The following is a 144179-nucleotide window of genomic DNA, read 5'->3' as shown; positions in this document are numbered from 1 at the left end:
CTTTAAAAAAAGAAAAATGTCAAGTATTTCAGTAGGCAATTTTACATGTAACATATAAAACTCATGACTCTCTGTAGCTTTTTTTCTCCCACGTATCCTGTGAAACAGAAAAATACCATTCTGCTCCGTGCAAGAAGAATAAGACTGACTAGCAGAGAGAAGCAGACACAAAAAGAAACCCTGAAAGAGGACTTTCTGGGCTCCTTACAGTGCGCCGGTGCTGGTTGCTCTCCTCTTGGGGCCTGCATGTCCAGTTCTTTCTTTGATGCCACCCTAACTGTTACTGAGTCCAAACTCGCTCTGTTTGCCTCATGACAGGCCAGGAAATCAGAGAAGAGGTGTTGAGGCACGAAACACAATTTTATTTGGAAAGCTGGCAGACTGAAAAGATGGCAGACTAATGTCTCCAAAAAACCATCTTATTGGGATTTGGATACCAGTTTCTTTTTCTTTTCTTTTTTTTTTCCTTTTTTAAAATTAATTTTTATTGGAGTATAGCTGCATTACAATGTTGTGTTAGTTTCTACTATTCGACAAAGTGAGTCAGCCATACATATACACATATCCCTTCCCTTTTGGACTTCCTTCCCATTTAAGTCACCACAGAGCATTAAGTAGAGTTCCCCCTGCTATACAGTAGGTTCTTATTAGTTACTTATTTTATATACGGTGTCAATACTATATATGTGTCAATCCCAGTCTCCCAATTTCTCCCACCCCGCCCCCCATGATTCATAATTTTTAAAGGTTATACTCCATTTACAGTAATTACAAAATAATGGCTATATTCCCTATGTTGTATGATATATCCTTGCACCTTATTTTATACATAATAGGTTGGACCTCTTAATCTCCCACCCCATCATGCCCCTCCCCATGTATTTCTTCTCTGTTAGTAATATCCATAGTCACTCAGTTATTCAACCAGAAATCAAGCAGCCACGCTAGACTCCTTTCTTCCTTTATCTTTTCTTCCAGTTAATTTGTTTCTTGTTAATACCACCTCCCCAAAGTCTATCACATCTACCCCTCCCTTTCTATCTTCACTTTGCTGCCTTAGTTCAAACTCACGATTTTCACCTAGATTTCCTTACTGGTCCCTCTGACTTCTGTCTTTCCTCATCCCACCCTTCATGTGTGTACACGATGCCACTGACTGGTGTATTAAATGCCGACTTCCCTCCATCTACTTCCCAACTTAGACTTTTTTTTATTTTTTAAGCTCTTTATTGGAATATAATTGCTTTACACACTTGTACCAGCTTTCAAGGCACACCAAAGTGAATCAGCTGTATTTATACACATATCCCCATATCCCCTCCCTCCCACAACTCCCTCCTACCCTCCCTGTACTGGCCTCTAAGGCATCACCCATCATTGAGTTGATCTCCCTTTGTTATACAGCAACTTCCCACTAGCTATCTATTTTACAGTTCGTAGTGTATCTATGTCTATGCTACTCTCTCACTTTGTCCCAGCTTCCTCTTCGCCCCCCACCCCTCAGCCCCATGTCCTCAATTCCATTCTCTACACCTGCATCTTTATTCTTGCCCTGTCACTGGGTTCATCAGTACCATTTTTTTTTAGATTTCATTTATATGAGTTAGCATATGGTATTTGTTTTTCTCTTTCTGGCTTATGTCACTCTGTATGACAGTCTCTAGGTCTATCCACCTCATTACATATAGCTCAATTTCATTCCTTTTTATGGCTGAGGAATAGTCCATTGTATATATGTGCCACATCTTCTTTATCCACTCCTCTGTTGATGGGCACTTAGGTTGCTTCCATGTCCTGGCTATTGTAAAGAGTGCTGCAATAAACACTGTGGTATATGTTTCTTTTAGGGTTATGGTTTTCTCTGGGTATATGCCCAGTCGTGGGATTACTGGGTCATATGGTAGTTCCATTTTTAGTTTTTTAAGGAACCTCCAAACTGTTTTCCATAGTGGCTGTACCAACTTCCATTCCCACCAACATTGCAGGAGAGTTCCATTTTCTCCACACCCTCTCCAACATTTATTGTTTCTAGATGTTTTGATGATGGCCATTCTGACCAGTGTGAGATGATACTTCATTGTGGCTTTGACTTGCCTTTCTCTAATGATTAGTGATGTTGAACATCTTTTCATGTGTTTGGTGGCCATCTGCATGTCTTCTTTGGAGAAATGTCTATTTAGGTCTTCTGCCCATTTGTGGATTGGGTTATTTCCTTTTTTGGTGTTAAGCTGCTTGAACTGCTTATATATTTTGGAGATTAATCCTTTGTCTTTTGCTTCGTTGGCAAGTATTTTCTCCCATTCTGAGGGTTGTCTTCTTGTCTTTATGGTTTCTTTGGCTGTGCAAAAGCTTTTAAGTTTCATGAGGTCCCATTTGTTTATTCTTGATTTTATTTCCATGATTCTAGGAGGTGGGTCATAAAGGATCTTGCTTTGATGTATGTCCTAGAGTGTTCTGCCTATGTTTTCCTCTAGGAGTTTTATAGTGTCTGGCCTTACATGTAGGTCTTTAATCCATTTGGAGTTTATTTTTGTTTATGGTGTTAGGAAGTGTTCTAATTTCATTCTTTTACATGTTGCTGTCCAATGTTCCCAGCACCACTTATTGAAGAGGCTGTCTTTTTTCCATTGTATATTCTTGCCTCCTTTGTCAAAGATAAGGTGCCCATATGTGTGTGGGTTTACCTCTGGTTCTCTATTCTATTCCATTGATCGTCCTTTCTATTTTTGTGCCAGTACCATACTGTCTTGATCACTGTGGCCTTATAGTATAGTTTGAAGTCAAGAAGCCTAATTCCAGCAACTCTGTCTTTCCTTCTCAAGATTGCTTTGGCTATTCGGGGTCTTTTGCATTTCCATACAAATCATAAGATTTCTTGTTCTAGTTCTGTGAAAAATGCCATTGGTAATTTGATCGGGATTGCATTGAATCTGTAAATTGCTTTGGGAAGTATAGTCATTTTCACAATGTTGATTCTTCCAATCCAAGAATATGGTATGTCCCTCCATCTGTTTGTATCATCTTTGATTTCTTTCATCAGTGTCTTCTAGTTTTCTGCATATATGTCTTTTGCCTCCTTAGGCGGGTTTATTCCTAGGTATTTTATTCTTTTTGTTGCAATGGTAAATGGGAAAGTTTCCTTAATTTCTCTTTCTGCTTTTTCATTGTTAGTGTATAGGAATGCAAGAGATTTCTGTGCATTAATTTTGTATCCTGCTACTTTACTAAATTCATCAGTGCTAGCAGTTTTCTGGTGAATCTTTAGGGTTTTCTATGTATAATATCATGTCATCTGCAGAGAGTGACAATTTTACTTCTTCTTTTCCAATTTGGATTCCTTTGATTTCTTTTTCTTCTCTGATTGCTGTGGCTAAAACTTCCAAAACTATGTTGAATAATAATGGTGAGAGTGGACACCCTTGTCTTGTTCTTATTCTTAGAGGGAATTCTTTCAGATTTTCACCATTTAGAATGATGTTGGCTGTTGGTTTGTCATATATGGCTTTTATTATGTTGAGGTAATTTGCTTCTATGCCCATTTTCTGGAGAGTTTTTATCATAAATGGATGTTGAATTTTGTCAAAAGCTTTTTCTGCATTTATTGAGATGATCATATGGTTTTTATCCCTCAATTTGTCAATAAGATACATCACATTGATTTGTGTATATTGAAGATTCCTTGCATTCCAGGGATAAACCCCACTTGATCATTGTGTATGATATTTTTAATGTGCTGTTGGATTCTGTTAGCTAGTATTATGTTGAGAATTTTTGCGTCTGTATTCATCAGTGATATTGGCCTGTCATTTTCTTTTTTTGTGACATCTTTGCCTGGTTTTGGTATCAGGGTGATGGTGGCCTTGTAGAATGTTTGGGAGTGTTCCTCCTTCTGCTATATTTTGGAAGAGTTTGAGAAGGATAGGCGTTAGCTCTTCTCTAAATTTTTGATACAATTCACCTGTGAATCCATCTGGCCCTGGGCTTTTGTTTGTTGGGAGATTTTTAATCACAGTCTCAATTTCCATACTTGTGATTGGTCTGTTCATATGTTCTATTTCTTCCTGGTTCAGTCTTGGAGGACTGTACTTTTCTAAGAATTTATCCATTTCTTCCAGGTTACCCAATTTGTTAGCATGTAGTTGCTTATGATCTTTTGTATTTCTGTGGTGTCAGTTGTTAATTCTCCTTTTTCATTTCTAATTCTGTTGATTTCCATCTTCTCCCTTTTTTTCCTGATGAGTCTGGCTACTGGTTTATCAATTTTGTTTATCTTCTCAAAGAACCAGCTTTTAGTTTCATTGATCTTTGCCATTGTTTCCGTCCTTTCTTTTTCATTTATTTCTGATCTGATCTTTATGATTTCTTTCCTTCTGCTCACTTTGGGGTTGCTTTGTTCTTCTTTTTCTCATTGTTTTAGGTGTAAGGTTAAGTTGTTTATTCAATATTTTTCTTCTTTCTTGAGGTAGGACTGAATTGCTATAAAATTCCCTCTCAGAACTGCTTTTGCTGCATCCCATAGGTTTTGGGTTGTTGTGTTTTCATTGTTATTTGTTTCTAGGTATTTTTTGCTTCCCTCTTTGATTTCTTCGGTGATATCTTGGTTGTTTAATAGCGTATTGTTTAGTGTCCATGTGTTTGTAGTTTTTACAGTTTTTTTCAGGTAACTGATATCTAGTCTCATGGCATTGTGGTCAGAGAAAATGTTTGATACGATTTCAATTTTCTTGATTTTACCGAGGCTTGATTTGTGACCCAAGATGTGATCTATCCTGGAAAATGTTCTGTGTGCACTTGAGAAGAAAGTGTATTCTGTCATTTTTGGATGGAATGTCCTATAAATATCAGTTAAGTCAAGATGATCTAATGTGTGATTTAAAGCTTGTGTGTCCTTATTTATTTTCTGTTTGGATGATCTGTCCATTGATGTAAGTGGGGTGTTCAAGTCTCCCACTATTATTGTGTTACTGTCAATGTCCCCTTTTATGGCTGTTAACATTTGCTCTATGTATTGAGGTGCTCCTATGTTGGGGGCATAGATATTTACAATTGTACTATGTTCTTCTTGGATGGATCCCTTGATCATTATGTAGTGTCCTTCCTTGTCTCTTGTAATAGTCTTTACTTTAAAGCCTAATTTGTCTGATATGAGTATTGCTACTCCAGCTTTCTTTTGACTTCCATTTGCATGGAATATCTTTTTCCATCCCCTTACTTTCAGTCTATATGTGTCCCTTGGTCTGAAGTTGGTTTCTTGTAGACAACATATGTAAGAGTCTTGTTTTCATATCCATTCAACCAGTCTGTGTCTTTTGGTTGGTGCATTTAATCCATTTATGTTTAAGGTGATTATTGACATGTGTGTTCCTATTACTATTTTCTTAATTGTTTTGGGTTTGCTTTTTTAGGTCTTTTCCTTCTCTTGTATTTTTCCTGCCTAGAGAAGTTCCTTTAGCACTTGTTGTAAGGCTGGTTTGGTGGTGCTGAATTCCCTTAACTTTTGCTTGTCTGGAAAGCTTTTGATTTCTCCCTCAAATCTGAATGAGATTCTTGCTGGGCAGAGTGTTCTTGGCTGTAGGTTTTTCTGTTTCAGGACTTTCAGTATATCCTGCCATTCCCTTCTGGCCTGCAGAGTTTCTGCAGAAAGATCAGTGGTTATCCTTATGGGTTTTCCCTTATATGTTATTTGTTGCTTTTCTCTTGCTGCTTTTAATATTTTTTCTTTGTGTTTAATTTTCGTTCGTTTGATTAGTATGTGCCTTGGTGTATTTCTCCTTGGATTTATCCTGTATTGGACTCTCTGCGCTCCTTGGACTTGATTAATTATTTCCTTTCCCATGCTGGGGAAGTTTTCCACTATAACCTATTGAAATATTTTCTCACACCCTTTCTTTCCTTCTTCTTAATTTGGGATGCCTATGATACGAATATTGGTGTGCTTAATGTTGTCACCAGGGTCTCTGAGACTGTCTTCCATTCTTTTTATTCTTTTTTCTCTTTCCTGCACTGTGGCTGTTATTTCTCCCATTCTATCTTCCAACTCACTTATTCGTTCCTCTGCCTCAGTTATTCTGCTGTTTATACAATCTAGAGTATTTTTAATTTCAGTTATTGTTTTGCCCATTACTGTTTGTTTGCTCTTTAGTTCTTCTAAGTCCTTATTAACTGTTTCCTGTACTTTCTCTATTGTGTTATCAAGATTTTGGATCATCTTTATTATCGTTACTCTGAATTCTTTTTCTGGCATTTTTCCTATTTCCTCTTCATTTATTTGGTCTTGTGTATTTTTACCTTGTTCCTTTATCTGTGACATATTTTTTTGTTGTATCATTTTCTCCCCACTTTGGATGGGCAGAATTTTGTTCCTGTCCCACTGGGTATCTGGCCTGAGGTTTCAAGCACTGCAGATTGTAGGCTGTGGAGTATAGCTGGGTCTTTGGTGTTGTGGTGAAAACCTCTGGGAGACCTTACTCTGATGAATATTCCCTGGGAACTAGGTTTCCCTGTTAGTCCAATGTTTTGGACTCAGAGCTCCCACCTCAAGGGCTCAGGCTTGACCCCGGGCTTGTGAATGAAGACCCCACAAGCCGTGTGGAGCAGGAAAAATGAAAAAAATTAAAAAAAAAAAAGTAGGAGAAGAGCAGGACAATAGCAAGATAAAAAATATGATAAGAATAGGAAACTAACTGATGTGTTAGAAAAAAATTAAAAAAAAATAGAGGGAGTAACAACTGGAAGGTAAAACAACTTCAATAGCTGAAGTGAGGAGGTGGGAAGAAAAAAAAAACAGAAAAGACCTTGGCTGTGGGGGCGGGCCTTAGATAAGGGAGGTGGTTAGGCAATGGGCAGGGCCTACATTTAGAAAAGGCCCTGGGGGTGGTGGGGAATGGGGCTTAGGCCCAATGAGGTAGAGGGGCCCAATAATGCCTCTGGTCCTGGGGGGCAAAGGACCAGGTCAAGGTACCAGCAGGCTCCCTGGGCCCGAGATGGTGGGAGAAATGCTAGGCACCTCCCCTAGTCCTCCAGTCTCAGAGGGTCCCTCCCCCTTGGGTTCTCTTCTTCCTCACCCCCTCCCTCCTATTCCCCTAGGACCCTCACAGCTGCAGGGGGCACTGGAAGGCAGGAGACCAGACGCTGACACCCAACAGGCTTCCCAGGGCCAACTGGGCTAGGGTAATGCCTGTGGCACTTCCCCAGGTCTCCCAGTCTCGTAGGGTCCCTGTCTGCCTCTCTTCCTCTCCCCGCCCCCCACTCTCCTAGGTCCCAAGCAGCTGGAGGGGTCCCCAGAGTGTGAAAGAGCTGGTCTGTGAGCCTAGCAGGCTTCCCAGGGCTAGTGGGCAGGGGAAATACCTTCCCCGCCTCCCTTCATCCTCCAGTCTCAGAAGGCCCCCTCCCCTGCCTGCCTCTCCCCTTCTCCCCTGCTTTCCTTCTACACCCCTAGGACCCCTAGAGGGGTCCCTGGAGGACCGAAGACCAGGCCTGGAGGCACAACAGGCCTTCCGTGCCAAGTGGATAGGGAGATTTTCTGCAGCATCTCCCCTGATCCTCCGGTCCTGCAAGGTCCCCCCTACCATTGTCTGCCTCTCTTCCTCTTCTCCTCTCCTCCCTCCCTCCCACATCCCCCTGTATGACCCACTCAGCCAGAAAGCCTGAGGGACCAGACTCTGGGGCCCAGCAAGCCCACCGGGCCCACATGGGCAGGGGAAAGGTCCTCCGCACCTCCCCTGGTCCTTTGCTCCTGGAACGTCCCACCACCGGTCTGCCTCTCTTCCTCTTCCCCTGCCACACGCCAACGTCCCTGGGACCAACGCATCTGGGAGGGGACGCTGGAGAGTTGGAGACCAGGCCCGGGAGCCCAGCAGGCTTCCTGGGCCAGTGAGCAGTGGAAATGCCTTCCGCTCCTCCCTGGATCCTCTGATCCCAGAGGGTCCCTTCCCTCTTCCGCCTCTCTTCTTTTCGCCCCACCGCTTCCCTCCTGTACTTCTAGGACCAACAGCCCGGAGGACCCTTGGAGGGTGGAGGACCCACCCAGAAGAAATACCCGGCGGCGCCTCCCCTGTTCTTCTGACCTGGAGAGATCCCTTCCCACGCCCACTGTCTGCCTCTCTTCCTCTCCCCGCCCCCCACTCTCCTAGGTTCTAAGCAGCTGGAGGGGGCCCGGAGAGGGAAGGACCAGGCCCGGGAGCCCAGTCGGCCTCCCTGGCCAAGAGGGCAGGCGAAACGCCCTCTCGCCTCCCCGTGCCCCCATCTCAAAGCCCCCACCCCCTCCTGTCCGCCTCTCCACCTCCTCGCCCCTCCTCCCTCCTTCCCACACCCCCAGGACCCAGGCAGCCCGGAGGGGGGCTTTGGAGGGTGGAGGACCCCGCTGGGGAGCCCAGCAGGACCCCCGGGCCCGGGAGCTCCGCAGGCCTCCTGGCCTCCTGGGCGGAGAAACCCAGTCGCGGTTTCCTGATCTCCCCCGCCCCCGATGGTCCCTGCAGGCGGGAACCGCCCCCCTCACCCAGCCACCCCCCAGGGGTGCCGGTCCCATCCAACTTCCCCCTCCCCACCCCCCTGACTTCCCCCTGGTCCTGCCTGGTTGCTCTGGGGTTCCTCAGGTCTCCTTGGGCCTCAAGTCGCCCGCCGGCTTCCAGCACCAGCACCCACCTATTTGTGGGGAGACGCGCTCTCTGTGTCTTCCCACACTGCATCTTGACTCCACCCAATGCCAGTCTCTTTTATAGAACAGAGTGGGGGAGGAGGTGAGAAAGGAAAGTAAAAAGCCCATAAGATTTTCAAATGTCCCCTGGAATGGCCAGCCTCAGGGAGGGGATGTGTTCATTTCTTTTTGCAGCCATCCACAGGTGGACGGGGTCAGGATGCTTCCCTGAACAAAGGCGCTTTGGTTTAGCCTTCAGGCAGAGGGGCAGGGTTCCCCAGGCAGACCATTGTGTACAGACAGTATCCTTTTAGTGAACAAAAGCAGTGAAGCAAAGGTTAAAGTAAAAGAAACAGATCCAACATGGAGTCAGGTTTGGCTCTCCCCTGTTACATAATCAGTGCCCCCTTCTTGCTTAAACTGGCTCAGGTAGATTCTATTCCTTGCAACCAGAATATTTCTAATTACTATAATAGATTTTTTAAAGAGAATTTTCTGGAATCTTTTGATGAAACGATGAATGAATATAATTAGGTCAACTAGAGCGTGAATAGATATTGAGATGGCTGTGAACCATCAGACTGAGTTCCTAGAGAACAGGATAGCATCTTGGTCTTTGTCTGCCTAGAAGCTGGACCTACCATCCATTCCCTGTAAGGGAACTGTTGAGTACTATAAGGTATCCGGGCGCTGCAGACAGAGAATTAGAATCCCTGGAACAAGCTCTCTTTAGGAAAGGTGACAGCTTGGTTCATGGTCCTGACTCTATCACAGTGAGACCTCTGTAAAATGAGGATATCAGAAAAACAATCAGTTCCTAAGGCCTCTTGCAGCTCTGATAATTTTTGTTACATACATTAAACATACTTCTTAAAATAGTTTGTACGCTATAGATTTTCTTGCTAAACCCTCCTTCATGGCCATCACAGAAACATGTCAACTCAAGCTGACTCAGCCCAGTGCATCCAGATCAAATTACGGTGTCCACACAAACTCTATTCCAGCTCTCAGGCGAGTTCGCAAATCCCTGTTAAGATTAGAATTGATGATTTAAGTGTTATTTTTGTGGAAAGACCTTTGGGGTATTTCTATCTTAATAGGACACATAGGGGATTGTAAGTCTCATTCTCCCTCACTCCCACAAACATTCAGTCTCTCCACTGTCCAAGAGACCAAACAAGAGTTTCCAGGTGATGCACTGGTACACAGCAGTCTGGGAGGGTCTGGGTGGAGCCGTGGTTCTCAACATTTAGCAGAATCCCCTGGAGAGCTTGTTAAAAAAACATTGCTGGGCTCCACCCCAGAGGCTCTGATTCTTTAGATCCCAGGAGGGTCAGAAATTTTACATTTCTGCTGGTTTCCAAGCAACATGAACTGTTGGTTGCTGGTTCAGAAACAAACTTTGAAAAGCATGGAAGAAGAAATTCCCAAGGAGCTGACTCTTGGTGTCAGGTAATAGTGCCCGAGAGGCTGTCAAGTTGGGGCGTTGTTGTAGCAGACATTTCAGAGCCTCCTTAAAGGTTTTCACTGTGGTCTTCACCTTTCCTATATTTAGCTTTCCTAGAAAGATAGGGAGCTTCTCTTAAGAGCTTTCTAAACCATTAGGTATATCTCCTTTCCAAGTCCCATGACATGACGTTCGGGTTAAAAGAAACGTGTTCCCTCCTGAAGCACCTGCCTAATTGCTGTGTAATGTGAGAATAGTTCCTTAATGAAACTGGTATGTTCAAGCCTCACATGAATATTTTATGGCACATCCTTTATCAAGCAGTGACTCCCTTTCCCTTAGGTTAATCTTAGAGATGTAATTTTCTGATACTCCTTTATAAGTACCTACTGGGCACAAGGTAGCAGATTAAGGGCTATGGGAACTGCAAATGCCTAACATCCTGGCCACAGGGCATTTAAACTGCACTGTAGAATTAAGGGTAGAAAGTAGAAGATGGCCTGTGGCATTAGGAGGGCATGGGCAAAATTCTCTCAGGGTCTGGAAGTGGTCACATATTGAGAAGGGAATTGTGGGTAACTTCGTGGCATGGTTTTTTGTGTTTTTTTTTCTTAAGGATTTGAGCTTCTGCAAATTTGGCCCTCTGTCACTTGGTGTTTCATGACTTTTATGATACTGTAAGTGATTGATCTGACATTAGTGGTATAACATTGTCTCTCTAAGAAATAAAAAGAGAGATAGGTGCATAGGACCAAAGAAAGCAAAGGGCTACTTACCGAGTAGGAACTTGGAAGTGATCGTAAGGTAACTGGTTACCCTTAGTAGTTCAGTGGAGCTCCCTTCTCTGACCTTGTCTCTTCTTCTTCCATCTCTCACACACACACCTCCATCCACATCACCCGTTGAAGGCTTACCCCTGTGTAAGCTAGATGGGCGATGTGCAGTTTTAGAAAGGACAGTGAAAAAGAGCATAAAGACAGGGAGCTCACCTTCTAACTCGGAGCTGTTGGGACAAACATCCTTGCAATTCCACTGGGACTTGCATTTATATTTAGTCTTAGAATAAATAGCGTTATGCATACCAACCTCCTGAGTATCTCAAGACAGACAGAACTAAGAATGTGTGTGGAATCCAAACCGTGACACAACCTTCCCCTCAATATATATTTAGTTACATTAGATACAAATTTCTGATCATGCTTAAATTTGAGAGGGAGGGAGAAGTATCTTAGACTTTTTAAGTAAGATATAAGTGATATATAAAATTATATTAGTTTCAGGTATGCAACACAATGATTCCAAATAGGTATACATTGCAAAATGATCACGGCCGTAAGTCTAGTTGATACACGTTACCACGCACAGTTCTAATCTTTTTTTCTTGTGTTGAGAACTTTTAAAATTTGCTCTCTTAGCAACTTTCAAATGTACAGTACAGTAGTAACTATAGTCACCATGCCGGACATGCCCTCCCAGGACTTGCTGGTTCTACATCGGGAAGTGTGCACTTTGGACCCCCTGTATCCTTTTGCCCATCCCCCACCCTCTACCTCCAGAAACCACCAATCTACCCTCTGTACCTAGGAGTTCGTTTGTTGTTGTTGTTTCAGATTCCACATGTAAGTAAGATCATATGGAATTTGTCTTTCTTTTCCTGACTTATTTCACTAACAGTATCTTAGATTTTTAGCAGCAGGTGGGGGAAAAAAGGTACCTACACCAAATTATTATACGATAAAGAAAATGTTAAATGCACCCTCAATACACAGTGCTATGTTTCAGAGACTGCATTGTGATAAATACAGTAAGTTTGTTTGTTAAACCAAGTGATCTTTCAGTTTTCTTTTCATTCCAAATCCTGAGAGACTGTGCCAGTGCACCCCGATTTTTTATTTAAATGATGTTTTGAGGCGTTTATGATCTTACCTCCTGACTGCTGCCACTGATAAGCTATACTGGTCCATTCAGAGCCAAGCGTCCCTCTTATACAACAGCCAAGAAAAAGTATTTTTTAATTATACAGAGCTGTGTCGATGGAACTGAGGCTGTAGTAACCTCAGCTGAAGTATGGAAATTTATGTGATACAATAGAAAGCACAATATTAAGTTCTGTTGCTCGCTAGCTATGGGAGTAGCTCACTTCACATCTCTGGATCTTAGTCTCTTCATCGATAAAATAGAGTGACTGGACTTCATATCTTCATATGTTTCTGAACTAGAATCATCTGGAGAGCTTTTTTATTTTTTTAAAGAGCTATTTTACTTATTATTTTTTTGGCTGCGTTGGGTCTTCGTTGCTGCGCGCGGACTTTCTCTAGCTGCAGCAAGTGGGGGCTACTCTTCATTGCGGTGCGCGGGCTTCTCATTGCTGTGGCTTCTCTTGTTGCAGACCACGGGCTCTAGGTGCGTGGGCTTCAATGGTTGTGGCACGTGGACTCACTAGCTGTGGCTCCCAGGCTCTAGAGCGCAGGCTCAGTAGTTGTGGCACATGGCCTTAGTTGCTCCGCAGCATGTGGGATCTTCCTGAACCAGGGCTCAAACCCGTGTCCCCTGCACAGGCAGGCGGATTCTTAACCACTTAGCCACCAGGGAAGTCCACTGGAGAGCTTCTTAAAAGCATGCATGCCCAGTCTCCCACACCTAGCTCCTATACTCCAGATCACCCCATCCAAAGTCCAGCAGGTATGTTCTGAAAAAGGTCATTTCTGGACCGTCTTCTAGATCCTCCCTCCTCCCTTGTCTAAGATTCTCTAAGGCTATGAAACACATCTTTATTTTTTCTCATTTTACCTCAAAGTGGAGCCAAGTAAGAGAAACACTTAAAGCACTTCAATAAAAACTTGAATATTTATTTTTAAAAGATGCCTTCCTGTCTTATTTTGATGGAAACCTGAGACTTTCAAGCTCCCAGCGGCCATTATAAATGTAGGCTACCCCCAGAGCTTTAAAAATGAGACATAATTCTATGTTGTTTTAAAACTGTCCAAACTTTATTGGCCTCAACACTTGGCTTCTTTTCATACTGGAATGTCTTCTTTTTTTTTTTTTTCCTTAACTTTGTTAAGAAAAAGGGGGAAAATGTATCCTTTGTAGCTTGGACTTAATCATAATCAAACCTGCATTTGTTAAATACCCTTTTGTGCCTGATACAATGCTAGAAGACACATAAAGCAAGTGAACAAGAAATCATGGCTGCTCTCTGAAGATACATTCCAAAATCAGTAGCATAAATAGCACACCTTAAAGTTTTATGATTTCATGATTCAAGGTACAGAATTTTGTCTTGACCCATCATGGATTCTTTGTTTTCCAAAAACACTTGCATGTTCATAATCTTTTTCTCCCCACAGATCAATAAACTACACATTTTTAGTTTATTCGATACATAGAGTAAAAACCGGTTTGGTTCCCTCGTCTTCCGTGAGCAGCTGGAGCTCAGGAGCTGTGGACGACCCCTGCAGCCTCCGTGCCCAGCGCACGGCCGGGCAAAAAGCAGGCGCTCGGTGAGTGTCCGAGAACGCGAATGAGCCGATGCGGCGCTGCTTGCCCTCGCCCGTGCTCCGCGGCAGGTTGCCCAGGGCCCCGCGCCCTCAGGCAGGGCGCCCGGGGAGTGAGCGGCCGCCCCTGGGGCCTGGCTCTGCGCTCCTGAGTTCTGGGGTGTCCTTCTCCGCGGCGATGCGGCGAAGAAACCGGGGGAGACGCTGTGGGTGAGCCATCGCATGGGTGATTATCTTCGTTGACTTTGACTGCAGGATGCTTTCCATCGCCTCCTGGTCTCCGGGGCCGCCTCAGCCTTGCTCGCTTTCCTAGCCACTGGCCCAGCGGCAGCTTCGGAGCCGTTCGCCGCTGCTAGCTGCTGTTCACCCTTCCTCGGCCTGGCACGCCTGGCATCTCGCAGAGCGCCTGGATTTAGGATCCGTCGGGGTCAATACGTGTTCGTTCAATGGAGTTGCGGGGCCGCGGTGTCTGAAAAATACAGATGCTCGGCTCCCAAGTAAATCAGGGTCTGTCTTGAGTGCCGCCTTGCATCCGAATGTGTAGACGCTTTTCAGGGGCTGGGAAGGCGGCCGAGCCCGAGAACCACTGAGCAGCCTTCTCCCACGCTGCCCCTTATCAAGAGGGAGGTGAGTTGTTCATCAAAAGCCACAGGGGAGATTAGCAGCTAACAGGAACGTCCTCTCTGATGGAGTCGGACTTCAAAGCTTAGAAACAGGGGTTGCCACAGAGAGAAGTGGGCACCCTTGTCACACCCTGCACGTCCACTCTCGGTGGCGTCGCGTGGACCCTGAGATAAGACCCCAAGTCCTTCGCATGGCTTGCACATCCCCTGCCAGGATCCCAGCCTGGCTTCCCCACCTCACCTGGGGCGCCCTCCTCCCTCACCTTCCCCGCAGCAGCCGCCTTTCAGCTGCCCACCACAGCTCACCTGACGTCGGCCCTCCCCGCTGTGCTGCCCTCTGCCCGGAATACTGCCCTCTCCCGGCCCGCCCAGCCACTCCTCCCTTGGCCTCGCGAGCTCCCACGCGGGGTCGAGGCTCACGGCTGAGCATCGCTTTGTCAGGGACCCACGTTCTCCCTCACCCTCAGACGCGCGCTTCCGTGTTCTCAGCACCTAGCACCACACTCCTCACAGCTGTCGTCAAGTATTTATTTGGTTGGCTGTTCGATTTCTGTCTTCTCCCTGCAGGGCTGGGATGGAATCTATCTGGCTCACCCTTCAGTGGGGCTCTGTGGCCAAATCATTCTGTCATTTGGGGGGTATTATTTAACCTCTCCAAGCTTCACGTCTCTGATTAGTCAAGTGGTGATGTCAGTAGCGCCCACCTCACAGAACTGCGTAGGAATTAAATGAGATCATTCACGCAGAGGCCTGTGAGCTGGTGCCAATCACATAGGAAGCGCTAAGAGAAAGGTCAAGGACGATTATTCTGTGGACGTGTTTAGCTTAGATGTGGTTCCAGATGACCTCTTAAGGTTCCTTCCAAATTCCCTCTTGCAATCGTATGATACCATGCAGTTTTGGAGTTCAGGGACTGAATAAATAAGAGCTCCTTTCTTCCTTTCCAAAATCTACAACCAAATGAGAAATCAAACCCAAGAGACAGAAAAATATCTGTTAACTTTATAAGAGATAAAGCTGATTGGATAAAGTAATTTTAGATATGAAGCCAGATGGGTTTGTAAGACCCTCAGAATGGATGTACCCCAACTCTGGAACAGCAGACCTCATCCCAGGTGCGGAGTTGCCTCGGCAAGCGAACCTCGGAGAGGAGCAGAGGACGTGGGCATCCCGGAGACAGGCTGGTTCCTAAAAGGCGCAGGGCCAAGCCAAGCCACCAGTCTGGCAAGTTGTCCCATCTCCCTGGGGGAGGAGAGGGTGGGCGGAGGCAAAAGATAGAAGTAGTCCTGAGGTGCCTATCCTCCCGGCAGGAGCTGGGGTCGTCTGTTCCTGAGTGGAAACATGAGCAGTGGGAAATAAGTTCTGTCTCCCTCACAATACAGTTCCAATGCCAGAATGGTGTTTTTACAAGACAACTGCAGACTTTGCTCCGAACAAGGTCAATTCCTAGCGCACTCCCGGTGTATGCAAAAAGAAGTTTGGTGAAGGATTGCTTTGGTTGTCTTTTAAACCAGCTGGTGTTTCTTTGTGTCTGTAGATATAACGATGTTTGGAAAAAGCACCAGAAGCCTAAAGTGGAGGCCCCCCACTGACGCTGTGGTCCAAGCCTACACTGGCCCTACTCTCACCACCCACCTCTCGCCCCTCCCTTAAGAGAGAACCTGATTTCAGACGAGGGCATGTCTGTGGCCAGGTTTTCACCTGTTAATATCAAAATTAGAGAAATAAGTTATGTAACCACGTTTTTGTAAAATAAATGTTTGTGATGCCTTATCAAGATTTGTCACATTGTTTTTAAAACCATGGACTCTGGAGAAATGAATCCAAACTCTACCCTTACTAACTGTGTTACTTCAGACGCATTACCTCTTTGTACCTCAATATCCTCATCTGTAAAATAGGGATAATAATAGTATCCGTTTTACAAGGTTGTATGAATGAAATAGTACCTTCAAATGGCTTAGAACAGTACCATGCATGTAATAAGTGCTTAAAAATTGTTATTCACTGTGACTCAACTTGAAAGACCCTTCCTCATTCTGAAATTATATCCACCCTTTTATTTGGGTACCTAGGTGTCTTTGTTCATGAAATGATAGCTATAGTTTATAGTCAATCTCTTTTTTAATTTCCTCATTTGACAAATTTGCAAAAAATTCAGCATCCTTATATTAGTCCCTCCAAGTCTTGTTTTTAAATTTAAAGGATTCATGAAAAAACAAATCTAGAAATCACCGAGCTATAGTACCCTACCTCCCACTTTCCTTTTTTGAACACCTTTAAGGTAAAAAAAATAGAGAAATGTTTTTTTAATTAAATAACTTAGAATACTGCCAACTCTCCTGCCACTTTATTGACATAATTTATCTTTGTTACAAGTTAACAAAGGCCCATTTGGTATCCACACCAGGGTCTGGAGGGCTGTGTGAAATGATCTGTGCGTTAAACAGGTTTGACGCTCGGGCAATTATTTTGCCTGTCTGTCTTGCCTTGGCATCGTGCAGTGCTGAATTTATGGTACATACTCCTCGATGGTGATGATGTCTGTGGTGACAGTGATTCTGGTATTTTCTGTCACTCGACTTGAGACAGTGGAGGCACCGAATGAGCAAACTATTCTCACGCGATGGACTGAAAGACCCTGGAAGACGCTGAGCGAGAGCAAGCCTCCTCTCTGTCCAGGCCTGACCTCGTGAGATCGCTGTCTCCGCGCTGGTCGCCAGGAGGAGGTAAACTCTTACTCTGAGATAAGCTGGTAATTACATAAGGAAATGAGAGCCCACGTAGTACGGAAGTGAGGGCCCACATCAGCAACAACGTCGGAAGTTCTACATGTTCTCCTGAGATGAGCTTGGAAAGTCCAGGACCCTTTCCCTGCGCCGCGTGCTCCCGGCACAGCGCTGTGGGTTAAAACTGTGGTTAACTCTGGCCATAACCACACTGAAGGGGTGACAGTTACCACACCAACATACCAGCCTTTCCTTAAAACTAACGCGTGGACGTGCCCACCACCGTGAGGGCATCTGGGCTCCTCCGGCGAGCTCTGCGTCTCCCATCTCCACGAGCCAAGCCAAGGCGGCAGGCCTGTCTTGGAACTCTTGATCCGCCTTCCCAGACAGGCTTCTTGGAGAGGAACAGAGAGATAAGGGAGATGCCTGGCTTCCGGGAATGTGACAAGTGACCATTTCTATCAGCATTTATTGCCACTTGGCAAAAATAAGGGACTTCTGAAGACAGGCTTCTGTGGAACCTGCTGGCAATCACAGACCACCCTGAGCTGGGCCCTCGAACCCAGGAAAATACGCATTTCATCTGTCACAACCAGAGAGCAAGCTTTACGGGCTGCTGGAACTTGACCTCCCTTTACTGAAATAAAAGCTATTGTTCATTGACCAAGAGATTTACATGCATTAGCATTAACTGTTACAACAATTTCTTAGGTGAGTATCACTATCCCTGTTTTCTGGCTGAAGAAAACCAAAGCCGAGGAAGATGTGCTTATCTTGCACAAGAGCACACAGCTGGTCAACGGAGGGCTCGAAACTCCAACTGAGAGCAGCGTGGCCCCCCAGCTCTGCCGGGGCAGCTGTGCTAGTGGACCTCCTGCTCGGAGTAAGCCTGGGCGAGGTGAGACTGCTCCCTGCAAAACTGGACCATGTTTGTGAAACTTTCTAATTCACTTCTGTCCTGCAGTGTTTCTCAGAAAGGACCACACCGTCAGGAATTCCTTTTTGTTTTGTTTTCCCGGCTGCGCGGCACACGGGATCTTGGCTCCCTGACCAGGCATCAAAGCCACGCCGCCTGCAGCAGAAGCATGGTGTCTTAACCACCGGGCCACCAGGGAAGTCCCGCCATCAGCGATTCTTACGTGTTTGGCTGGCTAGTTTGTTCCTATCATTTTTGCAAAATCTAAAGCTAGGAATAGTGTGTGTATTTATCTCAGTGCGTCCATTTCCTCCTTGTCCTGAAGTTGATTCATCTTAACTCTCACTTCACCTCAGGAGAGTCTCCCAAGCAAGTTTTGTCAGCCTTCAGTCAACAATCCCTTTTGCTAATAATTCTCAAGAAGCACCTGATTCCAAAGGCGTGTTCTGCTGGCTTATCACCTAGAAAAATGGAAGCAAAAAAAATTATTTGTTCAGTTAACTAACCATCAGAGATCATAGGACTGCAAATAATACTATTGAAAAGACGTTTTTATAGAAATTACAGTTAGCGTCCCAAATATAGTATCTTTTTCAATAACTGAAAACAAGTAGGGGAAGTTTGATTATAGCTTAAATGTCTGTTGGGGTTCTATTCCCAATCCTGACCTCCATCACCTTAGTAAACTTAATCAAGGTCCTCATGTCTGGATCACAGTATACCAAAGGGAGGTCCCAGGGATTGGTCCATGCACCCAGAATCTGGCCAGGAGTGAAGCCCTACGATCAGGAAAGCAGGAGATTGTGCCAAAGTCCAGAATCCTAAACAGCCGGTCAGCTGGGGGTTAACTAAGCAGATACAGCTGCATCGGAAGAAGCTAAGTCTCGTAAGGAGACCCTAAACCAGGTGTGGGCAGGGCAGGCAAGACAGTGGGAGCCTGAGAGCATTCTAGGTAATTCCTTGTGTACCGACCCCAGGCCACTTTGCTGGGCCGAAGGTGAAGTGAAAGGATCCAAGTACGATGGAAGATCTTGGAAGCAAGACTGTGTTGTGGACTGATGGTGTGTGTCAGCCTAAAATTCACATGTTGAGATCCCAACCCACAGTGTGACACATTAGGAGGTGAGGCCTTTGGTAGGTGGTTAGGTCATGAATGGGATTAGTGCCCTTGTAAAAGAGGCCCAAGAAAGCTCTCTCACCCCTTCTACCACGTGAGGACACAGCAAGAAGACGGACAGCTATGAACCAGAAAGCTGACCCTCACCAGATACTGAACCTGCCAGGGCCTTGATCTTGGACGTCTCAGATTCCAGAACTGTTAGAAATGAATTTCTGCCATTGATAAGCTACCCAGTCTATGGTTATTTTGTAATGGCAGCCTGAACAGACTAAGACAGACTTTTTACAACTTTCGCACCGAGAATGTACCTAATAAGATACATCTGAAAGCCATTATATTAAGAACTCTGCTTGGTACTTAAGGAATATGCCAAATACCAACTCCTAAAATACATTCAGACTTTATTTCAAAAAGAAAGAAATAGCACACTTGCGTGTCAGGGGCTTTCCAAGAACACTAACCAGCAGCCACTTCCCTCATCTTTCTGTCATGATCCCTCGCTCACTCTGGCTCTGTATCTTTGAGCCCACAGCAAACACCAAGCACGACGTAAAGCAAATGTCCTTTCCTGTTCTGAGTTTTAGCCCTCACCTGGGAAACCCTCAGCCCCCTCCCACGCTTCTCCACCCACCCTAACCTTCCAGTGGCCCAGCCGGGTTCCATGCCCGTCTCTAACCGGCTCCGGACAGCAGCCCTGCAGCGCTGCCCCCACAGCCTTGCAGACACCCCTCACATCAGCTCATTGCACCTTCAGGCGGCTGCTCCTTTATCTGAGTTTTCCTCCCTTATCTGATGTGTCCCAGCCTTTCAGGGAGGGGGCATGAGAGAGAACCCACAGCTTTACCCTAAACCATGGAGTGGTCACACCTATAGTGAAAAAAAGGTAAAAATCTCTCCCCTACAGTTATCTTAAATTCCACTTATGGTGCTCCAGTCTTTGTGCTCAACACTGACCTATCTCTACCACCCTTTTCAGATTTTAAATGCTCCCACAGGACAGAGATGTTCGGCGTGGACGACATATCTCATTTCTCCGCCGGGACAGAGGAAATCAGGATAGCAGAAGTGACTCGGAAGAGGAAGCGCTGAAAGACAGGAAAAGAGAGAAGGAAAGGAAAATAGAAGCACCAAGAGCATCAACCCTTTGTAAAATCACTGTTACTACGGACAGCATTGGACTTTTGAAAACAACGTCCTACCTTAGCTATATCTTTAGAATGAAAAAAATCAAAATAGTTTATAGATTTACTATTGCGGTGCCCCAAATCAAGGATTAATTATAGACTCATTAATACTGGTGCAGTGGGGTAATATTTTGCGACATTAACCTAGAGTCCTCCCCCTTACTCTCACCCGCCACCCCTCCCCACCCCTCCGCCCTGTAGTGCCTGGTACCCCGGGCCCTTCCCTGGGCCCCACAGCCAGGTCATTCTACGTTCCCTGCCGTGGGGGAGCCTGGGAGCCTGCTAGGTCCTTCACCTCTGCCCGCTCGGCCTAGTGTGGGAGCGTAGAAACGGCCGCACAAGGTCTCCCCTTGCCCAGAGAGCCTGCGACAGCGTCACGGAGTTCTCCATATTCCCCCGTGGCCTTCAAGCTGAACAATGCCCAGCATACAACTGAGGGGGGGCCAGCAGGCCTGAAGACGCCTTGAGACTGGGACAAGGGGGACACAAGAGTGACCCACTGACCAAACACCAAAGACCAGACAGGAAAGCGGACCATCTTGGCAGATGCTAGAAAGGATAAATGATGACAACATAAAACACGTGTTCCCGGCCCCCGACCTCCCGTCTGACGCCTTGGCACAGGGGAGCACCCCAGAACTCAGACCCGGAGATTAATTTCTGACCACCTGGCCGAACAGAGGAAAAAGAAGGTATGTTTCTTGCATAACTGCGTATGTAGCCTGAAATGTGTACTCTCTACGTTGGTTAATAGAAGTTGCAGTTTAAACAGAGAGAACAGTGTTTTTTAGAAACAAGAAGATAGGGCACAAGGTCTGACATGACAGAAGCAAATCGAGAGCCTCTGCCTCGTGCCACGTGGGTCACATGGCACTTGTACTTGGATGCCACGTATAAGCATCCTCTCCCAGGACCCCAGTGCCCGGAACTCCCGCGGGGCAGCGCCACCCTCACTCACGCTGCAGAGGCTTTGCCCAGTGTGACCTGATGCGTGAAGTTGGCCAGGATCATATGTCACTTAGCAAGAGATACAATGTGACATTTCTTTCAGACCCCAAATTCTGAAAATTACTCTGCAAGAACACTGAAGTCTGAATACTGTGAAGGAAAGAAAAGGGTCAGTGTTGGAAGAGGAATATAAAACACTGTAAAACACAAGAATAAGGTAAGAGAAGAATGAAAAACTGAGAGACGCATAGACAAGAGAGGGAACACACAAGATCACGTAAGGAGTCACTAAGCCACATCCAATGTCTCTCCAACCCACAGGACACTCCCATTATTTCACTAGCTTTAGTTCCCTCTGGGTTAGCATAACGTGGCGGTGTAATTGCTTACATCTTGGCTGGTGCTAATAACGGCATTCCAGACACCCCCATTTGGCAAAACTCTTATGTAGTCATCGACACCAAATTTGGGAGTGGGAAAAATAATCGTAGGGGATCATAGCTAGAAACAAGCTTAGCTCAGTCTCCTCCTCTTGCAAATGAAAAAAGTCAGGCTCATGAGGCTAACAGGGTTACCAGAGGTCACGTGTCTAGTTGGTGGCAGACCTGAGTCTAGAATCCTGGTTTCCTAATTTCCTGTCCCATACTTATTCCACTCCTTCATTCCCACACGCTGGTATTCATTCTACATCTTGAAAGACACATGCTTTCCCTGATCTCTGTTAATAGTCCTTCCATTTGGGTGAAGGACCCTGCCAAGGACTGCTGGGATCCGCAAAGCTGACTGTACCCACTTACAAAAAAAAGAGAACGTTACTATAGCCCAAATGTTATTTTTCCAAACCCAGAGCTCTTCCTGGAAAAGTTCTGGGAAAAGCTTCCATGCAATAGTTGACATGGACAGAAGCAAATCGAGAGCCTCTGCCTCATGCCATGTGGGTCACATGGCACTTAAAAAAAACAAAAAACAGTTAACTGGCTCTCCAGTCGCTTGAGTGCAGCCGATGGACCAGATGACAGCAGGCCTGTAGGGCAAAGGGTTAGCCGTCCTTGCATCACCATGTCCTTGGTGAGCTGCGGGGAGCATGATTGACACATAGGAAGTAAACAGAAGAAATCTGGGCAGGAAAATGGGGCTGTGCTCAATGTTGTTGCCAATCAAACAGAATTGCTGTTCAGTCATTTCTTTGAAAGCAGGAAACAATATTTATGTTCATCTGAGGAAGGGCATCTTTGAAGAAGATTGCTGATATTTTTTAAAATATGTATCTGAAAACTCTTTGTTCTTGGACTGAAGCCAAACTTAAGGAAGCCTCAATTATGGTCAGCTATCTTTGCAATGAAGCAGGACCGTTAAAAAATGGATGGTATAACCATTTTAAGGCGGCTGAGAACATTGTTCCGCATGGGTCACAGACACTGAGAAGGGGAAAAAAAAAAAAAGCACTTTCCGTAAATGGAAATCCCCTAATTCTTTTTTTTTGGGGGGGATGGCTTAAAACAAAAAAAAATTTATTCTCTCACAGTTCTGGAAGCCAGAGTCTGAAATCAAGGTTTCAGCATCCCCTAATTCCTGATGTTGATGCCTCCTAATTTTTCTGGAAGGACAAAATTTCTTTAAAAAGACACCTCTGTTCAATTTGAAAAGTGAGTTGTGGGCTGTTCTTGTGTGATATCCACTTATACAGAGCCTCATGGTACATCAGCGTCACTTATCAAGCAGCGAGGTCTACTGAGACACAGTGTAATGGATGGAAGAAGTCAGTGCATAATTCAGTCCTTCCTCATGAGTTTTTCCAAAGCTAGATTTTTTCTTTTCTTTTCCTTTCTTTTCTTTCTTTCTTTTTTTTTTTTCTTGGCCACATTGGGTCTTCGTTGCTGTGCTGTGTGTGGGCTTTCCCTAGTTGTGGCAAGCAGGGCTACTCTTCATTGCAGTGCGCAGGCTTCTCATTGCAATGGCTTCTCTTGTTGTGGAGCAGGGGCTCTAGGCAGGTAGGCTTCAGTAGTTCTGGCACACGGGCTTAGTAGCTATGGCTTGTGGGCTCTAGAGCACAGGCTCGGTAGTTGTGGCGCTCGGGCTTAGTTGCTCCGAGGGATGTGGGATCTTCCTGGCCCAGGGATCAAATCCATGTCCCCTGCATTGGCAGGTGGATTCTTACCTCTGCACCACCAGGGAAGTCCCCAAAGCTAGATTTTCAACAACATGCCCATGCAGATCATTTCCAGAGCTGTTCCCACATCTTTACAATTATGGTAGGCAATCTCATCTTCTTGAATCCATCCTATACACCACTGAGTAATTAATCTTCCTTTTAAAAAGAGGGAGGGGGCTGACATGATGTTAGTCTTCTGCTAAGAGACACAGTCCGCCATCTTGTCCCTAGCATTGCAGGACAAACCCCAGCCTCGCGAGCATGGTGCTCACCTGGGGCCTCTGTGGTCCAGAGCAAACAAGCTGTGCTTGGCACAAAGTGGCACACAGCTGTTTTACTTTATACTTGGTTTTGTTAATGTGCCAAATAAACCTTCTACCCAATTCTTTCAACCATTTTTAAGTTTTCATTCCCTCTTCAGCTGATTTTCTGTTCATAACTTCTGCCAGTGTTTTGACAGGGGCTTATTAGTTTTTCCAATCTACGAATAGGAACTCTCTATCTATTAAGATTCATAATCTCATGTCAGTCGCCTTTATGACAACTTTTTTAGTTTGTAATGATATTCACTTCTGGGTGAATTTAGGCAGTCAAAACATTTATCGCTTAATTGATAGGGCCAGAGTTTGTCTTCCACATGACTCCTGTCTAGAGTCTCTTTTTGGAAACTTTCCTTCACACCCTCTGTCCTTCCTTCCTTCCTGTTTTCTACCAGATTCATATGGAACTACCCAGTGTTTTCTGGTTCCAGCTCTTTCATACACTGACATTGCTTGGTCTTAAGAGTTTTAACCCTTTGTGCCTTTACCAACCTGATAAACTATTGTGAATTTATTTGGTTAATGGGGGAAAAAGCTATCTCTTTCCTCCCAGGACGTCCTAGCTGAGCCTAGGCCTTAAGATTTTTCAAACCCGGGTAAGTGTGAGACAATAGAAAATATGAACAGGTCCCTGCCCCCCGATCCCTAGCACAGAGCTCCTGAAACCCTGGTAATTTCCTGGGTGATAGGAGCGTCTTTTGTTCTAACGAAGTGACTCTGATTCAGCTCCTGTATGGCTTCTGGATGAGGGCTGGTTATCCTAAAGACCAAGCCTTGATGAGAAGCTTAGAATTTACAGCCCTGCCCCTCCCCCCACCCTTTCTCTTGAGAAGGCAGAAGGAATGAAAATGGACTTAGTGATTGATCACATCTCCATGATGATGTCTCCATAAAAATCCCAAAAGTATGGGGTTCAGAGAGCCTCCCGGTTGGTGAGCACATGGAGGTGCTGGGAGAGTGTGGGCCCAGAGAGAAGCTCTGAGCCCTTCCCCACATCCCTTGCCCTGTGTATCTCTTCATCTGGCTGTTCATCTGCAGGCTCTATCATATCCTTTAATATACTGGTAAACGTAACTAAGTGTTTCCCCAAGTTCTGTGAGCCACTCTAGCAAATTAATCAAAACTGAGGGGAGATTGTAGGAATCTCTGATTTGCAGCCAAATTAGAGAGAAGTGATGGGTAACCTGGGGACCTACTACTTGCAGTTGGCATCTGAAGTGTGGTGGAGGGGCAGCTTGTGGGACTGAGTCCTTAACTTGTGAGATCTGGCAGTATCTCCAGGTAGATAGTGTCAGAATTGAGTTAAATTGTAGGATACCCAGCTGGTGTCACGGAGAATTTCTTGGTGTGGGGAAAAACCTCCACACATTTGGTGACCAGAGCGTCAGAAGTGAATTATTGTGTGTGGAGGTAAAGAAGACACACAGGGGAGAAAGGCAGTAGGAAAGAACTGGGTTTTTTCCTACACAGGAGGAAGGGGAAACATCGAGGGTTTTCCTATAAAGTGAGCATAAGTGAGAAAGTTGTCATTTAAGAGTTGCAGTTTCTTTTGTACCCAGAAGTGGAGACATCTGTCTTTGCCTTTGGAGGAAACTGTTTGTTCTTGGGAGAAGCTATTAAGGTGCTTGACCTTTTTAGTGTGTTAGCTTGACCACAGGTGCTAGATGTTCCGATCTGATCACATACTGTTCTGTGCTAGTTGATCCCAAGCTTTATCTTCATCTTTTATGTTGGAAAGGGGAAAGTCAGGAAGAAGAGGGGAGCTGAGAGTTGGCCCTGAGGACTGGAAATTGAAGGGAGAGGTTGAAGGAGAACTTTGTGACTCTAAGCAGAGTCTCTAAGTTCCAGGTGAAAGGTGCGGTTCAGAGCCCGGAAGAGAGAGAGCGGATCTCTTCTCCTCCCAGCTCAGCCCAGTGGGGCTCTGGCACCTGGACGGTGGAGGCGTGGGAAGAGTCTGAAGACAGCAACTTGGCAAAGCTACTGCCAATATCAGGAGAGGATGGCGCCATGAGCACGGTGGAGGCCAGTCAGGGCATGTGGGTAGACACAGTATTACCAGAGCAGTAGAAATGGAACGTGGTGGGCGAGGAGAAGGACCGCCGTGGACAGAACAGACTGTGAGCAGCGGTGAGCCATCCTTCTGGGGACAGCAGGATATATTTGGAAAATGCTTGACTAGCAGTCAAATCCGTGGGAGCTCAAGGTATCACTTGGCATTAAAAACTTAATATACCCTCATTTATACTGAATGAAAACCTTGGCCACACCAGATGCACACATTTTAAGGACACATATACAAGAACAAATGCCCCTACCTTTATTCTGTAACTCGAGAAAGTGCCTCAAACTATGGTTGTATATCAGACAAGGTAGGAAGGGAGGACCCAGCATGGCAGGCTACTGAAGAACTATGTTGACGCAGCTTGAGCTTTGCAATATCCTTCCCATCAAAACTGAACAAAGGCTTACAGAGGATAAGTCCCTGGTGGGACCATGTGAGAAAGACAATGATATCAGTACAGTAATTTTTTAATTATTCAAATAACATGCAAATGTATGCTTCTCTATAAATTTCAGTGAATATAGAACTTGAGGTCCAATGTCATTTTCTCTCCTCCATACAGAAGTAACTGTGTGAGTAATTTGCAGCTCATCCGTTCAAACTTTTATGGATTATTTACACATACGTAGGTGAATATATACAAACGTGTCTGCATACACATAGAGGGTATGGGTTTGTGTTTTTAATGGAAACAGGCAATCAAACCACAGATAATTCTTCTGTAACTTAACGTTCGCTTAATACGACTCGGAGGTCGTTCTGTGCCAGTACATTCTTTTTCATTGCTCTTTGCCCAGCGTTCCACCGTTTCACAGATGTGCAGTAGGCGACCTAACCATTCTGCTATTTGTATTCCAGTGCCAAGACAGCACCTGCTCTGGGTTGGTTTTTTGTTTGTCCTTATTGTTTTGTTGTCACAACAGAGATAATACACTTTGAATTGTATTTTCTAGTACTATGTCTCTGTTTGTAAGTGTTTAGAAAAGAAACTCTCTCTCCCATTGCCCCCACCCCGCAAATGTTCTGTAGAAAATCTGTGACGTCTCTGAGAAATTTCAGAGAGGACTATCCATAGTAAAGTGTTACAATAATATATTTGCCATATAAAATTCTAAAGATGAAAGTAAGAAATTCCCTTAGCTAAATTATGCTTTACGTCCTTGTTTACATATAAAGAAAAATATCAATAACTGTTTCGTTTTCTCAAGACCATGGATCATAGAACTAATCTACTGGAAAGCTCAGAGCCAAGTTGTGGTCCATCTGTATTTCACAAATATATGAGACTTCATCCAGTATGTCTCATTCCCTGACTTCTTATTTTTCTAAACTCACTTTTCCCCTTTATCCAATTTTTTCACTTATTATATTCATTGTTTTGAATGTACTTTTAGAAATCAACTAAGTTCTTTTTGAATAGGTGAGAGAGTGAGCAGATAATTGGGTGGGTGGAGAACGGAAATGGTTGAATGGGTCAAAAGCCACTTTTCCCGGAGCTACCTCTGCAAATATCATTTTTGTTTTGTAGTGGATAACTGCCCTTACTGTAGTAAACAGTTTGCAAAATCTCCTGTGTACCATATGCCTTTCAGAATTTGGAATGTTGAACTCCTGCATCTGTATTTATGATTTTACATTTACTATTTCATTTACATATACAAGAGTTCTCCAAGCAAAAATTAATCTGTACTTTGAGATAATTGTGTTAGTTTCTCTGAGGAAAGCAATTATGGATTTATTATATTTATATTTGGAGGCCTGAAAATGCCAATTGAAACATGCTTCCCATTCTTATTGTCTTATTCTATAGTTTTCTCCAACTGAATATGCAAATAAACTAATTGAGGATTCTCAAATAAGCCCATGTGGGCCAAGAGAAAAAAAAAAAAAATTAATCTGGTCATTGTTTATATATATGTTCAACAAAGCTGTTTAAACACTTGTGTTTGCACGTTCATTGTCTATAGTGGGCTGAATAGTGTCCCCCGGCCCCCAAAATTCCTGTCCACCTGGAACATTAGAATGTGACCTTTTTTTGAAATAGAGTCTTTGCAGATGTAATCACTTAAAATGAGGTCATACTGGATTAGAGTGGGACCTAAATCCAAAGACTAGCGTCCTTATAAGAAGAGAAGCGGACACACAGTGACGCAGACACACAAGGAAGAACCCCACGTGATGACAGAGAGCGAGATTGGAGTGATGCAGCTAGAAACCAAGCATCGCCAGCAAGCAGGAGGCAGGGGGGCTTCTCCCTCAGAGCCTCCAGAAGGAGCCTACCCTGATGACACCTCGACTTCGGACTTCCAGCATTCAAAACTGAGAGGGACGTCCCTGGCAGTCCAGTGGTTAAGACTCCATGCTCCCAATGCAGGGGGCATGGGTTTGATTCCTGGTTGGAGAACTAAAGTCCTGCATGCCACATGGCGTGGCCAAAGAAACAAAAAACAAACAACCCGCCCTCCCCAAAACAAAACAAAACAAAACATCAAAAACTATGAGAGAATAAGTTTCTGTTGTTTTAAGCCACATAGTTTGTGGAAATTTGTTATGGAAGCCCTAGGAAGCTAATATACTGCCCCTCTACACCTTCATTAAAACCATCTCAAGAATACCTGTGGATTACAGTTTTTAACCTGCAAGTACAGTTATATGAGTGAGAAAAGTTTATAATTTCTAACTTGAGAAGTATGGTAATACGAAGTCAGATGAAGAACTGTTTGTACACTCTCATTGATGATTAAGTATTTTGTTTAAGTTTGAATCTGATTAAGTTTGAATCTGAAGTTCCAAACATAAGAAGTGAAGAAAGAACGAGTGTAAAGTCAAGGCTGTTGTTACTCGTTTCTTGTATTTAAAATACAGATTGTTAAATCTTGAAGATTATATTTCTGAAGAACTTTGCTTTCCTACCATCCCATTTTAATTTATCAATATTAATGACCTTACCCTAACAGCTGTTTAGTATAGTTCAAAAGAGCCAGTGGGAAAGTTATGAAAGAGGTTTGCGGGCTTGTAAGTCTAGAATTACACATTGTTCAAACTGCAACCTTATGTTTGAAATGCTGACTTATGGTGTAAGGATAAACACACTTTCTTATGCGGCAGTTGCAAAAACAGAAAATTGATTCTGCCATTCAGGCCTTTAAAAACTCAGCAAATTACCCAGAGTTGCTCTAATGGAAATGCCTATTGAAACATAACTTCTTTCTTCTCTCCTTTTTCTCTTGTTATATGAAAACCAGAATAAACTGCACACAGACATAGGCTGCTTTTAAGTCTTTCTCGGCCTGATATTATGCTTATCAGTCACTTTGTGTTGAAAGCCTATATGAGTTATATACTACGTACTTTGTGAATAAATAAATATGTCCTTTCAGTTTAGCCCTGGGGTGAGATAGGAAAGCATCCTGAAGCACAAAAGTCCTCAGATGCATCTGTAACGGATGCATAATGTGGACCTCACAGCAGCCTACAGTTCTGGTCCAGCTCACTTTTCTGTAACAAAAGGTCAGGGAGACAGCCAGCTCTGCTCTTTGTGATGTAAACAAGCTGATGAGGATTTTGTGACTGCCTCCATTGAGTATGCATCCATGTCGTATTGATTCACATTTTCTTTCATTTGAATATATACCTTCAATACCATTGACCTTTATTTCCAGAAGGAATATAAAAAAATTTTTATGAGGTTTTGATATGTGCAGTTTTTGTGGGCAGACCTCCTGCAAATCTTTAAGTAAATGCATTTAATAATTCTACATCTTTAGCGACTTCAATTGAACATAAAACAACAAACCATCAGCAAAAGAGCACTAGACAATAAATGTTTGTTGAAAGAATAAACAAAAGGACGAATGGTTTTGTTCATTGTGTATTCCTGCGTTATTCCTGCTTGCCGCACTCCCTTCTGACTGTAACTCGGCTTCCTCTGTTGATTTGTCTTTGAGGGAAGAATGACTCCTGTGGTCATTCTGTCATCACAGTTATTTTCCTCACAGGAACTAAAAAGTTGGCATTCTGGGTTTATTTAAAGATACCTTTAGATCGCTGAACGCTTCACTGTAGGGCCTAGCAGAGTGCCCGAAACTCTGTAGACGTCCTATACAGGTTCAGTGAATGTTCCCTGCTGCAGGCTAGGTTATCATTACACAGCAAAGATACTCTCTGCTCTGGTCTGAATCTTGATACCGCTCCAAAATTCATATGTTGAAATCCTAATCCCCAAGGCGATGGTGTTAGCAGGTGAGATCTTTGGAGGGTGATCAAGTCATGAAGGCCCTTATAAAGAAGCCTCACAGAGCTCCTTAGCCCCTTCCAATATGTGAAGACCCAGTGAAAAGACAACCATCTGTGAACCAGGAAGCTCTCACCAGATGCAGGATCTGCCAGCACCATGATCTTGAATTTACTAGCCTCCTAAACTGTAAGAAATAAATGTTGTTTATGAGCCATCTAGTTTATTATATTTTGTTACAGCAGCCTGAATGGACTAAGACACTTGCATTTTAAGAAACTAAGTAAATAGTAATCCTAAAAATAAAATAAAATAAAATAAAATAAAATAAAATAAAATAAAATAAAATAAAATAAAATAAAATAAAATAAAAACGTAAATGTAGCAGATGGCTTATCAAATAGGAAATACAGCAGAGGGTGTTATATGAGTTTCTTCACTCTAAACATTCTGTCCTTTACTTTGAACAAAGCCATTTCAAGTGCAGGTGTGGGGTATTGGCTCATAATAAATTACATGGCATAAGGCTAACCCTAATATTTTCACACAGGTGAAAATGGCTTAAAATGGACAACAGGGACAACCTTTAGGAGAGAAGAAAAGGGAACAGTGGCACAAAATTGCACCATGTAACTTTTGAGAGGTAGCGAGGGGAAGATGGTGTTATTGCTAGACAGCCCCTGCCGTGTGCCTAGTAGGGAAGGGAGGATGGCAGGATGTGCAGATGAGCTGCTTCAGTCTCTCATACTATAAACCAGCTGGCTTTGCCTCTTTTTTCCTCCCACACCAGTGAGAACTCTTCAGGCTTGGCTTCACATCCGCCTGGTTACTGCAGCAGCATGGGTCCACAAATGCCAAAAGTCTGAATCGCTCACACTTATTTGGCTTGTGTGACGAAGGCTTGGTCCTGGGTAATTGTTAAAATGCAACAGAATGCTTTACAGAAAGCCATGGAAGTTCAGACACCGCTGTGGGAATCGCACACACTAACCGTGTAGCGTGGGGAGGACCCACCCGACACCTGTTCCAACAGGTGGGGACTGGAATAGAGGAACACTTCCCCCTCCTGTCGGGATCAGGTGGTCTGAAAAGATGCTCTAGGAAGCAGAGGCAGGACAGGAAGAATCAGATGAAAGATGAGAGATCATCTAGTCCCATAATCACTACATGTTACAGATGAGGAAACCACCAAGGTGGAGATGAGGTGCCTGCCTGCGGTTTGCCATCAAAACTAACCCTAGAACCGGGTTTTCTGGCTCTCAACCCAGCGATGTGCCCGCAACAGCCGGGCCATGCCCTGCTCCCGGTCCACGCCGACGGCGCCCGCTGCGCGTGGGAGAGGTGGACACACGCGCTCGGGCTCCGCCGGGGGCCGCGGGCACAGGGCACGGGCGGGGAGCCCAGCAGCGACGCGGGGCGGAGGCGCGGCCGCGGGCCGGCGGGGGTGACGCCGCCTCAGGGCCCGGGGGCCGCGCGGGGTGCCTTCGCTCGGGCCGGCCGCTCGGGAGGAACCCGAACCCGGCGCCGGGTGAGGCCCCAGGGCAGCGCCGGGACCACCCCCTCCCGAGGGCCCTGCGGACGCGAGGCTACGCCGTGGGGCTCACGACCCGGACCGCGAGGAGGGGTCGGGCGAAGCGGGTCCGCCCCCGGGCTCTGACCCGCGGAAGGGCGGGGCCCGGCCGCAGCGGCGCGGCGGGAGGACGCGAGAGCGGCTCAGGGGGGCCGTGGAGCCGGGCGAGGACCCCGCTCCCGCCGCAGGCCGGCCGGCAGGCGCGGGAGCCGGTGGGGCGGGGCTGGGGCGGGGCTTCCGGGCGGCGCGCGCGCGCGGCCGGCGGGGCGGGGCCGGGGGCAGGGCGGGGGCCAAGCACCGCCTCCGCCGGGCTGCGTGACAATGGGGTGCGCGGCGGGACGCGGCTGCGGCGGCCGCCAGCCGTGGGCGCGTGGGCGGGGCGTGGGCGGGGCGTGGGGCGGGGCGGGGAGGCGGAGCTGCCGCCGCGACGCCGCCGCCGCCGCAGCCGGGTCGGGATTTGAAAGATTAAAACTCCCGGCGGCGAGCGCGGCGGCGCGTGTGAGGCGGCCGCGCGGGGGCCGAGCAGCCGGCGGCGTCTCCACAGCATGAGCTACCCGGGCGCCGGCTCTCCGCGGAGCCCCGAGCCTAACGGCGGCGGCTTCGAGCGCCTGCCCGGCGGGGACCCGGGCGACGACGCGGCGGGCCTGGCGCTGCTGCGCGGGGAGCCCGGGCTGCGCCTGACGCCGGGCGCCGAGGACCACGGCCGCCGCCCGGCGCTGGAGCCGCGCCTGAGGGACGAGCCCTGCGGCCGCCGCTCGGCCGGGCCGGCGCCGCCGCGGCGCTGCTACCGCGAGGGCGAGGGCGAGCGCGAGGGCGGCGGGCCCGCGGCGCCGGGCGCGGGGGGCGCGGGGGGCGGCGGGCCGGCGGAGAGGAAGCGCACGCGGCTGGGCGGCGCGGCCGCGCGGCCCCGCTACGAGGTGGTGACGGAGCTGGGCCCGGAGGAGGTGCGCTGGTTCTACCGCGAGGACAGGAAGGCCTGGAAGCCCTTCATCGGCTACGACTCGCTGCGCATCGAGCTGGCCTTCCGAGCCCTGCCGCCGGCCCCGGACGGCCGCCCGGCGCGCGCCCCGGCCTCCGGCCCCGCGGACGACGACGGCGGCGACGACGACGACGACGGGGACGACGACGACGGGGACCGCGGCTGCGGCTTGTGCCCGCGCCGGGCGGGGCGCGCGCGCGCGCTGGAGGAGCTGGGGCGCGTGGAGCGGGTGTGTGTGCGCGGCGGCCTCTACGAGGTGGATGTGACCGAAGGAGAGTGCTACCCGGTGTACTGGAACCGTGAGTAGCCGGCCGGGGCGCCAGGGACGACGGGGGACGGAGCCCGCCTGGGGTCGGCGGGGGAGCGGGCTGCCGGGGCGGCGCCTCCCGGGTGGGCCGGCGGCTGCTGCGGGGCCGTCGCCCGGAGCTGGTCCGGGAACGGGTGCCCGGCCCGAAAGGTGTGCTCTCCTGACCCTGCCTGAGCTTTGTCCGCCCCGGCACCTGATTCGGTCTCACTTGCCCCGAACTGCCTGTGGTTTACGTGCCCGTCTGCCCTCTGGGTTGGGAATGTTTGCGAGGACCTGAATCTGAATCAGCGGTTCACTGGTGGACTTGGGAAAAGAGAGGTAACCCCTGGCGGGGAGGCAGAGGAGATGGGCTGTTCCCACCCGGCGAGAAGGGAGAGGAGATGGGCTGTTCCCACCTGGGGAGAAGGCAGAGGAGATAGGCTGTTCCCACCTGGCGAGAAGGGAGAGATCATAGGCTGTTCCCACCTGGCAAGAAGTCAGAGGAGATAGGCTCTTCCCACCCGGCGAGAAGGCAGAGGAGATGGGCTTTTCCCACCTGGGGAGAAGGGAGAGGACATAGGCTGTTCCCACCTGGGGAGAAGGGAGAGGACATAGGCTGTTCCCACCTGGCGAGAAGGCAGAGGAGATGGGCTGTTCCCACCTGGCGAGAAGGCAGAGGAGATGGGCTGTTCCCACCCGGGGAGAAGGCAGAGGAGATGGGCTGTTCCCCCCCGGCGAGAAGGCAGAGGACATGGGCTGTTCCCACCCGGCGAGAAGGGAGAGGAGATGGGCTGTTCCCACCTGGGGAGAAGGCAGAGGAGATGGGCTGTTCCCACCAGGTGCGCTCGGGAGGGCTGGAAAGCACTGCTCGGAGCACTTGAGGCGAGCGGGGTCCGCTCACTCTGTGCGGGGTACTCGTTGTCTCTCTCAGCTCCTTGTTTACATGTTTTCATTTTTGCCTCTTAACCTGGAAAGGTTACAAGGCTCATGCCTTGGTTTTCTCATCTGTAAAGTAGAGATTATTGCATCTACCTCGTAGGGTTGTTGTGGAGATTAAATGAGGTAATATACCTAAGGGCCTTGAACCTGGGCTTGGTACACACGTGATGTTCGCGTTAACAGCACGACCTTATTCATTAGACAACACAATTAGGTTTGTAATTAGATTATGGGAGGAAGGCCATCAGAAACATCTGCCGTTGTATGTAGTAAATGTTTTATATATATGTACCTATATATAATAGATATTCTGTAGTAACAGAAGCTGTTGGCGCCAGTAACCTGTAATGTATAGCTATAATTTTTATGGGCCCAGTGCCCTAGCTCAGATGTCTTCCTTGACTGTCACTAGCCTTAGGCCTTCCATACATCTTACAACAGTCTGCCTTGTATTATTTGTATATATTGATGACTTAGCTTCCTTTCTGTATGTTTAGCATCTTATGGGTAAAGTTCATCACCTTTATCTTCATATTCTCATAGGGACTAGTGCAGAAAATATTTTTAAAAATAGGTATTGAATTGTATAAGTGATTCTAATAATGTTAAAACATTCATACGTTAAACATAAGTCACTAAGATAGCAATTACAACATGTATCAAATCACCAAATAAACACAACAGGAAATTCAATTTCTTACTGCTCTTTAAGATGACATTGAAGGCATTTGTTACCACTTTCACAAGGCCAGATTCATATGAGACATGTCACATCGCTCACTCCTTTTGATTATAAGCTCACTGAGGACAGGATATGCTTGTATTCACCCATTGATTCGTTTTTTAAATTTTTACCAGTATTTGTCTGCGGATCACACTATACTCTTGTGAAGGCAACAGGGAAGGTGAAAAAAAGGATAATCCTTACCCTTGAGACGCTTCCCATTAAGTCTTATCTTAAGGTGACCTAGACAATGTGATAGATTTTTTTTTTCCCTTTGAAGATAGAAGCACAAGGACTTAGTGGAGTCAGAAAGTTGGATAAAATGCAGGGCATCCTTGGAGAGGGGCCTGGAAACCGAGAGATGAATCCTACCCTTAGATCAACTGAAGTGTATTCACCTAGGCTAGTGTGTGCTGCTTTGGTTTATGATAAGATTGTTAATGCTTACATAGTGCTTGGCCATCTACAAAGTGGTTTTTCACATTCGTATTTCATAGTGATAGCAAATGAATGCTAATGTTCTTTATATGAAGAAATGGGCTCAGTGAAATTAATGAACTTGTCCAAGATCACTCAGCTAGAAAGTGGTAAAGCAGTTCATAGTCTAGTGGAGGAATACAGTGCAGTGTCCAAAGAGCATCTGACCCACCTAAGGATGAGGATATCAGAAAAGCTTCTCAGATAATGTGAGACTGAGTCCTGAAGGATGAATTTAATCAAACAGAAGAACCGGGGAGGTGGAGAGAAATGCATTCCAGCCATATGGAGTAACATATACAGGGATACAGAAACGTGAAACTGCATGGCACTTTGAGGAAATTAGGGCTATACCTGCAGGCGTCAAAACACACCGTAAGTTTGGGATTTGAGCACCACAGAGATGGAGGTGTTAGGTCAGGGGTGGGAGGAGACTGTGAAGGGAGCTCCTGCCTGTGAATGGTGCATTTGGGAGAGGAGCTGGAAGAGGAAGAGGGTGGGTATGCAGTGCTAAGGAGTTTGGACTTTACCCTGTGAGTATCAGAGAACCAAACACTTGAAGGTTCTCTGTTACTTAGATGGTTAGTGACAACACAGAGGTTGAATTGGACAGTTGGAGAATATAATTAGAATGCTAGTGTCATAAATCGAGAAACAGTAACAGCGTACAAAAATTAACCTGAAAGGAAAAGTGGACTTAGTCTTCTCAAATCTTCTTTCCTAAATCAGATCACCAATAGCCCAGTTATAGCTTATAAATTAATTTTTGTTTTTTGACATAACAGCAACACCTATTTTGACTCCATTTTAGCATTTTCTAGTTTTCTGCAAGATACAATCCTGTGGGTGTCCCAAGCCTTTGTATGAGTTGCAGTGAAAATATAATAATGCTTTTTGTCCATAATTTACTGCTTCTCACAAAATCCCATGTAACTTTGTTCTAATTGGTTCTTCAGGTCTCTTTGTATTACATAAGTTTTCACACAGTCTCCGGACAGTTCAGTCCTAGTATGGTCTCTTCAGCCTTTCTTCAAATGGAAGGACTCTTATGAACTTTGCAGCTTTTGACCTTCCTCTTTTTTACTTTTCTTTTTAAATCTTTCTGGAAACTTTCTGAATAGTGGTAACGAAAGGTTAAAAAACAGTTCAGTAAGTTCCTGCATAGCATGGTGGTAGGGTTCCAGTGACTTTCATGACCTAATTGAGTACACTTTATCTGGGTATTGAAGTCAATAAGTTAGCTATGCCTGGTATAAAAGAAAGATGTTAATTTAATTTATATTTGCTCTTCCTTTTGAACTCTTACTAACAGATAAAATTTGAACCAATTTAGAGTATGTGAATTGGAAGGGGAACAGAATTTTTGTCTACCATAGCTAGACCAATTTTACTACCTATGAAAAAAGTATTAATTATAGGAAGCTTATGTTTGTTTTTGACTGCTTAGATATTTTTCTGAGCCATGTGGACATTTTAGATAAAAACTGATCATTGCTGAGTAATGGCTCAGTGAACTCCCTTGTGCCGTGTGTTTTACCTAAGCTGCCTGTGGCCACCTTATAGGCTTGTTTTGAGAATTATTATATATAACATGCTTAGAACAATGGTGGCACAAAATGCTAGGTGTTAACTATATCTGTGTGGATCTCAGAAAACAAGGTACCTTACTTGTAGAAGCTCACATGAAAGTTAATAAGACTGGGTACTCAAATTGTTGAGTACCCAGGGTTTGTGTCACTGGCCTTTACCTCATCACAGGTGAGATGTTTGTCAAGAATAATAGCAAGAAAGTGGACAAAACATTTAGTAGTAGCTATGGGAAGGCATTTGGAACATTATAGAAATATTTGATAAGTTAAGAATAGTTTTAAAGCAATTCCAGTAGCAGTGATATGTGCAGTGTTCACTAGGGATTATGTAATATCCATTCATTGACTAAATTAAGTTATTTAATTGACCAGATATTTATATGAGTGTGTACTTTCCAGAAGCAGTCATTAATTATAAGCCACAGCTTCCCTCACTCCCGCCCTTCCCCCATTTGTGTACTTCTAAGGCCTATGTGCATTAGTATAATTCTAAACCATTTGCAGTCTCAAACACTTCAGAAATTAATCAGTCTTCATGATACATTGAAGAGAAAATATTATTATCCCCCCAAAACTGGAAAATATTATCCCAATAAAAAGGTAGAAAAATTAGGTCTTTTTCTGCAAGTACCCGAATTGTATGTTTATTAACTTGGCATAGCTGTAACCATCTCTTAGGTTTTTCATTCAAGGGTTAATAACCTTAATAAGTAATAATCCTTTATGAAGCACAAGGCATCATGGGAGAGTATTACAGTCCAAGCTGGTAGAAAGTACTCTTTCTTGATCAGTTTCTGCCTCTAATAAAGCAGAACTATAGGGACTAGAGATGCCTGACTCTGAAAACCTTGGAGACTTTTATCTTACTCTTTTTAGCTGCATTATCTCCCACTAGCTCAGCCTGGAAAGCAGCCTTGGGCTGCCCTGGAATTCTGACTGTTCAGGTTTCAGAACCCTGGCAGAAATCTTCTGAGAGTGCCACTCCAGATCAAGCCTGTATTTTTCAGAGATGTACGGATACAGCACAAAGATGTGAATGACTAGTGGGTGACTTGTATGGAGGACAGGACTTCGCACTACCTGCCCAAAGCATTCAGGACTTTTCTTTCCCTTTGCATGGTTCCATTAGTTTAAAAACTGATCTAATATCAGTTTTTGGTCCACTTTGTGTATGGCTCAAACGTGATAATGCATGTTGTGCAGGTTACTTTATATAAATGTTCAGAGTGATTAGTATGTTTTTCTTTCCTACATCTGTCATCACCCTCTTTTTTTTCCCCTTTCCTCCTTTACTATTTTGCCACAAAAAATAAAAGACTTTTTCTACTCTTACCTCTTCCAAATTTTATTTCCTGGGCTTTTATCTTCACATTACACCCTATAATTTCTGCTTTGCTGAGATCTTTGATGTCTGAAACCCTAGGGCTGATTCTTTTCTGTAGAGAACAAGGAAAACCTGGATAAGCTGTGCTGGTCACAGACTCCTCTGAGAATCACGGTCATTGGGTGTGAAAAGTAGGGGGATAAAAAGGAGAGAGGGAAATGTGGAATGTGTTCACAGGCAGCCCAAGATGAAGATTACTGGCAGAAGAGATAGGGAGGTAGGCAGTTCTAGAATCCCTGATTGTTGGGGAATCTGATCCAAGACCTTTATCTTTGCATGAGTCTGATGAAATTTAAACTGTGCACGTTACCAAGAAGAACTTCAACACTAATGAAAGGTATAGATACCTTCTTCTTCTTTTGCCGCGATACATTCCTGAAAGCTAGGTTAAAAAAGTGAAACAAGCGGAGCTGGGAAAATTGGACAGCTACATGTAAAAGAATGAAATTAGAACACTTCCTAACAACATATACAAAAATAAACTCAAAATGAGTTAAAGGCCTAAATGTAAAGCCAGACACTATAAAACTCTTCAAGGAAAACACAGGCAGAACACTCTATGACATACATCAAAGCAAGATCCTTTTTGACCCATCTCCTAGAATCATGGAAATAAAATCAAGAATAAACAAATGGGACCTAATGAAACTTAAAAACTTTTGCACAGCGAAAGAAACCATAAACAAGAAGACAACCCTCAGAATGGGAGAAAATATTTGCCAAGGAAGCAACGGACAAAGGGTTAATCTCCAAAATATATAAGCAGCTCATGCAGCTTAACACCGAAAAAGGAAATAACCCAGTCTACAAATGGGCAGAAGACCTAAACAGACATTTCTTCAAAGCAGACATGCAGATGGCCAACAAACACATGAAAAGATGCTCAACACCACTAATCATCAGAGAAGTGCAAGTCAAAGCCACAATGAAGTATCATCTCACACTGGTCAGAATGGCCATCATCAAAAAATCTAGAAACAATAAATGTTGGAGAGGGTGTGGAGAAAAGGGAACTCTCCTGCACTGTTGGTGGGAATGTAAGTTGGTACAGCCACTATGGAAAACAGTATGGAGGTTCCTTAAAAAACTAAAATGGAACTGCCATATGACCCAGCAATCCCACTCCTGAGCATATACTCTTGAGAAAACCATAATCCCAAAAGAAACATGTACCACAGTGTTCATTGCAGCACTATTTACAATAGCCAGGACATGGAAGCAACCTAAGTGCCCATCAACAGAGGAGTGGATAAAGAAGATGTGGCACATATATACAATGGAGTATTACTCAGCCATAAGAGGAGTGAAATTGAGTTATTTGTAGTGCGGTGGACGGACCTAGAGTCTGTCATACAGAGCAAAATAAGCCAGAAAGAGAAAAACAGATACCACATGCTAACTCATATATATTGAATCTAAAGAAAAAAAAAATGGTACTTACGAACCCAGTGACAGGTCAAGAATAAAGATGGAGATATAGAGAACAGACTTGAGGACATGGGGTGGGGGTGGAGGGGAAGCTGGGACAAAGTGAAAGAGTAGCATTGACATACATACTACCAAATGTGGAATAGATAGCTAGTGGGAAGCTGCTGCATAACACAGGGAGATCAACTTGATGATGGGTGATAACTTAGAGGGCTGGGATGGGAAGGAGTCACGGGAGGGAGGGGATATGGGGATATATGTATAAATACAGTTGATTCACTTTGTGGTACAGCAGTAATTGGCACAGCAGTGTAAGGCAATTATATTCCAATAAAGAGCTAAATGTGTGTGTGTGTGTGTGTATATATATATATAGTAAAATGAGGGAAAACATTTTTATTGCCACTATATATAAACCTACAGTTCTACTCCTTTGACTTTGTCTTGGTAAAGGGAAATCGTGCCTACAAAGGTGTTGAATCACTAACAAAAGAGTGGATTCATGGGATGAAAAGCGTAATACAGATACTTTTTTATATCATATAAGAGTAATTCTATGTTACATACTGCTTTCTAATTTTGCCAGATTACCATATAAGAAGAATAAACTATACAATCATTAATATTTGTTCTAATATCTTGTTACATTTAACGATGTCTAAATAATTTTATAATCATACTTGTATGTTCAAATAAACTTTCTTGACTGACTGTTGGGGGCAAGGCCACCCTTTGGAAATTACAGTGTTATTAGTATTTCTGTACCCGAGGACCTCAGATATCTGGACACACGATATAGGACAAAGAACTGGATGCACTGTGGTAAAACATAAAGTTCTAAATCATATGCTGTGGAAGGAGTTGCAAAAATAACTTTAGGTGATGCACAGGCAGTGGAGTTGGAATTACTTCTGAACCTTGATATACATAGTTAAATGCAGTCCCACCTTGTATTTTACTATTTATTACAGATGATCAACTTTCAGTTCATACATTATTTTCTTCTCATTCTATAGAATTGCTTATAGGTAGGCCCAGAGTATCCTGTTTCTACCTGATTCACCCACATAGATCTTCAGAAAAATTTACATTTTAACAACTGATATATACTTTAGTGTTAAGTACCCCCAAGTTTGTTTATGCTTTGGAAAATGAAATCTTTGGTGTGAATCGAAAGATATTGGAAGGAGAGTCTACTTGAAAGAGATGGTGGAGGACCACTCGGCCTGAAGGAAACACAGTACACTGCTCAAGCACTTTCCATGGCGCTGGCTGTTCCACACTGGCTCTCCACTGCCGAAATGAACCTGTATGTATGGCTGGCACTGAATGAGGCAGGTGTACGTGTCTTTGATGTTTACGAATAGATTCTTGCTTTTGCTCGGCATTTTCCTCGCATAGCTACCACACTTACTCTTGTTAAGATTAGCACCACTACCCATGTTTCTGCTCTTTGCCTTTTACTAGAAAAAAATTGGGACCTTGTATTTTAGAATATCTTTGAACATAGTTGCAGTTCTTTGACATGCTTACTATTTAGCCTCATATTATTTTGTGTAAAATACATTATCTGTTAGACTTTTTTGATGGTGGAGAAGGGTGTAACTGTACCTCATATATAGTGAATGTCCCTAATCGTAGAATACTGTATTGAATTATTAGAATTGTGATTGCCTGCCAGGATTCTGTCTTTATACACATACCTAGTACCCATCAAAGTGTATGGTAAATCACAACATAACATTTGTTTTCAGATCAACTCTTTCCCTGCCTCAGCATATCAGTTCCATCTCTGCCACCTCTGTTTCAGTTCGCACTGGTTTTTCTAGAGAGGCAGCACTGCGCAGTGACTATGAATGTTAACAACCACCGGAGGCAGACTGGGTCCAAATCCCAGCTCTTTTGTGTACCGTCTGTGTCACTTTGGCAACTTAAACGCTCTCTGTTTCTTCTTCTGTAAAATGTGGATAACAGTACCTACCTCCTAGAATTGTAATAAATAAATTAAAATATTTGAAGATCTTGAAACCTCCCATAGCAAATAGTAAGTTATATGTAACAGCTGTTTTTATTTCTTCATTTTCCTGCCTCTTCTATCCTTTCAAATTTGCAACTCACTTGACATTCTTGGCTCTCAACTCTCCTGTTTCAAAGTGTAGTCTCTTTGCTGACATAGCAGTTTCTTGGCCTCCTATCTTGATAATCATCTCTGAGGAACAGCCCTAGAACCCCTATAACTGTGCCTTCTCTTTTGAGAAACTGTGACTGATTTTTGCCTAAGTCTTTCAGGACCCAGAAGGAGCTGTACTCTTGAGTCTTCCTGGCTTGGACCTCAGACAAGTGCACCAGTCATTCTCTTGGAAAGCTACTGCCTATAGTAAAGGAAGAATTCTTTCCCATAAAAGCATTCTATATTCTTAAGCATCTGCTATTTTTTAGTGTGCAGATCGTGTCACCAGGTGTAGGGAGTGCTGAGTCCACCCCAAAAGCTCATTTTAAACATCTACTAGCTTTCGGGATTTTTGATGCACTAGAGAACTTTACAACTTTCTTAAAGACTGCTCAGTTTTCAGTCAAGGCAGAGCCAGTAATATTTTGGATTTTCTGCCATGTTAACAAAAAAGAAGTGGCCCATAATTCCTCTTACAGTGGAGACCTCAGTATGAAAACTTTGAGGAATTCCTCTTAACTGACCTGCAGTTGAACCAGCAGTGGTAGGGATGGCAGCTACATTCTGGCATCTAGCACGAGATCTAGCTTCAAATGTGAATCTGGGACTTCCTGGGTGGCGCAGTGGTAAAGAATCTGCCTGCCAATGCAGGGGACGTGGGTTCGAGCCCTGCCCTGGGAAGATTCCACATGCCGCGGAGCAACGAAGCCCGTGTGCCACAGCTATTGAGCCTGTGCTCTAGAGCCCGTGAGCCACAACTACTGAGCCCATGTGCCGCAACTATTGAAGCCCACGTGCCTAGGGCCTGTGCTCCACAACAAGAGAAGCCACTACAGTGAGGAGTCTGTGCACCACAATGAAGAGTAGCCCCTGCTCTCAGCAACTAGAGAAAGCCCGTGTGCAGCAACGAAGCCCCAACACAGCCAGTAAATTAAATAAATAAATAAATTTATTAAAAAAATGTATATGAATCTGCCTTTAGTCCCAGGGATCTGAAGTGGCTCTTCCTTATCCAGCATTGACGATAAAAGCCAGTGGGCTCAGAGAAAATATCTTTGTTATCAAATTGCCTTGGTCTGATTCTTTGATTTACCATAACGGTATACTTTGAGCAAGTTATGATCTCTTTGTGGCCCAGCTTATTTGTAAATGGGGATAATAATTCCTGCTTCACAGGGTTATTTTGAAGATTCTGTTGAAATACACATGTAGAGCGCCTAGCACAGAGCCTGGTTCAATACGTGTTAGCTATTATATTTAAGTCAGGCTGGTATACTGGCTCTTGAACTAGAAGACAATCCTAGCTTCTGGAAATTAAAAATTAAAATTAAATCTGTTGTATTTTTGAAAAAGAAGAGTGGGAGGCTATGGTTCTACCAAAATTACTTTGGCCTGAATTCGATGACCATATATGCACATGACACATGTATACATACATATACCCCCTCCCTTCCTCTCCACGCCCCCCCCCACCCCCGCTCTCTGTATATACATGCTCATCTTAAATTGGCTTTATCAGCCCTGAGAGTTCAGGGAATCACAATGAAATATCACACTGCAGAAACCTTAATTCCTCCTGTAGACTCTGAGATTAAACAATATGAATACCTTTACAGATGAAGTGAGGACAGTGGAATACTCTTCAGCCTCTGAATCACCTCTGCTGGATTCCCTTGCCTGTGGAATGGCATCTTGTCTTAGACTAGTAGTTTGCAGATTTCATTGAGCCTAACAGTCACTGGGAGGACCGTTAAAAATGTAGATTCTCAGATCTCATCCTTGGAAATTAGATTCGAGAGATCTGAGCCTGAGGCCTGAGTCTACCTCTTCAATAGACATCCCTAGTAATTCTAATTGCAGAGGATTGTAGACCTCACACTGATGACACAGTTAGTTCATTAGTTCCTCCAGTCTAAATGGCTCAAAGCTGCCTCATCTCGAGTTGTCTTAACATTCAGAAAATTACCAGTTCAGCCAATCCAAAGTTGCATTTGAAAGGGTTCTAGAGGAAGTGGCCTTCAACCCACATTTTGTATTTTATATCATCTGTCTTTCTTTTACCTACTTATTTTTGCTCTCTTCTTCCAATTTAAAACTTGTGTGTCCTTCTTGACTTTTATTTTTTTTCAATGTATTTATTTATTGGCTGTTTTGAGTCTTCGTTGCTGTGTACAGGCTTTCTCTAGTTGCAAAGAGCAGGGGCTACTCTTCATTGCAGTGCACAGGCTTCTCATGGCGGTGGCTTCTCTTATTGCAGAGCACGGGCTCTAGGTGTGCAGGCTTCAGTAGTTGTGGCACATGGGTTCAGTAGTTGTGGCTTGTGGGCTCTAGAGTTCAGGCTCAGTAGTTGTGGCACTGGGCTTAGTTGCTTCGTGGCATGTGGAATCTTCCCAGACCAGGGATTGAACCCGTGTCCCTGCATTGGCAGGTGGATTCTTAACCACTGGACCACCAGGGAAGTCCCCTTATTGATTTTTCTATCTATTCATTCTGTAAATTATTGAGAAAGTGGATGAAATCCCCAACTGTAATTGTCTATTTGAGTTATATTGGTTTCTGTTTCATGTCTTCTGTGGGTTTAAAACAAGTTTTTTTTTTATCGAGGTAGAGTTGATTTACAATATTATGTTAGTTTCACGTGTACAACATAGTGATTCAACATTTCTCTAGATTGTACTCCATTTAAAGTTACTGTAAAATCAGGGATGCCCCTGATGGTCCAGTGGTTAAGAATCCACCTTCCAATGCAGGGGACATGGGTTCAATCTCTGGTCAGGGAACTAAGATCCCACATGCCATGGGACAACTAAGCCTGCGTGCCACAGCTGCTGAGCCCACGTGCCACAACTACTGAGTCAGCTCACTTTGGCACCCGTGTGCCACAGCTAGAGAGAAGCCCATGCACCACAGCTAGAGAAGCCCGTGCACAGCAACAAAGAGCCCTTGTGCCACGAAAGATTCCACATGACACAACGAAGATCCCACGTGATACAGCCAAATAAATAAATTTTTAAAATAAAGTTAGTGTAAAATAATGGCTATATTCCTTGTGCTGTACAATATATCCCTGTACCTTATTTATTTTATAAGTAGTAGTTTGTACTTCTTAATCCCCTACCCCTATCTTGCCCCTCCCCACTGGTAACCGCTAGTTTGCTGTCTATGTCTGAGAGTCTGTTTCTGTTTTGTTATATTCATTTGTTATATTCATTTCATTGATTTTTAGTTTCCACATTTAAGTGATAACAGTATTTATCTTTCTATGTCTGACTTACTTCAATAAGCATGGTACCCGCCAGGTTCATCCATGTTGTTGCAAATGGCAACACTTCATTTTTTTTTTTATGGCTGAGTAGTGTTCCATTGTGTGTATGTGTGTGTGTAACATCTTTATCCATTCATCTGTTGTTGGACATTTAGGTTGCTTCCATGTCTTGGCTGTTGTAAATGATGCTGTGAATGTTGGGGTGCATGTACTTTTCAGATTAGTGCTTTTGTTTCCTTTGGCTATGTACCCAGGAGTGGAGTTACTGGATCATATGGTAGTTCTGTTAGTTTTTTGGGAACCTCCATACTGTTTTCCACAATGGCTGCAGCAGTTTACATTCCCACAAACAGCATACAGCATACAAGGGTTTCCTTTTCTCACGTTTGCAGCAGAGGTTGTTATTTGTGATCTTTTTATGATTGCCATTCTGACAGGCATGAGGTGGCATTTCATTGGTTTTGATTTGCAGTGTTGAGCATCTTTTCATGTGCCTGTGACCCATCTCTGTATCTTCTGTGGGAAAATGTCTATTGAGGTCTTATGCTCATTTTTTAATTGGATTGTTTGTTTTTTTAATATTGAGTTGTGTGAGCTCTATATATTTTGGATATTAACCCCTTATTGGTCATATCATTTGCAAATATGTTGTCCTATTCAGTAGGCAATTTTTCATTTGTTGATGGTTTTCTTTCCTGTGCAAAAGCTTTCAAATTTGATTATCTCCCATTTGTTTATGTTTGCTTATGTTTCTTTTGCCTTAGGAGATGGATCTAAAAAAATATTGTTATGATTTATGTCATTGTTCTGCCTGTGTTCTCTTCTAGGAGTTTTATGGTTTCAGGCTTTACGCTTAGGTCTTTAATCTATTTTGAGTTTATTTTTGTACATGATGTGAGAAAACATTCTAATTTCATTCTTTTACATGTAGCTTTCCACTTTTCCCAGCACCACTTATTGAAGAGACTCTCTTTTCCCCATTGTGTAGTCTTGCCTCCTTTGTTGTAAATTAATTGCCCAAGTGTGCATGGGTTTACTTCTGGGTACTCTTCTGTTCCATTGGTCTACGTGTTGGCTTTTGTGCCAGTACCATACTGTTTTGATGACCACAGCTTTGTAGAATAGTGTGAAGTCAGGGAGCACGATTCCTCCAGCTCTGTTCTTTCTGAAGATTTTTTCGGCTATTTGGGGTCTATTGTGTTTCCATACACATTTTAAAATTATTTGCTCTAGTTCAGTGAAAAATGCCCTTGATATTGATAGGGATTGCATTGAATCTGTAGATTGCCTTGGGTAGTATAGCCACTTTGACAATATTGATTTCCTCCAACCCAAGAACGTGGTATATCGTTCCATCTGTTTGTGTCATCTTCAGCTTATTTCATTAGCGTCTTATAGTTTTCGGAGTACACGTCTTTTACCTCCTTAGGTTTATTCCTGGGTATTTTTGTCTTTTTAATGCAGTGGTAAATGAGGTTGTTTCTTTAGTTTCTCTTACTGATCTTTCATTGTTAGTATATAGAAATGCAACAGATTTCTGTGTATTAATTTTGTATCCTGCAACTTTACTGAATTCATTGATGAGCTCTAGTAGTTTTCTGATGGCATCTTTAGGATTTTCTATGTATAGTATCATGTCATCTGCAAACATTGACAGTTTTACTTCTTCCTTTCCAATGTGGATTCCTTTTATTTTTCTCGTCTAATTGCTGTGGCTAAGACGGCCAATACTGTGTTGAATAAAAGTGATGAGAGTGGACATTCTTGTCTTGTTCCTGATCTTAAAGGAAATGCTTTCAGTTTTTCATCATTGAGTATGATGTTAGTTATGGGTTTGTCATATGTGACCTTTATTATGTGGTTTTTTTTAAGTTTAGTATCACTTGATAGTAATTTATTATTTCTTTATGTGCACACTAATTTTAAGTTATAGATGTTTTTATTACCCCCCCTTTGAAGATGAAGAAACAAAGGTTCAGAAAAATCATGACAAGTTTTCTCATTTTTTATGTTCCTTCACAGATCTCATTGTTTTATTTATTTATTTATTTTGATGTGGACCATTTTTAAAGTCTTTATTGAATTTGTTACAATATTGCTTCTGTTTTATGTTTTGGATTTTTGGCCAAGAGGCATGTGTGACCTTAGCTCCCCAACTGGGGATGGCCTTTATTATGTTGACATATGTTTCCCCTATGCCCACTTTCTGGAGCATTTTTATCATAAAATAAGTGTTGAATTTTGTCAGAAAATTTTTCTGCATCTATTGAGATGATCATATGGTTTTTATTCTTCAGTTTGTTAATGTGGTGTATCATATTGATTGATTTGCCAGTGTTGAACTATCCTTGCATTCCTGGGGAAATTTCAGTTGGTCATGTATTGTTCAATTCAATTTGCTAATATTTTGTTAAGAATTTTTCCATCTGTGTTCATCAGTGATGCTGGCCTGCTGTTTTCTTTTTGTGTGTTGTATCTTTGTCCAGTTTGGTATCAGAGTGATAGTGACCTCGTAGAATGAGTTTGGAAGCATCCTTTGCTCTGCAATTTTTTTGTTTGTTTGTTTTTGTTTATGGAGACCTTTATAAGTTTCAATTCACATGATCTAATTTTCAAGGCTTTTTGGGGGGATTTTTTTTTTAATTTTTATTTTATATTGGAGTATAGTTTTTTTGTTTGTTTGTTTGGCTGCACTGAGCAGCATACGGGATCTTAGTTCCCTGACCAGGGATCAGACCCATGCCCCCTGAAATGGAATTGCAAAGTGTTAACCACTGGACTGCCAGGGAAGTCCCTATACTGGAGTATAGTTGATTTACAATGTTGTGTTAGTTTCAGGTATACAGGAAAGTGATTTAGTTATACATAAACATATATCTATTCTTTTTCAAATTCTTTTCTCATATAGGTTATTACAGAGTATTGAGTAGAGTTCCCTATGCTATAGAGTTGTGTCCTTGTTGATTATCTATTTTATATATAGTCGTGCCTATATGTTAATTCTAACCTCCTAATTTTTCCCTCCCTGCCTACCTTTCCCCTTTGGTAACCCTAAGTTTGTTTTCTAAGTCTGTAAGTCTGTTTCTGTTTTGTAAATAGGTTCATTTGTACCATTTTTTTACATTCCACATACAAGTGATATCCTATGACATTTGTCTTTCTCTTTCTGACTTACTTCACTCAGTGTGACGATCTCTAGGTCCATCCATGTTGCTGCACATGGCATTATTTCGTTCTTTTTTTTTTATGGTTGAGTATATATTCCATTGTATGTGTGTAGCACATCTTCTTTATCCATTCCTCTTTTGATGGACATTTAGGTTGCTTCTGTGTCCTAGCTAGTGTAAATATTGCTGCAGTGAACATTGGGGTGCATGTATCCTTTCGAATTATGGTTTTCTCCAGATATATGCCCAGGAGTGGGATTGCTGGATTATATGGTAACTCTATTTTTAGTTTTTTAGGGAACCTCCGTACTGTTCACAGTGGCTGCACCAGTTTACATTCTCACCAACAGTGTAGGAGGGTTCCCTTTTCTCCACACCCTCTCCAGCATTTATTGTTGTAGATTTTTTTAGTTGATGGCCATTCTAACCAGGGTGAGGTGATAGCTCATTGTAGTTTTTTTTGTATTTCTCTAATCATTAGTGATGTTAGGCATCTTTTCATGTGCCTCTTGGCCATCTGTATGTCTTCTTTTGAGAAATGTCTATTTAGATCTTATGCCCATTTTTTGATTGGGTTGTGTGTTTTTTGTTTTGTTTTGTTTTTTGATGTGAAGCTGTTTGTATATTTTGGAGAATAACCCTTTGTGTGTTGCTTCATTTGCAAATATTTTCTCCCATTCTGTGGGTTGTCTTTTTGTTTTGTTTATTGTTTCCTTTGCTGTGCAGAAGCTTTTAAGTTTATTGAGGTCCCATTTGTTTATTTTTGTTGTTATTTTCATTACCCTAGGGGGGTGGATCAAAGAAGATGTTCTGTGATTTGTGTCAGAGAGTGTTCTGCCTATGTTTTCCTCTAAGAGTTTTATAGTACCTGGTCTTACATATAGGTTTTTAATCCGTTTTGAGTTTATTTTTGTGTATGGTGTTAGAGAATGTTCTAACTTCATTCTCTTACATGTAGCTGTCCAGTTTCCCCAGCACCACTTATTGAAGAGACTCTTCTCCATTGTATATTCTTTGTCATTGATTAGGTGACCATGGGTGTGTGGGTTTATCTCTGAACTTTCTATCCAGTACCATACTGTTTTGATTGGGTGCATATTTATTTACAATTGTTAAATCTTCTTGTTGGCTTGATCCTTTGATCATTATGTAATGTCCTTTGCCTCTTATAACAGTCATTGTTTTAAAGTCTCTTTTGTCTGGTATAAGTATTGCTATCCCAGCTTTCTTTTGATTTCTGTTTACATGGAATGCCTTTTTTCATACCCTCACTTTCAGTCTGTGTGTGTCTTTAGATCTGAATCGAGTCAGTTATAGGTAGCATGTGCATGTGTCTTGTTTTTTTTGATCCACTCAGCCACTCTCTGTCTTTTGATTGGAGCATTTAGTGCACTTACATTTAATATAGTTATTAATAGGTATGTTCTTTTTGCCTTTTTGTTAAATTGTTTTGAGGTTGTTTTTATAGTTCTTTTTTGTTCCTTCTTCTTTTCTCTTCTCTTGTGATTCAGTGACTATCCTTAATGTTATATTTGTATTTCTTTCTCTTTTTTGTGTGTGAACGTATTATAGATTTTTGGTTTGTGATTACCATGAGATTTATATGTAGCCATATATACAGAGTGTGTGTATGTGTGTTTGTGATTATTTTAAGTTCCTATTTTAAGTTGTTTTGAGGTATTTTTTGAGGTATAGGTATTTCTTTCATAAGATAGAATTGTTTATAATTGCTAGCAGCTAGTGAAATTTTGCAATTATAACGTTTGTAGCCAAGCTCCATGATGATTAGGATAATGACTGTTGCGTTACCTTTGTCCCACAGTATTCCTCCAGATTATAGTTCCTGTCTAGTGAATGAACAAGCGTTCAGGTATTAGAATGGAATGTAGCATTTTGTTATCTAATTCCTGATTTACTACGTTTCATTCCACTTACCAATTAAACATTATTGTTTGCATACATAATGTTTTTATTTTATCACCCACGTTTTGAGAGTCAGTTTCTTAATTTTTAATATTGATTTCATTATGAATTATCTCAAGTATATACAGAAGTCTAGATTACATAACCAACAATCAGTACTCCCTCTTGCTTAGCTTTGTAAACATTACAGATGAGTCAAAATCTCCTCTGCCCATTCCCTTTTCTTCAGTCGGAAAGTAATCACTCTCCTAGGGGACTTCCCTGGTGGCACAGTGGTTAAGAATCTGCCTGCCAGCAAAGGGGACACAGGTTCCAGCCCTGGTCCAGGAAGCTCCCACATGCCTTGGAGCAGCTAAGCCTGTGAGCCACAACTACTGAGCCTGTGCTCTAGAGCCCACATGCCACAACTACTGGAGCCTGTGCTCCGCAATAAGAGAAGCCACCACCACAAGAAGCCCACACACTGCAACAAAGAGTAGCCTCCGCTTGCTACAGCTAGGGAAAGCCCACAAGCAGCAATGAAGAACCAACACAGCCAATAAATTAATTAATTTTTTTTAAAGTTTCAAAAAAAAAAAGAAAATGGGATTAAAAAAAAAATCACTCTCCTAAATTTGCTGTTTATTCCCATATATTTTTTAGGTTATTAGATTAGTATTCACATCTGCATTTTCTTTTTTTTTGGTCTGTTTTAACTTTAAATAGTGCCATTCTGTTGCCATCCTGTGCCTTCTGCATTTTGCTTTGTGGTTCAGATGAGGATTTTGAGGTTGATCCGTGCTGACACGTGCACCTCCAGCTGTTTTCTCTGTGTAGTAATATTCCACTGCATGAATTTACCACAGTTGGGTTTCCTCTGTGGACACTTAGGTGGTTTGCAGTTTTTTGCTGTTATGAACAGTGCTGTAGCAAAAATTTTTCTGTACACCTCCTTGTACAAATGTGCCAGAATTTCTGTAGAGTGTATATTTAGGAATGGAGCTGTTTCTCTGATGACCAGTGAATCTGAGCATATTTCATGTTATAGGTTTATCGACTATTTGGATTTCCTGTTCTGTGAAAATCTTGTTATATCAGAGTCTAGTCAGGAGACAGAAACCCCACAGTAATTTCAGCAGAGAGAGTGTAACATGAGCAGGGAACTACAGGCATGCTTTGGACCCTGAGTGGGTGAAGCTGTAAGGGCACAGCTCAGCTGGAGGACAGGCATCAAGACCTTCTCTCTGCACGTGTCGTGCGTTGCAGAGTACAGCAGGGGTTGAAACAGTTCTTGGAAACAGTCCTTTAGAAATCTCACGATTGATCCCTTTGCCTACTGGTATGAGTGCAGCTTTTTAATGCATAAAATCTTTTTTCTTTTTTTAATACTTATTTACTTTTGGCTGTGCCAGTCTGAGTTATGGCACTCAGGATCTTCATTGCAGCACGTGGGGTCTTTTTTTAGTTGCAGCATGTGGGATCTAGTTCTCTGACCAGGGATCGAACCCGGGCCCCCTGCATTGGGAGCGTGGAGTCTTAGCCACTGGACCACCAGGGACGTCCCAATACATGAACTCTGTATTGTGAGAATTCCCCTACCCACACATGAGAGATCCTCTCAGGCTTCTGCTTAAATGAAGGAAGTGTTCATAGTGGGAAATGAACCTTGTAATGGTTTTCTAGTCAAGGAGAACCCACAGTTTTCTTTTGATTCCAGTAAAGGCCCACCTTTGATCATGATTTGCCGGAGAGTAATACTGAGGATCACGACTTGGTTATTTTCTTCAGGCAGGTGGTAATGATAAGTACTAGTCTTCATATTAAGTTTACGTTGACTCTCAATGAGTGTTGTTGTAAATGAAATGAAATTCTGTGTTAATCTAGTTCCAGCATATTAATTTAATCTATTAGCCCTTTGAAAAATTTGTTTCTGATCCCTGTCTATATACTCTGTTGTATAGCAGGTGTATCCAGATCTTTCCATTCCATAACTACAAAGTGAGATGACATTTTAAATATATATCTGTGCAAGTCCCTATCAGCACGGGATTGTGCTGCCTATGATTTTTAAAAGCCAGAATGACAGTGGCTTTAAACACAAAAGGGTATATTTCTCTGCATGTAAAGGAAATATGGATGTCTGGAGTTCAGGGCTGTGTGGTAGCTCCACCGTAATCAGGGACAGAAGCTCCTTCTATTATTCAGCTTTCCATTCTTCATAAGTGACTTGATCTAAGAGAGTTTCAGGAGCTCAATACATGGGTAGCAGAAAAGAAAGAGGGGAAGGTCAAAGATCTGTACCACCAGTCATTTCTGCTGTATCCTATTACCCAGATTCAATCACATGACCAAACCTAGCTGCCCAGGGAGGTTAGAAATAGTCTTACTGAGCATGGTCCTTCTCTGAATAGACTGGTGTTCTGCTGTAGGGAAGAGGGGGAGAATAGATAGAGGATAGGCATCTAGCAGTTTCTTCCAAAATTTGTGATCTTTATTTTTGCCGAATATATTAGGATTCTCCTGAGAATAACAGAGATTATAGGGAATTGGCTCATGCAGTTATGGAGGTTGGCAAGTCCAAAATCTTCAGAGATGGCTCAGTTCAAATCCAAAGGCCAGCCGGCCACTGTTAGAACCAGGAAGAGCCAGTGTGCCTGTTCAAAGGTCACCAAGCAAGAAGAGCTTAATATACCAGTTTGAAGGCTGTCAGACAGAATTCCTTCTTAACTGAAGGAGGGTCAGCCTTTTGTTCTGGTCAGGCCTTCACCTGATTGGGTGAGGCCCACCCACGTGGTGGAGGGCAGTCTCCTTTCTTCAGTCTGTGGATTTCAACGTTCATCTCATCCAAGGGCACCCTCACATTGACGTGTACACACTGCTGTATTTAAAATAAATAACAAGGACCTACTCTATAGCACAGGGAACTGTTCAATTTTCTGTAATGACCTAAATGGGAAAAAAATTTAAAAAAGAATAGATACATGTATATGTATAACTAATCACTTTGCTCTACACCTGAAACTGACACAACATTGCTACTCAGCTATACTCCAATATAAAATAAAAACAAAACCACCCTCACAGAAACACTCACAACATTTGACCAAATATCTGGGTACCCTGTGGCCCAGTCAAGTTGATACATAAGATTAACCACTCTGAATATAAAACTAAAACACGTGAAACATTCTAGACAGTTATAGAAACAAAGTTCCTTATAGACCCGTCTCCCCGAAATATCTGTTGATGACAGCTTCGTGTATTTTTCTCCACTTACTTTCAGTCCTGCTACCAGCGTTTACTTCTATAAAACAGGACTATACTATTTATACGTGACATGCACGTGCTCAAATATATACACGTGTAGTTTTATGATTTAACTTTTTCATTTTTATTTTAGACATTATTCCATGTCTCCTGAGCATTATTTTACTGGATTATCATCCATTCATTAATATTTTCATTTATTTGATGAATATTTTTAACACCTAGAGTGTGCCAAGCATCATTTAGTCATCTGTTGGTGGAAATATAGGTCATTTTGTTTTTGTTTTTTGTGGTAAAATGAGATAAACGTCTTTGTAGTGTATCTTTAGACATTTTTACAAGAGTTTCTGTCAAGTGTATTTCTAGAATTGATCTGTAAAAGATACAAGGGTTTTTAGGTTTTAAAAGGGGCTGCTAGGCAGAGCTTCTCAGCCTCAGCATCGTCGGCATTTGGGGCCAGATCATGTGTTCTTGCTGGCGCGCGGGGGCGGGCGGGGCACGCTGCTCTGTGCGCTGTAAGATGCTCAGCGGCAGCCGCGGCCTGGATGCCAGTAGCGCCCCCGCCCCAGACCCCGGTGAGTGAGGGGCGCGTCTGAGGGTGACTGAGCAGGTAAGACAAGAGCACTCAGTGTGTGTCCAGTTACAGCTGTAAGACACACGTGAGGAGGAGACAGCTGAGGGGACTCCCAGATTTCTGCCTTGGGTGTCCAGCTAAATACTGTTGGCACACCACTTTGCCATGATGGGGAATACAGGTGGGCTAACAGGTTTGTGTTCTGTTTCTTCCAGGAACCTCATTGTTCCATGGCTATTTGTGATTCTGCTAACTATTGCTCTCCTAGGAGATGTTTAGTTGGCAGTTGAATATTTGGGTCTAGTGTTCAAGACAGAGGCCTGAAACAAAAAGATGTAGTACTTGACCACATACTGCTGGAATTTAAAGCGTAGGTATAAAGCTCCCAAAACTTCTATCCAAAGAACACATGCTTAGATTTATATTAGGCTCAAGAGAGGAAAAGATTTGGAAGTGTAGATGTGTGCTAAAACTTGTTTTACTCTTTTTAACTCTGCTTTTTACTTCCATGGTTTTTATGGGGAGGCATGCTTTGCTCTGCTTTGTAAGCCTCATAATAGCCGGGCAGTGTAACATTTCCTAAATTATTTTAAGATTACAAACACAACTAAATAGCCTGTATTTCTTGGGGAGAGAGTTAAAAAGCTACTTTTCCTGTTTGAGAATACAGGTTCCATTGTGTGGTGGAAAGAGTTTGAGTGAACGTTGGAGTCCAATTTTGGTTGGAATCTAGGTTCTCGTAATACTTGACTGTGTGCCTCTAGGCAGATTATCCATGTTCACTAGAGATCATTTCCTCATTTGTAAAACCGGGGCAGTCGTAGCCCTCTTCAAGGTTACTGTTAAGATTCAGTGAGGCGAGCCTTTGGATCCGGAGGATAACGGCAGCTGTCCTTTATCCTAAGTCTCTCCACACATTCTCCCCACAGCCACGTACCCATAAACCATACATAGCTGACACGTTCAGCACTGTTAGGAGATAGACAATACCACAAATTTTAAACGTAAGTAAAGAAACAGCAAATTACAGTAGCTCTTGTTACTGCTATAAACCTCAGAATCTGGAGAATGGGGCAAGGAGAGGCTTAAGGGACAGTGAAAAAAGAGAGACGATGAGAGGTTAAAATGAAGCACAAAACCACCCTCAGAAAGAAAATGTCCCCCACACAACTGGCAAAATACAAACCCATGCTTGGGACTTGGTAACTCATAGCACTGACTGTAGGGAGGATATGTGAAGGTGAGAGGGACCAGAAGAAGCAGCTGCATCAGAGAAACATTGCTGGTGGGGGAGGAGACAGAGAGGATACTGCTCCTTGGAGCCGTGGCAGTAAGAGGAAAGAAGTAAGGAGAAAATGAAGGGTCCTAGAGAAATGAAAGAAAACCAAGGCACAGCAATCCAGTCTTCACTCACCACCACCACCCCTGCCACCCCCATAGCATCATCCATTAAAGGAGCTGCTCTTAGTAATCTGCAGCAGCAGACACTCTGGAACTAGGAAGTCTATCCATAAAGTGCTCATGACCAGAAATAAATCAGGTGTCATACAAAGCAGAAAATGTGAGATCTGTACATTCCCACTGATTATAGTTCTTCCTCAAAAAGCAATCACGAAACAAAGAGAAACTGCATTATAACACTCCAAGCAAATATCCTCAAACAAACATGAGGACATACTAATAGGGGCATAGATGAAAGGAGTGTCGATGTAAGGGGCACTGCTGAAAGGAAGGAAAACAACCAAAAGAGTGAAAATGAGATGCAGACAGAAGTAAAAAGCTGCAGAGAGAAAGTGGTGGAAATGCAGTACAGGTAAGGGAAGACCCAACATACTTATCATTGGAGTCTCTGAAGAAGAAATCAGTGGAATAGAACTAATCCAAGGAAAACTGAAATCTACACATTAAAAAGGACCCACCTTGGCAGATTGATCCAGAACAATGAACTCTGGTTCATCAACTGTTAGAATATAAAGACTAGTCAAACTGTTAGATTTTAAAGGCAGATTTTTTTCTGGACCTCCTGGTGGGGGGGAAAGAAGATCACGTTGCTAATAAAAAAAAATTAGGCTTATATCAGACTTCTCTAGAATGATATACAAAGGAAGGCTACAGTAGAGCAGCATTTTTTAAAACTCAAGGAAACAAAGTTCAAGCTAGTCCAGCAGTCCCCAGCCTTTTTGGCACCAGGGACCAGTTTTGTGGAAGACAGTTTTTCCATAGACTGGAGGGTGGGGGGGGTATGGTTCAGGCAGTAACGCGCGTGATGGGGAGCTGCCGATGAAGCTTTGCCTGCTCGCCTGCCGCTCACCTGCTGTGCGGCCCCGTTCCCAGCAGGCTGAGGACCAGCAGTGGTCTGTGGCCCAGGGGTTGGGGACCCCTGATCTAGTCAGCCTGTCCTTCAAGTATCAAGGCTATAGATAAACAGTTTTGAACATGAAAGAATGTAGGTAATACTTGGTGAGAATTTAATATATTTAGATCCAAGACTAAAACAGTGATGGGGACATGGGTGTAATTGTTCTATGTAAGTGAGTAAAGAAAGAAAGGGAAACATGGAATAAGATCATTCCCTGTTATGTAAGTAGTAAGTGGGAATTTTGGATACCACTTAAAATGGAGAGACCAGGTAGTAAAAGTTTAAGTAAACAGAAAAGAGATTTAAGAGACTCTAAAATACATACACACACACATGCATGTGTGTAGGTAACCACTAGAACCAGAAATGCAAATATTCATAAATACCAAAAGAAAGTTTTTTTGAAAAGCACAATCATCAACTAGAGCAGCAGTCCCCAACCTTTTTGGCACCAGAGACCGGTTTCGTGGAAGACAGTTTTTCCACGGACTGGGGTGGGGGTGGGGAGTGGTTTTGGGAATGATTCACACATTACATTTATTGTGCACTTTATTTCTGTTATTATTACATTGTAATATATAATGAAATAATCATGCAACTCACCATAATGCAGAATCAGTGCGAGCTCTGAGTTTGTTTTCCTGCAACTAGAGGGTCCCATCTGGGAATGATGGGAGACAGTGACACCCAAAGTGTGTTGCTTATGTCCAGTCTACTCCTTAATCTTGTTTTGGTTGCTGTCACTGCAGAAAACCCTGCTTCACAAGGATAGGATGTTGGAAATGGAAGTTGGCTTTTCAGTGTTTTTGTGCCAATCTCTGGATATTCCACCTTGACTTTAATCCAGAAGGTATGGAGATTTGAAGTTGTCTCAAACATACTTTTAAGGCCGCCGTTATTTGCGATCGCAAGCAGCTGATCCTCTCCCAGCAGGGACAGTGGATTCACCTGACTTGTTCACACACGGGTCGCGGATCCATTCCTTCCCAGTTCGGGGGTGTTTTGTGGTTGGGAGTAAGGCTCAAACTGTTTTGAAAGCTGAGATAGGTGCTCACGCACCAGCTGGGAGAAAGAAGGCCCTGGCTCAGTCTCTTTCAAAGTCTCTGCTAATGTTGGAAATATGTCAAAAGTCCCAGTGTCCACTCACTGCCGCCATGATTCCAGTTTGGCTTTGAATGCAGCCCCTTTATCTGCCGACTTGAACACAGTTGCTGTTCTCCCCTGAAGTGACTGATTGAGCTTGTTGAGCAGCTTGCATGTGTCACACAGTTTTGCGACCCTTTCTGTGTCACCAAAATGTGCTGCCAGCCGTGACTGTTCTTCTAAAAGAAATCTCTGGAGCGGCTCTTGTTACTCAAAAACTCTGGCCAGGGATCTACGTTTTGAAAGCAATCTCACTCTGTAGATAAGGGAAGACGTGTGCTCTGCGTCCATCTTCTCACTGAGCTGCACGAACAGACGTGAGTTAAGGGCGTGTACTCTAAGGTGGTTGATAATTTTAATCGCATCCTGCAAAACGTTGTTAACTGCAGGTGACATTTTTCAGCTAGCCAGCATTTCTGTATGGATGACACAGCGTGTAGACTCACATTCAGAAGCGACCTCTTTGACCCGAGTAGTGAAACCAGAAAGCTGTCCAGTCATGACGGCCGCTCCGTCCCGGCATATACTGACATGAAATGACCAATTCAGTTTTCCTGATATGTAAGCATTCAAAGACGTGAACAGTTCTGCAGCGGTGGTGCTGGCTGGCAACGAAAGTGCACATGACATGTCCTTGTGCACACCCTCCTGAGAAATCCATCGCACAGAAACAAGCACTGCTGCCTGTTGTCAGCATCGGTACCCGTCAACCTGGATCGGGTCCCACGGTGACTTACGAATCCTCTCTAACAACTGTGCCTCAGTGTCCTCTGCTGTTTCAGCAGTTCGTCTAGCTACGGTGCTCGGCGAAAGAGGAACACGTGCCACCTTCTGAACTGCAGCCTCTCCTAAAAGTTCATCACAGATGTCCTTAGCAGCAGGCAGGGTCAACTCTTCACCTGTAGTAAAGGGCTTCTTAGCTTTAGCAGGGCTGTTAGCCACTAAGAAGGATGCTCTCAGCGCAGACACGTTTGATGAAGTGGTGGCCTTCAATAATTGCTTCTGTTCTTCATGTTCACGTTTTTTTTCTTTTGGAAAGCTCCAAAGGCTTGTCTTTCAATGCAGGGTGCTTGGTCTCCATGTGGCTAAACAGTTTTGAAGCTTTCATGGCTTCATTGGATAGCCAGTCACCACATATGATACAAAGTGGGCTTGGAGAACGTGAATTACCTGTTGCAATAAACCTGTAATTTAATTGGGACTCGATATTTTCTTTTAAATGCAGCTTTCTTTTAGTTGGCAGTCTTAAAGTCTTCTGCTGTGTTATCATTGGGTCTTTCCCCCTTTTCAAAGAAGCTCTCCAGCAATGTTTGGTTTTCACTCATTTTGGCTAGGGTTAGCTTGTGGGCTTACCAAAACTGTGACTGAGACAAGTGCACAGTGCAGGAAAGAGGTGCAGACAGAAGTGGTAATAAAATAATGGGGCCACACGCGGACAAAAATAAGTGTCAGATCCTGACGTAAAGTCTGCCACCAGAAGCAGCTGCACCATCAAAGTACATCAACTCACTTGCCACTATAAAACCTGCCCAGATGCAGCTTGTCACTTGCCACTCGCCAATAGGGTTTTGATATGAGTCTGCAGACAGCTGGGTTTGCAGTCAGACCTCTCTGCGAGTGAGGATCTGCATCTGCAGCCACTCCCCGGCGCTGGCATCACCGCCTCAGCTCCCCTCAGAGCGTCAGGCATCCGATGCTCACAAGGAGTGCAGCCCAGATGCCTCACGTGCGCAGGTCACAGGAGGGCTCGCACTCCTGTGGGAATCTAAGGCCACCCCTGAGCTGACGGGAGGCGGAGCTCAGGCGGCACTGTGAGCAGATGGGGAGCCGCTGTAAATACAGATGGAGCTTCGCTCGCCGCTCACCTCCTGCTGTGCGCCCAGGTTCCAGTCCATGGCCCCAGGGTTGGGGACCCCTGAACTAGAGAAAGAGAGTAAGAATGATAAAAATGGCAAATTATAGAAAAAGAGAGTTCAAACATATGTTATATCAGTAAGCATAAATGGGCTTAATTCACCTATTAAAAGAAAACGATTTTCAAATGGCTTCATAAAGCAAAACCCAATTCTTTCCTGTATACAAGAGACATCTAAAATAGTAAAAAAAAAAAAAAAAGTTAAAAATAAAGGGATGTGCAAAAACATCGCAGGCGAATGGAAGCAATAAGAAAGCAGGGATTGTAATCTTGATAGACAAAGCAGAATCTAACAAAAAAAAAATCATCAGACACAATAGAGTGTGCTTTATAATGTTAAGGCTCAAAATTCTCAATGAATTTATATTTTTGAACATCCACGAAATAACACAGCAGACACCTGACTATATAGCAGAATTGCTATAGCAGAATAAAGGATAATGCGAGAAGAAATAGAAACACATAATAGGAGATTGTGAATACATCACAGTGCAAATCTGGTACAAGATGTTTCAGGATCATCTAGTAAATTTTCTGTTTCAAACCTGAAATTGGCCATTTCTTTAAGGAAATGATATTTAGAGATCACTGTATCAGGAGTGCTCACTTATACAGAGTTGGTCTTTATTTCTAGGCCTTTTTGGTACACAGAGCCTAGGATATTTTTTTTAAGAGAAAATATACATCGTTATTTCATGCTGACATTTCTAATTGAAATTTAAAATACATATTTCTTTGGTTTTTATATTTGTATCTCTTTTTGTGCAGAAAATCTTGGTTTCTAATGATATTAACAAAATTAATATATTCATCTTAATCTACAGTTTCAAATTAACAATACCAATATTATTACAATATTAACAATTATAACTATAGCTACTGCAGAAGGTTTAAGATATGTTTGCAGTTTTGTTTTTTTTTATTTATGTATTTATTGGCTGTGTTGGGTCTTTGTTGCTACATGCGGGCTTCCTCTAGTTGTGGCGAGGGGGGGCTACTCTTTGTTGTGGTGCATGAGTTCCCCATTGCCATGGCTTCTCTTGCAGAGCCTGGGCTCTAGGTGCATGGGCTTCAGTAGTTGCAGCACATGGGCTCAATAGTTGTGGCTCACAGGCTCTAAAGCACAGGTTCAGTAGTTGTGGCTCACAGGCTCTAAAGCGCAGGCTCAGTAGTTGTGGCACATGGGCCTAGTTGCTCCGCGGCATGTGGGATCTTCCTGGAGCAGGGATCGAACCCATGTCCCCTGCATTGGCAGGCAGATTCTTAACCACTGCGCTACCTAGGAAGCCCCTGTAGTTCTTTTTGTCAATAGGGTATATCCTAATATCTGTATACAAATTACTGTGTTTTGAATCTACTTGAAATAACTTCTTTATATGTGGTTAAATCACCAACTCAATATAATAGGTTCATTTGTTTTTTCATTTTGCTTCTTATTTTTAGGGTTTTGTTGTTTCAATTTTATTTTTGCTTTATGGGGTTTTTGTTGTTTTGTTTTTTAGGGATTCAAGATAACTTAGCTGACAGTTGTGATTTATAAATAGCAGCTAATTAGGTTTATGGGATAGTGTTTAATCAAAAAAATGTTCAGTTTTTCAAAAAAAAAATTTTCTCAATATTTTTTTCTGAAATGGGTGAGGAATTTACTGTAATTAAAGATTTCATTTATTCCTGTGTGCTCACTGGGAGCCCTTGACATCCAAGGCAGCCCAAAAACATGTACCACACTACTACAATACACACTATTTCTGAACCACTTGTGGAAATTTATCTAGTATTTTCTAAGACATTGGAACTATTACTAGAGTCTTGGCATGATGTTTGTCAACCCCTTACTTAGCCTACTAATTTTGGTTGCTTGGGGCCTCAGTTACATAATTAACTGCTCCTCTCCCTTTCTAATGCCAAAGTAACTTTTATGTGTAATATTTTTTTTTATAAATTTATTTATTTATTTATTTATTTTATTTATTGGCTGTGCTGGGTCTTTGTTGCTGCACACGGGCTTTCTCTAGTTGCTGAGAGTGGGGGCTACTCTTCATTGTGGTGCGCAGGCTCCTCATTGTAGTGGCTTCTCTTGTTGTGGAGTACGGGCCCTAGGTGTGTGGGCTTCAATAGTTGTGGCACATGGGCTCAGTAGTTGTGGCTCACGGGCTCTGGAGCACACGCTCAACAGTTGTGGCGCACGGGCTTAGTTGTTCCGTGGCATGTGGAATCTTCCCAGGGCAGGGCTCGAACCCGTGTCCCCTGCATTGGCAGGTGGATTCTTTACCATTGCACCACCTAGGAAGTCCTATGTGTAATATTTAATACAAGTAAAATTATATGTTTGAAAAACTATATACTGTGGCTTGAAATCTGAAATTTAAAACTTTAAATGATTTTGTTGGGTCGCAAAAGTCTGTTTTTGCCACAGCAGTAGCAAAATATAAAATTGTAGTTACTATGTCATTTCCTGGGAGGTTGGATTCTAAAATGTATAATTCTGTGATTTCTCTTTTCAGAGTCCGATAAAATACCAGTAATGCGTGGACAGTGGTTTATTGATGGTACTTGGCAGCCGCTAGAAGAAGAAGAAAGTAATTTAATTGAGCAAGAACATCTTAGCTGTTTTAGAGGTCAACAGATGCAAGAAAGTTTTGATATTGAAGTGTCAAAACCCATAGATGGAAAAGATGGTAAGACCAATTAATACATTTAGTATGTTCTGTAAACCAAGTTTACAGAACCACTCTAAAGTGGTCCCTAAGTTTGAAATAGTAATTCAGAAGTGTTAGAATTTATACAATTTCTGATTATTTCAAACGTTTGATTATTTTAGAATTTAAAAGTGCTGTGAATTTCTGAACTATTTCCATTTTTATTTTACTTAATATGTATTTTCACTGACATGACACTAACATAATTTACTATAAATGTACAAATTGTTGTAATGTGCTCTCTGAGTTAGTCCTTTGAGTAGCTTTCTAGTTATCAGAGAAAATTGAACTTTTAAAAAATCCCTTGTCATTATATCAAAAGAGCAGTTTTGCTAATATCTTAATGTTGGTTCTTTTCCTGAAGTTTAAAAGAAACTTTAATTTCCTTTGTGTAAGTCCCCTTTAGCTTCTTCGTAGTGGTAACCATATCAGCTTTTAATTTGAAACAATGTACCTTGTGTTTCCTTGTTCGGCACTTGGACGTGAGTTTCTCTCCATTGGTTTAAAATGCTTATGTACTAACCAGCATTGCCATGTTGCGTCATGTGTATGATCTTGTGTAAAATTCAAAATGTGTGGTAAAGTTAAAAACACTTCTGTTGTTCCATTTACTGCAGGCAGTGGGATCAACTATTCTGGTGAGTATAACAGTACCGGTCGATTAGAATTTGTAGATTTCTCTAATTTTTTTTTCCTTAAAAGTGTTTCTTCATCCATGCTTGCCTTTATTTGGGAAATTTCTTGGCAAGCTCTACTTAATCTAGTGAATTAAACTATGAATTAAGTGATTTTCTCCTTCCCTTTGTAAAATATCTGTAAAGCAGAAAAACTCGATATTGATCAAGTATTTCACAGAATGCAGCTTGGAAAAAAATGAGTTATGTAGTTGGAAGCAATTATTTATATAACATAATTAATTGCAAAACAATAAGCTTTAAATTGGCTTTTTCCCCCTTGTTGTTAGTATAACAAGTCTTTTCTCTCTCCTATTCTTTACTCTCTTATCTCTCTCTGAACACACACACACACACACACCCCCCCAAGCCACCCACCCCCAAGCGGGGAAACTATACTTTAGCTTATACCAAGTAAAAATATCTTTCATATCTTTAAAAATCTACATAATTGAGGAAAATGGTGGCTTCTGAATTAATTGGTAATTAAATCTAAGAATGTCTATTATGTGCCAGATACCATATTCTAGGAATTTTAAATATTTCATTTTGCTAATCCCTAGAGTCAGACATGTTCTTACTTCACTGTAAAATTCAAGCTCAAGCTTCTTACATATCAGTGTATAAAGAACAGCTTAGTATCTATAAAGCAAAGCTGTATCTACATTCCTGCAGATTGCTATAATGGCAATTCTTTGGTTAAAGCACAAATAGCAAATATTGTATATCTCTGATCTTTTATAAGTGACTGAAGTATTTTGGAACCTCTCATTACCACTATCAAAATAATCACAAAAGCCTACTTTATAGTATTTGAAAGACTGAATTTTTTTCATAAATGTTTACTATTAGAAAAGGCTGAATTCTGGACTTTTTCCTTTCTATTAATTCTCATTAAGTCCTGCCTCAAAAATGGCAGATCACCTTAACAAATCCAGTTTATCCACCCAAATTCTTTACTATTAATGCATGGAAAAAACCGAAGAGCTTGGAGGAGGAAAAGGATGAGTATGAAAAATAAAAATATAAGTATATAGTCCGCCTTTCTCATACTGTGTTCAAAGCATTTCTTTTCCACTTGCTAATTCGCCCTGTGGAAGTTAGTTGTCAGCTCTGTTTCATCTCTAGATCCCATCTATTTGGAATCTGAAATGTTAAATGGAACAGCATACTTCAGTTTTCTTCAAAGTGCCCCAATTTTATGAGCCAGTCACTTAAATAAGTCTGATAAAAAAACATGGTTTATTTGTATGAGGAGATTTTTCAGTATGTCTTTGAGTCTGTGTCAGTTCTTGAGTATCAGTCTAGGATAGTATAGTATTTTTTGCTAACTTTAAAGATACACACTGAGTGGTAAAATTCTAATCAGCAATAACAGAAAATTGTTCAGTTGTTAGAACACTTGTGATCTTTCAAAATGATGATCTTTTGAGGTTCATTAGAAGAAAAATTGATTTTTTAAGTATACTTTGACATAAAACAACAGCATGTTTTGTTGTCAACAAAAATTATATGTTCAATTCAGTATATATATTGTTATAAATTTTCAGCGATTTTATTTGTTATTCAGTATTATGTAAAACATACATTTATGTGTTAAAATGTGACTTTGTGAAGATTATGGGAAATTCTGTAGTACATTTGAAAATTATCACTGATCTTAAGGAAAGAACATCTGCTGTACAAAAAGCTACCATTGTTGGAAAAATAACTCAAATTTATAATACAAAGATAGAAAGTAATCTTTTGATTATTTGCTTCTTACCTCCAAGTTTGTGAAATTTCGTATTTTATTAATTTGAGTGGGAAACAAATTTCCACCTAAATTTTCTCATGTGCAAAGGATAAAGACTTGACTCTTCATATTGCTAGGAGATTTTGAATATTCCTTGTGCAGACAGTACTGTGCTAGGTACTTTTGTGAAAAAAACAGGCAAGGTTTTGACCCTCAGGGAGTTTTAAAGCATTGGGGATGACAAAGCCTGCAGATAAGAAGTTACAAAGAGTAAGTACAAGATAACAAAGCAGACAGTGCATATTATATGTTCTGGAAAGGGATGTAACACAAAGTTGGCAATCACAGTGCAATTACTTAAATGAGGCTTTCTGGGAAAATCCCATATTTAATAATTTTTTTTAATTTTTAAATGCTATATTTAAGAACTCTTTTAAAGTGCTTTGGGGAATTCCTAAGAAACTTAACAGCGTTCTTGCCTTGAAGGACATTGAAATAGAATACTAGTTACTTTTCCTTCTGACCTTATCTGTGTCTTGGTTAGGGTAGTTATTGCCACAAATACACTGAATATACGTATTATTCTCTCATTACTTATCCTACTCATCTCAAAGTAAGCATTGAATTAAAAGGATCGATCGAAGTTTAGCATAACTTTTTTATCATTCAAAGAAAGATAAACCCCCAAAGTATAATCATATTTTGTGATTTAGATTTCATTTTCTCTGAGAGTTAAAGTTAAAAATGATTCTCTTCCAACCCCACAACCGAGGCTAGGAAACATTTATCTAGCAGCCTAACAAATGAAAGCTAAAAGTTCACTGGGGATGAATCATTCAAATAAAATCAGGCCTTCAAATAAATAGTTTTGTAAATACCTAAAAGTACTAGAGTAGTATTTCACTCATTTTATAATTTATCTAACCAAGCAGTAATCAGGAAAAAATTGTCGAACTAAATGGGTTAGTCCTGCACCTGCTGTGGTCAAAAAATGCATAACCTCAATCCAATTATAAGAAAACTTCAGACAAACTCAAATTGAGGGACATTCTACAAAATAACTGACCAGTATTCTTCAGAAGTGTCAAGGTCATAATTAACTAGATGGGGGGAATCCTTTCACAATGTATGTCAAATCACTACAGTGCATACTTTCAATATCCTGTAATTTTGTCAATTGTACCCCAGTAAAGCTAAAAAAGATTTTTTTAAGTATCAAGGTCATGAAAGACATGGAAAGACTGAGGAATTTGTCCTAGTTGAGGGAAAACTAAGGAAACATAACAGCAAAATGCAGCATGGTACCCTGGACTGGATCCTAGGACAGAAAAGGACATTAATAGAAAAACTGGAGAAATCTGAATAAAGTTAATATTTTAGTTGATAGTATTATACCAATGTTAATTTCTTAGTTTTGATAATTGTACTATAGTTATGCTAACATTAGGAGAAGCTGGCTAAAAGCTACATATGATAACTCTGTACTATTTTTGCAATTTTTCTGTAGGTTGTAAATTATTACACAGTAAAAAGATGTTTTGTTTTTTCTTAAGGCCAGTAGAGAAATATTAAATAGTAAAAAAAAATATGTAATTAATCCAGAAGAAACAACAAAAGGAGAAACAAGAAACACAGACGGAACACAAAATAAGCAGGAAATGGTAGCCCTAAATTCACCCACATGAAACCATAGCGAATACAAATGAACAGACACTCCAGTTAAAAGACAGAGATTGACAGATGTGTTAGAAATGCAAGACCCAACTGTCTACAAGAGTCACACTCTATATAAAATCACAGATAGGCTGAAAGTTTAAAAAAAAAAAAATGGACTTTTTAATTTGGGGTGCTATGACAGCTCCAGTGTTGGTGGATCTCTAAGGATTTACAACATGTAACAGTTTGGCTTGTAGTGTATATGCCTGTCCTATGGCTGGGTGAGGAAGGATATCCCAAACTGTAAATACATCATTTCAAAAGCCGAAAAGGGGGAGGAGTGGCCTAGGGAGAGGGAAGGAGTACTTACCCTTTCTAACCAGCTTTTCTTTTTCTTTCTCTTTGGTGACTAAGAGGATTCCCACCTTCTAGCTTTTAGCTATCAATTTTTATAAGTGTATTTAACTTAATTTCTCTGAGATTCAAGAAGATTGACAGGAGTTTTCTCATTATAGTAGGCAGGTTTGAGATGTGCAAGCCTACTTCTGCTGGAGCTGAGACTAAACAGGTTGTCAGCTTTTATAAAGGGAAAAGTTGTAGAGTTATTCTATTCTAGGGAGTAGTATGCCATCAGCAACACTCCTTTTTGATACTCTGCTTTCAAAATTATATAATGAAAAACATTTCTTTGAGAGAGAAATTATAGTAAGGAAGTTTATTGAAAACACTGTATTTTAGTACTTAAAATGTTTTACATTGCTGTGTAAGATTTTAATACATAAATGAAAAGTTTTATTAAATGTTAGCATTTAATTAGCATTTTCAGTTGTATTTTGAGTTTGTGCATACTTTTGCTAACACTATATAAGAACTCGTAACTAAAACTTTATTTTAGTGATCCTTGTTGGAATGATAGTAAACCCTTTTTTGTCTCTACCGTATTTATGGCGGTACTTATTCTTTGCTTTGGCTTGAAAAAAAAGTGAAGCTCTCTATGCTACAGGATGCTGTAACAAAGCAAATGATTTTCAAGTGACACTAGGAATTAAATTTGACAAGAAGGTGCAGAAGCATGTCTATTTAATTTTGTGAAAATGTTTTAAATATGCTTTTTTGGTTTTAGTGTATTGGGCTGTTTGTCTTTTTGTTAGTCCTTACATTAGTATTCCTTTAGGGGAAAAAACAGCCTTTTATTTTTGTATCTTGACAAGCTTTTAGAAACTGTTTATGTAATTTTAAAGTGTGATCAGGTGGTCCATATGTTTCCACTAGTTCTTTTCTAGGAAACATGGAATTGTTCATGTTAGTTTTATAAAATCTAGGTTTTGTTTGAGCAGTAAAGTCTCAAGTTTATGCCAGATTTGATCTACTTGGATATGTTAGCTTTTTCCTACTGTTTTTTTTGCTTAAAAATGTTTCCTGCAATTGGTACATCTACTCCTCGGTTACTGACCAGAAGAAGAAATGCGTTCAGTGAAGAAAATTGCTTCAGTCATCATTCTCCGCTCCTCTATGACAATGAGATGTTTTTCCAATCTTGATGTTACAACCCAGCTTTTAATTCTTGTCTATACTTTTTTATAGTCATCTAACTACATATAGTTAGTTATTAAGTGCCTTAAAAGCATTTCTCAATTACCTTTATCACATGTATCTTTAAATATACCTTATCTGTATGTAACAACAGGGGTTTTTTTGTTTTTAATTTCTAGTACTATGCAGTGGGAATTAAGTATTTTTGTATTTGAGCAGTATTTAATCTTTGAATGTCACATTAATGTAGAAGGGAGTGAGGATGAAAATCAAATGTATTAGAACATAAATTTGAACTAAATCATAAAGATTCTGTGATTAACTGAACTGTAAAATAACAGTAAGATTCAATTCTAAGTAGGTTTTTAAATAATTGCTTATTTAAAACGTAAAGAAATTTATTGATGTATAACTAGCAGTATTTGACAAGGAAAATGTTAACTTTAAGGTTATCTACTGATTTGCCAAATATCAAGTCTATGTCAGGCTTTACTCTGTTGTCTGTTTTACACTTACACGATGTCACAGCATACATTTTTACTAATTACTTTTTTTGTCATTCTGTCGCTAATAAATCTATCATTATTTTGTCACTAATAAATCAGTTCAGAGTAGAGCTTTCAACTTAATTTTTTTGGAAAAGTTTCATTTTTAAAAGTATTTTAACAACTTGAACAGAGTTGTGGAAAAAGATGTTTTGTTTCTGTGGGAAGGCTCTATTACACTTCAGTGAGAGAAAACGTCTAGTGGAATGTATACTATGGTATCCTCTCAGGAAAGCTGCATTAGATGTTTAAAATGATATTTATTGCATTTTCAATTGCACATCAGATGTTAGCTGTGTCATAGTCACAAATTTGGTGAGAGTAAATAACCTTAGTATTGTAAAGATGGGGTTTATAAATCTCTTATGCATACAAAAATGCCATGTTCTGAACACATTAAAAATGGTGATCACATAGTTGTCTTTAATTGATATATTTAGATACTATTTGCCTTTTTACTTTCAGTAAAAGTAGAGCATATATTTGATAAACATTATTAAACTGATATTCTGCTGCACTGATTTTTAATTAGAAATTATGTAAATAAAGCATTTAGAATAATGTTTGTCAAATACAACTCATTTTTTAAAGTTAATACAACAAAAAGGCAAAATGGCAAACCTCATTTAAAATTTACTTTGAAGCTCAGTGTTTTTGCTTTCTTAGTTGTCTACCACCTCCCTCCATTCTCCCTCCCTTCTCTCTTCAAATGGAGAGGATTTAAGGAGAGTACAGATGCGGCAGGTCTTAAACGAAAGCGTTCCCAAGGTACGGTAATTGTAGTTTTATTTCTCCGTGTAGTTATATTCCTGGCTTGTAGCTTTCAGTTGTGTTTATAGCATTCAGTTATTTAGAGCATAGAATTTACTAGTTTTTAGAAATGTATCCATTGTGTTATTTTGCTTAGTGTTAATTATAAGTGCTGTAAACATTTGCAGACAATGTGTATAGTTCAGTAATGGGATATTCGCCAGTATTAAGTGGTTTACTTTAAGATGATGTGAATGGTTTCGAGAGCAACAAGATGTTGTTGGCTTCACACTATTAGTATCTTGGTCTTGTAGTTTTCATGTTTTAAGCATGTGTTGCTCAAAACAATTTTAACTGAAATGTGGTTTGGAAGCAGAGTAAAAGGCTTAAAGTACGGACTTGGATCAGACGTAGAATTAGAAAAGTAAATGTTAAACTCTTGCAAAATATTTTTTTTAATTTATGAAAAACTCTTTTACTGAATAGGCTGAGTTTGTGCACTGGTTTTGTGTTTTGTTTTGTTTGCAACTGAAGATGTTATTCGTGTTTGTTATGTTAATTGCATCTTGGTTTTGTACTCAGTATTAATAATGTGTCCTGCCGGGTAAGCAAGATATACATTGGTTTTTCATAAATGTTTGAAATGGTATTTGTACCATAACTCAGAAGTACATTTTCCTGGTTAAGATTTGCTTTTTCCTATGTATTCTAGTAGGGAATAGCTTTTCACAAAAATGTCTTGACCAGGACTTGTCCTTTCATAGTTAGCATCTTCAATTCAGAAGAGTTGGCCTCTTGTCACTAACTAGCTTTGTGGCAAGTCACTTAATCCCTTTGTACCTCTGTCTTTATATATAATGGGAGATAATATTTTGCACAGAGAGGATTTTAAGAGAGTAAATTAGGCATAGTGATTTGAAGGTGGCTGGCTTTCTGAAGGTATGTGAATTTTTCTTACCTCTGTACAGGAGACAGAGAGGAAAGGTTTAAGTCCTTCAGACTATGAGACTTATCAAACTATGATTGGTGGACAGTTTTGACAGTTTTCTTAATCTGTTGCTTCCACAAGCATTACTAAATCTGTGACGTGTCAAGCACTGTGCTAGGACTGCATTTGGTGCTGGTGGTACAGAGCAGTCAAGGTGTAGTCCCTGCCTCACAGAGTTTGTGTATTCCTGGAGAATATCAGTTTGGCTTTTTTTTTTTTTTTAAGAGCTCATTTTCACCAAGCCTACCTCAGTTACAGAAATGAAATAACCATATTAAATTGAACGTCATAGTAGGAAAAATTTATTTCTTGTTAAAAGATCTTTCAACCTTGGAATTTTGTTGTGGTGAGCAGTGTGCAGTGATAAGTGGCTTTCATATCCATTCCAAAAATACCTTGTATTCTAATAAATTGGATGATTCTCTTCCCAGTTTAAAGATAAATTTCTTTCATCTGAGTCTTATTTTATCTTGTGCTGAGTGAAATTTTCACAGATCAAAAAGTAAAATCAGCAGAAGAAATGAAACTTAAGTTTCTGTGTCAAAGGTGCTGAGAACGTTCATGAAGGTGTATATGCCTTCGACCTAAGCAGTGGTCACATGACCTGGGAGAGCAGTTCTTTAATAATCAAAACATATTTTCTGTAGAGGCTAAAACTGTGGTAGTTAAGCCAGTTTATTCCATGTTGTTCTAACAGGTTGCCTTTTCCTGTGGCATGTTGAATAATTTATCAAATAAAGTCCCCGTCCATTCCTTCTTTCACATCAATATATGTTTCAATGAAGTAGTTTATTGAACTGAGTTAAAATATTAGTTCAGAAAATCTGCGTATTGTAATTTTCACACAAAGTTTGTCTGGAGACCTTAAATTAGTTTCTCCTTTTTGCAACAGCTATTCATAGTTTCAAGTTGAGTCGAAACCACGTGGACTGGCACAGTGTGGACGAAGTGTATCTTTATAGTGATGCAACAACATCTAAAATTGCAAGAACAGTTACCCAAAAACTGGGATTTTCTAAAGGTATTTGTTAAATATTACTATAGTTTGTCAGAATGTTGGGAATCTGACTTTTTCTCTTATACTCAAAATAGACTATTCAGGTTTTATTTTTAGTATATTTTAAAAATGTTTTAAATTTAGTGATAGTTACTACCCTGTTAAACTGACTTTTTTTAACGTGACTGAGGCAACATGCGTTCATTAATGAATAGTTTTCTATTTAGGATGGCCTGGCTCGATTAATAAATATGTTTTTTACTTCTGAAAGCACGAAAGCAGTCAAACCTGAGGCAGTGATGTGACATAAAACATGGCAGTTGAAGTAGTGTTAGGGAAAATGAAGGCTGGCAGTTTTTCATCGAATTTAGTGGAATGTAGGTCATTAGTGACTTAGGTGGATTGCTGGGACAGAACCAGACTGGCACGGGTGGAAGTTTAAGTAGAAGTTGAAGAGATGGAGGCAGTGAGAATAGAGAGCTCTTTAAACAAATTTGACTGAAAGGAAGAAAAGAGGGACTGATACTTGGGGAAGAGGTGAGTGCATTACCAAAAAAATAATTTTTTTCAAAAATTTTTTCTAAGTCTGGTAATTTTTTTACTACCTCATTTTTAATTCCTTGATAACAAATGTGCTTGAATATTTATATATTCATTAGTCAATTGTATTTGTTTGGTGAGTTACTTTATCACATCTTTAGCCCATTTTGCTATTTGGATGATTTATGTCACTTTGATTAATAAGTTCTTTTTATATACGTAGATACTTAACCTACTGGATGGCATGTTTTGCAGAAATTTTGCCAGTTTGTCAGTCATCTTTTATCTTTGCTTCATGATGCTTTTATCATAGAGAAGTTTTCAGTTTTTATGTTCAGTTCGTCCTTTTTCCCTTTGTTTTGCCTTATAGTTGCTGGCTTCCCTGTCATGTCCAGTTCAGCACTTTACATTAGAACTGATCAATATATATCTTAGAAATTTTATCCCTGCCCAACCCAGTGAAACTTTTTCATAGTATTCCTTTTATTTATTTTTTCAGTATATTGTAAAAATGCTTATTTCTGTAATAAACAATAAACTTAGAATCATAATTTTCCTACAGCATCGAGTAGTGGGACCAGACTTCATAGAGGTTATGTAGAAGAAGCCACGTTAGAGGACAAGCCATCACAGACTACCCATGTTGTGTTTGTTGTGCATGGCATTGGGCAGAAAATGGACCAAGGAAGAATTATCAAAAATACAGCCATGTGAGTTCTTTGATGAATACATTCTCCATCTAGTCAGAGTCCAAACTTTTGTCCAGGGTGTAATTGAAGTTAATCATTATGCCACCTGTTTCTCCAGTGCCAACTATTCTATCTCTTTAGGTTGTAAGTGAAGTTTCTGGACCAAATTTTGAGAGTGATTATGTCTAGATGATGATGATGATATTTATTTGATTTTTTTCGCTTCCATAATGGAGAAGAGGAGGGATAAGAAAGCCTTCTTTTTTTGTTTTTAATAAATTTATTTATTTATTTTATTGGCTGTGTTGGGTCTTCGTTGCTGCACACGGGCTTTCTCTAGTTGCGGTGAGCAGGGGCTACTCTTCGTTGTGGTGCGTGGGCTTCTCATTGTTGCAGAGCACAGGCTCTAGGCACGTGGGCTTCGGTAGTTGCGGCACGTGGGCTCCATAGTTGTGGCTCACGGGCTCTAGAGTGCAGGCTCAGTAGTTGTGGTGCATGGGCTTAGTTGCTCCACGGCATGTGGTGTCTTCCTGCGGCAGGGCTTGAACCCGTGTCCCCTGCATTGGCAGGCGGATTCTTACCCACTGCGCCACCTAGGAAGTCCAAGAAAGCCTTTTTAACTTAATCTGTTGTTAGTTTACATTAAAATGAGGTTGAAAGCAAGATAAAAGTCTGGTTTTAAGTTTGTATGTTACTCTCTGAACTGCAGAAACTGAGAATACTGTATAATTCTGAAAAAGCTAAGAATTGTTTAAGTTGCCAGTTAGCAGCTTATTTGTCCAGGTAGTTACAACCAGAGGAAATTGAACCCTAAATTTTAACACAGAGAACAAACCGTGGGTGCCTTGCCCACACACCAGGACGGTTATTTACCTCATTTGTTTGTATTCAGCTTTATTCTAAACACTTTTTAAGATGTTGTTGGGTGGAGGATGTTTTGTACTTGTGTTTCAAAATGTTTAGGACTGTGTTAAAAGGAAATTTTAGCGTTAAAAGTTCTATTACAAACTTGGCTCTGAACTAGCAGCCAGTATAAAGAAAAATCCAATCAGATTTATAATGTGATGAGAACAAATCAGTTGTTGAGAACACAGTTTGTCAGGTTCTGAGGCTTCAAGTAAATGTATTTCCTGAGTCCTTATGAAGCAAATGCTGTGTGGTACCGGGAACCATGTCCTCAGCAATAGCTCTATAATAATACAACATCGAGTTCTGTTTCACTTTTTACTGTAACACCTCAGTGCCACTGATGGATTAAAATAAAAATATGGTTCAGTTTGAAAAAAAAAAGTCTTTGTCAGATATTTCCAGGCCATTCTAATCCTTGTCAATCTCCATAGCTTGTGTTTCAGAGATCTCTTCCCTCTGATTCTGATTTTATTTTCTGATGATTTGCACATTACTTCCCACAACATTTACATTCTTGTGTCAGGATGCTAATTTTTTGCTCGGTTATCTAAGGAACCTGAAAAGTAGGTTTAGGAACATGTTCTCTCAGGAGCTATTGATAATTGGAAAGATACCAGCTTGATTTCTTTGGGTGCAAGTGTGGGAAAACTTAAATCAGAAAGGAGGATTCAGTAGTCCATAAAGCTGAGACGTCTAAGTCTAGGATTTGCCAAACAAATCATTGGAATCCTACCCGCCTTCATTTTTGAGCTATTCTCAGACATTTCCTGTGGTCCAGCTGTGGTTTATATCACCTTGGGTTCTAGTTCAGGAATAAAAAATGAGTCTTTTTTTTTTTTTCCAGAAGTCCCTGCTAGTCTATGCATTTCAGTGCCTGATGGTATCACCTCCAAATGCCTGAATCTGTACGTGGCCATGACCTGACCTGCCAAACGTGCCATCTTTCCACCCTAGAATCAGATGGAAGTTGGCTTCATCATAACCATAGGGAGAGGTAGAGCCCCAGAGAACATCAAGAGCTCCCATTGGAAGTAGGCTGAGGGAATATCAGGTGGCCCGGCAGAAATGTCTTCACTGCGAAGAAGATGCCCTCATTTCTTCAGAGACAGGCTGATTTGATGGGAAATTCTTCACCTCAATGAGTAATTGATGGAAAACACTCAAACAGAAAGGAATTCTGCTCAATAATAGATGGGAAAGTCCGGCTGATTTCTTCCCTTCCCCTGCTTGGCACCATCCCGAAGCCGGTTGTCTAGGGCTTTAAAGAAAGTGAAGTGAACTTCGTCCCTGTCGGCGCCCCTCTGAAGCTTGTCGTGCTTGTGGTCTGATTTGTGAGACTGTGGTTGAAATGCGCAAGGTAGAATTAGGGGTTTACCACACGCCACTTCTTTGGCAACCTGCTGTTCTCTGAGGGTCTCTTGTGCCAGAGTCCTGGAAATAGGGATTGTCCCGTCTTCCGTTATTTTAGTGAATATGCAAATGAATCCAAACTGGTTTTAATCAATTTTGTTCCAGCAAAATATGTTTATTATTTAAATGAGTGGAGAAGAACGTTTATAGACAACTTCTAGGAATATCAGGATTGGTTTACTGAAAGGGATGAATGTATTTTAAATACAACTGGACTTACTTTTTGTGGCACTTTATTACAAAGGAAATTTTTATTGAACTTATATATCTAATAGAATACGTTAGTAATTTTAAAGCTATAATTTTAGAAGAGTGATAAGAGACTTAGTTAAGCCTGGCAGATTTCACACATAGCTTATCTTACTACCTCCTGAAACCCCACTGAAAATGATAGCAAAAGAATTTCTTAAATAAATTGGTATAGACCCACATGTACAGAAAAAAATGGGAGGACAACAGCAAGTAAGAGTGTCAGCCAAATTTATCTTTTTGAATAGGGAATACATTCACATGGTTCACAAACCAAAACAGGAGAATGTATAGAGTGAAAAAAGTCTGATTCCATTCCTATTTCCATCTCCCCCCGTGTCCCTCATCCTTGTGTCTCTAAGCAGTGTTATTTATCTTATATTCCTCTAGAGTTTCTTTAGACAAATACAGATTATTTTCACTCATAAAACAGCATACTGTATACACTCTTAGACATTGCTTTTTTGTGTAAAAGTATCTCATATTATTTTCGTGATTTTCTGTTGCCCTCCTTTCATATATGTGTGTGTGTATATATATGATATATATTCTTAAAACCAATTAGTTTACCAATTGATTGTTTTCCTAATTGAGAATAATTAGACTTTTTTTTTCAGAGCTACTTAATGATCCTTAATTAGACAGTAATTCTCAGGTGCTATTAATCTCTTCCTTCCTTTTACAAGATATGAGCTAAACATTTAGTGCCTAGCACGAGAACATGGAAGTTTAATAAGCTTAGAATTGAAATCATGAGTTTTGTGCATGGCATTACAGCTGCACAGTAATGGGTGAAGTCTGAGCTGTAGGATAATTTTTTTTTTTAATTTTTAATTATTTATATATTTCTTTATTTATTGGCTGCGTTGGGTCTCTGTTGCACGCGGGCTTTCTGTAGTTTCAGAGAGTAGGGGATACTCTTCATTGCAGTGCACGGGCTTCTTATTGTGGTGGCTTCTCTTGCTGCGGAGCACGGGCTTTAGGCATGCGGGTTTCAGTAGTTGTGACTCATGGGCTCTAGAGCATAGGCTCAGTAGTTGTGGTGCTTGGGCTTAGTTGCTCTGCAGCATATGGGATCTTCCCAGGCCAGGGATCAAACCTGTGTCCCCTGCATTCACAGGCTGATTCTTAACCACTGCGCCACCAGGGAAGCCCTGTAAGATAATATTTTTAAATCATTCCTTTTTCTCATTTCCTTCATCCCTCCTTGGTCTCAGTGTTTCTCTTGTAGTCAAGACCTATATATTTATGAAATAGATTTTATTTTTAGTAAGGCAATAGTAGAGACATAGCACATGCTCTTTCTCTTTCTGCCTACCTATTTATCTATCTACCTCTGTCTCTGTCTCTGTCCCTCCCCGCTTTTTTCCTCCATCCGTGATTATCTTCTTTCATCATTCCTTCCCTTCCTTTCCTTTCCTTTCCTTGCCTCTCTTTTGTTGTTGTTGTTGTGTGTGTGTGTGTCACTCACAACCAAGTGATTCAGTAGACATACCTACCAACCTAAAATATCTACATGTGTGGCCATTTGAGAACTGTGATAGTGATCCGATAGAGTAGAGGATTGTCTCAGTTTACTGGGGAAGAGGATTTTATTTATTTTATTTTATTTTTGGGGGGGTACACCAAGTTCAGTCATCTGTTTTTATACACATATCCCCGTATTCCCTCCCTCCCTCGACTCCCCTCCCACCCTCCCTCGAGTCCCCCCCACCCTCCCCGCCCCAGTCCTCTACGGCATCTTCCATCCTCGCGTTGAACTCCCTTTGTTATACAGCAACGTCCCGCTGGCTATCTATTTTACAGTTGGGAGTATATATATGTCTGTGCTACTCTCTGGCTGGACGAGGATTTTAAACAAATGCAGTGTATCTGCATTTATACGTCAAAATCAAGCTTCTTTAACCGTATCACTATTAACATAACATTCTTTACCAGGTGGCTCTTTGTTGCGCGTGGCGGCCTGTGCATTATTGCAGGATATTTAGCAGCGTCCCCGACCTCCGTCCACTAGATGCAGATAGAACCCCTAATTGTGACAACCAAAAATGTCTCCAAAAAAACTCTCCAGACGTTGTCATTGTCCCCTGGAGGGGAAAAACAAACTCCATGCATGTTTGAGAAATGTCTGAGAACCATTAGTCTAAGTGAACTTTTTTTTTTTTTTAATACATTCAGATAGCAGCACACATACCACTTCCTCATTGTTATATCGTAATGAAATATACATGAACTGTACAGCCATCAAAAATGAATAAGAGCATAGAATAATATTAGAAATCTTAAAATATATTTTCTTGTAAATGTTCAAACTTAAAACTGAACACTTGAAAGATGGCAAAGAAACTTAAAAAATGTATCTGTAATCATTATTTGAGTATCTGCTATAAAAAACAAATGAACAACAACAGCAACAATAAAAAAACCACTCTTTAGACTATGGTTAATAAAAGAGATCCTGCCTTCAAGTCTGAAGTACTGGATATCATCTTTATGTTCAGTGATGTTCAGGGAAGCAGATTTTCTTTTTGGCAACCTAGAATCTAGACTTTTTAAATGGCAACTTTGGTGGTAGGTAATCAATAAAACATAATCATATTGTAAATAATGCTTTAAAAATATACTAGACGTGGAGAAAGACTTTTGAACAAATAGTGTGTTGGGATAGCTAGGCAACCATATGGAAAGAAATTGGGCCCATTTTTCACACTAAGATAAATTTCAATGAGATCACATTTGAACCTAAGAAATGAAACCATACAAATACTATGGATTTAAAAGGTAGGATTGAGGGGAGTTTGAATCCTTAAGTATCTTAGGAATAGAGAAAACTGTCCTAACTATAACTTGATCCAGAAGCATTAAGGGCAGATATTGATAAATATATCATCCCCAAAAAAGCCATATGACAAAAAAAAAAAAATTAAGACAAACTGAGAGAAAACATTTGTATCTTGTATCACAGATGAACAATTAATATACCTAAATATAAAGAACTTCTAAAAATAGAAGGAATAATGTCTGACCACCTTATAGAAAAATGGGCTACAGATGTGAACAGCCAATTCCCAGAAAAGGAAATACTCAACCTTGTTCATAAACTGTAAGATTACACTAAGATGCCATTTCTTGTCTATTAGATTAGCAAAAGTCCAAAATTTGATAGTGTACTCTTTTGGCCAGGCTGTAGGTAATAGGCATTCTTGTACTACTAGTGGAAAGCAATGAAAGAGAGAATGTGGCAATATCTATCAAGATTATATTATTTCTGAATCAAGGATAGTATCAGCAAAACTACAGAAAGATGGATGCACGAGACATAGCAGCATTGCTTGTGATAGGAAACAACCAAGGTGTTTACCAGTAAAAGCCTGGTTGGTAAAACGATGGCTGATTATGTGGAAAACACAGTAAGGAAGATCTCTGCATATTATTATGGTTCTTTGCAAAGATCCACAAAAGTGAGCAGCCTTTAGCTAAACTGACCAAGAAAAAAGAAGATTCAAATTACTAAAGTTCAGAATGAAAGAGGGGACATCATTACTGACCTTAAGAAATCAAAAGAATTATAAAGGACTGCTACGCACAGTTCTGTGCCCACAAATTAGATCACCTAGATGGAATTGACAAATTTATAAAAAGACACAAAACTACCAGACTGATTCAGTGATCAGTAAGAAGAAATAGAAAATCAGAATTGGCCTTCAACAAGTAAACCATTTGAATTAATAATAAAAAATTTTTGTTCCAAACAAAAAAACCAAACAGAAAGCATGAGACCAGATGCTTTTACTGGTGAATTTTACTAAACACTAAGAATTAGCACTAGTTCTTCACAAACCCTCCAAAAACTAGAAGAGGATGATTCCCTGACTCCTTCTGTGAGGCCAGTATTACCCTGATAGCAAAATCAGATAAAGACATTACAAGGGAAAAAAACTAGATACCAGTATCTCTTACGGATACAAATCAATATATTTTATGGAGACAAAAATCATGAACAGAATACTAGCAACTGAATCTAGCAACATGTAAAGAAGATTATACACTGTGACCAGGTGGGGCTTATCCCAGGAATGCAAGGTTGGTTTAATATTGTAAAAAATCCTTCAAAGGTAGTACACCACATTAACAGAAGAAAAGAAAAAAAATATTTCATGTGATTTTTGATGCAGAAGAGGCATTTAACAAAATCTAGCACCCTTTCATAATGAAAACACCTAGAAAACTAGAAATAGAAGTCCTCAACCTGAAAAAGGGCATGTACAAGTCCACAGCTAAAATTGTTCTTTAATGACAGAAGCTTTCAGGGAATAAAACAAGGATGTCCCCTCCAACTGTTTCTGCTCAACATTACACTGTAGGTTTCAGCCAGGGCAGTTAGGCAAGAAAAAGACGTAAAAGACATCCAGATTAGAAAGGAAGAAATAAAACTATCTTTTTTGTAGATGACATCTTATATATAGAACATCCTAAGGAATACACATATATACACACAAAAAAGACTTTGGGTGTTAATAAATGAACTCAGCAAAGTTATAGAATACAAGATTATATATAAAAGTCTTATTGTATTTTTACACTAGCAGTGAAAATCTGAAAATTAGGTTAAGTAAAGCATTTCCAGTTACTATAGCATCAAAAAGAATAAAATACTTAGGAATAAGTTTAACAAAAGAAGTGTAAGATTTGTACACTGGAAACTGTAATACACCATTGAAAAAAATTAAAGACAAATAAATGGAAAAGACAACCCACATTTGAGGATCAGAAGATTTAATGTTGGGCTTCCCTGGTGGCGCAGTGGTTAAAAACCCACCTGCCAATGCAGGGGACACGTTTTTGATCCCTGCTCCAGGAAGATCCCACGTGCCACGGAGCAGCTAAGCCCGTGCACCACAACTATTGAGCCTGCGCTCTAGAGCCCGTGAGCCACAACTGTTGAGCCCGTATGTCTCAGCTACTGAAGCCCACGTACCTAGAGCCCGTGCTCCACAACAAGAGAAGCCACCACAATGAGAAGCCTGCACATTACATTGAAGAGTAGCCCCCGCTCACTGCAACCAGAGAAAGCCCATGTGCAGCAAAGAAGGCCCAATGCACCCAATAAATAAATAGATTTTTTTTTTAAAAAGAAAAAGACTTAATGTTAAGATGGCAGTACTTCCTAAGTGGATCTGTAAATTCACCACAATCCCTGTCAAAATTTCACCTGTCAATTTTGCGGAAATTGGCAGGCTGATCCTAAAATTCACATGGAAATGTAAGGGACCCAGAATAGCCAAAACAATCTTGAAAAAGAATAAAGGTGGAGGACTTACCCTTCCCAATTTCATAACTTGCTACAAAACTATAGTAATCAAGACATTGTGGTACTGGCTGGCATGAAGATAGACCTAGCTCAGTGGAATAGAATTGAGAGTTTGATTGATTTTCAACAGAAGTATGAAAATAATGTGATGAGGAAAGAATAGCCTTTTAACAGATGGTGCTAGGACACCTGGATATCCACATGCAAAAGAATGAAGTTAAACCCCTACCTTACATCACATACAAAAAGTAATTCAGAGTGAATCAAAGACCTAAATATAAAAACGAAAAACAAAAATTAATTCAGAGTGAATCAAAGACCTAAATATAAAAACTCTTAGAAGAAAATATAGGAGTAAATCTTTGTGACCTTGGATTAACTAGTGGTTTCTGAGATATAACATTAAAAGTAAAAGCCACTAAGGAAAAAACAAAAGATAAATTGGGCTTTTTCAAAATTTAAGACTTTAGTTTTTCAAAAGACACTATCAAGAAAGTGAAGACAACCCACGAAATGGTAGAAAACGTTTGCAAGTCATATAACTGATAAGGTTCTATCATTTAGCATATATAACACCTACAAATGCAATAATAAAAAAAAAAACCAATTTTTTTAAATGGGTGAAGGATTTGAATACACATTTGTCCAAATAAAATATACAGATGGCCCATAAGCAGGTGAAAAGATACTCAGTATTATTAGTCCTTACGCAAGTGCAATGCACAACCACAGAGAGATACCACTTCATGCTGACTAGGATGACTCATCAAAAAGATGGAAAATAGCAAGTGTTAGGGAAGGTGTGAAACAATTAGAACCCTCGTATGTTGCTGATAGGGCTGTAAAATAGTACAGCTGCTTTGGAAAACAGTTTGGTACTTCCTCAAAAAAGTTAAATGTGGAATTAGCAGATGAGCCAGCAGTTCCACTTATAGGTATACCTAAGAGAATTGACAACATACATCCACACGAAAACTTGTTAATATTCATAGAAGCGTTATTTATAACAGCCCCGAAAGGGAAACAGTCTAAACGTCCCACTTGCCGGTAGATGGATAAGCAGAAATGGTATATTCGTACAGTAGAATAGTTACTCAACCATGAAAAGCAAAGAAGTAGTGTTTCATGATACAACATGGATGAACCTTGAAACACTGTGGTAAGTGAAAGAAGCCAGACACAGAAGGCCATGTGGTGTAGATTCCATTTACCTGAAAAGTCCAGAAGAGGCAAATTCATAGAGACAGAAAGTAGATTTATGGTGCCAGGGCATGGAGGAAGGACTTAAGGGAAATGACTAGTGTGCGTGTGGTATTTCTCATGGGAGTGACAGAAGTGTTCTGAATTTAGATAATGGTGATGGTTGTGCAACTCAGCAATATACTAAAAGCCTCTGGATTGTTTAAAACAACAACAAAAACTAGTGAGGTCATGTCAAAAAGACACAGAAGTAAACCTGAAGAGACTCGATGACCAAAACGGAAACGATTTGAGCATCCGTAAGGATGATGACTACAGGGGGTTGGAATACTTCAAATATGTTTAAATCTATGAGTTAGTAGTGATGTCAAAAAATATAAAACCAGTATTTAATTGTTAATAAAAGAGAAGAATTAACCATTTGTCCTGACTTTTCTCAGTTCACACAGAAACTATTTGATTGTATCGTAAGGCAGCCAATACTTGATGTGAGGAAATGTCCCTTTCCAGAAGTATAAGGAGTGATGGGATTTAAAAAGCACTTTTTTGCAGCCATAGTAAATTAATGGATCTAAGCAATGATCATAAGAAGTGCTAGTCTCGCCTAAAAGAGAGAAAACTACGTGTATGTACCTGTAGAGTAGTAGTCCTGCCAGAACAGTAGAACTTGAATCTTATCAGTCCCCTGTATCTCGCTACTAAGTAGGAAACAGACAGCATGTTAAGTAACACTTTGGGGTGCAGGGATGAAAAATCAGACTCTCAGAAACTCTACGGAACATGAAAAGAATTACAAAGCCAAAAAAAGAGAGAGAGGGACCTATAGATTAAAAGACACCTGAGAGACATGTCTCCCCATTGCAGTGCATGGGCTGTGTTTGGAGTTCAATTCAAAAGTGTAAAAAAATATTGTTTATGTTATTGTAAAATAACATTTATAGTCTAACTGGGAAAGTGGGACTGCTAAACATAATTGTTGAAGTTAAGGAATTATTAATTTTTTTGGTATCATAATAGTACTGAATAGATTATGTTTGCCTAACATTTCAGAAATATATACTAAGCTATTTACAGAGGAACTGCTGTGATATCTGGGGTTTGCTTTAAAATACTATGGGGAAAGAGTGCTACCATAAAGGAATGGCATGAAGGAGGTTTTTTTTGATGATACGACTATTCTGTATCTTGATTGTCATGGTGCTAACCACAAATCTATACAGTTGACACCAAAAAGGAAAAAAGTCAATTTTGCTGTACCTTAATTTTCAAAATAAAATTTAAAAATCTGTATTGTGAGGAGAGGAATTGGAGGAATAGGTGAAATGACAGGCCACAGTGTGCTAATATTTTGAACTGGGGTATTCTATTATACTGTTCTCTCTTCTAAAGATTTATGCATATAACTATTTAGAATATAATATCCAAGCTTGGAATATTTGAAATTATAGATGGCAATTTTAGGAAAACGGTTTTGAAATGAAGATGTCCTAGTATTACAAACTGTTGCATAGTATAGCAGTAATTGAAACTTACTTGGACAAAGTTGTAAGCAAGTGGAAGTGTTATGATTGAAGACATTTTATACCATGTAAATACATATATGAAGTTACTCTGATAAAATTTTGTTTTGTTTTCGTTTTTTTAGGATGAGAGAGGCTGCAAGAAAAATAGAAGAAAGGCATTTTTCCAACCACGCAACACATGTTGAATTTCTGCCTGTTGAGTGGCGGTCAAAACTTACTCTGGATGGAGGTACATTTTGTTTAAAATTTAAACGATTTAGTCAGTGGCAACAAAGTGTTGCTCATTGGGAATGGAGTGTCTTTATTTGTCTTGAGGTATACTCATTCTTTGTTCTGGATGATTTAAGAAAATAAAATCCATTGATTTAAAAAAATAATTATATCAACGTATGTCGTTTTGGACCACCATATAGATTTCACAGATAACACAGTTTTCATGCATGCCCTCTGTGGGTGGGAGGAGGAGAAGGGCATGTGAAGGGAACAAAATGTTTTCTAAAATTTTTGACAGAAAAGTGACTCGTCAATACTTTTAAAACATATGTTGTCCACAATTTCATATGAGCTTACATTTTCTTCCTAATAATTTTCCTCCCTTATATGTGGAAGGTAAAGTCTCAGGTCTTTGATTTGTTGTTGTTCCTGCATTCCTTGGGCTGGTGAATTATAATCTAGCATGCAGAAATTATGTAATCTATGCATCTCTCTTTACCCAAAGTTTTGTCCTTTGAATATTAAAACCATTAAAATATAATGTTTATGTTGGTTATTTACATAATCTGAAAAATGAGAGAGCTGTACTGGACACAGTAGCAGCTGCTGTTTGTTGAGCTTTTACTGTGTGCCTGGCACTCTGCGGTTCATTTTACATGGAGTATCTCATGTAATTTTCTCACACATCTATGAAATACCTGCTTTATTTTCTCTCTTTTACTAATAGGGAAACTGAAACTCAGTAAAATGTGAATTTAACGAAGAATGACAGACAAAAATCTAGGTCTGCATGATGCGAGAGCCCTTGTTCATCTGAACTGTCTCCCTGGATGATTTCCAGAGTTTCTTCATAGTCTGTGATTTCGCCTCATAGTCAGTTAGGAATACCAGTTATAGTTTATAAACCAAAGTGACATCAAAAGTTGTAATGCGTTTACCAAAAGAAAAAGAAAAAAATGCTTGTGACCAAAGAAAACTTAGCAGCGGCAGCAGCTCATATGTAAAGTTCTGGTGTAGTAACGCTATCTTTGGAGCTTTTTCCACTCACCCAGATACATTTTTTAGGCTGCTCAGGAATGCATCAAGAGATAACATGGATGAATTACCATTTGATAAAACCTGTAAGTCTGTAATTTTCTGTTAGGTGTAAACCACTGTAGTACAATCTTGAAGGCATCATGCCGAGTGAAAGAAGCTAGAGGAAGAGCACCGCTGTTCCTCTTTTTGCTCAGCACTTCCGACACCAAATACGTCGGGGATTCTCCCCACAGCAGCTAATTCTTCAGTTCCTGGTGGCCATCGCAGGGGGTCCTACAATTTAATTCATTTTTGACACTAACCGCTCAGAGGTAGTGCAGACGGATTAAGGACTCAGTCCCACAAGACTTTCCCCCACTTCAGATGCCAGTCACAAGTTCCAGGTTGTCCCCTGCAGTTGTGACTGAACAACTCACAAAATTCAGGGAAACGTTTACAGTTGACCTTTGAACATGTGGCTATAGGAGGTACTGACGTCCCCCCAACCCCCAGTCAAAAATCCAAGTACGACTGTAACCTCATAGTCCAACCCTTTATTCACGGTTCCCCATCTGCTGACTCAGCAGACCACAGATGGCCTAATACTGTAGTATGTATTTATTGAAAAAAATCTACCTATAAGTGGATCCACGGAATTCAAACCCATGTTGTTCAAGGAGCAACTGTACTTACATTGACTGGTTTAAATTACATTTACTCCTTTAAAGGCTATTACAGAGGATACAAATGAATAGCTGGATGAAGAGCTACATAGAGCAGTGTATGGTGAAGGGGTGCAGAGATTTCATGTCCCCTTCAAGTGTACAACCCTTCTCGTACTCTCATTTGTTCGACAACCTAGAAGCTCTTCAAGCCCTGTTGTTTAGGGTTTTTATGGAGGCTCCATCATGTAAGCATAATTGATTAAATCACTGCCCATTGGCTATGGAACTTAATATCCAGCCCCTCTCCCCTTCCTAGAGGTTGGGGGATGGGACAGAAAGTTCAAAAGTGGTTCCTCTGGCAACCGTCCCCCATTCTCTAAGAGTCACCTCGTTAGTGTGAACTCAGTTATGATTGACAGAGGCTCATTATGAATTATAAAAGACATCCTTTCACCCTGTCACTCAGGAACCTAAAAAGGTTTTTGGAACCCTGTGCCGGAACCAGGGACAAAGACGAAATACATATTTCTTCTTATATCACAGCATCACAGAAGTGAAACCCAAAGTTTATAAAATGTATGCTTCCATTTATATGACATGCTGCAAAAGACGGAACTGTAGAGATGGAGAACAGATTAGTAATTGCCAGGGTTTGGGAGTGGGGGAGTTGAGTTCAAAAGGGCAGCATGTGGGAGTTTTTTTAGGGTGATGGAACAGTTTTGTATGCTGATCATAGTGGTAGTTATGCAAAACTATACATGAATTAAAACTGAGAGTCAGTTCTAGTCATTTTTCTATAGATTCCTTTGTATATTCTGTGTAGACAATCATATGAAAATCAGATCTTTCCCATTTCTTAAAACTATTATTTCTTTTCCTTATTGTATTGCACTGGCTAAGATGTCAAGTAGAATATTTGTTAAAATAGTAAACATTCTATGATAAAAACTCACCAGGAAATAGGCATAGAGGGAACATACCTCAACATATGTAGGCCATATATGACAAGCCCACAGCTAACATCATGCTCAATGGTGAAAAACTGAAAGCATTTCCTCTAAGATCAAGAATGCTCACTTTCACCACTTTTATTCAGCAGAGTATTGGAAGTCTTATCCGTAGCAATCAGGTAAGAAAAAGAAATAAAAGGGATCCACATTGGAAAGGAAGAAGTAAAACTGTCACTGTTTGCAGATGACATGATACTATACATAGAAAATCCTGAGACACCACCAGAAAAGTACTAGAGCTCATCAATGAATTTGGTAAAGTTGTGGGATACAAAATAATATTCAGAAATCTGTTGCATTTCTATACACTTACAACAAACTGTCAAAAAGGAAACGTTAAGGAAACAATCCCAATTACCATCACATCAAAAAGAGTAAAATACCTAGGAATAAACCTACCTAAGGAGGTGAAAGACCTGTACTCAGAAAACTATAAGACACCGATGAAAGAAACTGAAGACAACATTAACAAGTTGAAAGGTATACTGTGTTCATGGATTGGAAGAATTAATATTGTTAAAATGACCATACTACCCAAGGCAGTCTATAAATTCAGTGCAATCCCTATCAAAATACCAAGGGCATTTATCACAGAACTAGAACAAATAATTTTAAAGTATGTATGGAACCCCAAAAAACCCTGAATAGCCAAAACAATCTTGAGAAAGAAGAACAGAGCTAGAGGAATCATACTGCCTGACTTCAGACTATACTGTAAAACTACAGTCATCAAACCAGTAGGTTACTGGCACAAAAACCAACACATAGATCAGTGGAACATAAATAAACCCATGTACTTATGGTCAATTAATCTACAACAGAGGAGGCAAGAATATGCAATGGAGAAGAGACAGTCTCTTCAGTAAGTGGTGCTGGGAAAGCTGGAGAGTTACGTGTAAATTAGAACATTCTCTACAACCATGTACAAAAATAAACTCAAAATGGATTAAAGACCTAAATGTAAAACCACAAAACTCCTTGAAGAGAACATAGATGGAACATTCTTTGACATAAATTGTAGCAATATCTTTTTGCATCTGTCTCCTAAAGCAAAGGAAATAAAAGCAAAAATAAACACTTGGGACTTGAATAAGCTTAAAAGCTTTTGCACAGCAAAGGAGACCATCAGTAAAATGAAAAGACAGTGAATGGGATGGGAGAAGATATTTGCAAATGATGTGACCAATAAGGGGTTAATACACAACAGTTCATATAACTCAACATCATGAAATATAAAGAACCCAATTAAAATGGGCAGAAGACCTGAATAGACGTTTTTCCAAAAAAGATCCACATGTGGCCACAGGCACAGAAGAAGATGCTCAACATCATTAATTTTAGAGAAATGCAAATCAAAACCACAATGAGCTGTTACCTCACACCTTCACAATGGCCATCATCAAAAAGGACACAAATAACAAATGCTGGAGAGGGTGTGGAGAAAAGGGAGCCCTCCTATACTGATGGTGGGAATGTAAACTGGTACAGCCGCTGTGGAAACAGTATGGGGGTTTCTCAAAAAACTAAAAATAGAGCTACCATATGACCCAGCAATTCCACTCCTGAGTATATATCCAAAAAAAACAAAAACACTAATTTGAAAAGTTACATGCACCCCAATGTTGATAGCAGCATTATGTATTTATAATAGCGAAGCTGTGGAAGTAACCTAAAGTGTCCATCAACAGATGAATGGATAAAGAAGATGTTGTGTATATATACATACACAATGGAATACTACTCAGCCATAAAAAAGAATAAAATTTGCCATTTGCAACATCATGGATGGGCTTGGAGGGTATTATGCTAAGTGAAATAAGTCAGACAAAGACGAATACTGTATGATGTCACTTACACGTGGAATCTAAAAAACAAAGCAAACTAGTGACTGTAGCAGAAGATGGGGAAGGGGACTGAGAAGTACAAACTGCTACGCATAAAATAAATAAGCTACAAGGATATATTGTTCAACACGAGGACTGTAACCGGTATTTTATAACTTTAAATGGAGTGTAACCTTTAACAATTTTGAATCACTATGTTGTACACCTGGAACTTACATAATATTGTAATCAGTTGGACCTCAGTAAAATTTTTTTAATTATAAAAAAAGAGTAGCTATCCTTAGCTTGTTCCTGGTTTAAAGGAAATGTTTTTTAACCTCTCAGCACTGTTGAGCACAGTGATGTTTGCGGTAGGTAAATACCCTTCATCCTCATTTTTACATGTACAAATAGTAAAATTTCAAGAAGGTAAGGCTCATTCGATTCAAAGCTAGTCTTGAATATTCACATGTTAAAGCGCTGTTATTTCAAGGAGTGTAACTTCCTTCACAGTTTATTTTTTTCCTAAAACAAACCTTCTCTAGGTGTAACTTTGTTTGTAACTTACAGACACTGTAGATTCCATCACTCCAGACAAAGTGCGAGGTTTAAGGGACATGTTGAACAGCAGTGCAATGGACATAATGTATTACACCAGCCCCCTGTACAGAGATGAGGTAAGTGTCGTGGTTATCTTGTTGCTGTGGGCGTTTTTCAGAGTGATAGCATATGTACCCTGGATTTTAACATTTGATGCTCTCTTTTTACGAGCAAGTGAGGAATTATAGGAACGCGTTAATCTATAAATAGCCTGTTATTTCATAGTGCATTTGATAGTCCTAAACGACACATTGGGACCCTTAATAAAATGGATAACCTTGGAAGTGAGAAGTTGGCTGGAAAATAGCTGTTTGAAAAATAACAGTTTCCATAAATCTGATTAATAATATCTATGAGTATTATACCCTCACAGAAGTTTTAGACACTTAGAAATGTCATTCAAGTGTTTTGTGTATTGAAGACTTGCTTTTCTTGTGTCATTTCCATAGTGGGTTTGTATAGTTCTCAAATGGTAATGTTACTCATGCATCACAAAGATAACCCTGAAGGGGGATGGGGGGATGGGGGGGTGAAGGGTGATGGTTTATTCAGAGGGGTGAGAGAATCTCTACCAATGCAATTTGTCACTTTACTGGTAAAAGAAAAAAATTCTGTCTTGGGAATAACTGCATTAATTACCTAATATGTATTAACTTGTGTAATTCTCGCCCTGTGAAGTAGATATGACTAGTATCTTCATTTGAAGGACGGAGAAACTAGTACAAGGAGGAATTAGGGAGAGTGGCTCTGCTGCTGCAGGCCAAGCCGTTGCTGGTTCTGTTCCTGCGAAGTCGGTCCCAAACTTTATCCAGGATATCTTTCACATATCTACAGAGACATGTTTTGTTAGTTGCCATAGAAACTTCCTTTTCGTCCAGCTACCATCCGTTTAGGGGTTTTCTTCAGTTCTCTTTCTGTGTGCCCTCATTGCCATATACCAGCATTGGGCAAGGTCTGTCTTGATCTGATGGAGAACAGTAAAAGGAGCTACAAGGAGAACGGCTGTTCTGGACTTAACTCTAACCGAAAGGGAAGGCTAGTGGCTGAAGTAGAATACTAATAATTTCCACGTTCATGATCCTTTAGAGTGCACAGTGGGCACTGTTAGATGTGCCCTAAAGGTTAGACCACGGAACTAGAGTAGTGCAAGTACAACACACGCACGCATGCACGCACGCGCGCGCGCGCGCGCACACACACACACACACACACTTGGTAGTAGTACTGCTAAGAAGGTATCCTGAATCTTCAAGGCTAAAATGTGCTGAGTCATGTCCCCCCCAGTAGTAGTAAGTGCTTTTTAAAAATTTTAAGTTGGCGTTAATATCCAGAAAAACTAGAAAGGGAAAAGTGTCAAGACTCAAACCTCTGGCCATTGGTGAATGATGACTGAGAAAGTGACCACTTTTTATTTTGCTCTTATATCTTCAAAGATAATTTTCCTCAGGATGGAACTGCATAAAACAGATATTCAGTAGGAATAGGGAATTGATCGTTAAGGTAAATGAAATGGAAGGAGAACACCGGTGCTTTAAATTAGTTGGTTTTTTGATCTAGTTGAATTTCATGGAAAAGCACTGAGAACGTGTGTGAGATTCACCAGCAATCTTCAGCAGTGTTTCCTGAACATCCCTAGTTAGAACAGTCACGTGTGGTGCTCATTAAAAATACAGGCACGAAAAGAACCCCACGGGGGGCATTGGAATTGAGGGTATTCATGTGAATTTGTGGTTTTGAAGGTCAGCGGGTGCATATAGATAATATCTGTATATTTCAGTGTATATGTTTAAGTGTGTATAAGTGTATGTATTCACATGTTTCCTGCCTCTGTCCACTGAAGGGGCCGAGAAGCAGACACCACGATCCAGTGAGCACACCTAGCACCCAGGTCGTTACCTCTCGCGTTGTTATTCTCCACTAAGGAAAAGTAGCGTCCCGTGGAAAAATGGATGATTCCAGGGCTGGGGCAGGATAGGTCCAAGTCAAAGCTGGAAAAATTTATTTTGACAAAAGGTAGAAAAATGTTCGAAAGGATGAGGAAGCAAGACACAGGGACACAGAAGTCAGATTAAAGAAGTGGATCCCACTGACCAAATCTGGGACAATTTGAGCACCAAAATAATTAAGTAATTATTACGTACTGTAGGGAATTATTAGTAGTACTTTTGTAGAATTATAATGAGAATGTACTAAAGAATTCTAAATCATTGAAAAATTTATAAGTCCTCATCAATTATAAATAAGCAAATTGGGAAGAAGGGAGGTCCTTCGCTTGCAGGAGGTTGCCAAGGGCTTACTCATGAATGGGAAAGGAACGCTGGGGTTGCAACATCTCCCTTTGCAGCCATCGTGGCCGGATCGGTGGGGGAGGACGGGGCGAGAAACATCAGGGGAGACTAGGGTGAGGGCAGGGTTTTGTGGAGGAGCAGAGTGGTTGCAGAGCCTCGAAGTGTGTGCTCCTGGACTGCTTTTAGTTTAAAAATAAAGACGCCCCGTGGAGAGATCAAGCCACATCTTTATGGGGTGTTCCTGAGGACCACCCAGGGAAGGACACAGCATTATTTATGCAGTATTTCAATTATGAGGGAGCATCAGACAAATATAAAATGAGGAAGTTGTAATTTTAAAAAAGTAGAAATGAGACTGTATTCTTTTAAAATGTCGACATGATAAAAGAGAAAGAATCGACTTCCTAGGTGGCGCAGTGGGTAAGAATCTGCCTGCCAATGCAGGGGACATGGGTTCGAGCCCTGCCCCAGGAAGATACCACATGCCGCGGAGCAACGAAGCCCGTGCGCCACAACTATTGAGCCCGTGCTCTAGAGCCCGTGAGCCACAACTCTTGAGCCCATGTGCCGCAACTACTGAAGCCCACGTGCCTGGAGCCCGTGCTCTGCAACAGGAGAGGCCACCGTAATGAGAAGCCCATGCACCACAGGAAAGAATAGCCCCCACTCGCCACAACTAGAGAAAGCCCGTGTGCAGCAACAAAGACCCAACACAGCCAATAAAATAAATAAATAAATTTATAAAAAAAAAAAAAGAGAGAGAAAGAATGGCTGTGGAAAATGTTCCAGATGGAGAGGTTTAAAGAGATGTGATAGCTAATGACATCTCATCCTAGAGTGTATCCTGTACTGGATCGGGGGAAATGCTAAAAAGGATATTATTAGGTCAACTGACAATTAAAATGTGAGTGGTAGACTAGATTAGATGAAATATATCAAAGTGAATTATGGACTTCCCTGGTGGTGCAGTGGTTAAGAATCCACCTGCCAATGCAGGGGACACAGGTTCGATCCCTGGTCCCGGAAGATGCCACATGCCACAGAGCAGCTAAGCCCCTGTGCCACAACTACTGAGCCTGAGCTCTAGAGCCCTTGAACCACAACTTCTGAGCCCGCATGCTGCAACTATTGAAGTCCACTCACCACAACGAAGAGTAGCCCCTGCTCGCTGCAACTAGAGAGAGCCTGTGCACAGCAGTGAAGACCCAATGCAGCCAAATGAATAAATAAAAATAAATTAAATTTTAAAAAAGCAAATTATGAAGTTGATAACAGCACTATGATTGTAAAAGAGAATATTTGTAGTCTTAGGAAATATACACTGGAGTACTTAGGGGTAAAGGACCATGACATATGTAATATATCCTTAAATGGTACATGTAAAAGGGGGGTGTGTGTGTGTGTGTGTGTGTGTGTGTGTGTGTGTGTGTGTGTGTGTGTGTGTGTGTGAAAAAGAACAGATAAGGCAAATAGGAGAAAATGCTAACAGGTGAATCTTGGATAAAGCCTGTGTAAAAGATCCTTGTACTGTTTTTAGTTTGCAGCATTTTATAAATTTGAAATTACTCCCAAATGAAAAGTTAAGAAAAAGAAACTAAAAGATACTTTCCCAGGTCCCTTCTCTGGAGATCCTGATTCAGTGGGTCTGAGACAGAACCTGTGAATTTGTGGATTCAGCAGTTACCCAGGTGATAGCCATCAGAGAAGTCTGGGAAACGTTGTCTAAGGCGTTGTGAAGAGCAAAAGAAAATAAAACTTAGTGAGAAGGGCAGAAATTGTTCTTATTCTTTAAAAAGGAAGAGGCTGATTCTGCAGACCAGAGGCCACCTAGCCCAAGGCTGGTGTTAGGCAGTATCTAGACTGAGTTATTTGTCCACAGTGTTCGTGTCCTAAGGAAAGCAGTGATGAGGGACAGCCAGCAGGGGTTCTGCAGAATTAAGCTATGCCTGGTGAATGAACCTCGCTAGGTTTATTCAATAAAAATAGGCGCAAATAAGGGCCTTTTCACGCTTCCTCTCAGCCTTTGGAGTCAAACAGATGCAGAGTCAAAGCCTGCCACTTAACTATCTTAGATCAAATTTCTCACTGTCTCAGCTTCCTCACCTGTAAAATGGACAGAAAACACCTAGTTGATAAAGATTATCATGAGGATCAAAGATAGTATGTATCAATTCCTCGTGCTTAGATTTTCAGGTTGTAATTAAATATATATCTGTCTTTATGTATTTCAAAGGCTACCATTTTAAAAAAATGGAATAGAATACTCTGTTAATTCTGCAAAGTAACATAAGGATCTGCAGATTGAAAGTATGGACAGGGACATGTTTGGTGACTAATGGAGACCCGTGTAATAACTCAAGCTGCCTTAAAAATACGGAAGTGTTACAAAGAAAAAATTTGTAAATAATGTAAGTTGATGGATTTTAGCTGAACTTACTGTGGTAGTCATTTCACAATACATACCTATATCAAATCATTACACTGTACACCTTAAACAGTTTATCTCAATTATATCTCAGTAAAACTGGGGCGGGGGGGAATTTTTTTTTAAATAGTAGTGACCACTTCTGGATGGAGATACTCAGGGGGTAGATGCTGAGCTCTTTATCCTTTAAGTGGGGTGTTACTGAAGGGACTTTTATCTTCACAGCAGTTTAAATTAGATCATCTCTGAGGCCCCATTTCACCCCAGTTTCTGAGATGCTCATGGGAGGACCCTAATTAGTGATTGTGCACTAAAAAGATGTGCTTAGGGAAAACGTTTTGTGTATTGATCAGTACTTCTCAGGTCATGCTTACTGAGGACCAGTTTTTTAAAAAGACACTAACTCCAGTCTATCAAGACATCATCAGCCTCTGGCTCTTTCAACAACCCTAAATAAAGTCACATGAAAAATTCAGAGAGAACTGTACATCTTTTGTACATCTGAACTCTCTTTTCAGTGGCTTTTAAAAATGAACTATAAAGAGAATTGTCATGGCCCTATCTTGCTATTGTTATTTGAAAATTGTTTAATTGATGTATATGACTAAAACTCTCTAAATTACTTTTTCTCATTAGAATTCCCTGAAGCAGGGAGGACAAATGACTAATTATATTCTTCAGCCGTATTTGGGGTATTTGGATTCTCTCTTGAAGCTGCTGGGTTTTTTTTCCTTTTGGGTTGACTTTTTTCATAAATTTCAATTTTTGAACAGTGGTTATGACAATAAGAAAGTCTCAAACTTTTGAAGAGCCATCCAATGCCTGCGTGTGTAGGAGGTTAACTGAATTGATTTTAGCAGGTTGCTTCTTTTTTTTTTGTTTTTTTTTTTGTTTTTTTTGGCTCACGGGCTTAGTTGCTCCGTGGCATGTGGGATCTTCCTGAGGCAGGGATCGAACCCGTGTCCTCTGCATTGGCAGGCGGATTCTCAACCACTGCGCCACCTAGGAAGCCCCTGAATTGATTTTATAATATTGTAGTTAATAAAATTAAGATCACAGGGTATATCATTAATCTTGATTCAGATATCCCAAATGAGTATAGCTGGTCACAAAGGGATCCTAGCTGGGGGAATATAATTGGATCAGAAAGAGAAGGGGAAAAACAAACCCTAATTAGACTAGATTTTCTTGGATACAACATCAAGGTGGATTTCTCCTTTAGCTGCTGAGTGGATGATTTATAAAAATCACTTAGAGGTAGTGCAAAGCTGTTTTAAAAGTTGGCTTTCAAAATCATAATGTGTCGACTACAAATATTCCTATATATGTAAGCTTCAGGCAGAGATTAAAAATGCTACTACTACATCTGGATAAGTTCTAATAAGAAAACACAAAGACCATTTCTATTCACATATAAGATTATTAAAACAGATGAAAGCATCAGCTCTTCAGAAACTGTTCATTCTCTTGTTTCAGTCCATGGTGAAATACTTTAGTGTCAAATAGACTTTCTCTGTCTTGGATATTTACCCTTGGGGGTTTTTTGTTTTTCCTTAAGATTTGTTTTTTTTAATTTATTTATTTTTGGCTGCGTTGGGTCTTCATTGCTGCATCCGGGCTTTCTCTAGTTGTGGTGTGCGGGGGCTGCTCTTCATTGCAGTGCACTGGCTTCTCATTGCAGTGGCTTCTCTTGTTGTGGAGCACGGGCTCTAGGGGCACAGGCTTTCAGTAGTTGCAGCATGTGGGCTCAGTAGTTGTGGCTCACAGGCTCTAGAGCTCAGGCTCAGTTGTGGCTCATGGGCTTAGCCAGTCCGCGGCATATGCGATCTTCCCAGACCAGAGCTCGAACCTGTGTCCCCTGCATTGGCAGGCGGATTCTTAACCACTGCGCCACCAGGGAAGTCCCTACCCTTGTTTTGTTAACCATGTATGATTGCTGGACTAAGGAAGTATAATGAGTGTTGCTTTAAATTTTTTTAGTATGAAATAGGTTAATCACTGATAGATACTGGTAGATCTTTTCCCTTTTTTAAATATTTAAGTTTTAATTTGGGGGGTGGTATTTTAAAAAAAACAAAAAATTTGAGTACCTTTTGCAAGAGTACTTAGGTATATATCTTTTAGTGTTTCTAGACTTACATGGTAGGAGTCTTAAAATCAAGGCCTTCAAAAGTAAAAACTATTAACAAATGTTGCTTTTAAAGGAATTTACTTTATTGAAACATCAGCTTTTTCTACACCTCCCTTCATGTAGATTGTAAATTAGGAAAATAACAAAATTTTAAGAGTTGGTTCATAATCTTATCAAAGCCAAGCCCAAAGCATTACATTATAGCTCCCTTTGAAAAGAACATGTGATTTCACATCACACTGCCTACTCCTTGAATTCTGTTGACTAGAATTACCTACAGCCCATGTCTTGGGAGATTTTTATATGCATTTGCCACTAAAGTGTGGTCCCCAGAAGTGCTGCATCTGAAACTCTGGAATGGAGCCCAGCAATCTGTATTTAACAAGCCCTCCAGACCCAGTACATGGTTTCAGTAGCTTTAGCCGGACCTCAGGGTGCAGTGTAGAGCTCTGTGATGTCAGCATCCGGGCACTGCCGCTTCATTCGTGTCACTGCCAACCCAGCCGAGCGTGAATGCGCGAATAATTTCCAGTTTATATCTGCTAAAGAAGGTTCTGTGAAACCTAATGGAGGCTACTTGTCTCTTGAAACAAAATAACAGAATTGAAAATGGAAGCAATGCATAATTAATGTTTGTATGTCTGAATAACAGCTGACAAATTAAGAAGGACTGAAATGAAATGTCAGGCAGGAATTTTATAACCGAATAGTAGTAAGCAGTGATAGGAAGAGAAGAGGACTGACTGAAAAATCAGGTCAGGGCCCCGTGTGAATGAAACTGAGTAACAAAAGAACCTTGTTCTTCTCACTTCATAGAATATTTCAGTAATATTTGCTAAAGTTTTACAAAGAAAAATGGCTAAGATACTTCCCACATTATTAACCCCCAAACCTTAAAAAAGTCCTGCTTCTTAAAAACAACTTTTTGCTCTTATCTATATTACCAACTTACTCGGAATTTTGGAATATCAGGTAGATCAATATAAGCTTTTTCTTTAGTCATATAATGCCCTTTTGTTACATTACGCGTATCTAAATGCATAAAGTGGGGCTTCCTGGCAGTCCAGAGATTAAGACTTCACCTTCCAACACCAGGGGTGTGGGTTCGATCCCTTGCCAGGGAGCTAAGATCCCACCTGCCTCTCAGCCAAAAAAAAAAAAACAAAACATAAAAACAAACAAACCACCAGAAGCAATATTGAAACAAATTCAATAAAGACCTTAAAAATGGTCCACATCCAAAAAAAAATCTTTAAAAAAAACACATAAAGTAATAGTATATATAATATGTTGTATATACAATATGTTAGTAACCCTATTATCATAAACTCAGATATTCTTTTCCGAAAATTTACTGTGGCTTAAAAACTACAAGGTACAAGACTTCAGAATTGCATATGAGTCCATTGCAACGAAGAAGAAATATCCAGGGGCTCTTTGGAAATCTTACTAGAATCTGCATGGAACTTTTTTCTTTTTTTAAATCTCTGGAACTGCTGGACTATGAAAAGATCTGTGTGGGTAACATCTGCCTTTATTCTTTAGGGTTGATATGGATTATAATCTTATGTATAGCTTTACTTCGTTTCCTGTAGGGTTCTGAAGGGTTCTGAGTTAATTTTAATAACCTAGATATACTTGGCCAGCAATGTATGTTTTTATTTCTTAATGTATTTGAGTTTAGAAATAAAGTTTATAGTAGTGATTACTCTCATTTGATGTTTTCTTATTTCAAACAGCTAGTTAAAGGCCTTCAACAAGAGCTGAATAGATTATATTCCCTTTTCTGTTCTCGGAATCCAAACTTTGAAGAAAAAGGGGGTAAAGTCTCAATAGTGTCGCATTCCTTGGGATGTGTAATCACTTATGACATAATGACTGGCTGGAATCCAGTTCGACTGTATGAACAGTTGCTGCAGAAGGAAGAAGAGTTGCCTGATGAACGATGGATAAGCTATGAAGAACGGCATCTTCTTGATGAACTCTATGTAACGAAACGACGGTAAAATACCATAATCTCTTAAAAGAATTTTAAATGTCTTCATAGAATCACTGAACTTATATTAGGTGAAAACTTAAGATTTTCATAATAAAGAAAAAAAATACATTGTTTAGGGTACAAAGATTATTTAATAACATGCCTAGTCAAGCTAGAGACTATTAATTTTCATCTAACTACATGTTCTCCTGTAGCATAAAATAAATTATTCTGCCTTCTTCCTCTTTCTCCTGCTGTCTTTTCTTCACAGTTTTTATTAGGATTGAAATCTAAAGCTTATTCCAAGCTGAGTCATATGTAGAATCCTTATGGGAAATGTTTACCAGTTTGTAATCCTTTGTAGTTTTACTAATCTTAGAGATGGCCCATACCTTTCTTATTATTCTGAAAATAATTTTAAAGCCCTTTTTTCCTTGGCAGATTTTTTTTAAATTAATTTTATTTATTTATTTATTATTTTGGGGGGGGGGGTACACCAAGTTCAATCATCTGTTTTTATACACATATCCCCGTATTCCCTCCCTCCCTTGACTCCCCCCCCACCCTCCGTCAAGTCCCCCCCACCCTCCCCACCCTCCCCGTCCCAGTCCTCTAAGGCATCTTCCATCCTCAAGTTGGACTCCCTTTGTTATACAACAACTTCCCACTGAATATCTATTTTACAGTTGGTAGTATATATATGTCTGTGCTACTCTCTTGCTTCGTCTCAGCTTCCCCTTCACCCCCCGCCCCCTCCCAAACCTCGAGTTCTCCAGTCCATTCTCTGCACCTGCGTCCTTGTTCTTGTCACTGAGTTCATCAGTACCATTTTTAGATTCCATATATGTGAGTTAGCATACAATATTTGTCTTTCTCTTTCTGACTGACTTCACTCTGTATGACAGACTCTAGGTCTATCCACCTCATGACATATAGCTCCATCTCATCCCTTTTTATAGCTGAGTAATATTCCATTGTATATATATGCCACATCTTCTTTATCCATTCGTTTGTTGATGGGCATTTCGGTTGCTTCCATGTCCTGGCTATTGTAAATAGTGCTGCAATAAACATTATGCTACATGTTTCTTTTGGGATTATGGTTTCCTTTGGGTATATGCCCAGTAGTGGGATGACTGGATCATATGGTAGTTCTATTTTTAGTTGTTTAAGGAACCTCCAAATTGTTTTCCATAGTGGCTGTACCAACTTACATTCCCACCAACAGTGCAGGAGAGTTCCCTTTTCTCCACACCCTCTCCAACATTTCTTGTTTCCAGACTTTGTGATGATGGCCATTCTGATCGGTGTGAGGTGATACCTCATTGTGACTTTGACTTGCATTTCTCTGATGATTCGTGATGTTGAGCATCTTTTCATGTGTTTGTTGACCATCTGTATGTCTTCTTTGGAGAAATGTCTATTTAGGTCTTCTGCCCATTTGTGGATTGGGTTATTTGCTTTTTTGGTATTAAGCTTCACGAGCTGCTTGTATATTTTGGAGGTTAATCCTTTGTCCGTTGTTTCATAGGCAACTATTTTTTCCCATTCTGAGGGTTGCCTTTTAGTCTTGTTTATGGTTTCTTTCACTGTGCAAAAGCTTTTAAGTTTCATGAGGTCCCATTTGTTTATTCTTGATTTTATTTCCATGATTCTAGGAGGTGGGTCCGAAAGGATCTTGCTTTGATGGATGTCATAGAGTGTTCTGCCTATGTTTTCCTCTAGGAGTTTTATAGTGTCTGGCCTTACACCGTCGCTCTTTAATCCATTTTGAGTTTATTTTTGTGTATGGTGTTAGGAAGTGTTCTAATTTCATTCTTTTACATGTAGCTGTCCAATGTTCCCAGCACCACTTATTGAAGAGGCTGTCTTTTTTCCATTGTATACTCGTGCCTCCTTTGTCAAAGATAAGGTGCCCATGTGTGTTTGGGCTTACCTCTGAGCTCTCTATTCTATTCCATTGATCTTCCTTTCTATTTTTGTGCCAGTACCATACTGTCTTGATCACTATGGCCTTGTAGTACAGTTTGAAGTCAGGAAGCCTGATTCCACCAACTCCATTTTTCCTTCTCAAGATTGCTTTGGCTATTCGGCGTCTTTTGCGTTTCCATACAAATCGTAAGATTTCTTGTTCTAGTTCTGTGAAAAATGCCATTGGTAATTTGATCGGAATTGCATTGAATCTGTGAATTGCTTTGGGTGGTACAGTCATTTTCACTATGTTGATTCTTCCAATCCAGGAACATGGTATGTCCCTCCATCTGTTTGTGTCGTCTTTGATTTCTTTCATCAATGTCTTAAAGTTTTCTGCATACAGATCTTTTGCCTCCTTAGGCAGGTTTATTCCTAGGTATTTTATTCTTTTTGTTGCAATGGTGAATGGGAGAGTTTCCTTAATTTCTCTTTCTGCTCTTCCGTTGTTAGTGTATAGGAATGCAAGAGATTTCTGTGCATTAATTTTCTATCCTGCTGCTTTACTAAACTCATCAATTAGTGCTAGCAGTTTTCTGGTAGCGTCTTTAGGGTTTTCTGTATGTAATATCATGTCATCTGCAAAGAGTGACAATTTTACTTCTTTTCCAATTTGGATTCCTTTGATTTCTTTTTCTTCTCTGATTGCTGTGGTTAAAACTTCCAAAACTATGTTGAATAATAATGGTGAGAGTGGACACGCTTGTCTTGTTCCTGTTCTTAGAGGGAATTCTTTCAGTTTTTCCCCATTGAGAACGATGCTGGCTTTTGGTTTCTCATATATGGCTTTGATTATGTTGAGGTAATTTCCTTCTATACCCATTTTCTGGAGAGTTTTTATCATAAATGGATGTTGAATTTTGTCAAAAGCCTTTTCTGCATCTATTGAGATGATCATATGGTTTTTATCCTTCAATTTGTTGATATGATGTATCACATTGATTGATTTGCGTATATTGAAGAATCCTTGCATCCCAGGGATAAACCCCACTTGATCATGGTGTATGATTTTTTTAATGTGTTGTTGGATTCTGTTAGCTAGTATTTTGTTGAGGATTTTTGCATCTATATTCATCAGTGATATTGGTCTGTAATTTTCTTTTTTTGTGACATCTTTGCCTGGTTTTGGTATCAGGGTGATGGTGGCCTCATAGAATGACTTTGGGAGTATTCCTCCTTCTGCTGTATTTTGGAAGAGTTTGAGAAGGATAGGTGTTAGCTCTTCTCTAAATGTTTGATAGAATTCGCCTGTGAATCCATCTGGCCCTGGGCTTTTGTTTGTTGGGAGATTTTTAATCACTGCCTCAATTTCCGTATTTGTGATTGGTCTGTTCATGGTTTCTGTTTCTTCCTGGTTCAGTCTTGGAAGATTGTACTATTCTAAGAATTTATCCATTTCTTCCAGGTTATCCAATTTATTGGCGTATAGTTGCTTGTAGTAGTCTCTCACGATCTTGTGTATTTCTGAGGTGTCCGTTGTTACTTCTCCTTTTTCATTTCTAATACTGTTGATTTGCCTCTTCTCCCTGTTTTTCTTGATGAGTCTGGCTAATGGCTTATCAATTTTGTTAATCTTCTCAAAGAACCAGCTTTTAGTTTTATTAGTTTTTGCTATTGCTTCCTTCCTTTCTTTTTCATTTATTTCTGCTCTGATCTTTATGATTTCTTTCCTTCTGCTCACTTTGGGGTTTCTTTGTTCTTCTTTTTCTCATTGTTTTAGGTGTAAGTTTAGGTTGTTTATTCGGTATTTTTCTTGTTTCTTAAGGTAGGACTGTATTGCTATAAACTTCCCTCTTAGAACTTTTTTTGCTGCGTCCCATAGGTTTTGGGTGATTGTGTTTTCATTGTCATTTGTTTCTAAGTGTTTTTTGATTTCCTCTTTGATTTCTTTAGTGATTTCTTGGTTGTTTAATAGTGAATTGTTTAGCCTTCATGTGTTTGTATTTTTTGCAGTTTTTTTCCTGTAATTGATATCTTGTCTCATGGCATTGTGGTCTGAGAAGATGCTTGATATGATTTCAGTTTTCTTGAATTTGCTGAGGTTTGATTTGTGATCCAAGATGTGATCTGTCCTGGAAAATGTTCCGTGTGCACTTGAGAAGAAAGTGTAGTCTGTCGTTTTTGGATGGAATGTCCTATAAATATCAGTTAAGTCGAGATGGTCTAATGTGTCATTTAAAGCTTGTGTCTCTTTATTTTCTGTTTGGATGATCTGTCCATTGATGTAAGTGGGGTGTTCAAGTCTCCCACTATTATTGTGTTACTGTCGAGTTCCCCTTTTATGGCTGTTAGCATTTGCCTTATGTACTGAGGTGCTCCTATGTTGGGGGCATAGATATTTACCATTGTGATATGTTCTTCTTGGATGGATCCCTTGATCATTATGTAGTGTCCTTCCTTGTCTCTTGCAATAGCCTTTACTTTCAAGTCTAATTTGTCTGATATGAGTATTGCTACTCCAGCTTTCTTTTGACTTCCATTTGCATGGAATATCTTTTTCCATCCCTTTACTTTCAGTCTATATGTATCCCTTGGTCTGAAGTGGGTTTCTTGTAGGCAGCATATAGAAGGGTCTTGTCTTTGTATCCATTCAGCCAGTCTGTGTCTTTTGGTTGGAGCATTTAATCCATTTACATTTAAGGTGATTATTGACATGTGTGTTCCAATTACCATTTTCTTCATTGTTTTGGGTTTGTATTTGTAGGTGTTTTCCTTTTCTTGTGTTTTCCTACTTAGAAAGTTCCTTTAGCACTTGTTGTAAGGCTGGTTTGGTGGTGCTGAATTCTCTTTAACTTTTGCTTGTCTGTAAAGCTTTTGATTTCTCCATCAGATCTGAATGAGATTCTTGCTGGGTAGAGTATTCTTGGCTGTAGGTTTCTCTCTTTCAGGACTTTCAGTATATCCTGCCACTCCCTTCTGGCCTGCAGAGTTTCTGCAGAAGGATCAGCTGTTATCCTTATGGGTTTTCCCTTATATGTTATTTGTTGCTTTTCTCTTGCTGCTTTTAATAGTTTTTCTTTGTGTTTAATTGTCGTTAGTTTGATTAACATGTACCTTGGTGTATTTCTCCTTGGGTTTATTATGTATTGGACGCTCTGTCTTGGACTTGGTTAATTATTTCCTTTCCCATGTTGGGAAAGTTTTCCACTATAACCTCTTCAAATATTTTCTCAGACCCTTTCTTTTTTTCTTCTTCTTCTGGGATGCCTATAATTCGAATGTTGGTACGCTTAATGTTGTCACTGAGGTCTCTGAGACTGTCTTCTATTCTTTTTTCTTTTTCCTGCTCTGTGGCGTTTATTTCCCCCATTCTATCTTCCAACTCACTTATTCGTTCTTCTACCTCAGTCATTCTGCTGGTTATAGCATCTAGAGTATTTTTAATTTCCGTTATTTTGTTATCCATTGCTGTTTGTTTTTCTGAGTTCTTACGAACTATTTCTTGTACTTTCTCTATTTTGTTATCGAGAGTTTGTATCATTTTTACTATCATTACCTGAATTCTTTTTCAGGCATTTTTCCTATTTCCTCTTCATTTATTTGGTCTTGTGGGTTTTTTTCCTGCTCCTTTGCCTGCATGGTGTTTCTTTGTTTCCTCATGGTTGTCCAAACTTTTGGGGTTGCTTGTCCTGGTGATAGAGGTGTTTATAGAAGACTGTCCAAGCCCCAGACTAATGTCTGAGTGTTGCGTTAAACAGATACTAAGTCTAGGAAACATGTACATGTATAAGACACACAATTACTGAATCCATTAGGACATAAGGCTCTGGAAAGACCTGACAGAACCCCAGTGTGCTATCAGATATTCAAAGAGAAACCCAACAGAAATTCAAAACCAAAACAGAACAAAACAAACAAAAGCAAAAACAAACAAACAAATAACACCGTACACATACAAACACTAATCCGGGGAGATTTTGTAAGCTAGGATCAAATATAAAAAAGAGCTAGAGTACCACCAGACAGAATGGAGATTTTCAGAGTGAAATTAGACAATTGTACTAAGAACTAAGATAAAGACAAAAACCTAATATTAAATACCGAGGCGGTGTGTCATGTGGAGAATAGAGCAAGGAGTCTGAGCAGATCAGTAGTGTTGCTTATAAGTATGTCAAGATGAAATAAACTAAAAATGGATGGAAGACAGGGGAACAGAAGAGCATAGTGTGATTGGAAATATGCAAATAAAAGAAAGGAATAGAAATGTATAAAAGATAGGGATGAAAGGAAAGTATGAGAGATATATTGTCTGTACTACCAAAAACTTAGCTAGAAATAGAAGTATATAAAGAGGCAAAAAAATAAAAATAGAATTTAAAAAAAATGTTATAAAACTTATAGATCCCTTAAGACTAAGATCGTAATTAATAAAGGAAAAAGGAAAAAAAAAATCCAGAACTGATCCCAGAATGGACCAGTTCAATAGAATTGATACTAATATTTCTGTTTCCTTAGAGTCTCAGCTGTAAGTGTCCTTCTACTCTCCTTCGGTTTTTTGTATTATTCTGTGAGCAGCAGAGCTTCCTTTATTGTTCGTCTGTAAGCGTTGGTATGTGGGGAGGGAGAAGGTAAATAGTGGCTCCTTCCCCGGGAGTGAGGGAGTGAGTGAGCAGTGGTGCACTGTTGTTTCAGTTGGGCTTGGAGATGCCTGTTGCAGAGGGAAGCTGGTGGCTCAAGTGTAAACAGAGAGTCTCAGAGTTGAGCCTCTCTTGGGGTTTTTTTGTTTTTTTTTTTTCTCAGCAGCCTCTCTGCTGCCGGAATTCCAAGGGGTTTTCATCTAGCCCCGCCTGATGGCCTGAGGGTCCCTGTTATCCCTGAGCGCCTTAGGTGGCTCCATTGCCTCTGCAGGTGCCGAAAGAGAGAGAGAGAGGCTATGCCTGCGGCTCCTCCCCACCCACCCCCACCCCCCACCCCCCGCCCGTGAGCCTGCAGCCTCCGGCTGCCATCGTGGCCGGGCAGCGCTCAGGGGCAGGCACTCCTCGCCATGGACCTCTTCCCTCCTGTCCTCTCGGTCCGTCACCTTTCTGGCAACAATTTTCTCACCCTGAACCAGCTCTCTGGTTCCCACGCTCCCGCTCCCAGGCCCTCTGTTCAGCTGTGAATCGATGTCTCGGTCCGGAAACACTGAGCTGCGGTGCAGACCTTCCGTGTGTTTCTCACTCCCTCCCGTCTGCCACAGCTCCGCCACTTCACCCTCTTTGAGCCCTCGTAGATGCCTCCCTACCGGCTATGTCAGGATCCTTGCAGTCCTTTCTGGTGTCCGAGGCCGACTGCTGGTGTTCAGTTGGTTCTCTGTGGGAATTATTGTGTCTTTTGGTGCATTCCCAGTGCATCTGTGGAGAGGGATGCATTCCATGTCCCTCTACTTCGCTGCCATCATTGAATAGGGGTACTTTTACTAATTATTTTATAAACTTCTTGTTGTAGTCTTTTTTTTTTTTTTTGGCCGCGCCACGTGGCCTGTGGGATCTTAGTTCCCTGACCAGGGATCGACCCGCGCCCCCTGAATTGGAAGCGTGGAGTCTTAACCATTGGACCACCAGGGAAGTCCCTTCATAAACTTTTAGACTTTCTGTACTACAGCAGGTACATTTATTAAGTTCTGTCAATAAGGATTAATGTGGGAATTGGATGATGGGTCGTTATCTTCTTCGTTATGCTTAGTGAGCTAGTAAGCATCTAATACATGAAATTATTGATATGAACGTATACATAATCTCATTCTCCTTCCTAGGCTGCGAGAAATAGAAGAACGGCTACACAGATTGAAGGCATCATCTATGACACAAACACCTGCCTTAAAATTTAAGGTAAGGAAAGAGAGAAGATTTTCATTGTTTATCTCAATTTTTTTTCAAACATTGTTTGAAGCATGATGTTAGGATTCGAATGAAATCCTAATTCTTTTGAATAAAAATTTTTTTGAACACTTAACAATGTGTTAGGCACTGCTGGTTTCTGAGTTTTACTAAGAATGGAATTGATGGTTTTCTAGCCCTCAAAGTATTTAACACAGTATTACGGGGTCTGTTAGCAGGAAAGAGAGTGGTGTATGCATGAGGAGGAGGTTTTGTGCTGGTGAATGTTTACAAATGAATGGCATTTGTGCTTAATCTCGGTGAGTTGGATATTGCCAAGTAGAGGAAAAGAGAAATGATGCTCTGTTCTTAGAAGAAACAGCATAAACAGAGGCATGGAGGAGTGTAACTTCATAGTACATCCAAGGAACACCAAATAATCTCAAATAGTGAGAAAGAAAAATAGACACAGATCTGGGAAATATCTGACATTTGGAATTAACAAATCTTTGTGACCAGCTAGTTGTATATGGTAAGAAAAATAACTGGAATTGTATCAGTCACAATTCCAGGGATGGGAAGCTGGCATTTGAGTCCGTAAGACGCGTGTGACACACGCACAGGAGGGGGCGCACGCAGCGAGCTTGCAGCAAGGCGAGCGAACCATTCTGGCTGGAAGATGCGGGATGAAGGTGGGCTGCAGGAAGGCTGGAAGAGCTGGGAAAAACGGAGCTTATATTTGGTGGGGGAGTGCAAGGCTTTGCAGGGTTTTTGAACATTCGAATAGAGCTGTCAAAAGCAGTGGTTTAGAAGAATAAAAAGTGGCAGAGAGACATTGACATTGACATTGACCTGACTGTAGGAAAGGACACAGCCTATAGCTGAATAACAGTGTGTTTGCAGTGTTAAATGGAGCGTGACGTATGTTTCCTAATACTCATTTCCTGTTGAATATATGCCCTTGTCTAGTGTACTATATTACCTCTTCTTAATACCTGTTTCTTTTATCATGGGAACTTAACATACAGGTTTAGTGATGGAATGATGCAGAAATTCTTACTGAATCTATCTCTGTGACTTACAAAGGTGGTTTTTTTTTTTTTAACTTTTATACATTTAAAAGCCATGTGGTAAAGTTGTAAGATACATTTAAAAGCCATAAGAGCATGGTCTTTGGAGTCATCCCCACCTGGCATTTGAGTTCCATCTCTACCACCATTATTATACATAATAAATGTTAAATATGTAGAATTGATCTGAGAGGAAACGTACACTCTTCTGTTCACGTCCTGGGTTTCATGCTAGAGAGTTGAGTATGATCCACGTTAGAATCTCAGAGCTCAGTTACCACGTTTCCAGAGCTGATGCCCTGCAGCTGTGAATCCTTCTAATAAAGAGTCATGTTGTCTGACATGAATTTTTAGTTATTTAATTATAGAGAAAAATATAGAACTCTCAAATTTAGAAAGGAATATATGATGAATTGGCAAATTAATATTCAGTACTCCAGAGTTCTAACAGAAACAGAGGTCTTTCTATGCCTGTTAACTGGCAGGTGGATTTACTTTGAGAATAAAAATGTTAGATCGGTCACACATGACCCTTGAACTTTTAAATGAGGAAAAAAATATAGACAGACATTGGCCTGGAGAGTGGGAAGCTTTGGTGGTGATGGTGAGGCTTTGCCACTATCCAGTCATGGAGCGTGAGCCAGATGGGAATCACTCAGCACCTCTCAGAGCATCTGTCTGTTCATCTCTGGATGAAGTGTCTAAAGCTCTCCTTCACGTTTGAAGTTCTTTGATGGATGTAGATAACACTAAAGCCATCATTACTCTTATCTGAGAGAGAATAATTCCTTTGTGTATTTGTCTACCAAACTGCAAACCAATCGTAAACAAAGAAAGAAGAGTTGTTTAATTGATGGATTTAACAATTTTACAAACATCTATGAAGTTCCTGACCAATGCGTAGAGCGTTTTCAGGGTGTACATGTATGCACACGTGTGTATAACAAGCAGAAAGGATTTACTTAGCTTTCTCTTCTGTCTTAGCTGTTTTTGTATCTTTATCTTTTATTCTTTTCTCACTTTATAGAAGAAGAAATGAGATTAATCCTTTCAGAATTGATGTTTTCATCCCTGTCACTATTGTTCCAAATGTTTTTTCTTATATTTTTAATTTTTCTTGACACAAGTTAAATTTCTTCACCCTTCAAACATCTTGAAGTTACCCAATCCTTTAAAAATGAACAAAAACAAAAACTTTCTCAAACCTTATTGAACATAAAGGTACCATTTCAAAATATATATTCATTCACATACATTTTTTTCATTTGGAAAAAAAGAATAATCACTCCAGAGGCATGGGGAAGAGATTAAAGGTGCGTAAAATTGGAGGCAGGGACCCTGTTCCAGTATAATCCAGGGGAGAGGTGATGAAGTGAAATGTTAGGATCTGTTGGAGTGACCGCGTAGGTGCTGGGGATGAGAGGCAGGGATGCACTTGTGATGTCTTGCGTCAAGATGTGCAGCACCTGAGGGAGGCGGGGTGGGTTGAGGGAGAGCTGTTACGTTCTGTGCTAACCCGCTGCCACTGACCACCCTGTTTTTCTTGAAACCCTCTCCTCCCTTGACTTACACACTGCTGCGTTATCCTGGTTCTCTCTCCTTTCCCCCCCATTGTAGTTTTACTTCCTTCACCTGCAAACGTTCCTCATAGTTCTGTCTAAAGCCATTTTATTCTATGTACTTTCTAACCAATCTTACCTATTCTCTCTGTTTTACAAGTCACTTCCATGGTGACACATAGAGTTGGATGATGACATATCCCATTCTATATCTCTTGTCCTAAATTCTCAGTTACCTGTTAGGTATGTCACAGATACCTCAAACTAGTTATGAACAAAAACATGATTTACTTAGAGTTTGCCGTTACAATTAATGGATTAATTATCTCCCCAGTCAGCCAGACCCAAATCTTATGAATTGCCTCTGGCTCCTTCTTTATCCCCACTTCCATTCATTCGGGTTGATTCCATCCTGATCTCTCAAATTTCCATTTCTGATGGGACAGCTCATCCTCCTGGGTTCAGATTATCTTTTGCCTAAGCACTTTCAATAGTTTTCTAACTTGTCTCCAATTACTAGCCTCTTAATTTTCCCGTTCGTTCACAGGCTACTACCAGATTTACTGACCTCCTAAAACGTGGGTCAAATCCTATTCTCTTTCACTACCTGTGAAATAAATTAAGCCCAACTCTCTTAGTCAAACAGTGAAGGTTCTGTACATTCTCATTCCAAGTTACATTTTACCCACACCCAATTTTCAACCGTAACGGATTATTTTTATCCTCTAAATTAAGCCAGGTTCTTTCCTCCCTCTGCTTTAGTTTATGTTATTCTATCAGTATGGAATATCCTTCCAGCCCCAGTATACCCCAGCCCCAACTTTGGAAATCCTTTTCATCTTTTATGGCCAGTGCAAATGCTTACTCCTCTGTAAAGCCCTCAGGGTTGGGATTAATTACTCCTTTGCCTACTCTCCTGTTGCACGCTTTCCCTCTATTATGCACTATTTTATTCTGCCTCCTCCACAAGAATGTAAACTCTGAGTGTATAGGCTCTGCCTTATTGGTCTTTACATGTTTCAGAATACCTAATATACTATTGCTTTACGCAAAATAATTGCTTAATAAATCTTCCTTCTCCTAGTCTCATTCTTCATTTTCTATTAGATTTAAAGATAATGAAATTGCTCCTGGATAGACGGTCTAGAATAATTAATGGTGGTTGTGTAGTTAACAAGTAATGCAGATTCCATCTAGACAAAGCTCATTTTAAAAGATACATGTTTGGAGATAATTTTATTATTTGTATTTTACCATATATTATGTTGTGCCCAAATTCTTTGAAAAACACGTCACCATTTTTAAAATTTAGGATGCCTTTATCATTGCAGGTTGAAAATTTCTTCTGTATGGGGTCCCCACTAGCAGTATTTTTGGCATTGCGTGGCATCCGCCCAGGAAACACCGGAAGTCAAGACCATATTTTGCCCAGAGAGATTTGTAACCGATTACTGAACATTTTTCATCCGACAGACCCAGTGGTGAGTTGCAAATGTGGGCCTCTATCTCTCAATATTAAATTTTTCCTGAGAGAATCTGTAAGAACTCTTACAAGGTACTGCTGAGTTTATGAGCAAGTGTTCATTTACAGACATCTCTCATTTTATCGCACTTTGCAGAGACTGCATTTTTTTTTACACACTGGAGGTTTGTGGCAACCTGCATTGAGTTTAAGTCTATTGGTGCCATTTTTCCAACAGCATTATTTTTCAGTGAAAGTGTGTATGTTGTTGTTTTAGATGTAACGCTGTGGCACATTTAATAGACTTGAATGTAGTGTAGACTTAACTTTCACATGCGTCGGGAAACTAAAACGCGTGTGGTTCACTTGGGACCAACCCTGCAGTACCTCCGAGATATGGCTTTATCTGTTACATGTGCATAAGTTCATATTTTTAAAATATTAGGATGAAAGCATAATATAGAAGTATTATCTTTAGACAATTAATCCAAAGGACAGGAGTCATCTGGACTTTCAAACCTTAACTAGTTGTAATGCCAATAATGTAGCAACCATAAATTTTAAAAACCCCACTTTTTAAATACTTTTTTCTCTAAAGCATGCTGCAACATTGAAATGTGTTAGGTAGATCCTCTTAGAAATGAAGATATTGAAATATTATGTATTAAACATGGAAAAGTGGAAGAATTTATCTTGGCTGGGTGGAATTATAACATTTTGGTTTTTCACATTCTCTGTTATGTTTTTACTGTAAATAAATTGTTTCATGTAAATACTGCAAGGGTCTGCATGCAGGTAAAGAGTTTAATGCCAAGTAAGATGTTCGCATGAGAGAAATTCTCCCGTAAATCAGATCCTCCTGGGCACAAGGTTAGATGTAACTAAATTTAAGACAAACTATTTTAAATAGCATTTATTCTCTGAAAAACAGCTTTATATGATTCTGTAAAGTCTTTTAAAAGATCTTTAGCTAGTACCAAATAAATATAACATTGATTAAACACTAGCATTTTAGAAAACTTCTCATATATTAAAGAATCAAAACGGCTATATTTAGGAAATTTCACTGAAATGGAATCTAGTATTAGATTCAAAAATCTACCTGTACAATCTTGTCTACCCAGTCACTTTTGTAACTATTTCTTATCTGATACAGATGATAATGTTTTACCTCATAGCGTTGTTAGGATGAAGTAAAAATGTGTGCAGAACACCTAGTTAGACCCTGAGTGTTTTGTTAATGTGCATTCGTGTTACTCACTCTCCTATAACTCGAAAGTGAACTTGAGATCGTAGGTGAACGCTGAACTTTCAGGATATAGCCTATACTTTGTACAGTCTTAAACTTCCTTATAGAGTTGGCCCTTGAACAACTCGGGGCTTGGGGTAGCAACCCTGTGCTCAGTCAAGAACTGGGTTGTCGTTTCCTAGTGGGCCCTCTGTGTCCACAGCCCGCGTCCACAGCTTCAACCACCTGCAGGTCCTGTAGCGCTGTAACGTGTATTTATGGGGAAAAACCCACGTATCAGTGGACCCACGCAGTTCAGACCTGTATTGTTCAAGGGTAACTGTATGATAAAGGAGGGTTCCAAACTCATTACTACAAATTATTTTTATTATTCATTTTATCATTCTGTGATTTTTTTTTAAAAAAGCTTATGTCAAAACTGTGCTAGGCAGTTTTTCCAACGTTATCTATTCTTCCCAGCATCCTTGTGAGGTAATAGGAAGTGTTATCTCCTTGATACAGCTCAGGAAACTGAAGTTCTGAGACCTTGTGACCTGGTGTCACATAGTTAATAAGTGACAGAGGCCAGAATATGAACTCGGGGAATTCTGATGCTAAGTCCATTGCCTTTTCTGCTATATCATCCCTGCTTCACTTTAGACAAGTGGTCTTATACCATCATCTAGTGTTTGTTACTGTATTAATCTTGAAAATAGGGTTTACTGAGAGCTTAGATGTTAAAAATTGACCTTACTTGCTGTGTTCCAGATTACTGTTTACTGCTTCAGTTTTGTTTGTGAGACTAATATAAATCTAATTGCTGGATGATGTCAGAACATAATAAAAGTGACTATTTCTCTGAAAAACTAATTAATGGGCACTCTTAGCCTAGACTAACTCTAATTTTTTTATAGTCTCATCATTAAGGATCTATAATTAGGCAAACTACATATTATTAACAGTGAAGAAATAGGAATGCATGTTAGGAATATCAGGTTTTTAAACATTCTCTAAGATCTGCTGAGCATACAATAAAAGAAGAATGAACAGTTTACTAAAATCCAAGCATTGTGCCTTAATGTTTTGTTTCTTTGAATTTTTTTTAATCAAGGCTTATAGATTAGAACCATTAATACTGAAACACTACAGCAACATTTCACCTGTCCAGATCCACTGGTATAATACTTCCAATCCTCTACCTTATGAGTATATGAAGCCAAGCTTTCTTCACCCAGCAAAAGAACCTACCTCAATTTCAGAGAATGAAGGCATTTCAACAATACCGAGCCCTGTGACTTCACCGGTCTTGTCCCGCCGACACTATGGGGAATCTATAACAAATATAGGCAAAGCAAGCATATTAGGTAATTTCTTTTCAGTATTCCTTATCAGTGAATTTAATTTACGCACTTTTATATAGGCATTAAGTTTTAGGTACCTGGAAATACTCTGTCTGTTACAAAACATCCAACAGGTAGCCCTCACGTTTAGAAGTGACTACCCTCTCTCTGTTCATATTTGAGGGCACAAGCCCTGCAGTTCTCTAATTAGACCAGGTCCTGTATTAAGGAATATGAGATAGCTGGATGCGCAGGAGAAGATCGGGGATTCAGGTCACTCCTTTTAATCTTGGCCCTGTCACTGACTGTGAGATCTTGGGAAGTCACGTAGTTCTTAATGCTGTGCTTCCTCACCCGTGAAATGAGGGATGCTTGAGTACTGAGGGTGCCCCTGCCAACCAGTTCTCTGATCCATGTCCTAAAAGTCTCTCAAACTGTGTCCTTCCTGAGGCCAACAAGGAGATTTAATTTCTCTGAATGATCTCCAGCGCCAGCCACAATGTTTGCTGTAGCACCGGAGCTCAATTAGGTACCACTTTAATCTGTCCATTGCCTTTGGTTACAAGTTGCCTTAATAGAAAATGCCGCAAGGTGGCACTGTAAACAGGCTTTATCTGCTGGACTCACTGGTATTTGACTTCGTGTCCAGATTGTTAATTTGTAGCTTTCTATAACTTATCCTCTGCAGGGGCAAGCATGCCAGTAGTGAATATATGCCCACGTGAATGGCATGGTTCTTTTATTAACATCTTTAATCTTGTGAAATACTTTGAAAAGCAACAATCACTTGAATAAAGTAGAATCTTTATTCCTTCATAAGCTCTATTCCTGGAGTTTGTACAACTCTCATTCTATTCAACACCAGTTTTATTTAGAAACCTACAACATAGATTGTAATTTTCTTATGTCCCCACCCTGGAAAAACACGACTGGGGTTTAGTGCCTCCGCCAGCTGGCTGTAGTTGTGGGTGGCGCTCTTTAGCCTGGTGTGTGGTGTGATGCAACAGAATAACTGCCCTGTTTCGTGAAATGCAGGGGCTGCGAGCATTGGAAAGGGACTTGGAGGAATGTTGTTCTCAAGATTTGGACGTTCTTCTGCATCACAGCCATCTGAGACATCAAGGGACTCCATCGAAGACGAGAAGAAGCCCGTTGCTTCTCCTCCCATGACCACCGTGGCAACACAGACCCTTCCACATAGCAGTTCTGGCTTTCTTGACTCTGCATGTTAGTTCATACTGTTCTTTCCAAGTTTATACCTTGTCTTTTTAAAACTTGAGGAGGACAGAGAAGATTAAGATAGTAACACTAGCAGTCAACTCTGTAATCTAAAGCAGGCCTTAGCTTTTCAAGAAAAAATGCTTTTCCTCTACTTACATTTTTAGGAATAATCCTCAGATAAATGCAGTTTTACTCTCTGCATTGGTGAATTAAGTTAAGAGCATTAAGAATCAGGGCCCTGATTTTTATAAAGTAGTTTGTTTTTTCAAGACAGTCCTCTCAGCCTTAAAAATTTATGTAATTGCTTCAAACCTGTGCTGTATCCACTCTTGATACTTTTTGAAAACTGCTATGCCAACGCCACCCTGGTGCCAATCCTACAGTTCCCTTCCTCCAACCCAATTATAAACCTTCAGAGCGTTAATTGTGCTGGATCCACCGTACGGCTTCCAGTCCTGTCCCAGCTACCTTGTGTAAAATAGACACTCAAGAAATGAGTGAGTGGAAGGATAATTATACTGGACTTAGCATGAAAATGGAGCTTTATTTAATTTTTTCCAGTGGATTTATAAGGTCTAAAATCCTGAATAGTTGTGAAACACTAATACACTTTGTATATATTTATTTCCAAGGATCAAAACTTGAACCTTATTTTTAAATGTCCAGTAAAATAAGACTAATAAGTCAAGTGCTAGTTTTACACTGACTTACATAAGGAAATGTAGATTCTGAAACTAGGTACTTCCTTTCTGTAACTATAGCAAGAAAATTTTATTTTCTTTCTCTAAAAATCTTTAAATATTTCATTTCAGATACTTAGAGCCTTGTTTTCTTACTGTGTCTGCCGCTTTGAATTTTAAAATAAGTATTCATTGCCATTCATAAAATTTACTTAAAAAGGAAGTTTAGATGTGACAGTCCTAGAGGTTGGATCTTTCTCCACAGTCAGTTCCACTCCACGATGAATTATCCTAGCCATTCCTGAGTTGAACATTCCTGTTTGGGCCCATTCCATTTTTTTAACTTAATTCTAGCTCTGTCAGACTCTGAGTACTAAAAAAATTTTATAATTGCAAGCCTTTTGAACACTGCCTAGAAAATCCGTTTTATTGCATTGGCCAAAAAGTTAGTTCGAGCTTTTCCAGCCCATCTTATGGAAAAACCCGAATGAAATTTTTGGCCAACCCAATAGATTTTGCTATTTGTGCAAAATTCAGTTTCTTTTTTATGAGTACCTATACTATTGCTTACTTAAACTCTCACTTCTGCTTAATAGTAGAAATGAGATTGAAAATACAAAATTCTGTTGTAACATGCAGATGTCAAAAGAAAACTCTAAATTTATGGGGAAAAATAACTTCAAAGAATCTTGTAAAATGACAGGTAAAAAAGTCACAATTCCTTGTAATGTTAATGCACAGCAATGATGCCAGTAAACCTTAGGGTGAGCGAGGGAACAAGAAGAGCAGGGTAGAATTTGAGCCCCAGAGAAGGGGTGGGGAAGACATACAGAGAGAAGTCAATAGGATCTGAGGGAAAAAAAACTCTCTTTTAGTTTCTCTACTATTTAACATAGAAATTTCAAAAAGGTAATAAAAAAACTATTTCTTTGAGTACACGTGAGTAGAGATGCTTAGTGTACTGCATTATTATATTTTAGTATCTTAACAAAATACATTTTGTGTCATCCTTGCATATAAATTCTTTGTTGGTTCTAACGGTAAATTGCTTGCCAGCTGTAGACTCAACTAACTGTGAGCAAATCATGGTTTCATAGTTTCATGTATTCATCTTTAGATATAGATTTTAAAAGTCCAACTTTTAAAATTGGACTTCTACTACAGTAGAATTATGCCTTTTACATCAACTCCCCAGGATTCTCCTTACTAATTCTTGGACTTGCTTCAGTAATATACTCTTCCATGTAATCCTGATTTGGACAAATTTCTTAAGTCATAATTGCTATTTTGGCTATATCTTGCAAATCATAAAACTTTTCTTCCTTAGATCTTCTTTCTGGAATTTGGTCACTGTGATTAGGTGATCCTGGCTTCCTTTCTTCCTTCCCTCCTTCCCTTCCTTCCTTTCTGCTCACATCGATTGCCTCAGTTCTTCTCAATAACCCTCATTCTGAAGCTGCCAACTTTGATTCTCTTGCTTTTCGAGGGTAAGACGGACACAGACTGAACTCATGGTCAATCAGGGTCTCTCTCTGAAGATTTAGTGCCGTCCATTGAAACCATCTTATTGACATCAAGCTGCAGCATCTTTTATAGCTGCTCTTCGTTTCTTTTGAGAAGTATAGGCTTATTATTTCAGTGGTTTTACTGTTTCATTTCTTGTACACCCCTGTGTTAGTAACGTATCATGAAAGGAATCTGTGTCTTTTAGCGTTGTTTTGCCCCTAGGTTAGAGCTTAAATGAACTATAAATTGGGGGGATATCTGGGTGTTAATAGATTATGACATTATATTTCAAAGTTAATTATGCTTACATTTTCCATGAAAGAGCTCTTCACAAAAACCAAAGTGTGTATTTCTTTATGTATGCCAGGTTTAATCAGCTTATTTGGGAGTGTTGTTCTAACTTTTGGCCACTGCGTCAATGAAGGCCATTTGTAACCATCAGCCAACACTTTACAGCATCTTGTGTTTTTTTTTTCACAGATTTCAGACTTCAAGAATCGTTCTTTAATCTCCCACAACTTCTTTTTCCGGAAAATGTAATGCAGAATAAAGATAATACCCTCGGTATGGTATATGTCAGGAAGAGCATTCAGAACAGTATGATCTACTTAGATTTCTTTTGCTCATTGAAAAGTTGAACCATTTCTTCTATGAGATCAGCTTGAATGTACCTTTAATAGACTACTTTATATGTATTCTCTTCCTGTATTTTCTAATCTTAAATGGTAGTGGTCCTGAAACCCGAGTGTTGATTAGACACTTAATGTGCTAAAATATATGATGCTCCTACTTGCTTCTACAAAGAAGGAACCTTTTAGAGAGGGGAGAAAAGTATTAGGCCATTTTCTTTCTCCTCTTTTGCCCTACAGCCTTCAAAGAGGTTCACTATTCTTTTCATGTAACATACTTAAATATAAAAGGATTTCATAGTATAAAGAGTTTAATTATTCCTGGTTATTTCAGATATTAATAACACTGCCCCTAGGGCTGTTGGTATGCCATAACTAATATCTGATTTCAACACAAATATTTAGTGTTCTTTAGAGGTGTAGGTTCACTTTGAAAAAATTATTATTATTGGATGCAAGAGATATTTTCCTTCTCTTAATTTTCAGCAGATTCAAAATGTGTCAGTAAAGATTAATCTTAGCAGTTTAAACTACTTTTATCATTAACTTCTCATTCCTTTTTTTATAGCTTCTTTCTCTTTTCTTTTTTTTAAATATTGGATTTTATCTTTAACAAAAAAATCAGTTATAGGGTTTTCCTTGGATTTTTAACCATATCTAATTTTATAATTTCTGTATTTATAATTGCTAATTTTCATGCATTTATTCTATTTTCAAAAAAAAAAAATATCTCACTTGATATAGAGTCCAAAACAGTGTCTCGGCTGTTTCAAGCTGGTTTGGGGGTGTGGCTCTGTAACAGTGGTTTGTGTTGATCCAGCTCAGTGACATCCCCTCAAGAAATGATGTCATCTAAGTGTTTCCCTCTGGCCCCTGCTCGTGTAGTAGTCACTTCCGTGAAGAAATACTTGATGTGTGCTTTTTGCATATTTAGTTGGAGAAAGGAAGATTAATCCACTCATATATTTGTCCTACATTCAAGTAGTCCCTTTTATCCACTACCTTAAAACCATCCCAGCTACCTAAACGATTAGACCACTCATTGTAACTACACCACACTGATTCAGATGGTAGTATGTATATGTGGGTTCTGTTTTCTCCTGTTTTTATTCATTTAACAGTTTTACCCTGAGCCAAGTAGGTAGTCAGTAGAAAAAATACCAAGATGAAACCAATTTCAGTGGTGCCCATAAAGATTTTAAATGCTGGTGTGGAAATTAAGTATTTTTAGAGGCACATATCCTAGCAGGGAAGGTAGGTAACTGCAGAAATAATTGCATGGTAGAATGTGGTGCCACACAGCAGGGATCAGGCAGAGGCCTCCGTCAGTTGTGAGGAACGAGAAGATGCTTTCGCCTGGAGAAATCAGAAGAGGCTTTGTGGAAGTAGGATTTGCACACGCAGAGGTGAAGAGAATCTGCGGAGAGAAGAAGCAGCGTGCGTGGAAGCACAGAGGTGGGAAGCGCAGGGCGTGTAGAGAACCAGGAGCCGGCGTCGAGAAGCACCCAGCGTGAGTGGAAGGGCGTCGTTCTGAGTGTGATTAGGCATGCTCCTCCAGCCGGATGGTCGCGCATCCGGGAACTCTGGCCATCTCCAGGAGTTTCTTTACATTCAGGCCACGAGCCTGTATTTACCCAAATAGTCCATCTGTTGCCAAATGTTAGGCACCTGAATGTCTTTCAGGGTATATTCGTTTTGGGAAATTTGGGGGTCAGAAATGACAGCTGATGATAAAACTCATTATGGAGTTGTTTTTTTCAAATAAAGGATGGTTAGGGAATATTCTTAAATATGTTTGGAGCTATAAGTCACAAAATGCAAATACTCCTTTGACGTCAAACACCTCACCCCATGAAGTATATAGTCGCTCTGAGGCAGCACAGAAATAAGAAAACATAGTTTATCAACAAGAACTCTGAGCATAATCTTTCTTAGTGCAAATAAATCTTTCACCAGTCATTTAGAAATCCATTTTCCTTTACCTAGTACTTTAAGTGATTGTCTTGGTATCTACCTGGAGCAAAAATCATGCAATTGTGACCCTAATTGTTATGTACAAATAAGATAACTTTTAAGCTTCTTTAAGTTTTTGAAAATTTCTCCCCAGGGAAGTTAAGACACTCCCATTAGGACTTCTTAGGTGGCACAGTGGGTAAGAATCCGCCTGCCAGTGCAGGGGACACAGGTTCGATCCCTGCCCCAGGAAGATCCCACGTGCCACGGAGCAGCTAAGCCCTGTGCCACAACTATTGAGCCTGTGCTCTAGAGCCCATGAGCCACAACTATTGAGCCCATGTGCCACAACTACTGAAGCCCACGTGCCTAGAACCCGTGCTCTGCAACAAGAGAGGCCAGCACAATGAGAAGCCCACGCACCACAAGGAAGAGTAACCCCTGCTCACCGCAACTAGAGAAAGCCCGCATGCAGCAACGAAGACGCAACACAGCCAATAAAATTAATTAATTAATTAATTTTAAAAAAACCACTCCCATTAAATAGAAGAAACCTGTCTAGTTAGTACACATTATAATGCTAAGATGGTTACTTTCTATTCATATATTTTACTTTTTAGCACCATGTGCATGTTGACAGGTCCTGTGCACAAAAGAATTCTCTGCTGGAAGCACAGTGCTGGGACCCTCTGCCTTCACACTGTGTGGATTGCAGACGTGCTTTGGAGAATAAGGAGGCAGATGTGCCCATACACATGACTCCCCTAAAAAGAACATAATCTGTGTTTTAAAACAGTGTAAGCAAATTGTTGATAATTGTTAAAAGCCAACAACCATTTTTTTCATTTTTATGTCTCTTCAGCTGTTCAGGAATCTCATTCTTTTTTTGTAGATAGAGGAATTTTACTCTCAAGAGTAAAGGCACTCAAGAGAGAGGACAAAGTGATGATTTTATGTTCTCGTTTATTTTTGACCTAAGTCAGTGAGAGAAACTAGAAAAAAACTAACCGTATGGTCCGCCGCTTCTTGATATGGTAATAATGCGAAAGTGGGTCCGAGGCGGCTCCGTGCGTTTTCGGGCCAACTTTGGCCAAGAGCACGTCTCACAGCACGTGCATTGATAGAATGGTGCTGCTAGGTAGTAGCCTCACTCCCCTGGGAATTCTGTGATCTACATAAAGGGAGAAGATGAGACATAGGCTCTCTTCCATCCATCCATCTTCCTGCAGCAGCGACACGAATGTGAGGTCAGCTGCCATGGCAGCCAGACTGCCTGGGGTAAACCTTTTAACAAAATTGAGAGACTGAAATAGGTTCATCAGGTACAAAGCAGCTACCTAACTCCCATTTTGATGGGGACAGCCTACAGATAAACAGAAAGGGATAGGAAGGGCCAGTCTAGTTAATGACACTTATTAAAGATCCTCTAGGTGATAGGAGGTACAAGGACATATAATGGGGCAGTGAATTTATCATTTGAGTTTACAGTATGTGAAAGGCAGTGTTTGCAGTAATAGCATATTAAGAATAAATTTCAGGAACATAAAATCAAAGTGGAGCTAAATAGCATCACTTACAACAGGGAAACTCTCCCTTTCTTTGACTTTAAAACAATTCAACCTAAGACTTGCACTAAGAAGACATTCTACAGTGGCATTCAAAAGTAAATTCTTAGAAATAACTTGGTGTGGGCTTCTCCAATTTTAATGCGTATGTTTGCCATCTCTTCTGTTTTTCCTCTTATTTCTCCTTTTTTTCTTTATAACTAATTTCACCTTGACTCCTCTTCATCGTGCTTGAGAATTTGTTTCTTTTCATCTTCCTGTCCGTTGTGCCAGAATGTACCTACAAATGTAATACAAATGTCCCATGGAATACAAAAGATAAAAAATTAAGACATTACTATCTCCCAGTTCTACATTTGGATTTCAGCTATTTCTGACTTGTGGATTAGCTTATCATAATTTAAATGAGAAAAATAGTTAAAAACTTCATAAAAACTCTATGTCGATATATTTCATAGTGTTTTATAACCTAACTGGCTATTTATTGCTGTTTAAGTGTAAACCTTATCTAAATGTGTATAGATATAGATCTTTGGATGTTCTTTGTCAGAAAGCACAATTGAATAGAAAAATAACAACTGTAAATGCGTTTTTAAATCACCAAATGAATTGTCACAAAATACCTGTTTAAAATAAGCATTAGCTACATATTTATGTGAAATCATTCTCTCAAATGATGTGATTTCCTATATGCGATTACCAAATTTCCAGGGTAGCGCGACACCTAACTTTTTCTCCAGCCTCCTGTTTACTTTTCACCGTTGCTGTTACTCTGAACAAAGAGCAGACTTTGAGCGTCTAAATAGTAGTGATTTGTGTGCTTTTATTTTTAAGACAGACCCTTCAGAATACTGGGTGGCTCATTGACAGTTTTAAAGGAGTTCCTGAGGATCAAATTACTGTTTTTCTAAGTGTTTTACCTCTAAGGATCTGTTAGATGAACAGATCACAATCTTATAGCCTTGATTTGATAAGGTGGTTTTTCTCTAACATGTATTGCAGGGACTTTCTGTGCGTTTTAGAAGACGTGATTGAATTCACTGAATTGTTTGAAGACAGCACTGTTATAAAATGAAATCCTTCCTTTCAAGGATTACCGTTGTTCCTCCCAGTTTCACTTTCCTGGCCTCCTAGTGGATTCTTTTATTGAAAAACATTTAATGAGCAAGTGCGTGTCCCCGGTGCATGTTAGGCGCTGCGGACAGCGTAGAGACTAGGGTGTGTTGCGGCTGCCTTTGAGGAACTCAGCCAAGCGGGGAGGAAGGCATTGTAGGACCATAGCAGATGTTACCTTCCAGCGTGGCTCCCTGAGCCCGTTGATGTAAAGGGCCTCCCCAGCGAAGAAGCCTTTGAGTGCCGTGCTGCGCTCTACAGCTTACATGTAAGCCCGGCCCGTCGTTCTGCAGGAAGGCTGTTCGCCTTATTTTATAGATTAGGCACAAGGATTAAATGGGAAAGCCAGGATTTAAGCCCAGTTTCTTTATTCCAAATATACTATACGCTACCAAGTGAGGTTTTTGTTTTCTTGCTTTGTTATTCCGTATTGACCCGAGCGTACAAAGGAAAGGGTTCACCAGATAGAATCCTGAGCTGCTGAGGCTCTTCAGTGCTTTTCCCTGTAGGAGTAGAGTGGAAGGGCACTTTTTAGAAAATCGTAATAATGATTAGGAGAGTCAGTTCCACTCGTAAATTTTTATTCTCAACTCTAGTTAAAGTCTATATAGAACCAATCTTATTGTACTACTTATTCATTTATTTGACTTCTTTTCTTTTTAGTGGAGTTGGAGCACAGAATTGACTTTGAACTCAGAGAAGGCCTTGTGGAGAGCCGCTATTGGTCCGCAGTCACGTCGCACACGGCCTACTGGTCCTCCCTGGATGTCGCCCTCTTTCTTTTAACCTTCATGTACAAACAGGAGCACGATGATAACGCAAAACCCAATTTAGATCCATTCTGAACTCTTGAAGGACATTAATGGCCCCAGACTGATTTTTTTCTGTTAAAATGTGTGTCAAGATACAGAAGTTTCAGGTTTAAGTATGTTTCAGTTTTGTTTAGGGCAAGAAATATTTGAGTTTGAAAGCACTTTATTTAAAAAAAGCAAGTGTTCAGTCCAAAAGAAGTTACTTATCGTTTTCGTCATTTTAATTGTGAGTCTGACAGAACCCCCTGCAGAGAAGCAGGCAAGACCTGGACGTGAGGAAGACTTGGGTGGACTGCGAGATCGCACATCACAGCCTAGTTTCTCCCAAATATAAAGGCATATGAATGGGTTGACTCTAATGCATTAACCAAAATATATCATAAACCCAACATGACCAAGGTCCAGGGGATTCTGTGTGATCTTTACAACAAGGTGGTATCATTGTTTCAGATTTCTATGGAAGTTTCCATGTGCACAAGTTTTTTGAAACGAGTATAACAGATCTAAAATGTTTTAAATTTAACTTGTTTAGAAATTCTAAACAAATGCTAAAAAAGAAACAACATTTGAACTACTATATAGTTTATTACCTCTGACTAACTGCTTTATGTCAATGTGTGAAACATTACTTTTTTTAATGTTTCCTTTGAACAACTTAAGAACCACATTTATTTTTTTCAGTGTTAAGACCCTTTTTTCTCAGAACTCCATCTTTGTACTCTTCAGATGAATATATAGACACTGTGGCATACTTTCAGTTTTTTTTTTTTTTCATTAAAAACTTGTCGTTTTGCACAAATAACACTAGTTCAATTATTTTGAAAAAAGTGACCTTTTTATTATGTCCCATGAACCTCACAGAAAGCTAAAATTTTCTAAACTTGACACAGCCTACTCCATAATAGGTACATTTCCTTAACTCTGCTGAAACGTTGGTAACCTTTGGAGTAGGACGTATGGCAACTATTTTAAGTACATAAGCATCTGTGTGCCAGGCAGTCCACACACACAAAGGGGTGGAGTGTGGAAGGAGTCGTGATTGAGACACGGACAGAGCAGCTCGGGGTTCTGAGGCACTGGAAGAGTTTCCTCAGCTGTCATTTTTTCCACAGTGCTTTTCATCTGAGGAGCTCAAAGTCCTCTGCAGTGTGCTAGTCTATGTGGCGGCTCCTTGAGGTAAGTAAATGAGTTATTCTCGTGTCACGTAGTCATACACGAAGGCACCCACGCGTTGAACGTGCCTTGAATGAGACGGTAGAGCAGACCCGGCGCGCTCAGACGGCAGACAGGCCGTGCTGCCTGGGGACGTCCACGCGACCTCTTCTTTGGCAAACAGGAGTGACAGAAGTCGCAGGTCGCTTTGGAGACAGGCCTGTGCGGCCCGCGCGTCACCCGCCTGGGCGCACGCACGCCGCGGGCCTTGCCGAGGGGCTCCGCTTCCCGGGACGGCGGCCTGGGAGCCGCGCCGCCCGGCCCTGCGCGGGGAGCCGCCGGCGTCTGCGGCTGGCTGGTCCGCCGCTGTTGCCCAGCGCTCGGTCCTCTGTGTGGGCCTTGCCCTGGGTTTGCACGACGGAAGGCGCTGCCTGTGGGCGCTGCGAGAGCGGGCCCGAGGCTGCACGCGCAGGCCCGCGAGGCCCTAGGAAAGTGGCCGTACGGCGCCTTACGTGCATCTCAGCACAGCGGAGGCGCAAGAGTCCTGTGGACTCGGGTCATCATCCTGCCCTGTTTGTTTTGTAGGTCTGCTTAGTTCTCAGGAGAATTAAACTCCTGGCCCCTGTGACTGCCGTTAAAGGTGCGTGAGCATGCGGGTGGTGTGAGGCTTTGTGCTTGCTTGCTTGAGGCTGGTTTTCCCGCGTTGCGGCATGCGGGCTCCAGAGCATGCGGGCTCAGCAGTTGCGGCACGCGGGCTCAGCAGTTGCGGCGCGCGGGCGGGGACCCAGGCCCCCTAGGCTGGCAGCTCGGAGTCTTAACCCCTGGGCCGCCAGGGACGTCCCAGGGAACTCGTTCTTAAGCACTAGCATGTGAAGAGCCCCTTTCACCTGAGAGGAGTGAAGACCTATCGCATCTTTTCATGTGATATTGAGTAAAAAGAGAAGTATGTTCCCAGAGCTGCAGGAATATATCTGCTTCCCTCTTTTCATGTTGAGGAAAAAAATCCAATTTAACCGCGTGGAACTTACTTGAATTCTTGAAAAGAGCAACGTTCAAAACCCCGTTTTCAAGGTGAGGTGTTCGGTGTTACTGGGTGGGTGTGGATTTCCAGTTCGTCTCATCCGTAGAGATGGCAGCTTTGATTTCACAGTGCTCTTCTTGTTTCCATGTCTCTGCATGTTATCACCGAATGTACGTGTATATACTCAAGTAATATACAGAGTATGTGTGATTCTAGCTTGATTTAGAAGCTAAGTCAGTTACTGAGTACCATTTTGCAACTTTATTCCAGCAAGTACTAAATTGGCCAAAAAGTTCTGTTTTTCATACCATTAAAATTTTATTCTCTATTTTGTGTACCTGCTGTGATGTTTCTTCTGAGTACTCGTCCGATTGTTCAAACAATTTTAATCCAGTTAGGTCCCCAGGAATTATTTAAAGTTAGAATACAGAGAATGTTTTGTTAGTTCATAACTTTATTTTCAACAGTGATTATACTTGCATTATAATCCATTGTTACAGTGTATTAGAACATATTACAGAATGTACTCAGTTTCAACTAATTTATATTGAAGCAAGCTTGGGAATCTTATGTTTTACTTCTGTTAAATAGCATCCGTCAGCCTTGGGAACTTCTCACACTGCACGTGTTCCGTAGAAGCCCTCAGACAGCGACACGTGAACATTCACCTCACTCTCGTTTTCTCTCCGTTGTTTCCTCGTTGGGGCTGAAGCATTCTGGTCCCATCCTGGCTTTGCCTTCCCCCAAGGAGTGGACGCAGGAAAAGAAAGCATCGGCAGTGTGTCATGGCCAAGTCCACAGCTCCTTCCGGTGATGAGGCTTGAGCCCCTTCAGGGGGAAGGACCATCCCCAGAGAGCTCGCTGTAAGGCCCACAGGAGAGGGAAAATAATTGAGTTGCTTTCTGATTAATTCGGGTGGTTAATGTTTCTGTCTTCTCAGCTGTAATGAGTAAGGCATTTGGACAATTGGGAAAACTAATTTGAGTGCATGTCTTACAATTGTTTGAATAATCTGTTAGCATGGAAATGGGGCTAAAGGAGATATGTGATATTAAAGAAGGGCCAAGGCAGGATGTAGCAGTCATTCACTGGAGAAAGAACTAGAACTTGACCGGACAGGCTGAGTGTTGGGTAGGTAACGTCTGTGGTTACTCTCAAGTGTCTCTCATCCAGGTTCTGCTGTCATCCCTGTGCCTCAAGCCTCTGCCAGGAGTCGGATGGTCCTCTGGCTGAATCTGAAAACACATGCATTAAATATTTTTATGGTTAGGAATGGACCAATACATGTAGTTCCCTGATGTTTTATAGTAACTTACCTATGTAGAAAACCTTTTGCTGTATCCGCAGCAGATGTGGCAGGAAGCAGCCTCACTTAACTCTTAACTCAATGTTACTTCTCGGATGGGTCTAGGAAGCCTGCAGCCCACGCTGCCTCCTCTTACATTCGTCAAGGGGAAAGGATGTTGCCAAGGAAATATCTGTACTATTGAGCTTGGAGCCGTGTACAGAATGGCAGGATATAAAGTTTCATCTCACAGGTCTCAGTGCTGGCATGATAACAGCCTGGCTTACTTGCATCCTGTTTTAGTCTTCATTGGATGTTTGCAATAACTCAGGATCCTAAAATTTCAGGGTTCCTACAGATTTTAGAGGTCGTCTAGTCCAACTCGGTTTTAGTGTCTTGTGAGCGCTGAAACAGCATAAAGGTCATGAAAAGTGAAGTGAGGGGCGGCCCGTTAGGTTCAGCCCAGAGACTTTGAAAGACTGAATACTCGGCAGTAGAGGAGGGAGGTTGGTGGTGTCTCTGCAGAATAATGTCGTTGACCATAGGAGAGTTCTAACACCCGGAGGGCTGCGGAGATGGTCACTTTCCAAAGCATGTTCTGCAGACTGTAATAGATGTCGGTTCAGAAAATAAGTTTGGGAAATGCCAAATTTAGAAGATTCCTTTACAGCAGGACTTGAGCCTTTGATGCATTATATGTAGTGTGAACCTGTCTGGTGCTGTGGGGTGGAGGAAGGGGAGTTTTTCCAAACTTATTTAACCATAACTGTATTTATATGAATATACTTAGAGAAATGCTATCACATTTAATTCCTGTATTTTACAGAGATGTATCGTTTTGTTTGACAAGTGACCACTCCCACCCCATAAGATCATATGGCCAGCCAATGACAGAGTCAGAATTAGGCCTAATAGGTAAGGAGCTCCTAAAAGGCAGGAACTCCCTCAGCGGCGGGGGCAGGGTGGGGGGGGGGGGTGGGCTCGGAGGTCTCTTCCCCATCCCCTCCCCCAGCCCTCTAGCTGCAACCTGGTGCTTTAGGAGCTGCAAGCTCTCAGCCAATGGCTCTAGGCTTGATTTCCCCAGCTGGTCTCCTTTGTTCCCAGGCTCTCCTGAAAGAGAGCCCTGCAGGGTCTGGATAGACTTCCTCAGATTCAAAATATCCAGGGAAAAGAAAAGCAAAAGAGGAAATTTCTTGGCGGTCTAGTGGTTAGGAGTCCATGCTTTCATTGCCGGGTGGCACAACCAGAAAATGAAAATAAGCAAAAGATTGAAAAATCAAATAAAAAACTAAAATACCCAGTAAACATTGTATTAGTTTTCCATTCTGGTGACAGATGCAAACTTGGTAGGGAAACAAGCTGCACAGTGTTCGTGCTTCATATTCCTTTTGTTTCCTTCCCATACTGTTCATATGTTGACCTTTTATCAATTCTTGACAAGCAGAGCCCTTCTAAAACTGTTCCAACATAGGTTAACTAACAAAAATTTTAAAATTCCAGTACTGTGCTTTGTGGAGAATATGAGAAGAGTTTTTGGTGTGTGTGTGTTTTCCCCAAAAATAGTCTCTTGGCAGGTGGTTAGCGCGAACTTTTCCTCCGCCTTTGTCTCTGGGGACGCGGGGGGAGTGCACTCAGTATTGTCTGTCACCTTCTGGTTTTTCATTTATGTGTCACAGGGTGCAACTTGCTTCCTTCCCACGGTGCGCTGGCCAGGCGATGTCGGGAAGCTGCTCTTTAGGGAGGTTAAATCTGGTCTTCTGTGTTCTGTGGGAGTAGGATGAAAAACAAGTGTGTTAATACTTGACCTTTAACGCCTTCTCCTGGAAGACACCGAATATCCGTGAGCATCCTTCACACCTTCCCTTGGCAGCACCACACTCACTACCAGCTCCGCCCGACCTCTGAGAATACTTGATGCCCCGTGGGCTTGGTGATAGAAACGTGTGACCATTCTGTGGGCCTAAGGCTGTCCCGATACATCCAAACTCTGCCAGTAAAAGTCCGGGGAGTTTTTTGTGTGTCTCGCTCCTGGGTCCAGCTCTCCGGCAGCTGGCACTGCGACTCCCGCGACCCTTCTGTTGTTGCCTTTCTTGCGGCGTCTGGGACCTCTTCTTGTGTTCACCCTTCCTCGTGCTGTCAGTGACCGCAGTGACAGCTCACACGAGGTGGCCTTTCCTTTCCTCTCCTCTGTTGCCTCTCATGGTCAGTAGTCAAGGCAGGTTAGTTTTCTCAGAATGTTCAGTTTCACTGAAGCATTATTCCTGTTTGATCTGTGCGGTGATCCGTTCGGATGGCAGAAAACACATAACTTTCGTTTTAGAGCTGTCCAGTTTTTATTTTTCTCGTCTGGAACTAGTGCATGCACCTTTACGAATTCCAGGGAGGTGAGAGGTACGTGCGGTTCTCTCCTGGATCACACTGTTTCTCTAGCTGGACTGTCCACTCGTCGTCTCCTTCACCAAGCGCAAGCCATCGTGTCCTCTGGTAAACCACCTCAGAGAGCGTCCTCGGGGACGTAGTCCCCCGACCTTTGTTTACGGTAATCCAAAAAGTTCACGACGAGTGAACGTATTGAAGTCCACCTCTTGGTGAGCAAAGGCCACTCCACCACCTCCTCCTGGGAGGGTTGGCGGCCACTGTGGCACGCGGGCTCCCTCAGACGCGAGCGGAGAAGGGCACGTTCTGATCCTGTAGAGTAAAACCCAGCCGGAGCTTCAGGCCGGGCTCAGGAGATGCGCATAGTTCCCGCGTTCAGGCCAAGCTGATGTGTGATGACTGGTAGGAAATTACTCCAAGAAGCCACTCCACTTCCCATTCCCTCACCCTTTGGTTGGTGCCAGGCTGACTGAAAAGTAGGATTTCAGGTGTATTTTGTAAGAATCCAGGAATTTCAGTTCAAGAAAAAAGGAATTCCCTCAAGTGGTGCTGACTTTAGATTGGGGAATAAACAGCCAGGATGTAGGGACGACACACAGAATTGAGATGGGACGGTGTATGAACTGGAGAAGGAAGGCGGACGTGGGGAAGGGAAGAGCCTCGGTGCCTGGCCGTGGTAGTCTGACAGCGCAGACCTTCATTTCAGGGGTGGGGGGAGGGGTCCGGGCTGAAGCCCTTTGGTGGCCCATCCATCAGTGGGGGTCCCGGACCCTAGCCCACCTGCCTCTCCCGCCTGAGCGCTCCCTGCCTGTCTTCAGCAGCGTTGCCGTCACCGCAGCCTGCACGCCACTCCCCGAGGAACGCGGGCGTTCTAGTTACTGTTGTGGTCAGCTGTGGTTTTTGTCTACCCAGCATCCTCCTTCTCCTCCTTTGCGGTCCCCTCCTCCCCATCTCCTTATGAAGTACTGCCCTGGCCCTGCCCGCTGTGTGTGGTTCTAAGTTGCTAATCCTATAAAAGTCTCCTTGCAATGTTTCCCACCCTTGGTTAAAATCATTTTCTGTTTCACATGAGTCCCTGTTATTAAAACAGCTCGATCCAAGCACTGTCTGTACCATGGCCAGGTGATGGGTACATGTCTCAGATCAGACCATATTTCCCATCTCGTGAGCCACAATGATTACCCCAGAGATGGGCACATGCCCCAAACTAGACCAGGAAGAAGCCTTCCATCGGACTGGATTGTTGGCCTGCGTGCAGGTAGCCTTCTGTGGCGATTCAGTACAGTCTGGTGGCACGTGGAGTGATGGGAGCCTGGAGCCAGCTGTAGTCAGACTCCACCCCTTCCTCCTGCCACGTGCGTTGTGTCCATGAGCTGTGGGAGAGAGGGAAGCATACACACGTGAGCAGGACCAAGAGCGCCTGGAGAACTGAAGCAGAGCCACCCCTCGCTTTCCCAATTCCACTTTCCTCGTATTTACTTAAGCTATTTTGAGATGCGTTTCTGTCCCTTGGGTGCAGAAGAGTTCAAGTTAGTAATCATTTGACCAAAAGTAACCTCCACATCCCTAATGGAAATTCTGTCTTTGAGGAAAATGTCTTTTGAAGCGTTTCCTCAGTCCTCTGGTTGAAATTAATAACGGCTTGTGAGCTCCCGTCATAGCCCATTCAGGCTGCTGTAGCAAAAATACCGTGAACCTGGTGGCTTATAAACAATAAACATCTCCCTCAGCTCTGGAGACAGGGGAGTCCAAGAGCAAGGCACTGGCCGCCGCGGTGTCCGGTGAGAGACCGCGTCCTCACTGACTGCATCTTTTCACTGCCACCTCTTTATAAGAACTCCAGTCCCATTCATGGGGGCCCTACCCTCATGACCCAGTCACCTCCCAAAGGCCCCACCTCCAGACACGTCACACTGGGGACTAGGTCTCAACGTGTGACTTCAGGGGAGACATTCAGTCCTTGGCAGCCCCCGTTAACAATGTGTTGCACTGGTTTCATTTTACCCTGATTCGGGGTTTGGTTACCTGCTCTTCGCTTATGGACAGGCTCTTTAAAGGTAGGGAGCACCATTGGACTCTCTGGAGGGCACAGCATCGTAGGGGCTTAAATTTATTGAATTATATCTGGACCGGTACTGTGTAAGTGCTAGGAATAACCACGAACTTAAAGAGGTAAAAATCCTTTCTTTCATGGGATATACGCTCTATGTAGGAAAATTATGTGACTGAAATTCATGGGCATTGCTACGTTGGGAGAAGCCTTGAGAATAGGCAAACCCTACCTGGAACCAGGAGGCTCAGACAGAAGGGAACGTGTTTTTTCCACAACCAAACAAAGCAAAATTAATAGCTCCTAGGATGCGGCAGGAAAGAAGTAGGAAGTATTATATGCCAGGGTGAAGTTGAAAAGAGAACTTGGGTACTATTGAAAATACTGACCGTTGTATTTACCTGTGCAGAACAAAAATGCCCAACTAGGTATTCATAACTACTCCCCAGCTTGTGCCCCAGAGTAACTCCGTGGTGTTTCCTACCGCGACCAAGAAGCATTTCCTCCGTGCCACGTGCTGTTCCCTAAACGCAGCAGTGCACGTTCACATCGCTCTACCTTTGCACATGCTGGCCCCTCCCCCTTGAGTGTGTTCTACTTATTTCCCATTCACTGAACTTTTACTTATTTCAGTCAGTAATCACTGCATTCATAGTTAGGAAAAGAAAATCCTCAGTGCTTTCCCACCTCCTCCAGCTGCAGACTGTTTTCACCCTGTACCAGACGGTGATGTATGATTTAGCCTCTGCAACTGAAACATAAAGGAAGAGAAAACAAGCAAAGGAGGAAAAGATGGGGTTCGTGGGAAATGGTAGTTGGTCAGTTTGCTTTTGTGATGGACGTTATAACATTCTGTTGTGTTTTGTTTATAAAGAAGGGAATGTAGGGACTTCTTAGGTGAGGTAGTGGTTAAGAATCCGCCTGCCAATGCAGGGGACACGGGTTCGATCCCTGCTCCAGGAAGATCCCACATGGTGCGGAGCAATGAAGCCCGTGCGCCACAACTATTGAGCCTGCGCTCTAGAGCCCATGAGCCACAACTACTGAGCCCTTGTGCCGCAACTGCTGAAGCCCACGCACCTAGAGCCCATGCTCTACAAGAGAAGCCTCCACAGTGATGAGCCCATGCACCACAACTAGAGAAAGCCTGTGTGCAGCAATGAAGACATAAATAAATAAATAAATAAATAAATAAATAAATAAATAAATTTAAAAAAATTTTTTTCTTTCAAAGTTTAAGACTGTCATTTATTTTAGCTCTATATTGTGAAAGAATGACCTGGGTACAAGTCTCTTCCTGAAATTTCTTCCAAGTCTTGATGATGATAATAATGTTGATAAAAACAATAACAGGCAAAATTTCTCCAATGCTTACTATGTGCAAGGCACTGTTCTACGCACTTTCTGTTTCTTTTTTTTTTTTTTTAATTTTATTTATTTACTATTTTTTGGGGGTACACCAAGTTCAATCAACTGTTTTTATACACATATCCCCGTATTCCCTCCCTCCCTCGACTCCCCCCCCCAATCCTCCCTCGAGTCCCCCCCACCCTCCCCGTCCCAGTCCTCTAAGGCATCTTCCAAGAAGGGAATGTATTCCAAGTTTCACATGAAGAGCTGTGAACTTGTGGGACCACAACTGTTCTGGAGGGTGAGGACCACCCGTTTGCACCTGCACGTAAATACACAAAGTTCTGTGTCAGTCCTTACACAAAACTTTTGCCTCTGACGGTTGACTGACCACGTGCTGTACTAAAGAGGGCTTGTGTGGGGAAAGGGTGCTGCAGCACGGAGGAGGGGAGGGACTGCTCCCGCAGGCGGTCACAGCGGAAAGTGACCTAGCCAGCGGGAACGCCTGGGGCATCTTATTTGGGGCTGTCTGGCTGGCTTCTCACAGTGACCCCAAGTTGGAGAACACTCCAGTGTGGCACACTGAAGCCTGGCAGTTTTTCTCGACTAGATCTGTGGGTGTAAAGATTTGCTGCCACCACCTGCCTCAAGGATTCTCTGCTCATTCTTTCCCTCTCAACCGTAAGAAAAGTTAAGGGTGTGTCTATATGCATGGGGGGGGGGAGGGGAGCTTACTAACGTGCCAGATTTATTAAATCCCCAACCGCGTGGCTTTTATTACAATTCCTTTTTAGCGTTTACCAGTTTGCTCTCTATCTGGCACTGTTCTTGATGCTTTAGACAAATTCCGTCATTTAACGTGTACAGTGCCCCCCTGAAGTAAACACTGTTGTCAGGCCTAATTTTTCAACAATAAAACCAAAACACAGAAAGACTGAGGTAACCAGACCCCGGTCACACAGCTGCGAGGAGGTCGTGGAGCTGCGGTGTACGACGGCCAAGCTTGTCGTGTGCCCCCAGGCCCAGCGCAGCGCGTGGGGAAACAGTCCAGGTGGGACGCAGGACCAGACCCGACCTCGTTACCTGCAGGTAAAAGCCGCAGAATTGTAACTCAGTCAAAATTCCGGCTTCCTCCTCTGCTTGTGGTCTCAGCTGCTGGTGAAAATAACCACAGTGCTTGCAAGCAGGGTAGAAATGGGCGTGTTTCATGAGAGCAATAAACCAAGGTGATCACGTCCTGCTTTGCCTCCTTCAGGGCTCGGCGCAGAATGGCTGATGTCTTGACAAGTGATTGTCCAACGAGTGTGATCTCACCTGTGCTCCTTTAAGTGCGTACAGCACCCAAATATCCTCACCCAGGAAGAAAGCAAGCCTGGGACTGGTCAGCTCACGTTCCCTAGGTTGTGAGAGGCTGAAGAATATCCTGTACCGTAATCTGTCGTAATCATCCCGGAACCACGTTTTCAATGGTGTGAAGTCTATTGCAGAATCAGACTCTGACATCTTTCAGACCGTTCTCTACAATGACATATATATATAAAGGCACGCAGGTTCTCAGCTGTGTAGAGGTCCCTAAAGAGTCCATAAGTCTTGAATGAAAATTTGTCATCAAATGGAACTACAATTCCCTTTATTTTTTCTTTGTATCTTTTGGCCGTGCAGCATGGCATGTGAGATCGTAGTTCCCCAACCAGGAATCAGATCCGCATCCCCTGCGTCGGAAGCTTGGCGTCTTAACCGCTGGACTGCCAACCCCCCTTTAAATTCCACATTTCTCTGAGAAGTCTGTCAGACTCTCGTGTGACTTGTTTGACACAAATTCTATTAATATAAGGAGAATCATGAAATTTGTGTGGTCATCTTCTTAGACTGGAAACGCGGTCCTCACTGGATGCACCGTTTACCTCATTTACTGTAACACTTTGCTTTTGCTCCCCGTTTTGCCTCGGGCGTCATTCATTTCTCATGCATAGATAGTCCGTGTTTATAACCTAAGGAGGTGCCGCTCTAATGGGAGTAAAAGGCAAGCGATAGGACACCGTCTCCCCATCCCCGTTCTCTGTCTAGAGAGGTCTAATTTCACAGTTTTGGCAACACTCAGTGCTCAACAAACCAGCGAGATCATTGAATCAAACCACTATTCCATTCACAGCTCATCTTTATACTTCTGTCAGCTAGATTTTACAACCTGGTCTCCGCCTTGATCATTAAACATGTCACTGTCCATATGCCTTTAACTTCATTGCTTAAAACTTGCCCCACGTTTTTGCTTTCAGCCTCTGTCCTACTTTTTGGTATGTCCCTAAACAGGCTGAGCATTCAGGAGACTGTACGCTATTCAGATTCTTGCACAACGTTCTGGTTTAGAGCACAGTAGTCTTTTTGTTGCAGAGGGACGAGCTAAAGAATGTTCTCATTCATGCGGCGGCCAAAAGCCTCAGATGTTACCTGGGTACGTGTATCACACTGCTGTACGTTTTTAAAATATTTTACCGAAGTCAGGTCTTCATGACGCAGGACATTGAGGAGGAGGGTGTCGACTGAAACAAAATGATGAAAACGGTGCTTGTTTTGGAAATGGAATCCAAAAGTATACTCAGATCTATGTCAACACGTATTTGTGTCCTAAGTAACTCAGCAGCTAATGCAGGCGCTTTCTTGGCTCTCCCCGTGTGCACGGAGCCGGGGTGAGGGTGAGCACTGCCCAGGCTGCCGCAGGGAAGCGACTGTCTGTCAAGCTTTGGCTGACCTGCAGCGAGTGCCAAGGGTGGCATTAAAGACAGCTTTGAAATACATTAGATATTTATTTAAAAACCTGATGATCCTCCCACTGGAACGCCCGCAGGCCCAGCTATGCGACTCAGTACTGTTCACAGCGGAACATTCTCGCACACGGTCTTTGCCTTCCATTAACAGTTCACAAACTGCCCTTCCCGTGTGCAGCCTCGCGCCAGGGCTTCCTGAGAACACATTCAGTGGGGAACGTATTTACAACAGCGGTTTATCTAAAACTTATAGCCCAAAACCCCTTGGGCAGACAAATACCATTGATCCCAATGTAAGATCCAGGAGGTCACTGATCCAAGTACCACATTCAGCACATTCCCAGGCATGACCAAACTTGCTAGGAAATCAAAAAGGGAAAATCTGGGAAGTAAGCCAAGATCCTGGGTGTCATTGTACAGCATTCAAGCCAACTCCGGTTTCAAAATTCTTTTGAGATCGTTACTCCATGATTGGAATGCATTCCACACTGCTTGGCCACAGATAACCACACAAGAAGTACACTGCCAAATTGTGCTTCCATATTGCTCGCGTTTTGCAATAGGAGAATTTAATTGCGGGTGGAAAAGTTTGGGGTTTTTTTTTTTTTTTAATTTTTCTTAAAATCTACTCACTGGTGAGGCATTACCAAATAGTAGATATAAAACTGGGTCAAGATCTTCTATCAAATATAATCTGGGATTAATTCCTTATAGCCTATCTTCCCTGTCTGTTTCCAAAGATGCTGTGAAGAATGGATAAGAAAACATTTTAGTTAAGACATTGTTATAAGCACACAGAAGACGTTTTTCAAAAGCTATGGACAAGAAATGGTAAACCCTAAATGTAAGCTTTAACAAGTGAGTAACAGTATCCCTAGGTAATCTATTGCTGTGGTGCAATCTCAGTAAAAATGCAACAGGATTTTGTTTAAAGACAAACTATTTCTCATATTGGAGAAATAAACAAGAATAGCCAGGACATTTCTTAGGGGAAAGACGAGTCGTGAGGGTCATTAGACCTCCTACAGAGTAAAACCTAGTATAAAGCTACCGTGATGGAAATGCTGTAGTGTATGAAGAGACGGGAGAGACCAGCAGAACAAGCTAGAAAGCCCAGAAAGCCACCAAACAGATACATGTAGTCTGTGATAAAGTTGACATCTTAAATCACTCGGTGAGATGAATCTAAATTAAAAGTGTGAGGTATCACTTTTCGCCTGTAAGGTGGACAAGGTTCAAAAAGCTTGATCATGTGCTCTGTGGGTCAGGGTCTAGGAAACAGATACTCTCAAATGTTTGCCAGCGGAAACACAAGGAGGTACCACCCCTTTGGGGGGCAATTTGGTGACAACTATCAAAATTGAAAATGCTCATACCATTTAACTCAGCAATTCTGCTTCTACAATTGTATCCTTCAAATGTTCTCACGTGGGCAAAATGACCTACATATAACGTAATTCATTGCAAAATTGTTAGTGACAGCAAAAGATTAGAACTCATGTAGCTAGAGACTGTCACACGGAGTGAAGTGAGTCAGAAAGAGAAAAATATCGTGTATTAACGACTATCTGCGGAATCTAGAAAAACGGTACAGATCAGCCGGTTTGCAAGGCAGAAATAGAGACCCAGATGTGGAGAACAAACATATGGACACCAACTGGGGAAAGTGGGGGGGGGGGGATGAATTGGGATAGATTGCGATTGCCATATATACATTACTAATAAGAAAAAATCAAATTGTACACTTTAAATACATGCAGTGTATTTTATGTCAATTGTATCTCAATAAAAGATCTTAAAGAAAAAAAAAAAACACATGGACACCAAGGGGGGAAAGCGGAGGGGTGGGATGAATTGGGAGATTGGGATTGCTATATATACATTACTAATAAGAAAAAAAATATCAAACTGTACACTTTAAAAAAAAAGATTTTCTCTTTAGTATTAGTCTACAGCAAAAAAACAAACAAAAAAAGAACAAATGTAAATGCCCACTGATTGGTTAAATAATTGAGGGTACCTTCATAAAGTGGAATGATGTGCAGCTTAAAGATTTTAAAAAATTAAAGATAAGGCAGTCCTGGATGTACAGATATAAAACAATCCCCAAGCTATATGGTTAAGTGAAAACCAAAACACAGAACAGTATGTATAGAATGTAGAATGTAGAAAATGTAATCTATTGTGAAGGGGGTTTCAGGTATAAAATACCTTGGAAAGATAAGAAAGTAGTCCTAGTATTTTCCTCTGCAAAAGAGGATTAGATAGATGACAGACAGGAGGGAGGGAATCTCACTTTTAGGTATGCAGTCTTACGCCTTTCAAATTTTTAATGCTATGTGTGTCACCCATTGGAATGCATGTGGGTTCTTTTTTTTTTTAAGAAACAAACAATACAACCACTGATAGCAGAAATAAAATAATATGAAGAATAATCTGGGATACATTTGCATACCACAGTCTGAACACTAAGGAATGCAGTGTCCCTTATTCTTTGAGAATATTGAGTAGTAGAAATATTATTATTATCCCAGAGGAAGGTATTGGGAAATTGTAGAATGTTGGAAACAGGAAAGAAATGTCTTACCCGGACATGTAAAGGAATAGAGGATTGGAATCTGTAAAAGTAGAATCTGTCCCAGTGTTCTGACCTAACTGCAGTGTTGGCCAGGACATGACTTCAAGTCAACCCAATAACCTAAGTAAATTTAAAATCATAACACTAGCCTTTGAGTGGTCCAAACATTTTAGGAATAGTATTTAAATATGCACAACAGGATTCAGATCGAACACTTTCCACAGGACCTAGGCACTCCATAATGATTTTGTTGTTTTGTTTTACCTTTATATTGTTTCTTGTTTCTTTTAGGTAGTGAATAATGTTAGGCAACGAGGAAAAATCTCTCACAGAGGCTATGAAATCTAGTCTTTTTTTATGATAGAAAGGAAGCCAATTATGTAAGACCAAAACTGACTGCAGCCACTTCTGCCTTCTAAGGACGGTGGAAAAGTGACTCCTACCTGTGGCGAAATATCTGCTCCCTGCTTCAGATAGAGGCCAAAAAGAAAAGTCTTTGCCAGTATTTCTCCTGTGGCTCAAGGTTCACCTTCCCTTAGATGAGCCACTGCTTTTGCAAAACACAGTGGTGAGTTTGGAGATGCGCAAAGGCAGGCCTGGAAAAGATCAAAATAGTTCTGCACATAAACAGGACTGAGCTGATGAGTAGAACCAAAGAGCCCGGGTAAGTGTCAGGAAGGAAGGTGTGGGGAGGGTCTCGAAGGAAAAGGGAAACCAAGCAAACGTCTGTGAAGCTTGCTCATAACACAAATGCCTGGTCGGAATGATGATTTAAGGGGCGATGAGGGGGAAGGGGCTGATGGTCCTCACTGGGACAAAGCAACGCACATCAGCTGATAAGTGAAATTAATTCTCCAGATCCTGAGCTGATTGGAAAATGCACAGACTACCCAGATTTCCGTGAGGAGGCACACGAGAGCTCACACGAACTCCCTTTGAAGTTCAGAGCGGAAGGTAATTCACCTGACTTCTGTGTTACCCCTCCCTCCACTGAAGACCTGGACCGTGAGATTGTGCGACAGGCGACACATTTATTTATCAACAGCATTAAACAGGCGCAAAGGAAGTGCTCAGAATCCCCCACTCCCACCTCTAAGGGGACACTTTCAGAAGTGTAAACCGACCCATTCTCCAACTGGTGGTCAGAAAATCAGACTTCTTAAAACTTCTCATTTCTCCTGAGATTTTCACAATATTTGCCTCCTCCAAGGAGCTTCTGAAATTCTTTCTCCAAAGAACTTCCTAAGACTTTAGAATCTCACAAAAATATTTTTTTTCTCTTAGTTTGTTTACCTTTAAATCTGTTGATCTATCTCAAATTTATCTTGGTATATAGATGGAGTATTGCTTTTCACATCATCCCTCAGTTAACTAACTGTCCAACAGTTTTTATTTTAATAATCAATGCTTCCCCATTTAATTAAAATATCACTTTTATCATGCTAAAATTCTTCATATGTAAGTCCATTTCTGTATTCTGGAATCTATTCCGTTGGCTTCATTCACAAGTCACACCCTGTTTTAGATTACTGCAGGTTTATAATGTTATATTGTCTTGTAAGGCTGGTCTTCATTATTCTCCTTCTTTTACATAAGGTTCTGGGCTATTACTTTAGGTTATTTTTTCCCAGTAAGAACTTTAAAATCAGTTTTTCTACTTAAAAAAAAATGCTTTTGGTGTTTTCATGAAGATTGTGGTATATCTCTAGATTAAATGGGATGAAGCAGACATCTTATTGACATTGAAGCCTTCTATCTCAGAAAAGGATGTGTTGTCCACTCGTTTTACTTTGTGTCCCTTAGAGCTTGTTTTCGTTGTCTTTGTATGGACTGTGAACATTTCTTAATGTTATCCCACACCCAAATATCGAATATCGTGTCTTTTCTGTAACCATTATAAATGGCCTCTTTGATCCATCATGTCTTCTCAGCGGTTGTTGTTTGTATCTGTGAGGTTAAGCTCTATGGAAATGCCACTTCTGTGAGCCTAACAGACTTACGTGCTGGTGATCCCAGGTAGCTTCGGGAACAGGAAGCCTCGGGGCTTCTTACGTTGACTTTGCTCCTAATCAGCATAGTTCGGCTCATGCTCTCTGTCATCTTGTTTCAGGTGATTTTCTTCCTTGAGTTTTCCAGGCCTGTAATGGTATTACCTATTAATGATGATTCACCTTAATTCTATCTTTACAGTCCAACGTTGGCACCTCTTACTTATTTCTGTTGTCTCATTGTGCAGACCGCCCCTCCAGAATGATGGTGGTGGGGAATGATGGTGAGGGCGGACATCCTACCATTTCCCTACAGAGCACAGGCTTTCTGGTTGGGATATATATATATCATATGTATCATATAACATGATTATATCATGTTTTACTAAGCATTTTAATCAAGAATTGTTGAAATTTTTGAAATGCTTTCTAAAAGCATTTATGAAGATGATCATATGATTTTTCTCTTTTTAACACTAATAGGGTGAATTATATAGATGCATATTTCCTCAGATGGAACACTTTCTGTCTTATATGAATCATACGTTATCAAGGTATGCTATTTTTTAAAATTAATTTTTATTGGAGTATCGTTGATTTACAAAGTTGTATTAGTGTCTGCTGTGCAGGAAAGTGTATCAGTTATATGTATACACATGTCCACTCTTTTTTAGCTTCTTTTCCCATATAGGTCATTACCAAGTACTGAGTAGAGCTCCCTGTGCTGTGCAGTAGGTCCTCATGAGTTATCTACTTTATATATAATAGTGTGTATACATCAATCCCAAACTCCCAAGTTATCCCTCCGCCCCATGCCCCCCAGGAACCATGAGTTTGTTTTCTACATCTGTGACTCTATTTCTGTTGTGTAAATAAGTTCATTTGTACCATTTTTCTAGATTCCACATATAAGCAATATCATATGATATTTGTCTTTCTCTGTCTGATTTACTTTACTCAGTATGACAATCTCTAGGTCCATCCATGTTGCTACAAATGGCATTATTTCATTCTTTTTTATGGCTGAGTAGCATTCCATTGTATATATGTACCACATCTTCTTTACCCACTCATCTGTCAATGGACATTTAGCTTGCTTCCATGTCCTGGCTATTGTAAATAGTGCTGCAATGAACACTGGGGTGCATGTGTCTTTTTGAATTATGGTTTTCTCCTGGTATATGATATACACTCAGAGTGGGATTGCTGGATCATATGGTAGCTCTATTTTTAGTTTTTTAGGGAACCACCATTCTGTTCTCCACAGCGGCTGCACCCATTTCCATTCCCACCAACAGTGCAGGAGGGTTCCCTTTTCTCCACACCCTCTCCAGCGTTTATTGTTTGTAGATTTTTTGATGATGGCCATTCTGATGTATGAGGTGACACCTCACTGTAGTTTTGATTTGCATTTCTCTAATGATTAGTGATGTTGAGCATCTTTTTGTGTGCTTTTTAGCCATGTGTATGTCTTCTTTGGAGAAGATATGCTATTCTTTTTATGTGATGTTGAATCTGTTTGCTAAGATACTCTTTGGAGTCTATGCTTTGGTCTGTGATTTTTGTTTTGTGTTATCTTTGTCATATTCTGATATCACTTTTAGGTTGGCTTCATCATGAAGATTTGGAGGTTTTTCATCTTTTCTTCAGGCTCTTGAACATTTTGGCGTCATCTTTTAGTTAAAAATTGGTGGAATTTGCTAGTAAAATCATTTGTGACTAGGGTATTGTTTATTTGTTTATTTTTGGTAGGAAATCTGACAACTTTTCACATTTCTCTCATATAATTGCTATTTTTTGGTTGTCTCTTCTGGGAACAACATTGGCAATTAATATTTTACTAGAATATAATCTATTTTGTACATTTAAAAAAATTTTATTGGGACACAGCTTAGCAAAATCAGCTTTTATAAGGCCTTTCATTTCCCTTATGTCTGTGGTTATTAATTTATTTCCATTTCCTATTTTTTAATATGTGTGTCTTCTCCATTTAAAAAATAGAGTTAATTGTTAATTTTGTTGGGTTTCGGATTTATTTATAGTACTATTTTTCTGTTTTCTAACTCTTTAATATCTACTTTTATCTTTATGCATTCCTTCCTTTTGCTGTTCTAGATGCAATAATGCCAGTTCATGCCTAATGTAGCATTTTGGAAATTGTTTAAATAAATAAAAATTGGTATGTCATTTCTGTTGCCCTCCATATGAAGAATTTTTTAAAGAGGAAGAATTAAATTTTAGTGAGGAGAAATGGAATAAAGTCCTTAATTTTTCCTTTGTTTTCCATAAATATAATTATCAGTTTAACTGTCCTGTATTTTTTTCTTTAAGCTCTTTATTGGAATATAATTGCTTTACACTCTTGTACCAGTTTTTGAGGTACACCAAAGGGAATCAACTGTATTTATACATATATCCCATTATCCCCTCCCTCCCTCGACTCCCTCCCACCCTCCCTGTTCTGGCCCTCTAAGGCATCACCCATCATCAAGTTGATCTCCTTTTGTTATACAGCAGCTTCCCACTAGCTATCTGTTTCACAGTTGGTAGTGTAAATATGTCTATGCTACTTTCTCACTTCATCCCAGCTTCCCCTTCGCCCCCCACACCAGCCCCGTGTCCTCAAGTCCATTCTCTGCATCTGCATCTCCGCTCTTGCCCTGCCACTGGGTTCATCAGTACCATTTCTTCAGATTCCATATATATGTGTTAGCATACGGTATTTGTTTTTCTCTTTCTGGCTTACTTCGCTCTGTATGACAGTCTCTAGGTCTATCCACCTCATTACATATAGCTCAATTTCATTCCTTTTTATGGCTGAGTAATATTCCATTGTATATATATGCCACATCTTCTTTATCCATTCATCTGTTGATGGGCATTTAGGTTGCTTCCATGTCCTGGCTATTGTAAATAGTGCTGCAATGAACATTATGGTACATGTTTCTTTTGGGATTATGGTTTTCTTTGGGTATATGCCCAGTAGTGGGATGACTGGATCATATGGTAGTTCTATTTGTAGTTTTTGAAGGAACCTCCATACTGTTTTCCATAGTGGCTGTACCAACTTACACTCCCACCAACAGTGCAGGAGGGTTCCCTTTTCTCTACACCCTCTCCAACATTTACTGTTTCTAGATGTTTTGACGCTGGCCATTCTGACTGGTATGAGGTGATACCTCATTGTGGCTTTGACTTGCATTTCTCTAATGATTAGTGATGTTGAGCATCTTTTCATGTGTTTGTTGGCCATCTGTATGTCTTCTTTGGAGAAATGTCTATTTAGGTCTTCTGCCCATTTATGGATTGGGTTATTTGCTTTTTTGGTATTAAGCTGCATGAGCTGCTTGTATATTTTGGAGATTAACCCTTTGTCCATTGCTTCATTGGCAAGTATTTTCTCCCATTCTAAGGGTTGTCTTCTTGTCTTCTTTATGGTTTCTTTCGCAGTGCAAAAGCTTTTAAATTTCATTCGGTCCCATATGTTTATTCTTGATTTTATTTCCTTTATTCTAGGAGATGGGTCAAAATGGATCTTGCTTTGATGTATGTCATAGAGTGTTCTGCCTATGTTTTCCTCTAGGAGTTTGATAGTGTCTGGCCTTACATGTAGGTCGTTAATCCATTTTGAGTTTATTTTTGTGTATGGTGTTAGGAAGTGTTCTAATTTCATTCTTTTACATGTAGCTGTCCAATGTTCCCAGCACCACTTATTGAAGAGGCTGTCTTTTTTCCATTGGATATTCTTGCCTTCTTTGTCAAAGATAAGCTGCCCATATTTGTGTGGGTTTACCTCTGAGTTCTCTGTTCTGTTCCATTGATCTACCTTTCTGTTTTTGTGCCAGTACCATACTGTCTTGATCACTGCGGCCTTATAGTATAATTTGAAGTCAGGAAGCCTAATTCCACCAATTCCATCTTTCGTTCTCAAGATTGCTTTGGCTATTCGGGGTCTTTTGCATTTCCATACAAATCGTAAGATTTCTTGTTCTAGTTCTGTGAAAAATGCCATTGGTGATTTGATCGGGATTGCATTGAATTTGTAAATTGCTTTGGGTAGTACAGTCATTTTCACAATGTTGATTCTTCCAATCCAAGAACATGGTATGTCCCTCCATCTGTTTGTATCATCTTTGATTTCTTTCATCAATGTCTTAAAGTTTTCTGCATACAGGTGTTTTGCCTCCTTAGGCAGGTTTATTCCTAGGTATTTTATTCTTTTTGTTGCAATGGTGAATGGGAGAGTTTCCTTAATTTCTCTTTCTGCTCTTCCGTTGTTAGTGTATAGGAATGCAAGAGATTTCTGTGCATTAATTTTCTATCCTACTGCTTTACTAAACTCATCAATTAGTGCTAGCAGTTTTCTGGTAGCGTCTTTAGGGTTTTCTGTATGTAATATCATGTCATCTGCAAAGAGTGACAATTTTACTTCTTCTTTTCCAATTTGTATTCCTTTTATTTCTTTTTCTTCTCTGATTGCTGTGGTTAAAACTTCCAAAACTATGTTGAATAATAATGGTGAGAGTGGACACCCTTGTCTTGTTCCTGTTCTTAGAGGGAATTCTTTCAGTTTTTCACCATTTAGAACGATGTTGGTTGTTGGTTTGTCATATATGGCTTTTATTATGTTGAGGTAATTTCCTTCTATACCCATTTTCTGGAGAGTTTTTATCATAAATGGATATTGAATTTTGTCAAAAGCCTTTTCTGCATCTATTGAGATGATCATATGGTTTTTATCCTTCAATTTGTTGATATGTTGTATCACATTGATTGATTTGCGTATATTGAAGAATCCTTGCATCCCAGGGATAAACCCCACTTGATCATGGTGTATGATTTTTTTAATGTGTTGTTGGATTCTGTTAGCTAGTATTTTGTTGAGGATTTTTGCATCTATATTCATCAGTGATATTGGCCTGTAAGGTTCTTTTTTTGTGACATCTTTGCCTGGTTTTGGTATCAGGGTGATGGTGGCCTCGTAGAATGACTTTGGGAGTATTCCTTCTTCTGCTATATTTTGGAAGAGTTTGAGAAGGATAGGTGTTAGCTCTTCTCTAAATGTTTGATAGAATTCGCCCGTGAATCCATCTGGTCCTGGGCTTTTGTTTGTTGGGAGATTTTTAATCACTGCCTCAATTTCCGTACTTGTGATTGGTCTGTTCATAGTTTCTGTTTCTTCCTGGTTCAGTCTTGGAAGATTGTACTTTTCTAAGAATTTATCCATTTCTTCCAGGTTATCGAATTTATTGGCGAATAGTTGCTTGTAGTAGTCTCTCATGATCTTGTGTATTTCTGTGGTGTCCGTTGTTACTTCTCCTTTTTCATTTCTAATTCTGTTGATTTGCATCTTCTCCCTGTTTTTCTTGATGAGTCTGGCTAATGGTTTATCAATTTTGTTAATCTTCTCAAAGAACCAGCTTTTAGTTTTATTAGTTTTTGCTATTGCTTCCTTCCTTTCTTTTTCATTTATTTCTGCTCTGATCTTTATGATTTCTTTCCTTCTGCTCACTTTGGGGTTGCTTTGTTCTTCTTTTTCTCATTGTTTTAGGTGTAAGTTTAGGTTGTTTATTCGGTATTTTTCTTGTTTCTTAAGGTAGGACTGTATTGCTATAAACTTCCCTCTTAGAACTGCTTTTGCTACGTCCCATAGGTTTTGGGTTTTTGTGTTTTCATTGTCACTTGTTTCTAAGTGTTTTTTGATTTCCTCTTTGATTTCTTTAGTGATTTCTTGGTTGTTTAATAATGTATTGTTTAGTTTCCACATGTTTGTATTTTTTACAGTTTTTTTCCTGTAATTGATATCTTGTCTCATGGCATTGTGGTCAGAGAAGATGCTTGATGTGATTTCAATTTTCTTGAATTTACCAAGGCTTGATTTGTGACCCAAGACGTGATCTATCCTGGAAAATTTTCTGTGTGCACTTGAGAAGATAGTGTATTCTGTCGTTTTTGGATGGAATGTCCTATAAATATCAATTAAGTCGAGCTGGTCTAATGTGTCATTTAAAGCTTGTGTGTCCTTATTTATTTTCTGTTTGAATGATCTGTCCATTGATGTAAGTGGGGTATTCAAGTCTCCCACTATTATTGTGTTACTGTCGAGTTCCCCTTTTATGGCTGTTAGCATTTGCCTTATGTATTGAGGTGCTCCTATGTTGGGGGCATAGATATTTACCGTTGTGATATGTTCTTCTTGGATGGATCCCTTGATCATTATGTAGTGTCCTTCCTTGTCTCTTGTAATAGTCTTTACTTTAAAGCCTAATTTGTCTGATATGAGTATTGCTACTCCAGCTTTCTTTTGACTTCCATTTGCATGGAATATCTTTTTCCATCCCTTTACTTTCAGTCTATATGTGTCCCTTGGTCTGAAGTGGGTTCCTTGTAGACAGCATATGTAAAGGTCTTGTTTTTGTATCCATTCAACCAGTCTGTGTCTTTTGGTTGGATCATTTAATCCATTTACATTTAAGGTGATTATTGACATGTGTGTTTCTATTACCATTTTCTTAATTGTTTTGGGTATGTTTTTGTAGGTCTTTTCCTTCTCTTGTGTTTTTCCTGCCTAGAGAAGTTCCTTTAGCACTTGTTGTAAGGCTGGTTTGGTGGTGCTGAATTCTCTTAACTTTTGCTTGTCTGGAAAGCTTTTGATTTCTCTGTCGAATCTGAATGAGATTCTTGCTGGGTAGAGTATTCTTGGCTGTAGGTTTTCCTCTCTCAGGACCTTCAGTATATCTTGCCACTCCCTTCTGGCCTGCAGAGTTTCTGCAGAAGGATCAGCTGTTATCCTTATGGATTTTCCTTTATATGTTATTTGTTGCTTTTCTCTTGCTGCTTTTAATAGTTTTTCTTTGTGTTTAATTGTCGTTAGTTTGATTAACATGTACCTTGGTGTATTTCTCCTTGGGTTTATTATGTATGGGACTCTCTGCGCTTCTTGGACTTGATTAATTATTTCCTTTTCCATGTTGGAGAATTTTTCCACTATAACCTCTTCAATTATTTTCTCAGACCCTTTCTTTTCTTCTTCTTCTTCTGGGATGCCTATGATTCGAATGTCGGTGCCCTTAATGTTGTCACCAAGGTCTCTGAGACTGTCCTCCATTCTTTTTATTCTTTTTTCTTTTTCCTGCTCTGTGGC

At 40.9% G+C, this 144179-nt stretch overlaps 1 protein-coding gene across 7 annotated transcripts; it reads left to right on the top strand.

Moving 5' to 3' along the window:
• The first annotated feature begins 31874 nt into the window (after nt 1-31874).
• Nucleotides 31875-126081, top strand: DDHD1 (DDHD domain containing 1). Of its 7 annotated transcripts, XM_057723948.1 has the most exons (16): nt 31875-32715; nt 61510-61683; nt 62322-62342; nt 68514-68615; nt 70478-70606; nt 71685-71832; nt 82536-82642; nt 87712-87818; nt 96325-96587; nt 104269-104344; nt 108293-108442; nt 110763-111015; nt 112027-112218; nt 114879-114962; nt 120322-122693; nt 123235-126080. In XM_057723948.1, exons 1-15 carry the CDS (start codon nt 31983-31985, stop codon nt 120501-120503), a joined length of 2721 nt encoding a protein of 906 aa, XP_057579931.1. In that variant the 5' UTR covers nt 31875-31982; the 3' UTR covers nt 120504-122693; nt 123235-126080. The 7 variants fall into 7 exon arrangements, with proteins under 7 accessions (XP_057579931.1, XP_057579933.1, XP_057579932.1 ...); XM_057723950.1 differs by lacking the exon at nt 114879-114962 and having other exon boundaries at nt 123235-126081; XM_057723949.1 differs by lacking the exon at nt 62322-62342.
• Nucleotides 126082-144179: the final 18098 nt, after the last annotated feature.

This window comes from Hippopotamus amphibius, chromosome 2 (genome assembly GCF_030028045.1).
Source record: "Hippopotamus amphibius kiboko isolate mHipAmp2 chromosome 2, mHipAmp2.hap2, whole genome shotgun sequence".
NCBI lineage: Eukaryota > Metazoa > Chordata > Mammalia > Artiodactyla > Hippopotamidae > Hippopotamus > Hippopotamus amphibius.
The sequence above is the reverse complement of the archived record's forward strand: the minus strand, read 5'-3'. Positions and strand labels throughout refer to the sequence as shown.

What these genes read in the sequence shown, in the direction of transcription:
- DDHD1 (XM_057723948.1), top strand. Translation starts at nt 31,983, where the DNA reads ATGAGCTACCCGGGCGCCGGCTCTCCGCGGAGCCCCGAGCCTAACGGC. An exon ending in GCCCCCTGTACAGAGATGAG is followed by an intron (nt 87,819 to 96,324) that starts GTAAGTGTCGTG and finishes TATTTCAAACAG; the next exon opens with CTAGTTAAAGGCCTTCAACA. An exon ending in TGGCTTTCTTGACTCTGCAT is followed by an intron (nt 112,219 to 114,878) that starts GTTAGTTCATAC and finishes TTTTTTTCACAG; the next exon opens with ATTTCAGACTTCAAGAATCG.